At 39.9% G+C, this 144,179-nt stretch overlaps 1 protein-coding gene and 1 pseudogene across 2 annotated transcripts; both read right to left on the bottom strand.

Moving 5' to 3' along the window:
• Positions 1-11,127: 11,127 nt before the first annotated feature.
• On the bottom strand, positions 11,128-93,431 carry LOC126161673 (beta-galactoside alpha-2,6-sialyltransferase 2). 2 transcript variants are annotated; one of them, XM_049917677.1, is made up of 4 exons: positions 92,471-93,431; positions 37,159-37,358; positions 29,590-29,764; positions 11,128-12,905 (listed from the first exon to the last, which is right to left on the bottom strand). In XM_049917677.1, exons 1-4 carry the CDS (start codon positions 93,207-93,209, stop codon positions 12,664-12,666), a joined length of 1,356 nt encoding a protein of 451 aa, XP_049773634.1. In that variant the 5' UTR covers positions 93,210-93,431; the 3' UTR covers positions 11,128-12,663. The 2 variants fall into 2 exon arrangements, with proteins under 2 accessions (XP_049773634.1, XP_049773633.1); XM_049917676.1 differs by having other exon boundaries at positions 11,129-12,905; positions 92,396-93,431.
• A 49,894-nt stretch (positions 93,432-143,325) lies between these two features.
• On the bottom strand, positions 143,326-143,443 carry LOC126163519 (5S ribosomal RNA; annotated as a pseudogene).
• Positions 143,444-144,179: the final 736 nt, after the last annotated feature.

Here is a 144,179-nt window from a genome sequence, read left to right on the forward strand (position 1 = left end):
TTCCTCAACCTATGTTGAAAATGACTACAGCCCTTTCTAGATTCAATGATTCATTTAAAGCATCAGTTAACCATCCCTGCGAACCAATGTTTCCTGCTATTTGTGTATGAAGCAGCGTAAAACTCATATAAAATTTGATTGTCATTGGACATCCTAGTATGAATCTAATATTGTGACATTTCTGACTCCCTTAACAGTGAAATTTTGTTCTTATTATTACTGGTATGATTAGGCAGCATTTAATTTCCTCCAGCCATTTAATCATTACCTATTTTTGGTTGCTGTAGGAAGGGGAGGCAGTAGTCACCTTAACAACATGGAGGCATAAAACTGTCCTTTGGAGATGTCTCAAAGCTATAAAACACAGGAATCTGGCCAAAAACGTCTCACATTCTGTGAACAACAATCTTAGGTTTTATTAACAGCTCCCCATGCTCCCCCTACCCAACCCCAAAAAATCACTGCAGTAAACCAGCAACTGACGTCCTTCCTCCACAGTTAGTTATTTTCGCAGTACTCTAAAATACACTCTAAGACAAAAAAAGTTGTGCCACAAAGGAATTATCCAAATGGGATGGATATCAGTAGATGTGGTCTGCATGTGCAGACAAGCAAATGATTACAATTTTAGAAAAATTGGAAGATTTATTCAAAAGAAAGAGCTTTATAAACTGAGCAAGTCAATAACATGCTAGACACCTCTGGCCGTTATGCAAGCACATATTTGGTTTATTATTGAAAATAGTGTTGTTGGATGACCTCCTGAGTGATATTGTGCTGAATTCTGTTCAGTTGGCATGTTAGATCATCAAAATCCTGAGTTGTTTGCAGGACCCTGTCCATAATGCTCCAAACATTCTCAATTGGGGAGAGATCCAATGACCTTCCTGACCATGGTAGGGTTTGGCAAATACAAAGGCAAAAGCAGTAGAAACTCTCATTGTGTGGGGGCAAGCATTATCTTGCTGAAATGTAAGCTCAGGACGGTTTGCCATGAACAGCAGACATGTCTTGGACCTGGAATCTCATCGACTGGAGTAGAATTGTCTTCAGTGATGAATTCCACTTTAAACTGAGCCCCAATGACCAGCAATGTGTTTGGAGGTTCCCCAAATAGCAGTGTGATACCAAGCTGCCTGTTACCCATCATATGGCCTGACAACCATGAGTGATGGGCTGGGATGCCATTTCTTTTCATAGTAGAACCCCTTTGCTTGTCTCCCTTACAGCACAACAGGCCACACTTGGCTTATATTTCAGCAGGAGTTTCTACTGCTTGTTTCATCATTGCCAAACCACGTAGGAGGTACACGGCTCGTGTTGTCTGTAGTTCAACCACGTCTAGATGGTCAATACCACGGTTCAATGATGTCCACATTGTTACTTTGTGCCAGGAAGGGCTCCAAATCACCATTCAGGAGTGGAGCAATCTGGACCAACAGTGCCTTGATGAACTTGTGGAGGTATGCACCAATGCAAGAGGATGTGCTACTGGGTATTAGAAGTACCAGTGTGTACAGCAATCTGGACCAATCTGGACCAGCACCTCTGAAGGTCTTGCTGTATGGTGGTACAACATGCAATGTGTGGTTTTCATGAGCAATAAAAAGGGCAGAAATTATGTTTATGTTGATCTCTATTCCAGTTTTCCGTACAGGTTCCAGAACTCTCAGAACCGAGGTGATGCAAAATTTTTTTTGATGTGTGTACTTGGTAAGTGTTAATTTCCATTCACTTGACACAGTTTATTTACTATTTATTACTTGATGTCATCATTTGTTTCTCACATACACACATTTTATTACAGACCATTTGAAGATGGCGTAACACCAAAACACACGAGGTGTAACAAAGCCAATAGAAACAATGGTCAAGAAAAAAGAATCATTATAGTATAGAGTTTCTAGTAATGATAGTGCCTGTCAGCCAACTGATAATGTTGCCACAGATGATAATGATCTCCTTCATGTGTTATAGCTTTTGACAAGTTGCAGAACTTCAACCTTGTTTAAGTTTGGTTAATCCCTCAGAGTGGTTGGGTCTAGATGACAGGAAGTCCCTTTCTTCCATCACATTTATCCTTTTTGATAGTAAGCTGTAATTTTGGCTTCACAACTTAGGAGGGCTTGTCCCTCTCTGCTGCGAATGCACTTTTGGCACATCGGTGGGTCACTTACATGTTATTACTCATCAAGAGACAGATATCATCTTGATATGAATTAGTTCACCTCATTAAATGATGGAAGAACTGTAGATGCCAAAATGACTCAGGGAATTTTACTGCTGACATCATCTTCCATATCCTGCATGCTATTCCTGGGTTTTCAGCATATGTACGTGGTTATAAAGCATCCAGTCTGCCTTATATACCTGGCTATAAAGCATCCAGTCTGCCTTATGTACCTGGCTATAAAGCATCCAGTCTGCCTTACTGAGCATCTGTACAGAGAGCCAATTTCTATGTACTGCTCCGTATGGCAGAAAAATGATCTATTACTTTTAGATAGGTTTTTCAAGTTTTTAGGCCAACGTATTTTACTCAGAATCTCTATATTATTATTATTATTATTATTTTATCTTCTATGAGTAGCCTTCATTGTGACACGGTGAAGTTTAGAGATATGTTGCATAAATACTTTGTGAGATGTCGCAGTTTTTTTAGTTGCGCTATAACAACACTTTTCTCTTCATCACAGTTTTTATTGACTTTGTTACACCTTACAACTTATGCATTTGAGCATTATGCCATTTTCAAAGGATCTGAATAAGAAGGATATGTATGAGAAACATGTGATGACATCAAATAATTGTAAATACACCATGACAAGTGAATAAAAATAACGCTTACCAAACATATTATACGCAATGCGTTATAGATCAACAAATAGCAAAACTGTATCTGTTGAACATATACAGGTATGACATAAGACTGAGGAGATACAATGTATTGGACAGATTTGTTTTTGGTATTTGTTAGCCTACAAAGCAGTGTGTCATATACACACAACAAAAAAAGTTTAGCACCACCCCAGTTCCCAGAACTCCTGAACACAGACGTTGACTTTGGATATTGTAACATAGACACAGTCCCTTTGACTATTCAGAGATGTCACTAAACCCACCCAAAAATGTAAACCACCATGCCTGAGCAGCGCCTGTTAGATGGTGGGGCTTCGACAGCCAATCAGTTCGAATCATTCCACCAGGAAGGAGGTACACAGCTCATGTTGTCTGTAGTTCAACCACGTCTAGATGTTTTGCAAAAACAGACATAATGTCTTACGGGATAACCGCAATCAGTGATTTTATAATGTTACTTAAAATCCGTCTTGATTGCAAATTTGTTTATTATTCATATGACCGGTTTCGGTTCATTCAGAACCATCTTCAGATCTGATATTTCAGTTACAGGAGTAACCCGTCCAAATCAGCAACTTTCACATGCTACGTCACATAAAATTGGTTGGCAAAGTGCACGTCATTTATATTAAATATAACACTATTACCGACAGGTGGCGTCTGGTACATTTGTTACATTCCATTTGCACATACTGTATTCAGTAGATCTTTTTTATATTAAAAAATTTTAATTAAAATATGTAGATGTCAAAGCTAAAATCTGTACTTGTCAGGATTAAAAAACAGTAAAATTATCGTTTTTATACGATCTAAAAGGCATAGGGTGATTTATATATCTATGGTGCTGGTGTGAACTTGTTTTCTTCTACGGTCTGCTTCCGTGGTTCCTGCCACTAAGCCAACACGAAGTAGAAAAGGAGTTAAGTATTTTAAAACAAGTGGCCGTAGCGAACGGATATACGTGTAAGCAGGTGATGAATATTTATAGGAAGATAAAGAAAAGGCAAATGGAACAAACAGAAGGAAGTCAAGTAGCAGTTAAGAGGAACAACAAGAAAAAATATGTAGCTCTCACTTACAATGGAAGAATTGCAGACAAAATTGAAAGATGCTTTCGTAAATCCGACGTCAAAATAGGGTTCCGAACAAATAACACGTTAAAATTGAAGCTCCGGCATAGAATATGTAATAGTAGGAATAAATTTCAGGATTCAGGTGTATATAAAATCAAATGTAATGACTGCTGTAAACAATATATAGGGCAGACTGGTAGGAACTTTGAAACCAGATTCAGGGAGCACACCTACTCTCAAAACAAAACAGCTTTTGGGGCGCATATGGCTACGACAAAGCACTCAGTCACGAATATTGAAAACAACTTAGACATCCTGCATAGAGCTCACAAGGGACGGTTTCTTAACATTTTAGAAGAGATCGAAATATACACCCACAAAAATAAAGATCCTGATTTAATCCTCAACGAACAAAGCGAATTTAATCATAACGCCTATTTTAGCATTTATGACGACCTACTAAGATGACAACTGTTGCGTATGGAGATCCAGGCCGAGGGATGAGATACGGTGCGCGGTGGAGAAGCCGGAAGACGCGTGCAACGCCTGGCGTCGTTGACAGGGCCCTCCTGTGCGGCCCTCTTGCCCGCGGCGATGGACAGCAGATGACTGAGCGGACCGCGGCACAACACCAAAGTGGCGGGAACCACGGAAGCAGACCGTAGAAGAAAACAAGTTCACACCAGCACCATAGATATATAAATCACCCTATGCCTTTTAGATCGTATAAAAACGATAATTTTACTGTTTTTTAATCCTGACAAGTACAGATTTTAGCTTTGACATCTACATATTTTAATTAAAATTTTTTAATATAAAAAAGATCTACTGAATACAGTATGTGCAAATGGAATGTAACAAATGTACCAGACGCCACCTGTCGGTAATAGTGTTATATTTAATATAAATGACGTGCACTTTGCCAACCAATTTTATGTGACGTAGCATGTGAAAGTTGCTGATTTGGACGGGTTACTCCTGTAACTGAAATATCAGATCTGAAGATGGTTCTGAATGAACCGAAACCGGTCATATGAATAATAAAAAAATTTGCAATCAAGACGGATTTTAAGTAACATTACACGTCTAGATGGTCAATACCACAGTTCAATGATGTCCACATTGTTACTTTGTGCCAGGAAGGGCTCTCAACAAGGGAAGTGTTCAGGCATCTGAAGTGTCCAGGTGTCTCGGAGTGATCCAAAGCGATGTTGTTCGGACATGTAGGAGATACAGAGAGACAGAAACTGTTGATGACATGCCTTGCTCAGGCACCCAAGGGTTGCAGTGGATGACCGCTACCTATGGATTATGGAAGGAGGAACCCTGACAGCAACGCCACCATGTTGAATATTGTTTCTCATGCAGCCACAGGACGTCGTGTTACCACTGAAACTGTGCACAATAGGCTGCATGATGCGCAGATTCACTTCTGACGTCCATGGCAAGGTCCATCTTTGAACCACAACACCATGCAGCACAGCACAGATGAGCCCAACAATATGCCGAATGGAGAGCTCAGGATTGACATCATGTTATCTTCACCGATGAGTGTCACATATGCCTTCAACCAGACAATCATCGGAGATGTGTTTGGAGGCAACCTGGTCAGGCTGAACGCTTTAGACATACTGTCCAGTGAGTGTAGTAGGGGTGGAGGTTCCCTGCTGTTTTGGGGCGGCATTATGTGGGGCCATGTACGCCACTGGTGGTCATGGAAGGCACTGTAACAGCTGTACGGTATGTGAATGCCATTCTCCAACTGGTAGTGCAACAATATCATCAGCATATTGGCGAGGCATTCATCTTCATGGATGACAATTCATGCCCTCATCATGCACGTCTTGTGAATGACTTCCTTTAGGATAACGACATCACTCGACTGGAGTGGCCAGCGTGTTCTCCAGACATGAACCCTATTTAACATGCCTGGGAGAGATTGAAAAGGGCTATTTATGGACGATGTGACCCACCAACCACTCTGAGGGATCTACGCCAAATCACCATTCAGGAGTGGAGCAATCTGGACCAACAGTGCCTTGATGAACTTGTGGAGGGTATGCACCAATGCAAGAGGATGTGCTACTGGGTATTAGAAGTACCAGTGTGTACAGCAATCTGGACCAATCTGGACCAGCACCTCTGAAGGTCTTGCTGTATGGTGGTACAACATGCAATGTGTGGTTTTCATGAGCAATAAAAAGGGCAGAAATTATGTTTATGTTGATCTCTATTCCAGTTTTCCGTACAGGTTCCAGAACTCTCAGAACCGAGGTGATGCAAAATTTTTTTTTGATGTGTGTACTTGGTAAGTGTTAATTTCCATTCACTTGACACAGCTTATTTACTATTTATTACTTGATGTCATCATTTGTTTCTCACATACACACATTTTATTACAGACCGTTTGAAGATGGCGTAACACCAAAACACACGAGGTGTAACAAAGCCAATAAAAACAATGGTCAAGAAAAAAGAATCATTATAGTATAGAGTTTCTAGTAATGATAGTGCCTGTCAGCCAACTGATAATGTTGCCACAGATGATAATGATCTCCTTCATGTGTTATAGCTTTTGACAAGTTGCAGAACTTCAACCTTGTTTAAGTTTGGTTAATAGAAACAAGTATCTGAATCAATAGAAAACACAACAAATGAAAGCTGTTTAGGTGTATGTTAATAAAATCTTTGTCTCTGGTAATAACACAATCCACTATGGAAAGGTAACTGTTACGAAAGCTCATGATTCACTCATGGGCACACACGTTCATGCTTACAAAAACTTTGACATTGTGAGGAACATACGTCATTCTAAAAATGAGGAGGAAAAAGCTCTTTTAAGGATAACAGATCATAGTAACAACAGGTGAAATGCAACAATAAAGAATTATAGGCAAAATGTAACAAACGTTAATGTATATTCTCTGAAATGGAATACATTACTTGAGAAAGTTGTAAATAAGAATTAAAAATTATCACTGAATTTATCTTGTAAATTTTCTCTCTCATAGTCAAAATTGTTTGAAAACAATGTTTCATAATATCAAAATCATATTTTCAAAACAGCTAATCATTAATTAATTACACAGTATCAGTCTGTATTTGAAGAGTCCTTTTGTGTATGCCCTGATCTTATAAGTAAGCACATGTGCACAAGACATGTAGTTATCTAGAAAAACATACATATTTATTCAATACATTGTTGGTTAATAAACTTGATCTCAAAAACAAATTTAGTGCTGCAGTTTTGCAAGCATCCTTTTCATAATCATTATTAAATAAATATTTATTCCATTGCAGCACATACTTTGTTGCTCAAAAATAAGCCAGGTCATTAAGGACACATCCATCATTTCTAAGATTGTAAAAGTGATGATTATTCTAATCAAAAACATGAGTAATGTGAGGAACAATTACTGATATAATGTGTTTATAATGTATGCAGGTCACCAAAAAATAGAAAGAACATGGAAAAATTGTTTACAAAAAGTTCCAACATTCATTTTAAAAGACCTCTGAAGTGTATACCTGAACATGATGTTATACTATTTCAAGCACATCCAGGTAGACCCACAATGTGTAACTGCATACATCATGTTACTGATCAGTTCACCATCCAAATTTACATTAGTATCACAAACCTCTATCCAACCGAGCACTTACAAAGAATTATCACTGAATATCATCTGCCATAGTGACAAGGAAAGAATATCATCAAAATAGCCATAGCAATGTGTGATATCACTCCCAATACAACAACAATGAGCAGGTGCATTATCGTGTTGCGCTTACAAATAACTGTATGTCGGTGAGGTGAATCTTCAAATTACTCAGACGGCTTTTGTTGAAAGTAACATAGATGTCTTTCTTGTATACAACTTTCATTTCCAACAGCTGGCCAAGTGAACAACTTATTAATCATGCCACAATATTCATTGTGAGGATATTAAAATCAGCCTTTATTTTCAGTGACTTCTACAGCAATTTTTATAAAGTGGAAATGGTGTAAACATAATACCTTGATAACTGTTAGTGATAAAACTCTTATTATAAACTATTTTTCTTTAAGTGATAACAATAATATTCCTAGTCTATGACAAAGGCTGTGTTCAGTTACAGTACTTCATTTTCAAAAACTAAAATAATACGGATAACTGCCAGTTTTGAAGCATTGAGAAAAGTGTGTGTGTGTGTGTGTGTGTGTGTGTGTGTGTGTGTGTGTGTGTGTGTGTGCCACATTTCAATAGCACAGTTAAAGACTATGAAGACCATGTTAACTAGCCAACTTTAATAACACATTGACAACCATAGAAAATAGTTACTAATCATTCAGAGAAAAACAGAACACAGAAGTCTTCAGGTATGAAATTATTTGTTTGTGAAGTCATGATAGTTACAGTTATAAGACAGTATATTATAGAATCAGAGTTACAGAGTGTATACCAGTATGCAAATGAGCAAATGTCAATTGCTTATGGACTTCCACTAAACAAAATTAGTATCTAAATTCTTTAATTCCAGGCAGCTGAATATGTTTATTTAAATACAAAGAAAATGACACATCACCAAGAGATAATGCAGGATACTGTTTCCTCAAATAAAATTAAATGATTCCAGAAGCACTAAAACAATGTGTATACGTAGGTGATCAAGAAATGACAATTAAAATTTTCCAGTTCCTATGTGTATTTATTATGAAGGTGAAAGTTTGTGCTATATGTATTTGGTATCAAACAGTTTCTGTATTGAATATTTTCCAGTCTACAGAGTATAAATGATAACTGTTTACAATATACCATATTGGTGTAAAGAGAGAAAAGGTGAATAATTTTAAAGTAGCAAACTTGTGGTCTATCAAGCCTGGAAACTGCCTCAAATTGGCCTGCAAAAACCACCTAAGCTACAATGCATGCACACCATGAGATTTTCAGTATTCTCTCATTCTCTTCATGCAATCTATTACTCCTAGAGAAAAAATGAATAGAAACTGTTTTGTATGAAATTTAATGTAGTTTAGTTTTGTGTTGGGATTGTTACAGATTGTGATTTTAAAGTTATTCAAGAAAAGCATATGAAAGTGACCTTCAAAAGTGTCCCACCCTGTACCCACCCGACTCCAGTCAGGATTTTTTGTGTGTTGTCCTCGCTCCTGTCACTACAAAAATTTGAAGGTATGCAAATTATTTCCATTTTCAACCTTTTTGGGGTTCCGTTCATAAATTAGTAAAATTGGAACCCTTATGGGGTCACTTTCTTCCATCTCCCTGCCTGTCTGTCCAGCTGTTAGAAACCCTTTCCTGAGGATTGGCTAGATGTATTAAATTGAAATTTATGTCGAATGTCGAAGTCTATGGTCCCATAGATGTGTAATGAAAGTAAGCTTCTAAATCAGTGCAGACAGAAGATACAGTTATTTATGTCATATACTTTGATACTAACATACTCATTCATCAAAACCTACAGGGTGATCCCCATTGGTCTAGGATTGTGAAATTTGGCAAGAAGCAATGTTTCATATACAAGTAATGGAAAAAACAGAAAATTGTTTACTTGTAATTATATCGCATGAAAAACGTATTTCTTTTGTCATTTGTTATCTGACTTCAAATTGAAAATTAAAACATTCTCAAGAGCCTTCAAAATCACAGGACCAACATTTTGCAAGTATCAATGTTGATAAAAGGCAAAAATCATTTCTGCAATAAATGAACAATCTATACAAACATTTAAGTCTGTGCAGAATCCTTAGAGCATGAGTCCTATTCTAATTTGACCAACTATTCTGGTCTTCACTGACTGGGCTATTATACCATCGGCTTAGTCGTGCACTCACAAATTGTATAATTTATGTTTGTGTATGTTTTACCTCACAATTTTCTGATTTTAACAGCACAAAATTGACAGTTAAATTGTGTTGTTTGTGTGGTCTTCTTAGTATGAAGCTACTACAGTTGTTTATATCAAATTTTAAATGTAATTAGTTTTTGCAAAATGTCTAAGTAACACTTTTTTTCTTTCATTACCCTCAATGGAAAGTTTAAATTAATAATAGTCAATTAAGCCAGTGGTATAAGAGCCCATTTAAACAAGATCAAAAAAAATATATATATATAGTTGAATATGGGAAGTAACTTATGTAGTCGCAAATTTTTGTAGAATGTTAGGAGGAATGCCATGAACAACATACTAAAAATCCTGATTGGTGCGGGAGGGGGGAAAGGGATGCACCTGAAAATCACTTTCGTATGTTTTTCTTGAATAACTCCAAAACTGTGTCCTATAGTGAAAACTTATCCCAATACAAAATTGAAGTACATTCAATTTCCTACAAAAAAGGACCCATTCATTTTTTCTCTAGGGCTAATAGTCTGCTCAAAGAGAGTGAGAGAATATTGAAAACCCCTCATGATGCAGATGCACTGTAGCCCAGGAGATTTTTGTAGTCCATTTTGAGGTAGTTTCCCAGCTTGATAGACCACAAATGTTGCAAATGCTATTAGGATTATGTGTGACTGAAGATGGCAGATTTAGTACTATTGATAGGCACATACAAAAATATATGCAACTATCTTGGTTTTGGGAATTATTACTTATTTCCTTAGAGAGGAGAGATGGATCGATTGGGCAATTGGGCAAGGTTAAAGATGAAGGGTAGGTCACTCAGACTTCAGGATGAGACAATCCTATCAACAGCTGTGTTTGAGCAATTGAGCACTGTAACCATGTAGTGAGCCAAGTGAGCAGCAGTTATTCACCATCACTAACTATCCGTGCAGCTTCTGTCTTGCTTGCTTCCAAGTGGGCAAGCACTTGGTGAGTGTGACCCAATGGACATGTCAAATTTTCCAAATGGCTAAGGAAATGTGATGATTAGCTACGTTAAAATGCAGTGCAAGGCCTGTGGGAGAGCACTGAGCCTGTACACACTGGAACTTCACAGCCTTTGTGCATCATATGATTTGCATTTGGCTATGCAAGCAGATGTGTCATTAGGCAAGTCAGTGAAATATCTTTGGCAACTTCCACTAAGCTGTGCTAAATTTATTCGTCTTCTCTCACACACAGCTGCTGAGAAAACAGCACACAGGTGGGCATGTGCTTGCAATGCTCTACTGGGTGACCTCTCTTCCTTTTTAACCCTCCCTGGCCTATCCCTCTCTTCTCCCCTCTCTTCTCCCCTCTCTTCTCCTTCAGGAAGGAACTGATTGTTCTGAAAGCTAGGACAGTGTTTACTGTTAAATGTGTTTGTTGGTATTACTAAATATTTTGCTTCCTAAAGCCAGGTCTCATAATTTTGTAGTTTTCTTGAGGAAATTTTACTCTTGATGCAATTCACTCAAGCAATAACAACACCCTTTTTTTATAATGTATTCTACAAATGGGAGGAGGGTACTTTATGGCCACCACAAAAAAAATGCAAATTTTGTTAATCGTTATTGACTTTTATTAACAACATACTTTTTAAAGAGATTCTGATGTCTAAGTATGGCCCAGACCTGAAAATATTGAATATGTCATCCACTGTGAAATGTTGTATCTATTACTACACATCAATTACACTTCAATATTTGGATTAAGTTAACCTCAAAAAATTAATACAACTAAAGAATTTGGCAGAAGCATTCAGTGAAAATAATAAATATTTCCTCCAGAATTTTAAAATATAAAGTACATGCCTAGATTACAATATTTAAAAAAGGTGGGCATAAAGTAACCCCCTTTGGAATTGTTATGAGTTGAACATAACATAGCACACTCAGTTACAATAATGATGAATAAACAATCATTCCATCGTTAAAATCCTGTACGCATCTGTAACAAAATCCATACTCCAAATAAAAAATAAAACTACTCCTATAGATAATGAGACTTGATATTTACATTACATGAAATTGCTAGAAACTATGGTGTCTGTTACTGTAAGTCAGGCTGAAAACTACTTCTGTCATAAGTTATGAAACATATTTCCCCTTCCTGCTATTGACCACAATTATGTGTTAACAAAGTACTGAACTACACGAATTTTGTTTGGTGCATCACAGAAATGACAGTGACTGTTCATAACCACAATGCTACTTCCTATCAAATTGTAAGTTACCAACAAGACAATAGCTCATCTTTTGTAATAGCAATTCTGTAAATGTTCAAAAAATTTAAAAGGACACTCATACTCATATACATCATTTGGTAAACCTCACACCAGAGGTTACATGATGACTTTATTCCTTATATTTATTTTGCAATGTCTGCCTGATTCAGATTTTTAGTTTTTATCTAGATATAATTAATGATATCACCTGCATTAAAGATTTGTCTCTGATTTCATTTTGCATTTTCCCAAATCATTACTGAGAAATGCTGTGCCACCTTGGAAATAGAGTAAATTCATTGAATAAAGTGACCTGACTGTTAACACTACAGTGATACTAAATTTGTATTTGTACACTTCACTTTAGTTTAATTTGTCCAAGATCACAAACTAGATGTTTCTGTTTTGAGGAATTTGCTTTAAAATGAGTGGGGCTGTGTGTTATCAAAACATGAATTTATTTTGAGGAGTCTGTTAGTGTCAATACAGTACATAAGACAAACTAGATACCATTATAAAACTATTTCATGAAAATAAAATTTGAAAATTATCATTTATTGTAATATATATAAATATTTCTTTCTTGTGAATAACAATAGTTGTTAGAAGAAGAAGTTATTAAGAAAACATAAATAAACAAGATCAACATCCCAATGTTTTGTATCCAGGGACTCTTACATAACCATCATAGAAAACAGCCACATCATTTGCTGTGTTGAGAGCCAATGCTAAAAGCTTCTCTGCTGCCAGAGGATGCCAAACACCAAATGTACATGAAAGGTCTTCAGCTACATCCCAGTAATGACATCGTTTTGTCAGTCGCACAGAGGGCACATATTCAAACAGATCAACATATGCACAATGTGGAAGCAATAGTGCAAGTCCTGCAAAGCAAATATATAAGACAGAAAGCTACTTTCATAAAAGATAAGAAATTCAAGTATTTAAGTGTAACAGATGGACTGGAAATGAATTACAGAGCATTTAACTATGATGTACTACCTGTGGCATGACAAACAAAAAGAATATCATTTCAAAAGTCTTGAATTTTGAGTTTTCTTGAAAACATTTAACATTATGTCCTTATTTTCTTTCCACACATTTAGGGCAAAAAATATATATTGATTGTACTCTGCTTACAGTATAATCATTTCAGCATGACCATTTTCATAGTTAGAAGTTATAGCTCAAGAAGTTTCCTTTGGTGCCAACAAAGGACTTAAAGGCTATGAGAACACAGAAATGGAAGTTTTTATTGCATATAATTTTTTTCTTTTGATGCCACTTGATCAAGACCATATAAAGAGACAGAGTTTTATAAAATGAAAGTGATAACAAGTGAATATGTGTGTAACACTTACGGAACCAGGAAATAAGTAGAACCAGAAACAAATGGAGAAAATGTCCCAGCATGAAATGCACGATGTAAGAATAAATAAACTAATATTGTAATGTAACATACTATGTGGAATGTAAAATATTATGTAAGAAAATCCAGACACTCACAATATAGAGAAAGCACTGAGCACTGAGTAGTGTCAGGAGAATGTAGTTTTGTTAAGTCCTTATGACAAAACATTAACCATCCCATTCAAAGAGCACAATGGTCAATTTAGAGCACTGTAGACGGTGCAAAACTGCTAGCAGGTTGTGAAATCCTCAATAGCTGACATAGATCATGGCAGTGAAGTAGTGTGTGTGTGTGGCAGTCAATTGTATGGAGTCAGTGCAGTAACGTGGGTCAGCATGGCGATCGGACGGAGTCACAGGAAGGAGCTATCATGTTTGGACATGCCCATTACCACATCATGAATGATGTTGCCTGGTATATTGCTGTATCAACTGCATGACATGTCTACAAGAAGCAGTGTAACATTCACAGACATGTATCACAGCATAAGGAGTGTAGGTGTAAAAAGATACTAACTGTGTTGGTGCCACTTTACATTACCATGGAAGCCGAATAGTTGGCACAACTTTACTGTCAACTGCTATGGCACTGTTTCTCACACATGCCCACTGATGGGACCATGCCAGACTCCAGTATATAAGTCAGTGACAGACTGGCCTGATTCTTACCTATATGTGTCATGATGCCAGCAATGGAGTGCATGTTGAGTATTATCTTTTTGGCTTGAGCATTATTTTGTGTACTCTATCCGTAATGTGCAGAATTCTAATACAGCTTGGATTGTACTTTGCTTTGAAACAGACTTAACGCTGTTTCTGAATAGCATCTTGTATATATATCTCTTGTTATGAATAAATTCTGTTGATAGATCACCTTTTTTTTACAAAGGTGGCAACAAGGATGAGATTTGTGATGCTTGTAAAATGGATACTGAAATTTTTTGTAATTAGGAGAGAGTGTGAGTTACTCAACAATGGAAGAATTCCAAAAGCTCCTAATGCAAACTGTGCCGACTTATCAGGACTTAGTGACATTTATATAATAGTCAATGCATGTGTTAGTGACTGTAACAGGAATGCCTCCCACGCCACTCTCACTTACAACCTTTCCACCATTTAATGAGCAACAATACCAGCTATATATTTTGGCTTGACAAGTTTCTGATACAGAAAGATAAAAGTCTATGTTCTTGTCAGGAAATCATGAACTATATCAGCTTATACAAAAGCTACAGCCGTTAATAAATCTGTCAGAACTTGAGTTACCTAGATTGTTTCCTCTATTGCAAGAACATTTTTCAATGAAGAAACATTTTATTGCAACCAGGTTAAAATTTGGCAGTGAAAAAAGTGCCCCTATCACTTTTATGCAGACTGGGCCACTGACCTACAGAGGTAAAGGAGGGATGGCAATTCAAATGTTTGTGCACGTAGAATTATGCAGACACTCTAATTAGGGGCATTATAGTGCATCTTATTTCCAATGCAGAAGTGAAGGATCACATACTGTAGGAATGAGATCCATCTTGTATGGAAGTTATGTGGGTAGCTCAAGCCTATGAAACTGCCCACACAGCCCACAATTTGTTTATGGAGGAAGGAGACATCACAGTGATCTGCTCCATGGCACTGGTTATGTGGGACTACACGCCACCTCAGATGGCGTCCCAACCTGCTCCACAGTCCAGGTAGCATCAGCAGCTGAGCTGTTACCCAGCTGTAAACATTGTTCCTTCACCTTGCACACAATATGTGCACATATCGACATGTGACATGCCACAGGTGTAAAGGAAAAGGACACTTGCAAGACATATGTCAAAGCAGGTTCTAAGTGTATATGTCCCAATCAACGGAAGTGTATCAAGTGAGTGATGACTCTGCAGAAGTGCAGATGTCTCAGGATGAAAGCTAGCAAGTGTACTTAGATGTGTTCATAGGTAAACACCCTGTGCAGTTACTTCTCAGCACCAGTGCTCTGTGACCTTGCTAGACCAGTCAACTTACTTAAGTTTCAGATTGCTGCCCTTGAAGGCAGCTGAAACAAACCTACGGATGGACCTATGGTTACTATCAGATGCCCTTGCTAGGAAAATTTAGTCACAACAAAGAAAATTTCCTTGTGGCAGATGATCTCATTTATGGGATAAACACTTCCCATATTCTTGGATTTACAATTTGTGAAGAAGCAAAAGGACTAAAATGCAACCTGCACATTGTTTCAGGCAACCCCTCCTGACAGATTTTTGTTTCAACTTCTCGGGCAGGACTCAGACTAAATGAAGATTTTATCACAGTCACCATTCGTGTGGATATGATGCCTCACACTGCATCTGATATGCACTCTGGTATTCTGGTAACTTATAGGGCCAACCTGACTGAAGGGCACAGCCCTGCACTGCCAGTACTTCATGACTGCCCATCACTGCACCCTCTTGGACACTTTGCATCTACTTCTGGAGCATGTCTTTGCCAAGTGACCTCCCTTCTAGGTGGGCTCTTTGGTACAGGTTCCTCAGCTAGGACTCAACCCAGTGTGGATTAGTGGCACAAATTCTGCCCACTGTGGGCCTGTGTTGTATGCCATGGGATCCATCCATGGACTTCTATAGCAATCATTAATACAAAGGCAGTTTTTGTTACAATAAGATTCTTTCAAAACATGTTGGAGTGAGCAACCAGTCACATTATTTCTATGAATCATTAAGTCATGACAGGAGGTATACCAGATGTGAGCTTTGTTCCATGTATGGCTCAACACCCTCAGACTTGATATGGCTGTGAAGGTCAATAGATATCCTCAGTGGTCAAAACTGGGTATGTATATGTCAAAGTGATATAATGAAGAGATTTCACCATAGTGAACCTAACATCATCTTTTCTGTGACAGTCATGTAGTAGAAACAGTTATGGATCTTGCTTAGTGTAACTGATGTAAGATTGTGCCTATATTGAAGTCTTATACATCTAAACTAATGTTTCTGGTTGCAGCAACTGACATGTCAATTTGGTTATTCAAGAAAACATAGTAATAACTCAACAAGAGTAAATAATTAGTTCTCAGTCTTCTCAAGAAACCAACTTGGACCTATATAATGAAAAGTTTGGATAAATTATTACAGCCCCTAGATGACAACTAAAGGGTACATGAGTATTTATCGACTTTTTCCAGTAACATTCTCTTAATGGAACCCATTTATCCTTTAAGGTTGGTGATGATTCACTATGATTGTATGCTAGAATTCTTGTCAATTATTGTTAGTCTTACCATTGTGTGAGGGTGTTATACTAGTATTTGGGTTCATCAGCTGGTACTTGATAATCACATTCTGAAGTACTAATTATTATTGCATTTTTCAGCAGAAAATGTCATTTCCAAGATGCATAGGTGGCAAATGCAGAAGAAAGAGGAGGTACTTGAAACCTGAAAATTTCTGAAAAAATTGAGAACAGGTCCCACTGTCAGAAACAGCTGCTGAACTGGACTGCATCACGTGGAGATAAGTATAGTATCATGGTTATAATAGAAGGAAACATTCCATGAAGGAAATATATATCTAAAAAACAAAGATGATGTGACTTACCAAATGAAAGTGCTGGCAGGTCGACAGACACACAAACGAACACAAACATACACACAAAATTCAAGCTTTCGCAACAAACTGTTGCCTCATCAGGAAAGAGGGAAGGAGAGGGAAAGACGAAAGGATGTGGGTTTTAAGGGAGAGGGTAAGGAGTCATTCCAGTCCCGGGAGCGGAAAGACTTACCTTATGGGGAAAAAAGGACGGGTATACACTCGCACACACACACACATATCCATCCACACATATACAGACACAAGCCAAGCTTGTGTCTGTATATGTGTGGATGGATATGTGTGTGTGTGTGCGAGTGTATACCCGTCCTTTTTTCCCCATAAGGTAAGTCTTTCCGCTCCCGGGACTGGAATGACTCCTTACCCTCTCCCTTAAAACCCACATCCTTTCGTCTTTCCCTCTCCTTCCCTCTTTCCTGATGAGGCAACAGTTTGTTGCGAAAGCTTGAATTTTGTGTGTATGTTTGTGTTCGTTTGTGTGTCTGTCGACCTGCCAGCACTTTCATTTGGTAAGTCACATCATCTTTGTTTTTTAGATATATAAGTATAGTATCACATTTATAGAACAGTGTGGTGTCTTTCAAGCACTTTATTTTTCATTATTTTGTGTGTGTAAAACAAAAGGGAGCACAAACTTGGCAAAAACAGAAGATGAAATAAAATCAGGATGCAGATGTTGTGTTAAATCTGTTAAATCAGTCCATGGCAGGTTAGAAGGGGTAAAGGATCTTAACTTTGCAGAACTGATTGAAACACTTTCCACACGTATGAAACAAAAAAAATAATGAGAGTTGGAATCAGAAATGAAACTTAACAATGATGAAACTAGTAAACAATTACAAAACAATAAGAAACAGCTTGAGGCTTTCAAACTAGAAAACAACAAAAAGTTTCAATTTATAAGATGGAAATAAGTGATCAATTACAGGTGAAGCCAATGGACAGTTTATGGTGTTCAGGGAGGAAAGTAGAGAAATCCTTGGTGAAACTGAAGGTAAAATTGAAGTAAATACTACTCAAATGGAACAGCTAAAAGTCTTTGTTGAGACTGATCTATAGGGAATGGATAACATTGAAAACAGGATTCTTAACTTAGAAACTGAGTTTATGCAAGAAAGTAGGAAATGTGAACAGAAGTTCAAGGAGACTGGATCTGTTATTAAAAAGGAAGATAATAAAATAAAAACAGCCTTGCACAAAATATATTAGCAAATGAAATGAACCATGGTGGTATCTTAGATCATGCAGACTTTCTCCACTCTGAAGGTAACTTCAACTTAATGAATGGTATGACAGACAATTTAAAAATTAAATTCATCAAAATATTTCTGGATGGAGAAGTTTTATATTGTGCAATCCAAACCTTTAATCAGTGGGTAACACTTACTGAGTTTGAAAATGTCATTTTAAATAAGTTTTGATCATATTCTGAACAAGGCAGAATTAAAAGCAAGTTTTTAAATGGAACAAACTACAGGGGAGGAAATGGGGATATGAAAAACTTTTTCAAAATCTAATTGAAGAGATTAGTACATTTAGACAGCCTTTTAATGAAATGACACAAATTGAGCCACTGAAAAGGAGATTGCTTGAGAACTTACAATGGAATTTAATTGATGAACTGGATGATTCAATGCATCAATTTTTTAAAAATGTGTTGACAAGTTAGGTAGGATTTTGGAGAGTGTTAATAGACAAAACTTCAGTCAGAGAAATCATCAATATGCGGGATGAAATCAAAACTCAATATGGAAATTTTAGAAATGAACATCACAACAGTAGAATGAGAAGTGATTGTACTGGAAATGGTAGAGACAGAAATTGGAGAGGCAATTCTGACAATAGGAACAATGGATGGAAAAGGACAACTAAAGTGCAAACACAAAAAATACCTGTTAACAGGGGAAAACAAGCAATAAACTGAGGATTGTTCCAATGAGGCCCATAAGTTTTGGGTAAGGGAATCAAATATTAATCAGACCAATGAATTTTGTTGGGATGTTAAAAATAATTACAGTCAGATGACACAAAAACATATCGACAATACTTTACACCAAGTGAATAGATTCGAGTTTAACAGTGAATTTTGCTATACCATGAGAAAGAATGATCTGTTACAGAATGACAATAGGCAAAAGGATGTTAGAAACTTGGGTCTGGATACAGAAGTAGCTGCAGACAGTTACAGTTTGGTTGAATGCGACTTCAAAGTAATGAAGTGGGAAGCAGTGGAAATAAGAATAATGTTGATCCTGAATTTGGGGGGAGGGGGACAAGGTTGCTTAATGAAGAAGGATGTGATGTAGCGATTACTAATGCTGTTATGCATAATACTGATGATTAGACACTGGGAGCGAGCAGGCTGAAAACAACATTATTGATTATAATGCAAATAAGGAAACTAATATAAATAGTGGTGATAAAGGTTCTGAAGCTGCTACTGAAGTTTATATTGAAATAAATTAGGAATAAGCAGTCACCAACAATCAGTCTTTCCTTCTCATCCTGTTTGGTAAGTCTTCCTCAATGAGGATTCCAGATGGCTTTTCCATACTCTACCCCTTTTCTTAAACATCACCAGTCCTGTCCCTTCACTCCTCTTCCTTCCCCTTCAACCCTTCTGCCAGAAGAAGGAGCCACTAGCTCTGAAAGCTAGCAGACTGTCATATCTTTTTATATGTGTGCTCTCCTGCTGCCACTTGGTGAGTAGATTTGTTATCTGTCCAATTACTTACATGAAGAAATAGTAAAGTTAGATGGTGAAGATGAAGTTTCAAATGAGGATAGGGTTAGTGATCCATTTGTGTCTCATAGACCATTGTTGCCCATTGGAGTAAGCAAATCACTGAACATTACAAATGGTCATGATGATTTGGGCAATTAGGTTTTTTATCACCCCCATGAACCATGGACCTTGCCGTTGGTGGGGAGGCTTGCGTGCTTCAGCAATACAGATGGCCGTACCGTAGGTGCAACCACAACGGAGGGGTATCTGTTGAGAGGCCAGACAAACATGTGGTTCCTGAAGAGGGGCAGCAGCCTTTTCAGTAGTTGCAGGGGCAACAGTCTGGATGATTGACTGATCTGGCCTTGTAACATTAACCAAAACGGCCTTGCTGTGCTGGTACTGCGAACGGCTGAAAACAAGGGGAAACTACGGCCGTAATTTTTTCCCGAGGACATGCAGCTCTACTGTATGATTAAATGATGATGGCGTCCTCTTGGGTAAAATATTCCGGAGGTAAAATAGTCCCCCATTCGGATCTCCGGGCGGGGACTACTCAGGAGGACGTCGTTATCAGGAGAAAGAAAACTGGCGTTCTACGGATCGGAGCGTGGAATGTCAGATCCCTTAATCGGGCAGGTAGGTTAGAAAATTTAAAAAGGGAAATGGATAGGTTAAAGTTAGATATAGTGGGAATTAGTGAAGTTCGGTGGCAGGAGGAACAAGACTTTTGGTCAGGTGATTACAGGGTTATAAATACAAAATCGAATAGGGGTAATGCAGGAGTAGGTTTAATAATGAATAAAAAAATAGGAGTGCGGGTTAGCTACTACAAACAGCATAGTGAACGCATTATTGTGGCCAAGATAGACACAAAGCCCATGCCTACTACAGTAGTACAAGTTTATATGCCAACTACCTCTGCAGATGATGAAGAAATAGATGAAATGTATGACGAGATAAAAGAAATTATTCAGGTAGTGAAGGGAGACGAAAATTTAATAGTCATGGGTGACTGGAATTCGTCAGTAGGAAAAGGGAGAGAAGGAAACATAGTAGGTGAATATGGATTGGGGGGAAGGAATGAAAGAGGAAGCCGCCTTGTAGAATTTTGCACAGAGCATAACTTAATCATAGCCAACACTTGGTTCAAGAATCATAAAAGAAGGTTGTATACCTGGAAGAATCCTGGAGATACTAAAAGGTATCAGATAGATTATATAATGGTAAGACAGAGATTTAGGAACCAGGTTTTAAATTGTAAGACATTTCCTGGGGCAGATGTGGATTCTGACCACAATCTATTGGTTATGAACTGCAGATTGAAACTGAAGAAACTGCAAAAAGGTGGGAATTTAAGGAGATGGGACCTGGAGGTTGTAGAGTGTTTCAGGGAGAGCATACGGGAACAATTGACAGGAATGGGGGAAAGAAATACAGTAGAAGAAGAATGGGTAGCTCTGAGGGATGAAGTAGTGAAGGCAGCAGAGGATCAAGTAGGTAAAAAGACGAGGGCTAATAGAAATCCTTGGGTAACAGAAGAAATATTGAATTTAATTGATGAAAGGAGAAAATATAAAAATGCAGTAAATGAAGCAGGCAAAAAGGAATACAAACGTCTCAAAAATGAGATCGACAGGAAGTGCAAAATGGCTAAGCAGGGATGGCTAGAGGACAAATGTAAGGATGTAGAGGCTTGTCTCACTAGGGGTAAGATAGATACTGCCTATAGGAAAATTAAAGAGACCTTTGGAGAGAAGAGAACCACTTGCATGAATATCAAGAGCTCAGATGGCAACCCAGTTCTAAGCAAAGAAGGGAAAGCAGAAAGGTGGAAGGAGTATATAGAGGGTTTATACAAGGGCGATGTACTTGAGGACAATATTATGGAAATGGAAGAGGATGTAGATGAAGACGAAATGGGAGATAAGATACTGCGTGAAGAGTTTGATAGAGCACTGAAAGACCTGAGTCGAAACAAGGCCCCGGGAGTAGACAACATTCCATTTGAACTACTGATGGCCTCGGGAGAGCCAGTCATGAAAAAACTCTACTTCGTGGTGAGCACGATGTATGAGACAGGCGAAATACCCTCAGACTTCAAGAAGAATATAATAATTCCAATCCCAAAGAAAGCAGGTGTTGACAGATGTGAAAATTACCGAACTATCAGTTTAATAAGTCACAGCTGCAAAATACTAACGCGAATTCTTTACAGACAAAAGGAAAAACTGGTAGAAGCCGACCTCGGGGAAGATCAGTTTGGATTCCGTAGAAATGTTGGAACACGTGAGGCAATACTGACCTTACGACTTATCTTAGAAGAAAGATTAAGAAAAGGCAAACCTACGTTTCTAGCATTTGTAGACTTAGAGAAAGCTTTTGACAATGTTAACTGGAATACTCTCTTTCAAATTCTGAAGGTGGCAGGGGTAAAATACAGGGAGCGAAAGGCTATTTACAGTTTGTACAGAAACCAGATGGCAGTTATAAGAGTCGAGGGGCATGAAAGGGAAGCAGTGGTTGGGAAAGGAGTAAGACAGGCTTGTAGCCTCTCCCCGATGTTATTCAATCTGTATATTGAGCAAGCAGTAAAGGAAACAAAAGAAAAATTCGGAGTAGGTATTAAAATTCATGGAGAAGAAGTAAAAACTTTGAGGTTCGCCGATGACATTGAAATTCTGTCAGAGACAGCAAAGGACTTGGAAGAGCAGTTGAACGGAATGGACAGTGTCTTGAAAGGAGGATATACGATGAACATCAACAAAAGCAAAACGAGGATAATGGAATGTAGTCAAATTAAGTCGGGTGATGCTGAGGGAATTAGATTAGGAAATGAGACACTTAAAGTAGTAAAGGAGTTTTGCTATTTAGGGAGTAAAATAACCAATGATGGTCGAAGTAGAGAGGATATAAAATGTAGACTGGCAGTGGCAAGGAAAGCGTTTCTGAAGAAGAGGAATTTGTTAACATCGAGTATAGATTTAAGTGTCAGAAAGTTGTTTCTGAAAGTATTTGTATGGAGTGTAGCCATGTATGGAAGTGAAACATGGACGATAACTAGTTTGGACAAGAAGAGAATAGAAGCTTTCGAAATGTGGTGCTACAGAAGAATGCTGAAGATAAGGTGGGTAGATCACGTAACTAATGAGGAGGTATTGAATAGGATTGGGGAGAAGAGAAGTTTGTGGCACAGCTTGACTAGAAGAAGGGATCGGTTGGTAGGACATGTTTTGAGGCATCAAGGGATCACAAATTTAGCATTGGAGGGCAGTGTGGAGGGTAAAAATCGTAGAGGGAGACCAAGAGATGAATACACTAAGCAGATTCAGAAGGATGTAGGTTGCAGTAGATACTGGGAGATGAAGAAGCTTGCACAGGATAGAGTAGCATGGAGAGCTGCATCAAACCAGTCTCAGGACTGAAGACCACAACAACAGGTTTTTTATGTGTGTGGAGGGGAAGGGAGAGACATTTTTAAGATTATTCTGAAATTACTGTGGGAAAACAAATTGGAAAGATTTTGGGACAAACTTGGGGAAATTTGCGAATCTTTTAAAGGAAATGGGTGTAACAACAGAGTTATTGTTTTGTAACCAACTTATGTCAGAGGAGAACACATGCATCAGAGACCCTGGTGTATCCATCAATCTGTTAAAAACTGAAATGGAAACCTTAAGGGAAAAAGAGATAATAAAAGAAACAAGTTTTAAAGGAACTGAAAATGATTTGTTGTATGAAGATTCTGAAAGAAGAATTGCTTCCCAGATAGAAATTACTCCAAAAGTTGTATATGGATTAATTATCATATTTTTTGTCTCTTCACACATTCCCAGCAGAGTGATATGTCTCTGCTAATTTCAACATGTCATTAACAGCCTAAAATGATCCAGAGTGGTAAAATTTGAATGATTGCTTTATTGTTTATAAGTGTTTGTAGATGTTCACCTTTATATATTTTACTGAACTGCTCAAGTGTAACATAATTTTGTCAATACTTACACTATGAATTCAGATCAAAATTTTTGTGTAATGATTATTTAGATTACTTGTAATGATTTATGTTGAAATTGTTTATTAGAAAGTAGGAAGGAAGAAAGCTGTTGAAAAGTCGACAGCAATGGAAAAAGGTTTTGCTGATTTTCAATATGAGTTTACCTTTTCAATTTACTAAGCAGTACCCTATGATAGAAGGAAACCCTTACATAAAAATTTTATTACTGTTTCTGAAATGATGTAAAAGTCCATAGAATTGTCAGACCTGACTGTTACCTAGCCCTCTCTTTAAATGAGACAAAGGCTAATTTTGTGATAGCAGAAAACCACTGTTGGGTTGGAATAGCTGGGTAAAAATTGATTGTGGCAAGTTGGATAAGCTATCGTTTTATCCTTCAATGTGAAACACTATTGAAGATTGTATAGAGTATATATCTTGGGCAAATTCTCTTTTCTTCCCAGAATGAAACTTCTGTGGTAGTTGCACATAGTAATTTTTTTAAAACTTAGTCTTACTTACATAGTATGACACTGTAGGTAGTGGAGAGAAGGTGTTGTAATTACAACAATAACTAATCACTCGCACTCCTGTCGCTTACTATGAATACTTTCATTCTCGCACGTACACACAATGTGTGTAGCATAGACTGCGTACTACAGAGAACTGATCTGGCAAGGATACAGTTGTTCTTGCTGCAGTAGGGCAGTGTAGAAGTGTGTAACTCTAATACGAGAAAAAGTTACAGTTATGCGCTAAAAAAAGGAGTTTGCGAGAATTGTAACGTCGAAATAACAAATTTAAGAGAACGAGTTTCAGGTCTACAATTCTTAGTCAACACTTTAAGAAGCGAAATCACCACACTCAAGAATGAAAATCGGGAACTACGGTCGAATCAAGCGAAGTCGCACCTGATGAAAGGCACAAATCGTCCAAGTGGACAGAAGTGAGACACAAAAGTAGGACTTTAGCTGGAAAAATAAAAATGAACTTTGCAACAGCAGTTACATTTATGTATAAAAACAAATACGGTGTTCTACAGTTCAATGACACTGTTAAAGACAGTGTAAATGATCCAGACCATTCAAAAGACAATGTGCTGAAAACGGATAATCACTCTGAGAAAAAGGTTGATCAACAGGGAACAACGGGTAAAAATAACTGTGTGCTTTTTCTAACAGACAGCCATGGCAGGAATTTATCAAGTATGTTTCGAGAAATAAATCGAGACTTAGCAGTGACCAGTGTTGTTAAACCTGGAGCGGGAACTAAACACTTTTTAGACCCTTGCATTCAAACAAAATCCACGCAAGAAAATGACTTTGCATATGCATAACGGGATCAAATGATGTTGTGAAAAATGAAGCAGATGTCTCCATAAAAGTGCTTCAGAACTTTCTCGAAAAAAATAAATCAAGGAATACAGTTGTTGCTACACTGACTCATAGGCACGATCTAATCTATAGTTCATAAAGAAATTCGAAGAATGAATATTAAAATAATGAAACTGTGCTCTGAATACGCAAACTGTGCTGTGGTCGATATAAGTAAACTGCAGCGTAACCTTCACACCAGACATGGGCACCACCTAAACTATGAAGGGAAAAAGTTTGTGTGCGAACGTGTCAATGAAATAATTACAGAAAGACTCACACAGAATAAAACAATCTACGAAAGTAGCGGTTTGAGTAATACCTGGAATGTACGTCATTTTTTAGTATAAAAGTCTGTGAATTGGTGGGTAATAAACCTCCTGTACTTGAACTAGGTGCTAAAAGTGACATTTGAATGAGAGAGTGTTCGCAGACAATAAACAATAAAGATAAATCTGTTACTGTGATGCAAACGAACATTTGCTGCATTAGGAACAAAGTATTACAATTAGAACATTTTTGCAGTATAGAAAATGTTGATGTTGTTTGTATCTCAGAACATTGGTTGACAGAAGATCAAGTACAATATTTTGTTCCTCAAGGGTATGCTGTTGGAGACGTTATCTGTAGAAGTGAAAGAAGAATGGAGGTGTCCTAATATTTGTTAAAGATAGTATAATGTTTACTAAAATAGATGTTAGCTCTTACTGTGCAGAACTAGATGGAGAATTTAGCTGTATAAGACTAAATGTAGAGAATAATATAATTGTTAGCTTATATAGATCACCAGGAGGAGATGTAAATACATTTTTCGAAAGATTTGAGCTGCTTATGAGGAAAATACAAAAATCTAACATAAAACTAATTATCTGTGGCGATTTCAACATTGAAATGGCCAACAATGATGAACATGTTACTAGAACGCTTTTTAATATCTTAAGATCACTAAATTTACAATGTACAAATTACACACCAACACAGGATAAGGTGTGCTTAGATAATATTATAGTAAATTTTTCTAGAGATATGTATGACATCAGACTTGCCAGTGGAGCCCTAGCTGATCATGAACCAGTGATTTTAACATTCTCCTGTGATCAGTTGCCCAAATCAGCCAGAATCAAGTCTAATGCCACATGGGTAAGAGGGCAGAAAGATGAATATATTAATTTCTTTATTGACAGAATATCTGATGTTAACTGGGACTTTGTATACAACACACAACCTGAGAAGAGTGCTGGTGAAATTGTGTTTAACAACTTCCTGGAAATACTCATAGAGTTATGGTACTCCTGCTCACCATTAATCAAAAGTAGTCCTAAGCATAAACAGAAAAACAAACAGCTAAAATGGTATACAGATGAGCTAACTCTCACTAGGGAGGAGATGCTCAGACTGTACAGAATATATAAAAATTCTTTTAAACAAGGACCTGAGCTAGATAATACTTCTTATAGAGCTTATCTAAAATGTAAAAAAATCTACAAAGACAAACTGTCCTTGGCCAAAAAACAAGCATGTGAAGATTACATTGAAAGTGCTCCCAACAAATGTAAAGCAGCATGGGATATCATCAGCCAATATAATTCACCAACCCATACACAAGATGCAATGCTTGGTCCCAGAAGAAGTAAAAAATTACTTCCTAACCTCAGTGAATGAGCTGAAAAACAAAATCAAGCAAAATGGCACTTGTCCACTAGATCATCTTAGTGCTGTGCCTCATAGGATGTATACTTTCCACTGGAATGTTGTCACCCCAGAGGATATTGTAAAAGCTGTGGCAAGATTCACCAACTCCAAAAGTATGGACTGTTATTGGTTTTCTAACTATGTAATGAAAAAAAAAAAAAATACACCTTATCTGTCAACCTCTTTCTTTAATTTTTAATGTGTGTTTAGAATCTGGAAATTTCCCAGATGCACTCAAAACTGCTAAAGTGATACCAGTCTTTAAAAAGGTAGATAAACATCTGCCCCAAAACTATCGACCAGTTTCTATTGTCACAATTTTCTCTAAAGTTTTTGAATATGTAATGTACAGTCAACTAAATAACTATTTTGATAAGCATGGTCTCCTCTCCAACAGACAGTTTGCATATCAACATGGTAAAACTACCACTACTGCTGTCACTGAAGTTGTTAACCAGGTGATAACTGCATTCGAAAATAAGGATCTAGTATCAGTCGTACTTTGTGATCTTAGCAAAGCCTCCGACTGCATACCATCTAACACCCTACTTGCAAAACTGGAATTTTATGGTATACACAAACCATCTTTGGATGTAATTGAATCATACTTAAGTAACAGGAGACAGTTTGTATCAATTAAAAATAGATGCTCTTCACTGAAGGAAGTTCAGACTGGAGTGCCTCAGGGCTCGGTCCTAGGTCCTTTTCTGCTCATCATTGCAATTAATGACTTACCTTACCATGTAGGAGAAAATTCAATAGTGTGTTATGCAGATGATACAACATTGCTCAATACACACCATGACACAACAGAACTGCATCAGGCAACACAGGAAAAACTAGAACTAGTAATGGATTGGTTTTCTTCTAATGAACTCCTGTGATAAAACACAAGAACTAATTATGGGTTTAACTACAGCTGTTAAAGGCAAATCAATAAAATTGTTAGGATTCCACATTGATTCAAAATTCAACTGGGAGGAACACATTAGCGATATCTGCAAGAGAATAGCAAAAGTGCGTTATCTCATCTGGAGACTGACAGATGTAGTCACTGATGAGTATCGAAAGGTGGTATGTTTTGGCCTCTTTCAGTCACACATTTCCTGTGGCATATTGTTATGGGGACATTCTTGCTTTGTCAGTGAAATTCTGAAAATTAAAAAAAAAAAGTAATCAGAATAATGAGCAAAGTTAAGTCCAAGGAACACTGCCACCCCCTCTTTATCAATCACATGATATTAACTGTTGTGAATCTATACATCTACACAGCACTGCTTTATGTCAAAAGCAACTTAAATGAGTTCAAGACCAGAGAGAACATAAATCCCCACTGCACCAGAGGCAAACTGGACTTCGGCATACCAAGACACAGACTCACAAAGACTGCAAACTCACAGAAAATAATGAGTTTAAAACTCTTCAATAAACTTCCAGCATCTGCCCGGTTACTGACCAGTAATATTTTCAAACATACGGTTTATGACTGGTTACTCAAACACCCATTTTATAAGATAACAGAATATTTTGAAATAATCATTGACATTAGTATATAAGAATATTCCTAAAAGAAAATGAATTAAATTGTAAAAACTTTACTGTAAAGTTATTGTTAATTATATATTTAATGTTCAGACCTATTCCACTGTAAGTGGTCAATGGTGAATAAACTGAATACTGAATACTGAATACTGATGTTATTGGGTGGGGGGTAGAGCCAGTGATTCTACAGCTCCACAATGCTTCTGCCCTAGAAGAGTGCATTTTAGTGGAACTCCTTTGAGGATTGTACATAAAAAGTAAACTCTATAATCTTTTGCATATTTCTGAGTTTAGGAGATCTTCTAGAAGAGAGAGCATCAATTTCACGTTTTATTTTAAGAGTGAAGTTCCTTTGCTTCCATAATCAAAATAAATCTGTGTACAAAGTATATTATCTGGGGTTTTATAAAATGTCAATTTAAAAAACAGTGCTCAACTTTTGTCACACAAAATAATAATGTCTAAGATTATTGCGGACACAAATTTAAGAAAATTGACTGTATTGCAAACTGAACTGTGGCACAAAAGAAACAAGGGCTGCATTGCACCAGAAGTATGACTAAAGAAAAGGACTAATATGTCAATGAGGGGAACACATGATGTGAAATGTAAGAAGTAAATTATTGTAAACAACTTATGCAAAAATAACATGTAGAACAGTGATAATGTACTTTTGACAATATTATGAAAAGTACAGTTGCTACTGACCATATAGCAGAGATGCCAAGTCGCAGACAGACACAACAAAAAGCTGTGAAACAAAGCTTTCAGCCACACAGGCTTTCATCAGAATTAGAAAATGTACACACACACATTCACTGGCCACAGTCTGGGGCCACCAAGGCCAGCTTTGTTTGACAGTCTTTTTGTTATTGCTATCAGCAACTCAGTAACTCCGCTATACGGTAGGAGCAACTGCCCTTTTTATAATATTGTCATTATTCCATCCTGGATTTTCCATTATTTGACAATATACTTATATTACTTCATTATGAAATTAATTAATAGACATTATGTCATTTTCCTTAACATTTTCTTGAAGTCACTAGGCAAGTCACTTAATGTACAAAAAGATGTTTCTGACAACAACAACAATAAAATAAAATGTAATATATGACATAACTAAGAACTAATTACTGCTTTACTAAACACTATGACATATGAAAAGATATGAGTAATTTAATTTTGCAAAATATTATATCCTTGTTACTTTAAATTTGTGAAGAAGGGAGACATTACCTAAGAATCCTGAAGATGGTGGATTTTTTCTTATACGTACAGGAATGTGGCTCTGTATGTATTCCCATAGAAGCCACTGTGAGCGTGGATCCAGCAAGTGAAACACTGCATCTGGAAACTTTTCTCGATGTTTGAAGTATGGGGTGAAAACATCAAAATCAGGATTTTCATACCACTGTAATTCAGAAATAATCAACTATGAACAACTTCCTAGAAGCTGAAATGATTAATAAATAAATTTACAGCTTGCACGACATAAAATTTTGTGACATAAGGGAGAAAATAAAAAAAGGGTAAATGTCCAAAATTGAAAATGCTAAAAGAAGAACACCATAAAGCAGGACAACTTTGTTACTTAAGTATTTCATTTTGACAATAGCTTTTTGTTCTTAAATACTGTAAGTTGGATCAATGTTTAACCCTTAGCTATGCTGCAGTGTGTTCTTGCATAGTGGTGCAATTAGCGATGGAAGCAACAGGTATGTGCACTACACTTGAGATTGTCACAAAGCAATTTTGTCTGCAAGTGGAAAAAGTCTCTGAAAATTTCTTTGGATCTCTTTTCCACTGTCAATAACTTTGAAGAGCTCACTAACTGCAGGTAAGTTGTTATAAATAAGTTTCATCCACAGACCATTCTGTATAAAAGTTAAATTTCCTTCAGGCATTGGAGAGTGAAATAAGTTATTTCCATAGATTATAAGGGTAAGTTTGTGACTACACACATACCTGCAGAAACAAGTGTGACAATTTAAAATATAGATAACAAGTCTCATTAATGAAATTAGTGATATCTGTGAATGGTTTAGTAAAAAAAGACAAAATATTTTTCACTTTTTAACTTCATTTCTAAAAATAATACACAGTTGCTCATAATATAGTATTAAATACATCACAACATTTTTTTGTTTCTCATACCACTGGAACATGTCTAATAGTTTGCACTACTTACCTTGCTTAAAATATATAGTGTTAAATGCAAGTGTTGTGACCTGCCCCTTTTTTCCCTCCCTCTCACAGTTCCACTGAACAGATGGGTAAATAAGAGTGTAGAAGTTTTATTTAATTACTTTTCTTAATGTAGTTTACCATTATTCTTCATTTTTATTTTGTTTCAATCAGGTTAGGTGTACAATCATTTGTATTTTAAGAAAGTTAGAGGAATAAGTCTCACCAATTTGCCAGACTTTGTGACATGTTTTTCTGTGTATTGATGAAACAAAAATCATAAAACTGAGCAAATCTGTAACAAAGTTATAACTGTGTGCCATAAAGAAACACTACGTCAGCCCATCTTATGTTATGGATAAATTTAACCCTATTCTCCATGTCTTAGACTTCATGTCACAATTTTGTCCTGAGTTAGGTGGTAACTTTGTGATAACTAATATTCTATATTCTGAATACCCCATCATCATAGTCATTTGTTGCACATAAACAGGCCATTTAGGGTAGAAGACAAAAATATACAAATACTTAAACACAAAATATAACAAAATAATCATCCAGTCCATCAATCATAATTAAACAGAATTGTAACGTCATAAAAATTGATTATATATGTTTGCCCATTTACTTCTGTCTCAGGCATCTTCAATCCTGGCTGTTGGATCTGTTTCTTTCAGGGTCACTAGAGTTCTGTCTTTCCACCTTGCCCACAGATGATCCGTTGGACATCTACCAGTTGGCTGATGTACTACTTCTTTGTTAGGGAGAGTATCAACTTCTGCTCAGAGAACATGTCTTCTCAAATGTGCTCTCAAAAGCATGGATCCACTCTTCTGTTGCCTGTGTACTTGCACATCTCACAACCAAACACTATAACCAGTTGCACTAATTACATGTATCTTGCTTTCCTGGGATACAATGCATGACGTATGTAGGTGGTTTAAACTGTAGTACACTCAGGTCACATTTATTGTCCTTTGTTGAATTTCTTTCTCTGTTCCATTTATATTTGACAACATTGACACTGGTACTTGAATGTTTTGACTCTCGAAATTGTGACTGTCTATACTGGTGGTGTCCTTATCATTTTGTCAACTAGAAACTACCATATATTTTCCTTTCTCACCATTGACCAGTATCCCTAGTTTGCTTGCTTCTAGCGTAAATCAAGATGTATCTGCTGCCATCTTATCCAGAGTTTCACCTACCTTCACTACATCATCTGCAACTGCAAGGATAATCTCTCTTCCAATCATTTCCATAATCCTGTTACAGCCAACTGCACACCACCATTTCCAGTGCAAAGTTGAACAGGACTGATGACAGAGTGTCACCCTTCTCAGCCCATTCTTAACTGCGAACGGTGCTGACAACTGATTTGTGAAATGTACTAGTCAACTTGATCAGTTGTAACAAGCTGCAATCATCCTAAAATACTTCATTGGTATACTGAACTCCCATGTTATCTTTTGGAGGGGTGGCCTATTAATGCTTTCATATGCCTGCTGGTAGTCAATGAATATAAGGTGTAAGTCTTTATTGAATTCATAAAACTTCTCTATCATTTGTCTCAGTGTGAATACCTCATTCACATAAAAACTTATTGTCACCAAAATTAAAGGATGCAGGCTATAAAATTATATATATAGAGTACACATTTGTATAAGATTATGTTATAAAAAGTGCTCATTCAAGGCATCACAAAGTTGCCAGTTTATGGTATATTTCTACCTTCATAAGATATAACTCATTATGTAGTGCATTATATAATTCACAGATCCTCCAAAATAAACATTAAACCATTAAGATAAGGTGGAGTTTACAACTAAATTAAAGAACTTTCTGTTGCAAGGCTCCATCTTCTTCAATAAAGAGTAACTTCACAGAAACTGTTTAAATCATTGGTTTAGTTTATTTCATGATTAATGTCAGCACTAAAATACAGCAATATGTCATACTATAAAAATAAAGGGTTTTAGAGCAGGAGGAAGTGTCTTCCAAAACACTTTGACACACTATGAACTGATAGGCTAAAAAAACTGAAGAAACTTACACTGCGAGTGTTGGTAACCCTAAGTCATTTTATTGTATTGCTCTTAAATAAAATGTACATCTTACACTTCTCTCCACATCCCAGAGATTGCTTGGCATTGTGTCCACATAACACAATTATTTTAATATAATGTAAACTAATACTTTCATCTGGAAAGAGCTGAAGAAGAAAAGGAGTTGGGAAGTAATTATTCAGTGTTAAGCTTGAGGACCATTCTACAATATCTTCTCTCCCCTTTATCTCTGAAAGTATGTACTACTGTTTCACAAACCTGGGGTTTATATTTACAAATATTTTCTTTTGGCCAAGATAAAGTTTCCTTCTAACAGGAAGATGTCAGTCCTACTTCTGAAGCATGTCATTAGCAACACTTAGTACACAAATATACAATTATATACCATTTTAAATTACACCACTCATGACTATGATCATGAAACACTTAAAGTCTTAATGAAGAAATGGTGCATTTATGCAATGAAAGAACTGTTTGGGTTACACTTCATTTCTCTACATCAATTGTTATAATGTGTTTCATCAGACTGTCATCACTATCTCCTGCTGCAAATTTTTTCTTAACAATTTCAAGATTTCTTGTTTTGCTTATTTTTATGATAGAACCTAATGATGATAGTCTTCTCAATAGATTATGCAATCCAGACAGTTCTTTCACTGTATTCTTGGTAGTATGACAGAACATCATTATGGCAACAATCTATCCCTTCACCCTCATTTTGAAAATAAAAATAATACCATTCTTGTGAAAATACTGTGAACAAATGCACAACAATGCACACGACATCATCATTATGCTATTGATCCACACCTCAGATTATTTTGGTGTCACACACATTTCTGGAAGAGAGATATGTATCCCTACTTCTACTTTACCAACAAATGATACTCACAAAGTATAAAACAATGTAATAATTAACATTTAAAAGAGTACTACTGTTGTGAATGTTTTTGGTATACATTTACATGTGGTGAGTAATCTGGAGTAACGACTTGTGTCTTCGAAGTGGGATGATGATCACATAAACTACATAAGTGGCTGTATCCGCAGGGCCATTTGTATATCCTCCAAGAATCGAGACACATTGGCCCTGATGCAACAGCAATAGATGACAAAATGGAAAGCAAATAAACTGAGCCAAAGAACTTGAAATGTGTATACATTCTATTGTTTATTTCAATCTGTAATCTTGGCATTTACACTGCAATAGAGAGTTAAGGAACTACTGTATTATTCCATGTAAAGAAATGTTTAATATGAAGAGTTGCTGTATTTGAGAGCAAGAAAATATGGCTCACAGATCTGGGAAGTGTCATATTTATGTGCACTGTTGGATATTGTGCTAAATCCATAGCTTCCAGCATTTACTGCCAAATCTGAGGACAAAGTCTGAGCCTTATCCCTGGTCATGATTAAAAGTGAGCTTACATCATAATCAGGAGTCACCACTCATGAGAAATGTCAAGTTCTATAACACTAATCATGAATATAAGGAATATTACACTATGACTTTGATTGTCAGCCTGTGTGCACAGTGTTGTAGTGTTCAGTGTAGAAGCTTGCTTTCTTGACTTTGTAGAATATTTTAATTAGTGTTGATCACAGTCTAAAAGATGCAAGGACTTGTTTTTATATTTTGTTTCGCTTCTTTGTCATTTATATGTTCTAATAGTGAGCATTATGCTGACAACAGCATCACAGTGTAGTTTGACCTCTTGCTGCTGGAAGGAGATGAGTATATACTCATTAACATGTCATGTTATCTCAGCACTGCCACTTTACCAGAGATCCCAGAGATTTGCATCACTTGCATTAACATATTTTACAGGAAATAAATTCCTTATCATGAACCTCAAATTTACAGTGTGTTTGCATAGTTCCTCTTCCAAGATACTCTAGGACCAGTAAAAATATCAATTAAGGAAAACAGACAAAATAAGTTAACTTTCTGGCACATTCAACTTTAAACTCAATGTAATGGACACATTGTTCATCTTAGATATTTGAGAATCTGTCTAATATGTGATTAAACAATGTCCAGTGCTTTTCAACATTTTTCTGTGCATAATGTCTCATAAGTATCTACAATAGTCTAAACAGAGGTATACACGTTTACAAAGTAGGAGAGACTATGGTTATTATCTGGAAAGGCACAACACAAAAAGTGTAGACCACAGCTCCTCTTATGTGGGGATCAAATTTTATAACAAACTTCTAAAAAATTTAAAACTCAAGTGGAAACGGCTTTGAAATAGCCTTGAAGGAGTTTCTTATCAATAATTTTTTTCAAAGTATTAATGAATTCCTTTTAGAGAATGAGAATACTTCCATTTATACAAATAGTATTTATATGTAGCATTAATCAGGTTATGTAATTATTTCTTTTATTTTTATTGTTCGTAATAGTTGCCACAATGTTATGACAGGAAGTGTAAAATATGCCCACAATCTAAAACAAACCCTTATATTTTTCTATGGAGAACAAATAAAAATATTTGGCACCTCTAATTAATTGATAAAGAATTAAAGAGATTAAAACAATATATTAAACAAGTGATCAGTTCACAAAATAAACAATTCATTCATGCAGTCACAAGTCGTGTTCTGTAAATCCCAGAGTTGATGTTTTAAATATTACTTGTGTGGATAATAAATATATATTTATCAGTGAGATATGGAAGCAACTAAGTGGCCTTAATTGAAAAAATAATCTTTTTTTTTAACCTTTTTTAAACTCATATTCTGTAAATACCATCATGTAGCAGAACCATGTGGAATATTGGATTATTCGAAGTATATGGTAACAAAAAAAGGTGCTTAGCTAAAATGCATGCATTAAAAGAAGCAGTAAAGCCTCTTATGTGAAAAATGCTGCTTCTCCCCCATTACAAAAAGTATCTGCTATTGCTTGCTAAACAAATCTGAGAGTTATTGGACAGAGATGTGCAATCATACATCATTTGCTGATGCTTGCAGTGGAATGGTTTTCTGAAATAAACTGACTCATACTAAAAGTAGGTGCCAATACTGTGGGCACTGCATTTCTTTACCATTATCTGGTATTTACATAGCAATTGAAGTCAAACTATACTCTACCAATCGTCATTCAACTTTTTATGCATTATTTTGATATTCTTATGAAAATATCAGTGCAAACACTAATGAGCATAGTATTATTGTACCCTTCTTTGCAAGAGCTAATGAAGTAAAACTAAGAAACTACTTTTATCCCTTGAGATGACTGTATACTTTTTAATAACTTGGCAACAAAAAGAGTTACAAATATCAATCACACCACAAAACTTTTCTTGTTCCAAGCATTAGTCAAAAACTTTGATTTAACATTTTTAACAGTCTATGATACATTAAGTCTGTTTATGAAACATGAAATACACTTTGGAAGCCTACGTCAGCTGTTTAAGAGGGTACTGCTGGGCTATATTTGTGTTATTGTCATTTTGTTCTAAACAGTTGTTAATTCATAATACCTGCCCCTGAATGTCATGCAACTCCCTTATATTTTACATGCTTCATACATTGTATTAAGTTCTCCACAAATAGCAGTATATTATTACATAGTGACACTTGTACTTATCATTCAACATTGGCATTGAAATATTTTCACTATATTATTTATCATGATGGAAAAGTTCCATTAATAACATAATTTTATATGTCAACAAGCATAAAAAGAATAGCATGATGCACACAATTAACTCTAGAACATTATGCATAATTTCAGTAAATTATCATTGATCAATAGTCTTCCTTTATTTTCCCTAGCATTTATCCTGTCAAGTATGGGGTCCACTTTTATATGGCAAATTTTATTTTATTATTTAACTGTGTAGCTGGATGCTTCTACTGATGCCAATAGTTGTCAAGGAACCTAAGGGAAAGAAGTTGTGTGGAGCACCTGCCTGTGAATCATGTACCTTTGTTAAGTGCATTGTCATATTTAAACTGCTTGCATATAATATTCTCTGATGCGGAAGTTAGAGTCCAGCCCAACAATTGCCTAAATGAGCATGGGAGACAGCCTATAACACAATCATGCTGTCACTAAATCAGCCGACAGTTGTTAATCTGCCATGTGGATTCAGTGTGGGTCTGGCACATCTCCCTATCTCACAAGCCAGTGCACTGCATGTTGTGCCATATGAGCAGATACTAATCAACAGTACATTAAGAATAGCTAACAGTTCAGCATCATCAGGTATTCGTAGTAGACCACATGATTTCAAATCCTTTCATCCAAGGTATCAGAGATGTCAGCAATCACTGATTGAGTAGCATATGGGAACATGTTCATCCAATGAACAATAAGTAGCAGGATTTACTATGAGTATCATATACTGCTATACAAACAAGGAGACAATGCGAGAAAGTTGATTTTCCTCTTAAACCACTGAGCAAAATTTATCTGATAAATTAAGACTGTGGGTATGTTCAATGTTTCTCCAAGTGTAAATATTACTTTCATTATTATTATTATTATTATTATTATTATTATTATATTAGAAGTGACACCAGTAAAATTAAGGAACAAGCTTACCTCTTCAAGAGATGATGAGTAATTACTTGGATCCCAAGCAAGGAGAGAGATACCTTGATAAAGTGCTGATGTAAGGAAATTGAATTCAGGTTTTGATACAACCTGTGAATTAAGAATGCGCAGAGTTGTCTTTGATCCAACATCAGATTCATAACCTTCTGTTGGTGCATGGTTGAACCTCAGAACAACATCATGTGTATCTAAATCATATAAAGTCAAATGTCAGTATGGTATTCATGTAACAATTTAAGTCTGCACAGAAAAAAAACAAATGAAGCAAAATAATAATGCATGCCAGAACTAACGTTATTCATTATTACAAAGCACAAAGCAATTTGTGTTCAGAAACTGCAAATACATGTCTTTGGATCATTGCTTTTCTGATTTGCAGAATTGCATTTGCTGACTGTAAACCTCTGAAAATAAAACTATCTGGATATATTACTCAGTGAGCAGAGAACCATAGTGTAGGCATACAAAATTTATTTCAGACGAAGACATGATTGCACTAAGTGTGCTCCCTTGAGTAAAATCGGCTTGTTCAGAGACAGACTGGGAGCATGTTGTCAACTCAATACACAAATATTTACTCTGCAAGGAAGAATTTCAGCACAATTGTAAGATGACCACAAGTATCTTAGTTATGAAGCTGTAATTTGATGCTGTAAGCTTTAACATTATCATAAAACAAGGAGGGTCATGTTATCAAGCAATACTGATACTTCTTAAACCTACATAGAAAGCATCTGGAGATGGCTGACCACCTTTTTGAAAGTCTCATCTATCCAACTCCTGAAGGAAAAAAAACATGCTATCTACATGTTAATGGGAATTCTCCATGAATTTATAAAAAGGGGATTATTATTATCTTTCTCCATATTCATGGATACTTTCCTTCAACCCAAATATGGAAAAGATGAAAGAGGAAAAGTTTTGATTTGTTGCATAAGTGGCACAAGTACAAAAAGTCATAATGCACTGGCAGAAAAATGCTCCCATCAGAGCACAGAAGAGGCAGATATGATCATATTAACAAAAATATTCTGACTGAAAAGTGGGATACCAGCTGCATCATTCTACCTTCCTCAGCACCTTTAAACATGTTCACAAACATATTCATGCTCTTTCTAACATGTAACTCACCTCTCACTCCCACAATCTGCCATAAATCTACACAGATACTCCACAAGCCAATGCACGGTGAGCAGCAGAAGGTACCCAGTCATTTCCTCCCCTGTTCCACTTGCAAATAGAGCAAGGGAATTTCTTGTATGTTAACGTCATCATCGTTCTGCAAATGTACATTGATGGTAGTAGAATCGTTTGGTCATCAGCTTCAAGTGTTGGTTCTCTAAATTTTCTCAATAGTGTTTCTCAAAAAGAATGTTGCCTCCCCTCCAGATATTCCCATTTGAGTTCCCAAAGCATTTCCATAACACATATGTGTTGTTTGAATCTACCATTATCAAATCTAACTTGCTGCCTCTGAATTGCTTAAATATCTTCCTTCAATCCAGCCTGGTACAGATCCCAAACACTCACACAGTACTCAAGAACAGATCGCATCAGTGTCCTATATGCAGTCTCCTTTACAGGTGAACCACTCTTTCCTAAAATTCTCTCAATAAACCAAAGCTGACCATTTGCCTTCCCTACCATAGTTCTCACTTGCTTGTTCCTTGCAATGTTACCCCCAGATATTCAAATGACTGACTGTGTCAAGCAGGACACTAGTAATACTGTATCCAAACATTACAGGTTGATCTTCCTACTCATCCACATTAACTCACATTTTTCCTTCCCATTGCTGGTGTCTCTTCTCACTGTCTCTGTCTCTCTCTTCCTTGTAGCCATTGTCACTGACTCTTTCTCTCATTATCATTGGCTCACACCAAGTTCCACTTTCTCTTTCTCTTTATTCTTCTCCCACTGGCACTCTCTCTGTCACTCTTCTCTCAATGTCTACTATGTTCCATTGCGACTGTATGCCTCTCTTTCTCTCACACTGCCATTGTCTCCTTCGCTCTTTTTATGCCACAACCACTGTCTACCATCTTCCAGTATTTGTTAGTTTTCTGCCTCTTTCTTACTGCCACATTTTCCTTCTTTCTCAGAAAAAAAAATGTGAATATGTTTACATGCCAATATTTTTGTGAAAATTTGACAGGTGTTGAGGAAGGTAGAATGTGGCAGCTGGTACTTCACTTTTCAGTCCGAGGTTTTTAATAAAGAGGAGCATGTTCACCTGTTTAATGCTCCTCTTCTTTCTGCTGGTTCCCTTCTTTTCCCTGCCACAGCAAGGCATGACACTCATATGAAAAGAAGTTTATAGGCTAGCAAAATTTTGGTAGTTTACTTATGTGGAACAGTAATAACACAAAACTAATTTTACACCTCAAATTGGAGTTCATGAGCACAAAAATGTTTCTTGTGCTTTAGTTTCCAGAACCCTTCTGATGATAATGGAGACACTTTACAACATGTTTCTCCATTGTATGTCACTACATTTTCACTTCACACTGCAGCTTAAGTGCATATTTTATGTGCACAAGTAGGGTAACTTCAAACCTCTGTATCTCGGTAATGGATAAAGATCTAGAATATATTCAGAGCTGTTTGAGACTGGAATCTTAGGAATATATCGTAAAAATTACAGCAATTTGCTGCACACAGTGATCTCAGAATCCACAATTGGGTTTTGGTCTGCTGCTGATGGCATAAAAAAGGTGAAAAATGCATTTTTTGGTGGTTTTCTCAAGAACTGCCCATAAGTTTATGCAAATGTATCATTCATTCATTCATTCATTTGGGTATAACCATCAGTTTAATTAAATCACACGTTTATCAAGGGTATACCAGTCATCAGTCAACCTATTTAATGTACACCTATTACAGAGCCTGAGACATTAAGAACCTCATCTCTAACTGAGGACACATATCATTTAAATGAGTAACAAGAAACACACTTTTGCACAGCCATTGTGTCATCATTCTTATCTGATAACCAGGCTGTTAGTGCCTCCTCTGAAGATCATACACTGCAAACAGATCATCTGCTGCACAATACACTCAAAATAAATGACAATGGAACCTCTAAAACCAAAAACAAAGTTGAGGCCTTTAAGGGAAAGGTAATTATAAGATAAAAATATGTTCAGTTGCCACCTGTATCAAAAATATCAAACTTTAATTACAAAGGCCACAATATCACATATGAATGCAACTAAGACATCCTGAGAAAGTTATCCATTCTCAGGGATGTGCAGCACAATATGTAGATCATTGGCAAAAACCTATGGCACAGAGACCCAGACAAAATTCTGCAAGACAGTGAAAGTCCCAACCCTTTTGTACAACAGTGAAATATGGAGCCTGAAGGCTAATGGCAAGAGTCAAATTCAAGCCACAGAAATAAAGTTATCGAGAAGAATCAAAGGTTGTAGCGAATGGATCACATCCACACAGAAGACGCCAGATGAGAACTGGTAATCCTTCCAACGTCAGGATACAGGTTGGCTGGCAGCTTTTCTAGGAGCTCTTTGCAGTGTGGGGGAGTAGGCATGTATGTGAAAAATGGCATCCCAGTTGAGTCAACTGATGTTTCAAAGTACTGCACTGAAAAGGTGTTTGAATGTTGTGCAGGTGTGGTTAAATTTAATGGAGCTAAACTTCTAACCATTGTTATTTATAGATCCCCAGATGCCAATTTCACAACATTTTTGCTAAAGCTAGAGGAGGTTCTTGGTTCACTTTATAGGAAATACAAAAAGTTAGTTATATGTGGTGACTCAGTGATTGTGCAAGGAAAAGGATGCTGGTAGACCTCCTTAACTCATATAATCTTATGCAAACCATATTCTTTCCAACGAGAGTGCAAGGGAACAGTAGAACAACCATAGACAACATTTTTGTTCATTCCTCATTACTAGAAGGGCATTCTGCTAGCAAAAAGGTGAATGGCCTTTCAGATCATGATGCACAAATTTTAACTCTAAAAGATTTTTGTGCTGCAACACATGTTAAATATAGTTATCAACTGTGTAGGAAAGCTGATCCAGTTGCTGTAGAGACCTTTGTAAACCTTATCAAGGAACAAGAGTGGCAAGATGTTTATAGTGCTGATACAGTAGACGATAAATATAATACTTTTCTCAAGACTTTTCTCATGCTCTTTGAAAGTTGCTTTCTGTTATAACATTCAAAACAGGGTACTAGCACAAACAGGCAGCCTGGGTGGCTGACTAGAGGGATAAGAATATCCTGTAGAACAAAGTGGGAGTTATATCAAAATCTAAATGCAGCAGCCCATTACAGACAGTATTGTAAGGTGCTTAAAAAAGTTATTAGGAAGGCAAAAAGTATGTGGTATGCAGATAGAATAGCTAAGTCTCAGGATAAAATTAAAAAAGAAAATTTTTAAAAAATGTCGTAAAGGAAGTGGCTGGTCTGCAGAGACAGGTCGAGGATATAGAATCAGTGTGTAGTGGGAATGTCCGTGTTCCTGATAAGTCGCATATATGTACAGTATTTAATAATCAAGTTCCGAATATAGCAGGTGAACTAAATAGAAACCTAGTCCCAACAGGGAATCATGTAGCGCTCGTAGAAAAAAGTGTTCTGAGACTGTTACATGAAATGTTCCTCCATGACACTGACAAGAAGGAGATTGAGTTAATAATTAAATCACTAAAGACCAAGAACTCTCATGGATATGACGGGCTATCTAGCAGAATACTGAAGTATTATTCTGTGTATGTTAGCCCAGTACTTAGCCATATCTGTAACTTTTCCTTTAGGAGTTGTCGGTTTCCTGACCGATTAAAATACTCTGTAGTGAAGCCACTTTGTAAAAAGGGAGACAGGGATAATGTTGACAACTTTAGACCTATTTCCATGCCATTGGTGTCTGCTAAAGTTATCGAGAAGATTGTATATACAAGGTTATTGGAGCATTTAAATTCACATAATTTGCTGTCAAATGAACAGTTTGGTTTTAGAAATGGGTTAACAACTGAAAATGCTATATTCTCTTTTCTCTGTGAGGTTTTGGATGGATTAAATAAAAGGTTGCGAACGCTAGGTGTTTTCTTTGATTTAACGAAGGCTTTTGACTGTGTTGACCACAAAATATTACTGCAGAAGTTGGACCATTACGGAGTAAGGGGAGTAGCTTACAATTGGTTCGCCTCTTACTTTAAGAACAGAAAGCAGAAGGTAATTCTCCGCAATATCGAGAGTGGTAGTGATGTTCAGTCGCAATAGGGCACTGTTAAGTGGGGCGTTCCCCAAGGGTCGGTGCTGGGGCCACTGCTGTTTCTTATTTATATAGATGATATGCCTTCTAGTATTACAGGTGATTCAAAAATATTTCTGTTTGCTGATGACACCAGCTTGGTAGTGAAGGATCTTGTGTGTAATAATGAAACAGTATCAAATAATGTAGTTCATGAAATAAGTTCGTGGCTTGTGGAAAACAATTTGATGCTAAATCACAGTAAGACTCAGTCTTTACAGTTTCTAACTCACAATTCAACAAGAACTGATATTTTGATCAGACAGAATGGGCACATTATAAGCGAGACGGAACAGTTCAAGTTCCTAGGCGTTCGGATAGATAGTAAGCTGTTGTGGAAAGCCCATGCCCACGATCTTGTTCAGAAACTAAATGCTGCTTTATTTACCGTTAGAACAGTATCTGAAATAAGTGACAGTTAAACATGAAAAGTAGTCTACTTCGCATATTTTCATACGTTTATGTCATATGGTATTATTTTTTGGGGTAATTCTTCTGATTCAAAAAGGGTATTTTTGGCTCAGAAACGGGCTGTTCGAGCTATATGTGGTGTAAGTTCGAGAACCTCTTGTCGACCCCTATTCAATAGTCTGGGAATTCTGACATTGCCCTCACAATATATATTTTCTTTAATGTTGTTTGTTGTTAGCAATATTAGCCTATTCCCAAGAGTTAGCAGCTTTCACTCAGGCAGAAATCAAATCTGTAGGTGGAATGCACTTCCTTGACTCTTGTGCAGAAAGGAGTGCAGTATTCTGCCGCATCCATTTTCAATAAGCTACCACAAGAACTCAAAAATCTTAGCAGTAGCCCAAAGGCTTTTAAGTCTAAACTGAAGAGTTTCCTCATGGCTCACTCCTTCTATTCTGTCGAGGAGCTCCTGGAAGAGCTAAAAAATTAAGCAAATTCCAGTGTAGCATTGTTGATTTTCTTTATTTAAACTTACGACTTGTCGCCTGATATGTTTTTTATATTTCATTTTATCTGTTTCTACTATCATTTTATAATTTCATGTATTGACTTGTTCCATGACCATTGAGACTTCTCCTTAATGTGGTCCCACGAAACAATAAATAAATAAATAAACAAAATCAGAAAATTGAAGGATGTAGCCAAAAATGGCTCAGCCATATGCTTTGAATGGACAATGAGCAGCAAGCAAAAAAGTGTGTTGAATACTGACTGACAGGCCAAATATGCTAAGGAATACCAACAAAGAGGTGGACTGATAGACTGGAACAGTCCAATAGGTCGAATCATGATGTAGATGATGATGTAAAACTTGTATGGGCTTCCATTCTAGTGACTACCTTCCCATATGGTTACCACAAACAACAGAGCCTGAAACTTATGCATAAGCAGTACAGAAAATATGGCAGTTTTCCCGAATGCTCTGTATCTGGTGATATGCCTCAATCACCCAGAAGAGAAAAAATATGTTTCCTGACTGAACTGACAGACAGAATGATACTTATGACAGAGGACCTGCCAAATTTATTTAAACCCTAAAGGGACAACACCTAAATGCTTTGCCTTCAATAGACCCCCCCCCCCCCCAAAGTGAAGAGCTTACAATTAAACTGCAATAGCAGCACTTTGGTTGGAGTAGAACTATGTAGACTTCTGAATGAAGTACAGGCACATATAATCTATCTCCAAGAGCCATAAATGCATGGTGAAAAACTTCTACGCTTTCCGTAAATCTCACAATTACTGTGACCTAAAATACCAAGCCTGGGCTTGTAATAGTGAAGAAAATTACACAGTCACAAAAATAATACAACCATATTCTGAACATGTATCCAACCTGAAATTATGCATGGATGAGAATCTTGAATCATCACATCCATGTAGGCACAGTACTATTATGACATACGGCCTTTTTCTGATCAAATAAGAGATATAGCACAGTTTTACAGTTTTCTAGGGACAAAAGACTTACTTACTGACATCAGTGCATGGTCAAAGCTCTAACATGTAGACAGAACAGACAATAGCAGACAAATCATAGTTTACACAATAAATGAATGCCAGCTCTTTGATCTAAACAAAGCAGGACAAACACCTACATTCTGCAGCAATGTAGGAGGAACGAGCAGTAGTGACATCTCACTAGCAAATGTAAAGTCCATAATATACCCCAACAAATGATAAGTACTAGAAAATAGAAACAGTGTCTTCTTTCAAATGAAGCTGGCTGGCAAAAATTTGCACTGAAACAGAAACTCCATTGGTTCACTGAGGCAACAAACTAAGGAAAGATACTAGTGAAAAAATGAAACATTACCAAAAAGTGAAAACATCACAAGATAGGGAAATAACACTAGAACTACACAGTGATGCAACACAAACAATTGAAAACAAACTACACAAACTAGACAGGATCACTGGAACAAGTTTGTCAAAACTCAGCTACAAAACAATATATGGGGGAATCATTCAAACTTCAAACAGCTAAGGTAAAGATGCAGACACTACTGTCAACTCTTAGCCACAAAGAGGTCACTATTACAGGGGGCTGGAAATGTTCAGCAGTGCACCTGCTGAACAAGTTTCTCCCTGATGATGAAAAAATCAATAGCTAGTAACATCACACAAACTTACAAAGAAAAATCGATGATACCTGCACAAATAGCCCTATTGCTGTCCCATTTGCCCAAGGAGAGCTAGTGTTAGCAGTTAAAAAATTAAAGAATAAGAAGACTCCCAGTCCAAATGGCATACACTCAGAAATATTCAAAAATACAATTGCACATATCATTTCTACAGCTACCAAATGACACACTGCTGCAATGTAGGGTCCCTGCCATATGGAAAGAAAACTGTGAAGATAGTAATCAGCGAAAATCAGGGGATTGGCACCCAACAGACCCAAAAACTTATACGCCCATCTGCCTCTTGAACACTTCAGCTAAAGTACAGGAGAGATTCCTGTGTAAATGACTACAGTCACACAGAAGAATCTTCAGTCTTAGTCCACATCAGTATAGTTTTAAACCCAAACACTCAGTAGACAATGCAGTTAATCGCATACTGGAAATAATACAGGACATACCAGAAAAATACGCAGCAACAAAAGCAATAGACATAGCCAGCACCTTCAACAATCTCTGGTGATCTGCCTTGTTCGCAAGGCTACAAGAGATGCAGACACCAACGGTCGTATACAATAGCTTACTTGACTACTGCAAAGGTAGGGTGACTCAATGGTAAGCAGGAATTCAAAAGGTTATCAAGAAAACAACTGAAAAATGTCCACAAGTCTCAATCTGTAGGCCAGTTTTCTAGGCTATTGCCATGAAGTCACTCCTAAATAATCTGGATGAAGATGCTTGGGTCAAGGGCAAAGGTATGGCAAAGGTATAACAGCCTACACTGACAAATTCCTAGCAGTAATAACTGTGAACTCCAGAGCACAGCTTGAAAGCATGCTTACACAACTCCTTGTAAAAATAACTGATGAATGCAGCCATAATAATCTCACAAGTGTGGCAAACAAACAGTATATTTACTAGTCAAAGGGGAACTGCAGAGAAAACCCACCATTAGACTAAACAACACTAGCATACAGAGAAAAATAACGAAAAATAACAAGATACCTAGGTACAAACCATGACGAATGACTGATGTTCAATGAGCACATAAGACTTACCATTCAAAAAGGTGGCAAGACTAATGCACAAACTTGCCACACTAAACTCAACTCACCACAGACTACCATTGTAGACAATATGAATATATCATACAGCCCTCTTTGAGGCTATTTATGTGCTTCACAGCAAGTGTCTGGTCACATCAATTGACACAACCAACAAAACTATTGTGAGGTGTGGACAAAGAAGTGCATTTCTCAGAATGTCAGGGGCATTTGGCACCATGCCTTTGGAAGCCCTATGCATTTTTCTTGCAACATGCCCCATTTACATAACCATTAGACAGAAAGTAGCAGCATACTGGCTCAAAAGGGGAAGACTGGACATGGTACATGAGATAACAGGAAAGCATGTTACAGAAAAGTGCCAATTAAATCTTTGGAAGATTGAGACATGGCAAAAAGAATGGGGAAAAAGTTGAGGCTCAGACATGTTGACCCAAGTTGTGGTATAGTACAAAAATAACACTACAATGCAAAAAAAAAAAAAAAAACTCACACACACACACACACACACACACACACACACACACAGAGGACAGAAATTGAAGACATAGGGAAAGCTTCAACAGACACAGAAAATTGGAGCATATTTAACCACATCACTGATGGAATATCAATAGGGCTACTTATAAGCAACAGTGTCCATATATGAAATCACAACCAGATGTACACTGTATGCCACAGTATGATACATGGGACGACAGAAATTCAAATACTGGTATGGAAATAGATAAACATACAGATACAGATGATGACGTGAACATGCCAGTATCAGAAAATTCAGATACATATATGGCATAGTAAAAGATCACATGACTGCAACAATGATGCACATAATATACACATGAAACTTAGAAATAAGTTAATAATAAGGAATAAAACAATGAATCTTCTTGTTTGAACAAAGTAAAACAAGGAATTCTTTAGTTTTGTGTATCATTATTTTCAAACAGGTGCTTGTTTAATATGTAAATTGTATAAGCTACAGACTGTAAGGAATGTGAACTTTATAATATTGTACATAAGAATACATATGCAGTATAATAAGATGTAACTACACACATGCAAACACAGAACATAGATAAGAAGTGCCCTGCAGGTAGATGATGCTCGAGGGCACCCTTCTGGGGGTCCTCTCCAGCTTATGGTGCGAGCAGATGGAGGAAGTAATTGTAATAACAAATAGTATTGTCATATCTCATACACAAACAACATAGAGTTAATCTCATGACACACATACATACAGTAGTAACCATTGTAGAATATATAATGTTAATTCAAGTGAGACAGGCTCAAGAGTGAGGTACGTTTGAAGTGTTTACCAAAGCTCTCATACTTGAAATAGACAGGTAGAGGAATCTCTTTTACTATTTAAATCTTTCCTTTTGTCTATTCTTTTCCTTCTTAAGAACATAGTATTTTTTTTCTTTTTCAAAATGTACTTTACGAATCAGACGTTTTTTTAACAATGTTAATTATGTAAAAGGCAAGAAAAATAACAGTACTGAGAGAAGCTGTAGAAATAGACAACGATTCTGCCTTTGCAGCTCCTTACTAATTTTTAGTAGCAAATGACCTACCATAGTTACCAGGGTGGTGGGTTATTCTGTAATGTTAATAAATAAATAAATAAATAACAAATAGTGCCCGAAACAAGATTGCTTTGAGCAACTTTGACAGCAGATAGAATATGTGAGAGTAACTCGCTCTATTTGAACAACAATGTACTATCCAGAAATTGGTGGCTCACGTGACTTACATTATTAATGAAATTTCTATTAATCTAATTTGTCATCAGTCTTCTGACTGGTGACTCATCCCAACTTCCAGTCTTGCACCAACATCTTCATCAGAGTAACATTTACATCCTATGTGCTGGATTATTTCTTAGATATATTCTCTAGTACCAAGCAAGTTATTCTCTGATGACTTATCACACTCCACTATACTGTCCCTTCTAGTCACTGTTTCCCATATTTTCCTTTCCATCTCAGTTTTGCAGAAGACCTGATTTCTTTTGTTATGAGTCCACTTAAATTTCAGCATTCTTCTGTAACATCACATCTCAAATTCTTCACTTTCCTTCTTTTCCAGTTTTCCCACAGTCCGTGAGTCAATTCCATTTAATGCTGTGCTCCAGACATAAATTTTCAGAAATTTACTCCTCAAATTAAGGTCTATGTTTGATACTAGTAGACTTCTTTAAGTAAGGTACGTCCCCTTTGCCTTTGCCAGTCTGTGTCTTATATCCTCCTTGCTCCAACCATCAGGCATTATTTTGTTTTTGCGAGGTAGCAGAATCCCTTCATCTACTACATGGTCCCTAATTACTTTTATATTAAGTTCATTGCTAATCTCAGTCCTGCAACTCCTCATTACTTTCTTCTTTTCAGTTTGTCCGTTGCATTGTGCACTCCATTCAACAGATCCTGTGTTTCTTCCTCACTTTAACTGAGGACATAATTCATAAGCAAATCTTATCATTGTTATCATTTCACACTATATTTGATGCCACTCCTGAAACTTACGTTTAGTTCCACCTTTGCTTCTTTGACATACAGCTTGAACACTAGGGGAGAAGGACAGCGTCCTTGCCTTACACCCTTTTTAATCTGAGCACTTCTCTCTTGGTATTCTCATTGTTCCTTCACATTTCTTGCACATATTATGCATTACCTACCTTTTGGCATACATACAAATTTTTCTGAGAATTTCAAACATCTTGCATCATTTTAAATTCTTGTATGCTTTTTATGGATTGACAAATCCTACAATGGTCTCTTGCTTTTTTAAAAAATTTCACCTCCATTATCAAACATAACATTATAAATATCTCTCTGGCTCGTTTATATGCATTCTAAAGCCAGATTAATCATCATCAAACAAATCCTCAATTTTTTCCATTTTTCTGAACATTGTTCTTGTCAGTGACTCAATACATAAGCTGTTCAGCTGGTTGTGCAATGGCTTCCACATTTATCTGTCTTTGATACCTATGGGATTGTGTGGATGATGTTTTTTAAAAAAATGTCTAGTAGTGTGTCCGCAATCCCATCGATTCTATGAAGTAACTTTAAGACAAGACAATGAAAATTATTTTTCTGTTCTGTATTGTGATTCTATACATCACAGTTCAGCTGAAACTGATTATTATTGCCAGCAACAAAAGCTGTTAAGGAGCAAACATATTTGGAAGTGTTCGTAAGAATTCCAAGACGTTTAAAAAGGCTTCTACAAGATTTACGATCATCTAGTTTACACAATATTCATATTGCTCACTTCTGCTGAACAAACATTTATTTACTTTATGTTGACTAGCCCATAAGATAATTCCATAAAACAAGGGTGTGAAAAAATTTGCAAGATAAGGCAATGCTTGTCTTTAGGTGAACACAGTGAGAGATATCTCTAGGACAAAACACATCAAACTGTGTTTCTTAATTAGTGTATTGATGCCTTGATCCATTTTAGTGCATCATCCAACTGAACACCAATAAAATTTATACAGTGTATTTCATTTCATGTATGAATTTTAATGTCTATTTCTGATGCTAACACATCATTATTGCTTGTTTGAACTCACATAATACAAATCTTTATAATATTAAAATTTAAACTGCTAGTGGGAATCATTTTTTAGCCTGTTCAGCTATCACCTGGGCTGTGTCTGGTTGTATTAAAACTGCGACACCAGGAACAAAAACAAATCACAAGATTTTACTTTATTGTGTGCACACAGGATGGAAGAATACAAGATTTTAGAAGAATACAAGAGTAAATTCATAGATGGTTTGAGGGTGTACAAGAAATGAAATTTAGTGCAAAGGGCTCTATCTCTGGCGGAAAAAACTGCTCTAACCAGGCTGGGAATCAAGTCAAATTGAGCTTGGATGATGGATATATGTTGCTTCATTTCTACACCAGATCTAATCAATCACAGAGGTTGGCAAGTGGTGGCATGCAAATCTCTTGCCAACCCATGACAACACATTTACAGTGGATGAGAGATATGAAGAGATCACTGTCCACAGCAACAGTTAAATACACAGCATATCAAAGTAGGTCTGGACAGCAAAGGCAACACGTGTTCTTGCAGTATCTTGTTGAAAGATGACTTCATGGACAGTGCACACTCAACAGCTTAGCAGAGGCTGTTCCAGCTCAAGTATCAACCAGTGGACAGTCAGGCACCTGCGTGCAGCAGTGGGCAGGGGTGGGGAAAGAGCTGAAGCATGGGCTGTCAGGCAGCAGGGCCGTAACGTACATCACCATACTGTCCTGATTTCACACTCACAGGGTGGTGAAATGGTTCACATGGACAGATGCAATGTGAGCAGAACTGGGAGTCATCCAAGAAGACATTGTGCCACTCTAGTGTCCATTGCTGTTGTTGGTAGAACAACAAGGAAGTTACAACAATTGTATTGTATTGTATTTTATGTTAACCGGGGGCCCAGAAACAATGGAGAGGCTCCATCCCCGCCGCAGCTGCAGTGGTCCACAACCCCATGACGACTACCACAGTCCACTTCACCCCCCACACCAAACCATTCTTTCAGGGTTTTTCTGCAGTTCGGCCCCCAGTGTACCCCTCAGGGAACGTCTCACACCAGACAAGTGTAGCCCCTATGTTTGCATGGTAGAGCAATGGTTTTGTATGCGTACATGGAGAACTTGTTTACACAGCAAGCACCGACATAGTATAGCTGAGGCGGAATAAGGGAACCAGCCCACATTCGCCGAGGCAGATGGAAAACTGCCTAAAAAACCATCCACAGACTGGCTGGCTCACGGTATACCTCGACACAAGTCCACCGGGCGAATTCGTGCCAGGGACCAGGCACTCCTTCCCAATCTGGAAAGCCGTGCGCTAGACCACACAACTAACTGGGTAGGCAGTTACAACAATAATCACTCAGCAGGCAGTCCTCGGTGCTCCTGTCACTGCAGCACTGTTCATATGGCTGCTTTTCTTGTTGTAAACAAACCCATTTGCTCATCTGAGGCAAGCTGAGTGAACAGTGTGAAGTGGTCAAAAAGTAACAAATTTTTTTACATTTGTGGGTTTCATACATTCTACTGTTAAATTTTTTTATCTTGTTAGGGCACATGCTCCTGATGAATGTTTACATTTTCAGCTCTATTGCATATTTAGTTTATTGTTGACAGCTGAAAATGTTATACAAGTATTTGGTGCTTGATGAAATTTTACTTTTGAAAAGATGGGTCATAGAATCTGAATTAACTTTTGATTGAGAAATATAATAAAATGGAACACTGAACTCAAAATGTTGGCTGTGGCTATTTGTGTGTCCACTATGAGTAAGACAAGAGTTTATGAGTGGTATAAACGTTTTAAGAGGGTTGAGAAGATGCTGAAGATAACGGCCACCCTAGCACATCAGTTACTGACAACAGCGAGGAAGAATTAATGAATTGGTTCTGGAAAATTGCTGAATCTCCATCAGAGATGTTGCTAATGACGTTGACACATCCTCTGAGTCATCCCAATCAATTGTTTTGGAAATTTTAGGCACAAAATGTGTAGCAGTAAAGTTTGTTCCAAAATTATTGAATTTTGACCAAGAATGGTGTTATGCAGGAATTGCTGAATGAAGTCTACAAAGATCCAGTACTTCTAAAGAAGGTTATAACAGGTGACAAAATATTGGTGGATATGAAACTGAAAACAAGGCCCAATCATCCCAATGGAACCTGCCTGAAGAGCAAAGAGCAAAAAAAAAATTTCGACAAGTTTGATTACATGTGAAGGTTCTTCTCGGTCTTTTCTTCAATTACGATGGAGTAGTGCATCCTGAGTTCCTGTCTTATGGTTGTACAGTAAATGAGGAATACTCTGTGGGAGTTATGCACCATTTTCATGAAACAATCCAAAGAAAATGACTAGAATTGTAGCAAAACCACTAATGGAAATTGCATCACAATCATACTGCCGCTCACACCTCAATGCTTGTTCATGTTTTTTTGGCAAAAAACAAAACTGTTATGTTGCCTCAGCCACTGTATTCATCAGACATGGCTCCCTGCAACCTCTTTCTATCCCTGAGACTGAAGATAACCATGAAAGGCTGTCATTTTGCCACCACTGATGAGATGAAAACAGATTCACTGAAGTAGCTGAACACTACAACAGAAAGTGAGTTCCAGAAGTGCTTCCAAAATTGGAAAAAGTGCTGGCACAAGAGTATTATTTGTGAGAATGATTACTTTGAAGTGGAAAAACTTGATGTTGATGAATAAGTAAAAATTCTATGAGAAAAGGAAAACTTACCATTAATTTTTGATCATACCTTGTATGTCTCTCTTCTAGGGCCCTAGTCAAATGGGACTATTGAAAACTGAATGGCACTGAGTGTGATATTCTTCATTACATTAATACCATCTTCACATAACTGTTGCAGAATCCTGACTTACACAAGCAGAAATATCGGGAAGCTGTGAACCGCAGTCTTGATACTCGACAATCCTGTCGCTGTCACAGTCAATCATGTGTTGGTACACATTTCTCCTTCACATGAGGCTCAACATGATATTCTCACAAACAATCAAATTCAAATTTGATTTCTGATGAAAAACCCACTGTGTAATGTTTCCTTATAGACATGAAGTATACATAATTACTCCCATCTATATTGTGCAGTTGTACTAAAACCCTAATTCTCTGCATATGAAAGCATGTTGTAGACTTCATGCCAACTTTATTTTTGTTGCATGCAGTTTTTATGGTGCCACAATTCCAATGGCCAAAAGTATGTTTGAACACAGCAAGCCAGACTGTACAAAATAAACTGTTTATTTAAAATAAAGGATACAGTATCAAGCAAACTGAGATACAATGCTACATATTCATACATTATATTCTATAGACTTCATCATGAAGGAGAAGCTCTAGAACTCAAGAGTCAAAGAAAATACTAATAGTGATGATACTATTTCCCAAGAATGTATTTGCAAGTAATTTTCTATGTGTGATATAAAATAAGCTAACTCTATTGGCCTAAAGAGACTTCTTTGAATAATATTTCTGTTTTTTGATTAACATTACGTAGCTGTGGTTCTGCCTGTTTATGCTTGCTTCAGATTTACATGCCCATGGATCCAGGAAAGGAAAATCATGGTGGTCTACACCAAGTCAATTAGAAAACTGGTTATTGCCACAGGGTACTTAAATGATATAAGAATATGACCTGTAGATGGTGAAAATAGTTATTTAGCGTGTCACTAATATAGGATTTTTAACCCACAAATCTAAGTAGTCAAATAATTTAGGGAATGAAAATGTCCTTAATTTTTATTTAAATTTTTAATCATTCCCAGATTCTCACTTACATCTGCTAGTAGTGTTGTTCCAAGACTTGAATATAGACTCCTGAACAAAGACATATATTCTGTATGGAAATTATTTCTGTGTCAGTCATCACAGTTAAGTATTAAATGAGGTCTCTTTGGTATCTGGAGGAGAATGGTGACTTATAAACTGATGAATTCACAGCTTTAGTCATATTTTATTTTATTTGACTAGTAACCACTTTCAGCTTAACAACTAGTCTCAGATCTATAACAGGAAATTTAAAATTAACGTTGTTTCGGAATGTGTTAAAGATGAACCATGAACCTATGCTATACACATGGAAACAGTGAGAAGACATTTAGTCACTAAATGAAATGATTAACAATATGCATGATACTTAAATTAAGGTACTTTACTTGATTTAAAGATTTTACATCACAAACAAGAAGACATGTTACTTGATGTACAGTACTGGATGAAACTGAAATCTATGCTAATCTGAAAAGTAATTGTAAAAACTCCCTTAATTTATGCTGCCTACTTCAAAACTCTTAGACAATTGTTATAACAGAGTACATTGTCATAGTATCTAGTCGCAGTTTGGTTCCTGTCATAAGTGTCCATCATTATTCTATGGGCTACTTGCTGGCAATGATCAGATCCTCACAGCGGACTGATACAAACACAAGATGATGGACTGCCTGCTCCCCTACCCATTCCATGACTACCACATGCTGATGGGCTCCCCATGCAGAGACAACTGCTGACATTACTTTGGACAACTATCTCCTCATCATGCTTGTGTTTCTTTGGCATATACTTTATTTCTTATCCTTTGTAATTTCAGGCATATTTTACATTACTTCTATTACTTTTAACATCTCACTTTGTTTTTACATGTAATGAATTCACACTCCTCTATGCTCTGAAGTATACTGTTGCACTACATTTTCTTGTAGCCTTTTTCTAAAATTATTTTTACCATATATGTACTTGGCAAATGTATTAACATCACTTTTGACTGAACTTAACTACTCTCAGTAAATGTTAGCTTATTAAAGAGCTGTCACTGTCCCAACCATCAGCACCTGTAGTGCTAATATTTGTAACTACTACCCATTATTTAAGTCTCATACATTTATATTGTTTATCACTCTAGTTAACGACTATGCTTTCTTTGTGTGGATGGCTTCTACAGTAATTAGCTTACTTGTTTTCCATGTGCATGTAATATGTTCATCTCCATGTTTCACAAATTCTAAAATGCTTCTATTTTTCTTAATGACAACATTTTCACCATTTGACAGTATTTATGTTTATTATGTCCACTGTCAAAATTTAGACTTTTTGGTAGTTTCAAGAGCAATATAACAACCCTCAGCATATGTGAAACATGTTATGCAGAAATTTGCAAACCCAAAATTGTAAATGTATACATAACAGTCATAATTGCAATCAAATGGCAAAAATGTTGTCATTTTAAAAATTTTGGATGACTGTGGTCCCCAATAAAGAAAACCTCCTATTTTTCTTTTCCTTTTATAGATGATTCCTGTACAGCTGAAACCCTTTAACTGCTCAAATAAAATAAAATTTGTCAAATAATGTGAATCATCTGGTTTATTGAAGTAATGTATATTACAATTCAGCAGAAATTACCTTGTTACAAGCAATAACTACCATCAACAAGTGAAACGCCTACAAACCAATTGCAGGAATCTCAAGATCTTCCAATAATCCCCTGCAAGACTGTAGCATATGAAATATACAGTATGTGTTTAGTCTGCAGGTGAACACAGTGAGTGTTATTTCTAAATGGAAAATATCCCAAATGTGCTTCCTTATCATTCTGTAACTGTTATCTCTCCATTTTAGCTCAATATCTATTTAAGGAACTATAGCATTCATGTAATGTATTTATAAATTTTGACATATTGTTAGTGAAACATGACACTATGGTTTAAAATTAAAAGTCTAGAGTCACAAATTTCTATTTTATTTACTCAGTTATTTAAATATCAGACCTAAAAGAAAAAAATGTTTTAATTGTTCTAAAAATATAATACTGTGGCTGTAAGACTATTACGTCCATATGGTTAAGTCTTACCACCAGCGCACTGCCAACATGGATTGCACCTAAATTACCACCTAGGCAGGTACACATCGCTTGCCAGATATACCTCATAACTGAGTTCTTACAGTGGACAGCTGGGCATTATATGACAAATGGCTCTGCCCACTATGCATCAGTTACCCAATGATAAGGTTGTACCATACATTACATAATTTGATTAGCAACTTCACAATACAAGGATTTCTCTAAAATAATCCTTTCAACATGAACTTGCTCACCAAATTATGCATCGTAAATGATGCACATGTAGTAGGTGGAGTATGTTGATTTATAATGCCGAAGAGCTCAGTTGTGAAATACCTCCTAGCAAGTGACATGTGCCTACCTAGGCACTACTTTATGATCAATCTATGCTGGCAGCAAGCTGACAGAAAGAACGGACCATAAAAATATAGTGATCTTGCAATTGTAGTATTGTGTCACATTTTAAGAGTATTTATAACATTTCTGTATCTTTTAGATCTGATGATGGTTAAATAACTGAAACCTAATACCAGATATAAATGTTAAAACTGCAACTCTTACACTTTCTTTCAGTTACATTGTATTCATGTACTGTATGACCATAATGTCTATACCTGACTGCTATTTTTGTCATTTGTTTGAAGATTCATCAGTCAGCATAATTCTTTAATAACTGGTGGATCATTTATAAAGGTTCACAACAGGAGAGCACTGACTACTGAAATTTGTGATGTAGTAAATTTTATGTGCCTGTGTTTCAAGTTTTGCTTTGCTTCTACAGTGGATCCCTTTTATTTTCCACACAGTAAAAACTTGTGGTGGGATCAAATGGCAGGTACTTTTTCTTGTTTATTTTAACCAAAATGTTACTGTATACCGATTTTTTTTTAATTTTAAGACATTGAAGAAATATGCCCTGATTTACTGACTAATTACAATCTCAAGTTATGGGATTTTATAAAGTCAGTTTAAGTTTTCAACATTCTACAATAAATATAATGACAGTCAGAAGAACAACAGAGTTTCACCTACATAATGACTTTCGTAATCTTGGTTGTTGTATGATAGCTGCTATTGTTGATTGGGCATCATTCAAAGGCATGTCAAATGTTTTTACGATATATTTTATTTCTTACTTTGGACAAATTTGAATGACGACATTTTAAAAATCAAATATCACACCAGTGCAACTTCTTATGTGCAAAATAGCTAGGCCTCAAAGAGATGAACTTTACGAAACTTCATTTACACAGGTAGTAGCAACTGTTTTTTTGCAAAACTAGACATCACACTGCTCAATTTGATATCCCATTTCTCCATTTCCAAATCTTTGTTTGGCTATGAAAATTTGAACAAAAGCCCATTGTGTTATCTGCAGGGACACATGTTTTGTTACACTCAAACATTTCACCAATTTGTGTTCAATGATTTCAGTGCATTGTCATTTTTTCCACCATAACCTCCTGAGACAGAACCTTACATATGTGCTTCTGTTTGTTTCTATTTAAGCCTGATACATACTATTCTTATTGTTTTATTGTCAGGGGTGTTTTCAGTGAGTAGTGCATTCTTTTTATATTTGAAATACTAAATCAAGAGTCTTAGGTACTGTTGCTTTCAGTTTTTGATTACAGCCTGTCATCTGAATTAGAATGAACTCTATCTCCCTGACATAAGATGCTTTAATCCTAGGTGTTATTTAAACTACCTGACTCCACGTATCTTTACCTTCATTTCTCTTTATGGAAAACAATGTTTGAACTGTTACAGGAATTTATTTGCAAATGATTTTTAGTTCACATTTACCAAATCTGCTTTAGTAAATACCATTACATAACTTGATGAAATCATCTTGTGTTATCAGTGAAATAAAGGACTTGAACTTAACAGTGTTTAAGCAGGTTTCCTTCATCTTCAGCTAAGGTATCAAGATTCATGGGGGAAATAATTTTTATGGATTCCATACAATACTCCTTATCTCTCAAAGTGTGTATATAAAAGTGTGTCCCAGCCACTGGTGTGTGATAAGGTACTGTCAGTCCAAGAGTTGAGTATCTGTCCAATCTGTCAGTTGTTCACGCTACAATAATCTCAGCAGGGTGCATTCATACTGAATGTGCATTAATGCAGCATCCCTTGAAGAAATTAAATGTAAACTTCTGCCTCAGTTAACAAGATCACTGTTCACTTCTCCAACATCTTGATCACTCAGTTCCAGAATCCACTGGCATGACACGTGCCTGTTTCACATGATATGGTTACAGGGTCACCCATGGACACAGAAGAGCCTTATGCCCAACACCATGTGTCCACTGGCATGTGATGGTCAGTTTTATAGTTCTGCTGTCATGTTTTCATAAAAATAAATAAAAAAATTGCGATATTTAGTTTTTATTGTTCTGATGTCACCTGTTTTCATAACAGCAACAAATTCTGCACTGCATATTGATATTTTGCAGAAATGAATACAATTGAAAGTGGTATTTCAGTGTGCTATCAATGGGGATCATATATTTGATGTTTTGCAGAAATTAAATTGATGTCAGTTGATGGTAATTTTGTATGTTGAAAACATTCAACTAATTTCAGTTTGTGGTTTATTTCTTTAGCAAAAAAGCCACTCTTGAGACTTCAAAATATTGGTTGGTGTACATGCAACACAAGCCAAATACATGATCATCGAGTCAAAGAGACATATGAAGAGCATAGACAGCATTTGGAGACAAATTGAACAAGCACTTCTCAACCATGATCCATTATGATTGCAGAACAATGGATATAGACATGTTTCAATCACTCAGTTAGAGCTTACACACAAAATAATTTGAAATGTTGACAAAACAGACAGTGAAACATGACAATTCATACTGCATCATTGCAGTCATGATAGACATAAATATAAAGACTAGTGATTCAGTGCAGAAGATATGGGAGATGAGAAGACAGAACTACCCACATAACATAAATCTGCTAAAAAAGATGTTAGAGGCAGAAAACTGGGAAACAATATATGCAGCTAAAGATGCAAACACCAAATGGAACCAGTTTTTTTCTTTATTCAGTTATTATTATGATGTTACATGTCCTGTTAGTAAAAGGCTTGTCAGACAGCAACAAAAAAAGAAAAGCTGGGTGACTGGAGAAGTAATCCATGCCAGAAATAATCTGAGAGTGTATTATGACCTCTCCAAACAAAAAAATACTGAGGCCTACAACACACTGTATAAAATAAAAAAGAAAGAGTACTGTAGTTTTATCAGAAAAACTAAAGCATCATTCATCAGGATGTCTATAGATAAGGGAAAGAACCACTCAATAGGTTTATGGTCGTTCATTAATGAAGAGAGAGGAAAAGTAACAAATCGGGCGGAGGACATCTGCCCACTGATGAGTGGGAAAAGCAACGCAAACCCTCTAGAAGTAGCCAATACTTTTAACAGATATTATATTACTGTAGCAGACGAATTAATAAGTCAAAATAAAACAAATGTAGCAAGTAAATTGTTAAACCCCCCACATACAAATCATACTATGGTTTTCATACCTACAACGGATGCAGAAGTGTCAAACCTAATAAAACAACTTAAAATTAAACATTCATCTGGCTTGGATGGTGTCACATCACATCTCATAAAGGAATGCAGAGAATGTATATTAAAACCATTGACACACATGCTGAATGCTGCGATAGAAGAAGGTATATTTCCAGATTCACTGAAAGTAAGTAAAGTGAAGCCAATATTTAAGAAAGGGAACAGGGATGAATTAGGAAATTACAGGCCAATATCATTGATCTCAACATTTGCTAAAATCTATGAAATGATAATAAAGAATAGAATTGTAAGTTTTATAACAAAGTACAGTATACTGCATTCATCACAACATGGTTTCAGAGAAGGGAAGTCAACAAAAACAGCATCAACAGATATAATTGAGCACATTCTTAATTTACTTGACAGGCAACAAAAGACTTGTGGGATTTTTATGGACCTATCTAAGGCATTTGATTGTGTGAATCACTCAAAATTAATGATGAAATTATATCAGTATGGAATTAGAGGAAAATGCTATGACATACTTAAATCATACATTACAAATAGGAAACAATGTACAGAAATCAGAAATACTAGTGGAGGAAATATAACAAACTACAGATCAGAATTACAAACAGTTAAACACGGTGTGCCGCAAGGGTCTGTGCTTGGGCCAATACTATTTATACTCTACGTAAATGACTTCCCTAGCTATATAAATCAGAAACTTATAATGTATGCTGATGACACAACAATCATTTGCACAGCTGACACAAAGGAGGAGCTTGAGAAGGAAGCACTCGTGACTATCGAAAATGCAAATAAATATTTAACAGAAAACAACCTGTTTATGAATCAGTCTAAAACAATGAATGTAGTATTTCAGACCAAGCATAGTAAAAATTATAATATAAATGTTAATATAAATGGAAAGACTATTAAAGAAGTAACCAGCACAAATTTTCTAGGAACTATAATAGACAAACATTTGGCATGGGGGGAGCGCATCGATGCACTGTGTAAAAAGATAAACAAACAGATCTTCATCATGCATAAAACAGCTAAGACTGTGGATGATAAAGTCCTCAGATCAATGTATTATGGACTTGTCTTCCCACATTTGCCTTATTCAGTTCATATATGGGGAAGTGCACAAGCTGGCTACCTAAAAAGAATATTCACAATTCAGAAAAGGGCAGTGAGATGCATTGCAAAAATACCACCAAGACAGACCTGTAGGCAAGCTTTTGTATACTATAATATTATGACAGTATATTCACTGTACATATACCAAAGCATAATGGCGGTAACGTCAAGTGATAAACACCTCCTAAATAAAGATGTACACAAACACGGTACAAGAGGAAATGAAAATTACTACATGATAAACAGAAATCTAAAACTGTCTATGACTGCCCCAGAAGAAGCAGGCAAAAGGTTTTTTAATAAACTCCCCAAAATCATTAAAAAAGAAACAGACCTAAAATATTTTAAAAATCATTTGAAACTATATCTCACAGAGAAATGTATATACAGTTTGAGTGAATACTAAGATGGTGTTTAATATGTTATACCATTAAAATTATCATGTATGTTGTTTGGATTTGTATGTACATATAATGTGAAACATGTAATACCTTTGTATGATTATGGATTATTTCTGTTTAATCATTTGTTTCATTTATATATAATGAAATCAAGTTTGAAGTTTGATGTTAATAGCCTATTGTATGACACACCCAATACTCTCAGCTGGATTTTCAGCTGGAGTCCATGGGCAAAGAATAAATAAATAAATAAATAAAAAAGATAAGATGTTCAGATATGATCTAACAGTTGGTTAGGCAGTGCATGTATTGGTCGACTTTGGAACAATGGGCAATGTTGCAATGCTGCCAGGATTATGTTGTGTGAGTGAGATTGTCAAATTACCATAATTGACACTGCCATTAGAGCCACTGACATCATTGCTTCCTGGCCAAGAACTGTTTGAAGCATTCCTTGCAGAATATAAAAAAGTACAACACTTACTTCCAAATGACTTCATTTGAGGCAAATATTATCAAAGAATGAGGGTTTAACCCAACTTTTAAGGTAAATTCTTTCTTGTCTGCATCACACATCAAGATTCCATTTACAATAACAATAAATAAGTTCAGAGAGAAGGGTGAGGAGGAGATGGACAGACAAAGGAGGAGGAAATGTACACAAAGAAAGGGAAGAAGGATATGGACAAAGAGATGAGGGAGGAGGAAATGAATAGAATGAGAGTGGGGTAATGGATGTACTGGGAGTGGGGGGAAGGTGATGGAAGATATAAGGGGGGGGGGGGGGAAGCAGGAGATGAATAAAGGGAGGGGGAGGAGGAGAGGGATAGAGAGGGAGGGGGGTGGGTCAGAAGGAGATTAGAATGTATATCCAATGTCCCTACATATTTAGCAATAGCAAAGCATTGCCAGGTTTGCTAGTTAGTAATAAAAACTTTCTGCTCATATTGAGAGGACTTAAAACTTTTATCTCTGACCAGTTTTTGTTTGGTTCTTTTTTTAAGCTGCTGTAGCACTTTATGTCAAGTTCATGTACATGATTTTTGGTAACATATTTGGAATACAGAATACTAAATTTAGTTATAATGGAAAAATTTGTCTTGATGGCAAAACGGAAGATAGTTTATTAGTTGGAACTGGTTTCAGTCTGCACATACCATCTACTTTGGCGATCTGTGAAGGCGCTGAGTGAAACTGAACTGTATGCCAGAAGGTACATTCATCAAATGGTGTAACACATGTGCCTGCTGGAATACAGCTCAGCTTCGAACAGTGAGTTTGTGGATCACTTGAGGAGATGCCATTTGGTCTGAAGACAATTTATATAGATTGAAACGAGTCACCACTAATAAATTAACATCTATTTTGTGATCAAGACTGATTTTTTTCATTATAACAAGTGGTTCTTGTTGGGATGGTTTGAGCTCTCTATACAAAGTTAGTGAGAATAGTATTCCATCACACTAGGTACAGACATGTGTGTTTCTTAGTGTAGACTGAATGCCCCTGCATACCATCCACATTACTCTTTATCAGAATAACCAGGAGTGGAAGGAATCAGTTTTCCTATACCACCATAGTGAATTTGATAGTGCTGTATATTGCAGAAAATCTGTCAGATTTTCTCCATCACACATCCAAATCATGAAAGTATTATCCATCTGAAGAACAATTTTGTTTTCAGGTGTCCAATTTCCAGTCTTTTTCCTTAATGTGCTCTATATACATCATGTATTGGAAATTCTTTTATAAATTTTGAGGAGAAATTCCTCCCACCAAAACAGGAAAATGGTCACATAAACAAATAGTTAGAGAGTTTTTAATGAAGGAATGCTCTGCCAAACATCTCAAATCAGTAACCCATAAAAAGTGTTTGAAATGCCTTCATCTTGCTTCTACACATCCATGTACATAGCAGGTAGTGGACTGTTACACCAGTTTGTATACTCTTTTTCAATTTAGGGAGAAACCAGAAGTCACAGGATGCTAGGTCAGGGAATAGGGAAGCTGACAAACTGCAGCTTTGATGTTTGGTAAAAAATCGCAAATTAACTGAGAATGATGATGGGTGTGTTATCATGGTGAAGGTGCCAACTGCCTGCTGCCAACAAGTCAGGCCATCTGCATCTCACTTCTTCACAAAGACAATGCCCAACCTCTCGGTTGTATTCCTTATTGACATTCATACCTTCTGGGGCATATTCATGGTAGGGTATGCCACTGGACAAAAAAGATGGTCAGCATGATTTTCACATTACTAAGGAACGCCTTCACTTTTTTTGGGTCTCAGGGATGATGGATGTTTCCATTGGGATGCTCTGTTTCTGGGTCATACCCATAATACAAGTACTCATCACCAGTGATAACTGTGTTAAGAAAGTTGGGATTACTGTTCACAGTATCCAGCATGTCCTGTGCAATCTCTTAACAAGTTGCTTCTGCTCGATTGTTAGCAACTTTGGCATAATTTTTTTGAGATCCTCCTGGGGTCCAAATATTCCATTAAAATGGAACGAATGAAGCTACTACTAATTTTCACTTCATCTGCAAGTTCTCTGATCCTGATTCATCTACACTGCATCACTAGAGTCCTTACGTGATCAATAACAACCTCATTTGCAGTTAATTAGTGCCTACCTGAATGTGCTTGACTCTTCACTGACGGGCAGCTATCTCTGAAGTGATTGTACCACTCCTTTATCTGTGTGGTACCCATCACTTCACCTCCAAAAACCTGTCAAATCTTGTGCTTTGTTTCAACCCTAAAATCAACAAGATTGAAACAAAATTTGATGCAATAATATTGTTCCACTGTTTCTGTCTTTTTGATCACAACACGAAATCTAACAACTACCACTTACACTTGTTCAGCTGTCAATGGCTAGCCGCCAACTGGCTGACTGCACAGTCACGAAAAAAATCAGGAATGTGCACTGCATATGCCAACAAACATACAGAGCATGCATGCCCCAATATCATTGTTGGTTTCAACGGCAAAAAATAATGTCAGATACTTTCTGAACAGCCCTCGTACAACCAATGAAATTTGTACCCAATAATTAAAACTCAATGAAATTTGTACCCAATAATTAAAACTCAATGAAATTTGTACCCAATAATTAAAACTCATTTTGCTAGAAAATGAAGCTGCCTCAACACGAGACAATGTGTCAATAACTCACAGTATCCTCCATGGTGATGAGTTGTAATAGGGATAAACTTTGCTGATATTAACTGGCACTCTGCTGAGACACGCTTTGTAGCACCAGAAATGGTTGACTGAAATTTAGCACGACTCATTCATATGCCTGACCAAGAAGAATACACTCCGCAGGCTGTCAAACAAAGTAATTATAAGCACAGGGCATGTCAAAACAGGATGTGATATAAGTACCACACAGACAGATCATGTATTCATATTGCCTTCAATGTGCACTGGGTCTTTTGACATTTGTCAACTATGGGAAAAGTCTTGTCATTGCTATATTGCACAAATACTAATCGATTTATTATTTCTAATGTATTATTTACAGATGATGCAACATTTGGAAGAGATCCATTTTTGTCATTGGACATAAATCCTCACATTACAGTTCACTCTAGGCAATAATACCAGTTTAATGTGAGAGCTGCAATTGCATACGACTGTCAGATAGACCAAAGACATCAGTATTGTCTACATGGATTTTATTCAAAGCAGTCTCTCAGACTTACTAAAGAGTCCCTGAGACAAAACAGATGCCTTATTGCACAGCGGGGCTCCACCAAACTTCAGTCACATGGGCAAAGATGCACTGGAAGATATTAGGCTGGCACATGAGTTCATAGTGGTTTTTTTTCCATAAGTTTAATAAAACAACAACACAAATAACAGAGACTTTAGTCATCAATAATACATTCTACTTCACTGTTTACTACAGTCTCCCAGTGCTGGGGTAGAAATAATATGGTTTTGGGGCAAAAAAAAAAAAAAAAAAAAAAAAAAATCACTGAGCCATGTTTAGAATGCATTTGCATTCAGAAAGGAAGTTCCTTGAAGGCTGTTCAGTAGAGCGCAGAAAAGATGAAAATCTGAGACCCAAGATCAAGTGAATAAGGTGAGTGTAGAATGACCTTCCAACCTAACTCCAGTATAGTGGTTTTTGTAAGTCTAGCAGAACACAGATGGGCATTACCGTGCTGTAGCATCACTTCACACAGTCTTCCTAGGAAGCAATCCGTAGCACACAACACCACTGTTGTTCCATCAGACGTATAACATTACCTTTTGTGGATGCACATAGGGCTTTGAATGGGGAGCCACTGTGATGTTTAGGCTCAATCATTCCTTTCCTTTCCTTATGTTAGCATAAAGACACCATTTCTCATCACCAATAATGATACAGGATAGGAATGGTAAGTGATCTTCACAAGCCGATTAATGACAAGCAAGCAGAGATGCACATATGGCAGCCAACTGATTTTTGTGATTTTGGCTTAGAGCTTGTGGTACCCATACACTCAATATTTGAACCCCATTGCATGAAAATGTCACATGATGATGGAATGATAACTGGTCATCACATTTACCAGTTCTACAGTACACTAATGTGGATCATTGTGGATTAATGCATTTAAATGATCTTCATCAAACCCCAGAGGTCTTCCTGAATGTCACTAATGTCAAAATGATCCTCCTTAAAATGAGAAAACCATTTTCTTGACTTGATCTGTCCACTACCATTATCCCTATATACAGTGCAAATGTTTCTGGCTGCCTCCACTGCTGTCACCCCTCTACTGAAACCAAACAGAAGAATATGTTGGAAATGTTCTGTTTTCTTCACTTGGCACTCCATTTTCCAGCTTCCACAGCTCCTCCTTAAAATGAGAAAACCATTTTCTTGACTTGATCTGTCCACTACCATTATCCCTATATACAGTGCAAATGTTTCTGGCTGCCTCCACTGCTGTCACCCCTCTACTGAAACCAAACAGAAGAATATGTTGGAAATGTTCTGTTTTCTTCACTTGGCACTCCATTTTCCAGCTTCCACAGCTCCACTAACTATCTCCAAATGACAATATGTACATTCTTCCAACCTCAGTTATTTGGGGTATTGCCTGTGGGGCCACCTCAAACTATTGGCTTATGAAGCAAACATTCCTAATGCAATGACCGTTCATTAATAGGTCAGTCACAGTTTTTTACCATATCCAGTAGTATTTTAATACAAAATTTATGGTACAAATGAATGCATGTTTAGAAGCAAGTAGATATTGACATTTGCTATAAATTTGACTGTCATTAATAACTCAAAAATGAAGAATTTTCAGGTCTGTGTTTATATGGAAATTATAATATGTTTTGGTGTGAAGCATCTGCTACCCCCCCCCTTCCACCCCCCAACCCTTAAAAAAAACTATAAAACATTTGTTTAGTTACAGAAATGCACTTCATGTTAGATATATGTACTGGATTTGTAATCAGGGTCAGTAAATGAGGCCTGATAATAAGTCTGTTTGTACAGAGTTTATTTGAATATACAATAGGATTAACAGTATACAACTCAATGGCAGATGGCAATAATTCACACAGAGACTAAAGGGGGGGATGGGGCAAGCATCCAAAAACAGAAATTAACAAAAATCCAGAAAAGCAGCATTGACACCTTAAAACAGCATTAACATCATTCCACTAACACCTTCCCTCAGTGTTAATTATTGGTGTTACAAAAACTAAATTACAAGACTTAAATAATTTTATTTTACCTAGTGGCTTTGTCAGAACAGCAGCTAGTTGCCCATTTGTGTTAATGTGCTTTAACACAACTTTCTTAGCACAAACTTTCTCCATAATGAATAAAATTTTGACATCTATATGCTTAAGTTTATGTGGCAACTGTGAGTTTTTGCAAAGACTTATTATTGGTGTATCATGTTCACAAAATACAATAGCTCACTGAATGCCAGAAAGACTATAATATAATTACTGAACAAACATGTTGCACTAGTTGCCATACTTAAGGTTACAAATACTGATTCTGTTGATGACAGATACACTGTGGGCTGATTCTTAGAGCTCAAAAAAACACTGCAACCAAAATCTTTAAAAATAGAACAAACTGTGGACTTTCTATCTACTCTGTCACTGACTCCGTCAGAGTCAATGTAACCAATTATACTATAAGTACAGTACAAGTTTTATCCCTAACATATAACAGACTCAGTTTTACGGTTCCCTTAATATAACGCAATACATGTTTTAAGGCATTCCCTAAATCCAGACTTGTGTGTGATTGGTACCTGCTTAGAATACTTTTTGCTACAGAAATATCTGGTCTGGATCCTAACATGGCATACATCAATGACCCTACTAATTTTCTACATCATTTCTTAATGTCATCATTTTCAAATTTTTCTCTTTTTAACACACTGTGATAAAATTTTGCCCAATAGGAGTTGAAACAGAATTACATTTGAACATATCAAAAACTTTTAACACTTTTTCAAGATAGGTACTTTGTCAAATAGTGGTAGTTCCCTCCCCTGAATTTTGAACAATATTTATTCCCAAATAGTTCATAATCAGACCTAAATCTTAAAGTTATCACTAAATAACAGCTTTACATTGTCAATTCACTCTGAGAATTTGAAGCTGTCAGCAGATCATCAATGTAAACAAGTATGTCTTAGTTTTATTTCTGTCTTTCTATACGAGCAACACTCAAAATCAATTCCTAAGAAATCCTAAGCCAGTTATTACTGTGCAGGATTTAACACTCTAATTTTTGGGTTAGTCCTTTAAACTACAGGGGTCTCCTCTAAGTCTACAAACTTTACCACTCATTTTATTGAAACATCCAATAAGTAATTTAACATAAAAGTCTCCTACTATTTCTCTATACAGAAAAACACTACAAACATCCAGTAGATAGATGAGAAAGTTATTCTCATGATGATAGAGCAATACTGATATCAGCCACATAAAGGCATTGAAATAATTCAATTGCAAAAAGTAAAACTTTGTGTCGGACCTTGACTCGAACCCCTATTTTCCTCTTCACGAGTGGTCATTTTAACTGCTTCAACTATCTGAGCACGCTTCCTGTCCAACCCAAATTCCCAAGTTGTCATACACTTCTTCAGTAACACCCTCATGTACAATAGTAAAGTTATTCTCATTACAAAAAAATGTCACTGATGTTTATTACATTTCAGAATAAATCAATTTTTAATGATATTTTCTTTGTGGGAGACCACAGTCATACAGAATTTTCTGAAAGAAATTTCTGTCATCTGATTGTTAATTGTTCATTTATTGTACACAATCGTGATTTCAGCTTTGTAGCCATACCCAAGTGCATACTGAAATATTAAAATATGTCTGACATGTCTATGACATGTGACAAAGCAAGCTGGGATCTCTTTACTTCCTCTCTTGTTTTGCCGTCTGCCTCCTTGAAATCATTTTATTTTCATTTTTCCTTAATTATCATTAACATGCCTAAGTGTAATCTGCATTTTTATAAAAGAGGAAGGTTGGTCCTCAATATTAAGGAATATAGCACCAGACCTAATTTTGTGCTTATTTTTGTATATACAATTAATTTACTAATTTATTTTGACCATTCCTAGTTAGTATCTTTTGTTATGGGGTGAAATCAGTAATTGTTCTGTGACTTATATTCTACTGTTGACTTACAAATAAATATAAATTATGTGCTCATTATAAACATTTGGAAGAAGAACCACTAGATTCTTAAAGTATTTATTTGGCTCTATTCTAAAACATGTTAACAAAGCCAGCCATTAATTAATTCCAAAGCAATTACCAGTTTTGTCAAAGTATTGTTTGTATAACTATATCTGTTAATTTCATTATTTAAACAAATAATTTGGCCTAACCCTTGTAGTAGAAGAATCTGTTAAAAAGAAGGAATTTTTCTATATATTCAGTTAATTTAATGAGTTCTGTTTTAATTTTAATTTCTGTAACTTAAACGTTGAACAATGTATAGTTTCAGTTCCTATTATTTTGAGGATGTATAAAGGCCAGATTTTTGGTCCCCAGTCAGTAAGTCCACAGCCGATTTTCAGACGTCAACCTGTATTGGTTAGCTCAACAACAATGCACCAACTTAACCAGGAAATAAGTTTAACACAAATAGCCCGTGTGTTAAAATAATGACAGTGTCTGTTCAATACTGCCACACGTACTGCATTATTCTGCAAGAACTGTGTGGTTAGGTTCTTACTGCTTATAGATATTTGACAGTAGCAGTATGCTGACATTTGCCTGCAAACTATTAATGAGGCTTATCAAAATTAACCTATAGTGGACTGGTCATATTAACTGGAGAGGGGGGGGGGGTTGTGAACAGTGGAAGTAAAGAACTGTGAAACGGCAACTGTGCTACTGTCAGCTACATTATTTACAGTGGTCAATGTTGAAGTGAGTGTTGCTACCTTAAAACAACATTAACATTATACCACTAACATGTGGAGTTCCATATTTTGTATTTTTAACTATGACTGCCAGTTAAATATATGTTTGGGTTGTACGTATACAGTGTAACCCCTGTTTAGCATTTGTCTTGATGAATGTGGTTAATTTATAGCTGTGAGGTGGTAGCCCCATCACCAAGCTTAACCTCCGCAGCGCTCGTAATGCGGCCAAGGGATTCTATACCTACTGGCTCACATCAATGATTTGCCTCGGATAAAGGAAACAGACATAGGCTATGGAACAGGAATTTGCGAGATAGAAACAAGAAACACTGCTTCACATTTGGGACATGGAACGTTCATAGTCTTAATTTATAGAACCACACTAAAATTGTCTTGTAAAGCAGCCTAGAACTGACTCAAAACAGTCCTTGTATTCCCAATGTAACACATTGTTGTGCAGCATTTTCAGAATTTCTAATCTGTTTTCATGTGATGAGTCAATGAGTCACATAGCCATGAGCACTTTTTTTTTCTTGTCCACAGATGCGAACAGATAGGATGAACACACCAACAGCACAACATGCTCTGTCATGTAGAACTCAATGTAGTTTGGCTTGAGAGAGAGAGAGAGAGAGAGAGAGAGAGAGAGAGAGAGAGAGATGTGTTCAATGAATCTGTCTTGACAGAGTTCTGGAAAGGTTCATATATGTCTTCACTGTAAGATGGCATGAAAACTGCTAGTGAGCATGCCAAGAGAGTAATTAAGACCACAGGACTTCCATTCATGCTTGGCAACATAATACCAGAAAAGTGTGAACCTGCAGTTTAACAGAATAACATGCAATTATCTACCAAAGTGCACTGTAATTCTGCAACTAAAATGCAAGTCTGTACTTCAGAATCCAGATGGACAGGCATGTGGGGGTGCACGGGTACTCAACAGTTATTTAGTCTATAGGTTACATTAAATACTAAAAAAAAAAGTATTACAGATATGCAATGTTCATTTTATATTCAGTTTTGATCTATTAGCAGCTATTTGTACTTTTTTGCTGTTTCTTAAATCAGAAAGTATGGCTACGTGTTTCAGTTTGCAAGTGCCAGGCTACAAATCCAAAAGTCTGTATTCTGGTCCACAGTCAGAGTAGGACCTTTTCTGTCAATTGCCTCTTTTTCTCGAATATGGCTGCAGATTTCTAGACTTGCGCTATTGGGTGGGGAATTGTAGGACGCCCCTAGATAGGTCAGGGGTGCACTACACAAAGGAAGCGGCTACTCGGGTAGCAGAGTACTTGTGGCATGCACATGGGGTTTTTTAGGCTAGGCAGTAGTGCAAGGTGTCCTGATGAACACTCACCAGTCGACATGCAGGCAGGGAAATCAGGATGCGCTCAGTGTAAAGACACTTCACTATCAAGATATTAGCAGTAAATTGTCAGTGTGTTCGGAATAAAGTTCCTGAATCTACTGCCCTCCAGGAAGCGTGTGGCGCGCAAATTATTCTCGGGACTGAGACCTGGCTGAACCCTGAAATAGGAAGATCTGAAATATTTAGTGAGGGTTGGAACGAGTACCAGAAAGACAGATTAGACACCGTAGGAGGTGGTGTCTTCATTGCAGTTGACAAAAATATTGTGTCTACTGAGGTCGAAGTAGAGTGTGATTGTGAAGTTATCTGGACACGTTTAACAGGGCTAGGAGGAATAAAGTTAATTGTTGGGTGTTATTACTGACCACCAGGTTCCACCGTGACAGTTCTAGAATCATTCAAAGGGAGTCTACACTCTGTATCGCAGAAGTACTCAGATCATGCTATATTAGTTGGAGGCGACTTCAACCTACCTAGTATAGACTGGGATGTCTCTGGATTCATTACAAGTGCTACAGACAAGCCATCGTGTGAATTACTTTTGAACACATTATCCGAAAACTGTTTTGAGCAGCTAAATCGACAGCCAACACATAATGGAAATATTTTAGATCTGGTAGCCACAAACAGACCAGACCTCACCGACGGTGTCAGTGTTGAGACAGGGATTAGTGATCATGATGTTGTCATTACAACTATGGTTACGATGGTCAAGAAGGCTAGGAGAGTATTCTTACTAGAAAGAGCAAATAAGCAGTTGTTAGCATCCCACTTAGTAAATGAATCGACTTCATTTACTTCCAGTACGATGGACATGGAAGAATTACGGGCAAATTTTAAACACATTGTAAATCACGCACTGGACAAGTATGTGCCAAAAAAGTGGGTTACGGGCGGAAAAGACCCACTGTGGTTTAACGGCGCAATTCGGAGAATGCTCAGGGAGCAAAGACAGTTGCACTCGCGGTACAAGAAAGATCGGGAGAATGAGGACAGGCAAAAGTTAGTAGAGATTCGTGCTGCTCCAAAAAGAGCGATGTGCAAAGCATACAACCACTACCACCGTCATACCTTAGCAAAAGATCTTGCTGAAAACCCAAGGAAATTCTGGTCTTACGTAAAATCGGTAAGCGGGTCAAAGGTTTCCATCCAGTCACTCACTGATCAGTCTGGCCTGGCAATGGAAGACAGCAAAATGAAAGCTGAAATTTTAAATTTAGCATTTGATAAATCTTTCACGCAGGAGGATTGTACAAATATACCATCGTTTGAGTCTCGTACAGATTCCCGTATGGAGGACATAGTGATAGACATCCCTGGGGTTGTGAAGCAGCTGAATGGGTTGAAAATAAATAAATAAATAAATCACCAGGTCCTGATTGGATTCCAATTTGGTCTTACAGAGAGTACTCTACTGCATTGGCTCCTTACTTAGCTTGCATTCATCGCAAATCTCTTGCCCAACGTATAGTCCCGAGCGACTGGAAAAAAAAGAGCAGGTGACACCTGTATATAAGAAGGATAGAAGGACGGATCCTCAAAATTACAGACCAATATCCTTAACATCTGTTTACTGCAGGATTCTCGAACATATTCTCAGTTCGAATATAATGAATTTCCTTGAGACAGAGAAGTTGCTGTCAATGCATCAGCACAACTTTAGAAAGCATCGCTCCTGCAAACCGCAACTTGCCCTGTTTTCACATGATATCTTGTGAACCATGGATGAAGGGTATCAGAACGGATGCCATATTCCTTGACTTCCAGAATGCGTTTGACTCGGTGCCCCACTGCAGACTTCTAACTACCTGCAAACTTCTAACTAAGGTACGAGCATATGTGATTGGTTCCCAAATATGTGAGTGACTCGAAGACTTCTTAAGTAATAGAACCCAGTACGTTGTCCTCGATGGTGAGTGTTCATTGGAGGTGAGGGTATCATCTGGAGTGCCCCAGGAAAGTGTGGTAGGCCCACTGTTGTTTTCTATCTGCATAAATGATCTTTTGGATAAGGTGGATAGCAATGTGCGGCTGTTTGCTGATGTTGCTGTGGTGTACGGGAAGGTGTCATTGTTGAGTGACTGTAGGAGGATACAATATGACTTGCACAGGATTTGTGATTGGTGTAAAGAATGGCAGCTAACTCTAAATATAGATAAATGTAAATTAATGCAGATGAATAGGAAAAAAAATCCCGTAATGTTTGAATACTCCATTAGTAGTGTAGCGTTTGACACAGTCATGTCAATTAAATATTTGGGCATAACATTGCAGAGCGATACAAAGTGGGACAAGCATGTAATGGCAGTTGTGGGGAAGGCGAATATTTGTCTTCGGTTCATTGGTAGAATTTTGGGAAGTTGTGGTTCATCTGTAAAGGAGATCACTTATAAAACACTGATACGACCTATTCTTGAGTACTGCTCGAGCGTTTGGGATCCCTATCAGGTCGGATTGAAGGAGGACATTGAGCAATTCAGAGGCGGGCTGCTAGATTTGTTACGGGTAGGTTTGATCATCATGCGAGTGTTACGGAAATGCTCCAGGAACTCGGGTGGAGTCTCTGGAGGAAATGAGGCATTCTTTTCGTGAATCGCTACTGAAGAAATTTAGAGATCCAACATTTGAGGCTGACTGCAGAACAATTTTACTGCCGCCAACTCATATTTCGCGGAAAGACCACAAAGGAAGTGAGATTAGGGCTCATACAGAGGCATATAGGCAGTCATTTTTCCCTCGTTCTGTTTGGGAGTGGAACAGGGAGAGAAGATGCTAGTTGTGGTACGAGGTGCCCTCCGCCACGCACCGTATGGTGGATTGCAGAGTATGTATGTAGATGTAGATGATTTGTTAATGTTAGAAATGCTAAGCTGACCATACTTCGGAGGTACATTAAACTGTAGTTCCCCTACAATTGACTTGGTAATTCAGTTTGAAGGTGGGTAGAAAGAAAGTGCCCAGTAATGCACTGTGGTGTTCACACCAATTTCCACATTGAGGACAGCTTCACTTAATTACCAGAAAAAATATCCATTATCAACAGTGAACGGAGAAAAAATAATTAATATCACTAACATCAATAACTGTAAGAAGTACAAATTCACAGCAGTGTGTTCAGTTTCCAGTATTATCTCTGTTCAACTGTCGTTATTGTGGATTTCAGCCCAAAAAAAGATTTGATACAGCTCTCCATACTAGTCCATCCAGTGCAACCCTATTCTTCTCTATATAGCTACCACTACATCCATCTGAATCTGTTTACTGTATTCATTCCTTGGTCTCCCTCTACAATTTTTACCCCCCCCCCCCCCCCCCCCCCCGCAAACAATTCCTTTTGGTATCAAATTAACAATTCCTTGATGTCTCAGCACGTGTCCAATCAATCCCTTCAAGTACTGCCATAAACTTCTTTTTTCCTAATTTGATGCCATAATTCCGCATTTACTATCGATCTACACATCTAGTCTTCAGCATTTGTCACCAGCACCACGTTTCAAAAGCTTCTATTTTTTTCTTGTCTGAAATACCTATTATCCAATGTGGGCACATTAAACTCACCTTTGTATACATATATCTCACAAATTTCTATTCCACAGAAGAAATTCTGTTACTTTAATGAGTAAAAGGTGCTGAGTAGGAATTAATAACTCACGTTTTTATATTTAAAAAACTTCCAAATATTCATCGAGTAGCCATATTTACAAATTAATATGGGATGTAAATGAAAAATGACTCATTCCACATCATTACAATTTTTTGTGCAAAATGATCCCTGGAACATAAAACTAACTAAATAAATAAATAACTAATTGAGAAAAAGAAGCAGCATATCTGACAGAATACATACATGAACTGAAGATATTGTCTCCATGTTTCCAAGTGCCCACTAACCCTCCACACCTTTAATCTACCTGCCTCATGAGTCTCCCCCTCCTACCCCCCCTCTGTCCATTTCCGCCACCCCTTGTGGTCTGTGAACAATAATTTCAGTTCATGTTTGTATTTTGTCAGATATAGTGATTATTTTTCTCAGTATGTTTATAGGTACGACTATGTGTTCAAATCTGAAAGATGTGTGTTTAACTACAAGTTTGATATGACCACACTGGATGATACATGCACTAATGATTGCTCCTCTACAGCCAAAATCGATCTTCAATAAATCCAAGTATTCACCAGTGATTGCTGCATTCTTCCATTTTAATTACTCTTATGAACCTAAAGTTCAGAGTTAATGTTTATTTTTGTAGTTCCTATGTACACTTGACCACACGTGCCAAGAAACATATATTCCTGTTGTGGCAAGTGGTGGGTATAAGTCTTTTGCAGTATTTAAATATTCATGCACTTTTCCTTGTTTAAACACTCTGTCTTCTTAGTGCTCTGCTGGTGTGTTCTGTTACTTTTTTAATGATTGGGAGAGAAACTTTCCCTTTAGTTGGTTATTTTTCAGTTCTTTTGGGGTATCGTGCCCTACTTCCCTCTTTGTCAGGGTAGCCATTTCTTCTGAAAGCAGTTCTTAAATATTTAAGCTTGTCCTCTGAGTACTGTTTTCCTCCACCCCTCTCTCTGAGCACACCTTCCTCCCCTCCTCCCCCTCCGTCTATTCACATCCTCTCCACCCCCACCCCCCCTCTTTTTCCACCTCCACAACCCCGTTACTTTCCCACCTGCCCACTACTCCTCTACATCTATCACCTGTCTCATCCATCTTCCCCTCCTCCTCCCTCTCTGTCTATACCCTCCTCTAACTCTCCCTAGCAATGCTCATTGGTATGTGTAGCCCCTGGAATACAATTCAATAAAGCATGCTGATACCACTTCCACAACATGCTAGGCATGCAGGGCAGGCTACACATCAGGGGCTTGAAAATCATTTATTTTCCCCTGATGTACAGCCCACAATGCAAAGAAGGCCAATAAAGTAGGACGGTACTACTAAAACACAATACACTTGTCATGCCAGGCAGACTACATGTCAAGGTCCAGAAAACCGTTTCTTGCCCCTGACATGTAGGCTGCCTTGCCAATCATGTTTATTTGGCCAGTTCATACTGTTCCCACATAAAATGTCTGTTGTATACGGCAGCCATGCCAGGGGTTGGGAAAAACTTGCTTTTCCCCATATCTGCATTCCTATTGGAGTTTATAAACCCCACAGTGCTGAGACTCGCAAGGCCTGCTGTTTCTGTGCTGAATTTAACTGAAACTGATTGTGGGGTTTGGAAAGAGATATATCTCTCTCTGTGTGTGTGAGTGAGTGAGAGAGAGTGTGTGTGTGTTTTGTCTAAAGGTCTGTTTAATTTTCCTGTAAGTGGCATCTATCTTTTCACTAGTTAATCATATTTTTACATCTTCCTCCTAAGCCACTCCCACTTAGACATTTTGCAATTTCTGTCACTATCATTTTTTAGAAGTGTGTATTTACTTTCTCCTGCTTCATGTGCTGCATTTTTATATTTTCTCCCTTTTTCAGTTAAATTCAATATCTCTTGTGCTACTTGGAGACTTCTACTAGGCTCTCATTCACCTATTTTACCATCATCTCCCAAAGCTAAGGTATAAATTTGTCTTCCATTCCATTTCTTGCCAATTTCAATCAATCATTGCCTGAAGCTGCCTCTGAAACTCTGAACAATGTAATTCTTTCAATTTCTCTCCAGATTCCACGTCCCATCTGCTACCATTTTGCCATTTCTTGAGTTTGAACCTGCATTTCAAAGTAATAAATTATCGACATAGCCCACATCTGCCCCTGGAAATGTCTTAAAATCTAGATTCAAAATCTGTCATAGCTTCAATCAGAAACTTTTCCATACACTCAGAAGTCTTTCACTTACACAGCCTTCTTCAGTGAGTGTTAAATAAAGTTTCTGTGATGATTAAATTCTGCTGTGTGCAGGATTCTACCTGGTAGCTTTCTCTCTAATTCCTTTTCACCAATCCATGTTCTCCTAATACTTTTTCTTCTTTTCCTTTTCCTTTCCTTTGCCACTTTATACATTCTTTAAATCTTTTCTTCATCTGAAAAGCTAACTGGCACATAAACTTGTGCTACTGTGGTGGCGGCTGAATTTTTGTCTATCTTACTATGACAATGTTTTCACTATGCTGCTAATATTAGCTTACCTGCATTCCAATTTCCTTATTTATCATGTGTTACCCCTATTTTATTTTGTGTTGATAACCCTGTACTGAAAAGTCTACAAGTCCTGGTCATACTACCACTGAACTTCACTAATTCTCAATATAATTTCAACCTATCCATTTCCTTTTTTAAATTCACTAATGTCACAAACCAGTTAAGAGATCTAACATTCCACAGTCCAATCCTTACAACATCAGTTTTGTTCTTCCTGATAATGACATCCCCCTGAGTAGTCCATGGGCAGGGATCCAAAATGGGGGCTATTTTACTTCCGGAATATTTTACCCAAGAGGATGGCATCATCATTTAAACACACAGTAGAGCGGATTGCCATCGGGAAAAATTACAGTTGTAGTTTCCCTTGCTTTCAGCCATTTGCTGTACTGACACAGCAAGGTCATGTTGGCTAATGTTATAGTGCCAGATCAGTCAGTCAACCAGACTGTTGCCCCTGCAAATAATTTAAAAGCTGCTGCCTCTCTTCAGGAACTACAAGTTAGTCTGGCCCTTCCACAGACATTCCTCCATTTAACTTGCACCTACAGTACAGCTATCTGTATCATTGAGACATGCAAGCTAGCACACCTTGACAAGGACCATGGTTCAGGGGATCAGCCTCTCTACTGATGTAACGAAAAACAAATGAATGGAATATATGATTCACAATCTGGCCAAATTCCTTGGTATTCTTTAACATGATTATGTTTGACATTCTCTAATCAGAATACATTCTGGAGAAACCTACGGGAAAAGGAATAAAACAATGTAATATGAGGGTTGGAACTTTAATAGTGGCAACTATTTATTTACAGCTCGTACAAAATAGGTAAGTGCTTCAAAGTTTTACTGACCTTCGAAGTAGTCACCATTATGTATAACCTGTTGCCAGCAATGTGGAAGTCATAGGTTACTCTTAGCAGTAAAAGTTGTGTTGATAGTTCGAGCGCCGTGGTATACTACCCGATGAATTTGTAACAGTTCTGAAGCGAATTCTGTGAACTATTTCCTTCAGTTTAGAAATTGAGTTGAACTTAAGAGGGCTTAAGTCACGGGAGTGCAGTAGATGGTGTAGCACTTAGCAGCCCCATCACTCAAGCAAATCAGTAACAGCTTGCACTGTTTGTACGTGCTTGAGCATTGTCCTGCAAAATGATGGTCAGGTCCTGCAGAAAGTGTCATCACTTCTGTCTCTATGCTGTTCATTTTTGGAACATAACCTACAACCAGCTTAGAGACAAAAGTGATGACACTTTCTGCAGGACCTGACCATCATTTTGCAGGACAATGCTCAAGCACGTACAGTGGAAATTGTTACTGATTTTCTTGACTGATGTGGCTGCTAAGTGCTATACCACCTACTGCACTCCCCTGACTTAAGCCCTCGTGTGTTAAACTCGATTTCTAAACTGAAGGAATCACTTCACAGCATTCACTTCAGAACCGCTACAAATTCGTCGGGCAATAGACACGCCGCTCGAACTGTCAGCACAACTGGCACTGCTTAGAGTATCCTATGACTTCCACATCGCTGGCAACAGGCTATACACAATGCTGGTGACTACTTTGAAGGTCAGTAAAACTTTGAAACACATGTCTATTTTGTACGAGCTGTAAATAAATACACTCCTGGAAATGGAAAAAAGAACACATTGACACCGGTGTGTCAGACCCACCATACTTGCTCCGGACACTGCGAGAGGGCTGTACAAGCAATGATCACACGCACGGCACAGCGGACACACCAGGAACCGCGGTGTTGGCCGTCGAATGGCGCTAGCTGCGCAGCATTTGTGCACCGCCGCCGTCAGTGTCAGCCAGTTTGCCGTGGCATACGGAGCTCCATCGCAGTCTTTAACACTGGTAGCATGCCGCGACAGTGTGGACGTGAACCGTATGTGCAGTTGACGGACTTTGAGCGAGGGCGTATAGTGGGCATGCGGGAGGCCGGGTGGACGTACCGCCGAATTGCTCAACACGTGGGGTGTGAGGTCTCCACAGTACATCGATGTTGTCGCCAGTGGTCGGCGGAAGGTGCACGTGCCCGTCGACCTGGGACCGGACCGCAGCGACGCACGGATGCACGCCAAGACCGTAGGATCCTACGCAGTGCCGTAGGGGACCGCACCGCCACTTCCCAGCAAATTAGGGACACTGTTGCTCCTGGGGTATCGGCGAGGACCATTCGCAACCGTCTCCATGAAGCTGGGCTACGGTCCCGCACATCGTTAGGCCGTCTTCCGCTCACGCTCCAACATCGTGCAGCCCGCCTCCAGTGGTGTTGCGACAGGCGTGAATGGAGGGATGAATGGAGACGTGTCGTCTTCAGCGATGAGAGTCTCTTCTGCCTTGGTGCCAATGATGGTCGTATGCGTGTTTGGCGCCGTGCAGGTGAGCGCCACAATCAGGACTGCATACGACCGAGGCACACAGGGCCAACACCCGGCATCATGGTGTGGGGAGCGATCTCCTACACTGGCCGTACACCACTGGTGATCGTCGAGGGGACACTGAATAGTGCACGGTACATCCAAACCGTCATCGAACCCATCGTTCTACCATTCCTAGACCGGCAAGGGAACTTGCTGTTCCAACAGGACAATGCACGTCCGCATGTATCCCGTGCCACCCAACGTGCTCTAGAAGGTGTAAGTCAACTACCCTGGCCAGCAAGATCTCCGGAATTGTCCCCCATTGAGCATGTTTGGGACTGGATGAAGCGTCGTCTCACGCGGTCTGCACGTCCAGAACGAACGCTGGTCCAACTGAGGCGCCAGGTGGAAATGGCATGGCAAGCCGTTCCACAGGACTACATCCAGCATCTCTACGATCGTCTCCATGGGAGAATAGCAGCCTGCATTGCTGTGAAAGGTGGATATACACTGTACTAGTGCCGACATTGTGCATGCTCTGTTGCCTGTGACTATGTGCCTGTGGTTCTGTCAGTGTGATCATGTGATGTATCTGACCCCAGGAATGTGTCAATAAAGTTTCCCCTTCCTGGGACAATGAATTCACGGTGTTCTTATTTCAATTTCCAGGAGTGTAGTTGCCACTATTAAATTTCCAACCCTCATATATAAGGAAAAAAGGAATAGAACAATGTAATATGTAAGAGCATGGTTCCGAATGATATGAACTACTAAAACATCATATTGTATATGAACTTGGTAAAGAGAGATAAGATTCAGTGCTGTGGTGCACAAACACTATTCTGTAATTGATGGAGCTCTTAAATTTCTAAACATATAGTTTTAGCCAATAGGCATCTTCTGTGAACTGGCAAAAACCTTTATCTTGATCATAAATTATTTTAAAAAGAGAAAGAGAGAAGGAGAGGCAGGGGTGGGACAAGGCAAGGCATGGGGGGGAGAGGGGGTTGCCACATAGGCACCAGACAGTTATAATTAAAGTGCAGCTATTCACAAAGGTCCAATGTGGGCTGTAATTATTAATGCATTGAAGCAGAACTAATTTATACCACAAAAAAATTAGTTCAAATTTTTGCCACCAGGTGCAAATCTGGCTCTGTGAATGTAACAAGATGTATAGAATGTTTCTGTTTGTAATGGATTAGGAATGGGACGTTGGCAGAAAAGGTAAAACTAGTGAAAATGCATTATGTTAGTTTTATTAGTAACCGCTGATTACACAATTTGTTCAGCATGAGCACCAGAGATGCTGGCAACATGCTGCAGCCATAAAATGACATAACCAGAGATGCTGGCAATATGCTGCAGCCATAAAATGACATAATCAACAGTTGCTTGCAGCAGTTATGGTGGAATCTGAGCAATGTATTCCAGTATACCGGGTTCAGATCAGGTACTGGCTGAATGTGTCCCTGGAAAATGCGTTCTTTTAGATATCCCCAGATCCAAAAGCCTTATGGATTCAGATCAGGTGATCTTGCACGCCATTCATCTGGAAAACCTCTGAAGACAACACTTTTTGTGAAAGGCTGCATTAAGCAGATCTTTCATGGGCAAGTGACATTAGGTGTTGCCACATCTTGAATGGAAACAGTAATTTGCACACAGTTCTACTCTTTCAAAGCATGAATCACAAGTTGTAGAAGAGATCTTGCCCCCTCTGGGTGTATCCTCTTCAAAGTACAGATCAAGAATAAGGGTGCTTGTGAATCCACACCACACAGCCACATATGGCAAGTACAATGGCTCTTTGTGCACAACATCTGGTTTAACAATAGCCCAAATTTGAAAGTTCTGTGTATTCTCTTTGGTCTGTAATGTAAAATGTGCCTCATCACTCCATAGAATACTGCTCAGTCAGATGTCAACAACGTTGATCTGTGCCAGAAACTGAAGACCAAATTTAGAAAGTTGCTGCACATCATGATGTTTCAGTTGCTGCATCATCTGGATCTTGTAAGGATACCAGTGTAATACAGACTACAAAACTTTCCAGACTGTTGACCGAGGATGGACAATTCTTGTGATACTGAATGAGCACTTGCACTATCCGGGGCATGTGCTGCATGGGCAGTAAGAGTAACAGCAACCTTGTTAATAACTTCCACTGGAATATGATGCCTTCCTCTTCCAGGTGCCACACCAAGCTCAGCATTGTTTTCAAATTTCATTATAATCTTCTTTAAACCATTTAATGACACTGGGTCTCTTCTCAGACCTTTTAGTTGGCAATACTCAGTCGATACAGTACTGTAATTGCTGCGGTTTCATATAAAACAGGTTCACTAACAGTGCACGGTCTCTCTTCCAAATAACCATACTGTCCATTGTGTTATGGCTTGTCAAATGCCAGTGTAGATGTCATACAGTCATACTATGTGCAGTGCCAGATTTGCACCTCATTGCTAAAATTTGAACTAATTTTTTTTTCCAGTGTAAATTGGTTCGGCATTAGCATATCTACCAAGTTTCAGTGCAAGACAATAATTATTTTCATTATAACCACTCAGTATAATCAGCCCATCAAGTAATTCCCCAAGTTCCTTTCTCACCAACAGCAAGCTGAGCGAAAATTCAAAGTAACGACTGTCTCAGACTAATAACGACTGTCTCAGACTAGGGTCTCTCACAGTCTGATACAACGTAGTCCCTAATGATCCTGTTCTGGGTCTCTTGGTCCTTTATTTTCCTAGCTACATACAAACACCATGACTTTCAACTTTTAGCATATGATATCAGTATTATGAGAATATTTTTCAGCTATAGACAGCATTAATATCCTGTCCTACGTTTGTATTGTGTTTATTCTCTGCTACGATTCACCTTATCACAGCCTGACATATTTCATTCATTTTTATATCACCCACAAAGTCTCAGCAGATCTTACAGTGTGACACAGTAACTATCAGGCACAATTGAACAATGGAAACTTCAGGTTGGAATACCAACAATATTAGGAAAAGCATCGATTGCCAATCACTGTAAAGAGGACTCACTGAGTTGCAGACAGGCACAATGGAAAGATTGTTACACATTATAGATTTCATCCAAAGCCCTCTTCAGCAAAGAAAACACGTGCACATTCACACAAGTGAACATACCTGACAAACACATGACCACTACCTCCGGCAGCTGCAATCGCAGTTAAGTACAAACAGTCAATATTTCCAAGTTACTGAGTTGTCACTTAAATAGAACAGACAAATTGCACCTCTTAAGTGCACACCACTAGCTCTTTTGGAATTTTTTTCTGAATAAACTTTTCTCTTCAGTACTAGCAACAGGGAGATTAAATTTATGTTCACAGTGCAACCATTAGGCAGTTGACAGTACTTACCTATGTAACAAAATAACATCCCTATTTATTAAGATTAGCTCCATACTTAACTACTCAATGTATTTAAGGTGTGTTCCTTGGATTTTTTTTATTTTTTATTTTTTTGGCTTGGTGTATTGTAGGTAGAGTAGTAAAGTATGTGAATCCACGCATATCATGTAAAATTCAGTCCATTAGCTTTAATACTAAGACCACTTACACATTATGTTTCTAACAATTATGTTGGTGGAACAAAACCACCAACAGGAAATGCCAAATTCAACATGTAATTACCTGAAAGTTTCACAAATTTCTCAAGTGTCAAATAAATGCAATGTATGTAAGATTGTCATCACTTAATAATATTGCAGGTTGTGTATGTCATAACTGTATTTATACATACAATTTGAGCTCCATGATGAGAAATGGGCCTTTCAATCTGTTTGTAACATCTCACCTTCGAAGTATCCAAATTCAGTTTACTTGTGGTCGTACTGCTAGATTCTTCACGAACTTATTTGTTATCTAGCCTGTAGGTGCGTGTAATGACCAAGTATTGAATATGCGAACTGTCTCTTTGTGCATTCGCCTATGGAGTTGAATTCTCAGCAAAGAAATAGCAAGCTTGTGGCTTTACAATACACAGTATTCATACAGACAAAATGTATCTGAACTACAGACTATTTTTTGTCTCTAAGGTAAGAACATACATAAAAATCATAAAACGCCCTGACAGCTCGAAATAATGCACCACCAATTTTAGCAACCCTCATGACTGATACTCAAAAGTAACTGACAACTCTGCCATAACGATACTTATTTGCACGCGCATGGCACATCTCGACACTGCATTGCACTACACTGTGTAGTGACCCCAGAATTTTACGAAAGTCTGGAGACACTTGTGTTCCAGCCATTTCGAACACGCGTTATTTTAAAGCAGGGCATAAGGATGAGCATGGGATACTGCACCCATTTATTGTTTGTGCAGGTGAAACTAGAAGGGAGAATTCGTCGGTGCTGGCAAGTGTTCAGCGCGACCTGCTAAGAATGAGCAAATACGGCCGGGAAGCTCCGTGACCGGCTGCAAAGAGTAATGTAGCATTGTATTGTTAAAAAACATATGGAGACACTCGAAAAAGTGACTGTTTATTAGACATTGAACTGCTGTTGAGAGTACATGGACTGGATGTGGATAGTCAGCCACGATAAAAGCTTATGTATTAATTGTGTTCAAAAATGTGTAATTAACTGATTTTGGGTGCGCGGTAATGTGTGGGCTTACGTCATGTTCTGGTGCACTGAATGATATTCCAAGAGTAGCGTATTTTTTAAAAAAGAAGAGAGAGAGCGCGAGAGTGAAATTTCCCATTCCTAGAAGTGAAATCTTCGGAGAAGCGTCCAGTGCTAGCAGAAGACATCAACGCTACAAGAAAGCAGAACCAGCATTCTTCAACAAGTAAGTCCACAAAAACGGTTAAGCTGTATAGAGAGAGCTTAACATTACACCGGGCCACCACAACTGCAAGACAACTACACCTCGGCTACTAATCAGCAGAGAACCATCTAGGTAGCATGCCAGAAAGTGCACTTGTTGTCCAGATCCCATTGTACTTGTCAATGACAGTTCTGAAATAGTTGGTGATGGTGTTGATGTTAGTGCTGGTGATGGTGCTGGTGGGTGTGGTGGTTGGCTATTGGATAGTCAGTCATCACGTGGAACATATGCTGATTTTACTCTTTCTATGGAGACTGTAATAGTCTCGCCATTCACCAATACCTTGAAGGTGCATTCCCCTGTTGCAACACACTGTGTGCAGGCAGTGTACGGTGGTTGCAGCAAAGGTCTGACACCATCTGTGCAGAGCACAGGTCCTGATGAACTTATGTAACAGGCATGCCATGCCTTGAAGCAGGTGACACATTCCCCCAGTCGAAGTTGCTATGATTGATATCAGGTAACTGCAACGGTTGTGCTTCTACAAACTCTCCAGGTAGGCACAGGGATTCGCTGTGAACAAGTTCTGCTGTTGAGATGTCTAAATTGGGTTTATTTGCCACCTGGAGGCCCAATAATATCATTGGTAGTGGTTACATCCAATCTGAAACTTGGCTCCTGATTGCCACTTTGAGTGAGTGGTGCCAGCACAGTTACTGCCCAGTTGGTAACTGGTGGTCCTATGGTGCACTGTGCCACAGAACTCTGTTAGTTGGGACAACAGGTCCAACTGAAATTGGCGGACACAATCTGTCATCATGTACAGCAGCAACCAAACTGAAAAATCCAACTTGATGTGAAAGCAGATGCCAACATTTCTGCAGACGTGTTACACAATTCGAATGCTTACAGCTAGGTGTAAAACAGTCAGTCATAGTAAGGGTATCGTGTTTTAGTTATCGGAAAATTCCCCAACTGGTGCACGTGCGTGACGGTCGATCTTGTTCCGCTCATGGCAGTCTTTTTGTATTCTTGGTTGCACAAAATGGTAGGAGACTGGGCAAACTGTTGACCTAACACCAGGATGACTTAAGTTGTGCAACTTGTTGTCGATGGGCTTGTGAAACACTACCAGCAATAAGGACCTTGGCTTTCCATTCAAGAGGTCACAGTATATTTTGGCTTTTGTACCAGACACATCGACTAACCTCAATTCTATGGCTGTCAACAGGTTGTTGAGATAGTTTTGAAGCTCTTGGTCAGATTTCTGTGCCTCGGAAAATCATATGAAATCTATAGTGCTTGAGCTGTTCAAAACATGAGAAGTGAGCAATTGTTGATCTGCTGAAATGCATATATATTGGCTTATACTCTGTAAAAATCATGAAATTCCCTGCTTCCAGATGTAAGTGGAAGTATTTGTTGCCTCATATATTGCGAGGAATTTCCGATCATAAGTGCTCCACTTCTGCCATGATGATGACAGCTTATGGGAGTAGAAGGCCAAAGGTTGGCACGTGCCCTGATGGAACTCTTGTAGAGCAGCCCCAATTGCTACTTGACTGAAGTCGACTGCCCGTGCAAGGTGTGCTTTCGCCGCTTCAAAGGCCACACTCATGGCATTAGTCCACTGAATTAGGGAATTGGTCTGACAAGTTCTGTGGTAAAAGGTTCTCGTAATGCTGCTGCTTGTGGCCAATGTCGTAGCTCCCGAACATTACATGAGCTTGTGATCTACAAAATGGCTTTCAGCTTTCCAAGCTAAGGAAGTGAGCCCTTGGACGAAATTTGGTGCTCTAAACAATCAATCTGTGGTTATCCAAAAAAACACTTGGATGTGTTCAGTATCATGCCATATTTATTTAGCCATTCCAAGACCTCTTTCAGGTGTTGCTCATGTTGTTCCGACGAGAAGATGAGAATGTCATCTAAGTACATGAAATAGAAGGATAGTCCTTGTGGTACTGCATCCACAAACTGTTGCCATGTTTGTGCGGCATTTTGCGAGCCGAATGTCGTATACAGAATCTCAAAAATCCAAATGGGGTGATGATTGCAGTTTCTGGAATGTCTTCTTCCACTATGGATATCTGTGTATACACCTTAACACAGTCTTGTAGAATAAAAATTGTCATGTCACATAATGTATAATAGTAATCATGCAGCAGAGGAACAGAATATCATTCTAGCACCAACTGGCCATTGAGGGCCAAGTAATCCCGGCATGGATTCCATGCACCATCTTTCTTTGGCACCAGGGAGAGGACCGTGGACTACTGAATGGGACTATAATCCCCTCTCTCTGCATGGCATTAAATTCTGCCTTTGCGATCACTAACCAATCTGTATCCAGACTTTGTGGTCAACAGGAAACTACAAGGCTGTCTGTGATCTTATTATGATTTACAGTATCATGACATCCCTCTTCCAGTGCTCGTGGGGGTCACGTCAAGGCCAGGAACCACTGTAGAAGGCACATGTATTCCCCAACATCTGCCTGCACAACTTCGGCTGAGTGCACCACAGTGCAGTGACAGAAGCCAGAAGTCACCAGGCCAGTTACACTGACCACCAATTGCACATTTTCCATGTCCAGTAGCACATGGTATTACGCCAACAAATCAGCACCGAAGATGGGCTCAGAGACATCCATGATCATAAAATCCCTCATGAACAGACAGAGCAGCCCCAGGTCTAATTCCATACGCTGGGTGCCATAGATTAGTACTGAAGAGTTGTTCATGGCTAACAGATGGAATAAGGCTGCTGGTCTATGATAACATATCAGTCTCTGGGTCAAGATACAAAAGTCTGATGTAGTATCCATTAAACATTTGTAGCCCAATTTCCAGTCACGAACACTGGAAAGACACATGGCAATCAGAGGTAGTGCTTACGTCCGATCATCACAGGCACTTTGGTACGTGCATGGCAATATGCACTTGTGTGCCTGGTCCCAAAATCTTCAGTGATACCAGTGAACAGAGTGTTGTTCTTGTCTTGTTATTCAACGAGGTAGTGGAGGAATGACTTCTAGACCTCCTGCAGTACTGGTTTCTGCTGTCGCTTCTGTCACATCAGGACAGCAATTCATTGATTCACTTGGTGAGGGCCTCGACCATAGCTGTTAGATTGTCCATAATCTGCTCATGTGAGCATGGTTTATGTTAGGCCATGAAACATCACAGCTGGTGCACCAGTCAGGGAAGAGAACATCGTCAATGGTACTGGATTATTTGACAGTCAACACACTGTGACATATAGTGACTGATGCACCAAAGGAATCTCCAGCTGCTATGCTATTACAGGAAGCAGCTGCTCCGCAATGTGCGCAGCACGTTATCAGACTCAGTTTAAGTGTCCAACTTGCTGCACAAATGCTGTAACTATTGTGGAGATTTTTGGCCCCCAATACCCTCTTCTTTTGACACTTGCTGGAGGCATTCCTCTTGTGAAGTGGAAACCAATCGTATCAATTCTGAGTTAAGCTTTTCATACTCGTCACCTCCAAGGGGTGTGGTGATCACATCTTCCATTCCAGCAGCGTAACTGTTCTCCCGCTGACTAAAAACCATGGCAAATTAAGTGGAGCCTGTCATAATACCCACACAGAGGAATCTGGCTTCCATTTGTGTGAACCATAGTGCCAGGTTGTTTTACCAGAATGGGGGCAAATACATTAAAAGTCTTTAAACTGAGCAAATTATCGCCCCCAAGAAATCCATCATACCAGATCCAGCATAGTTGCACCTCTTGCATGCTAGATCACGTTGGAGTCACTACTGTGATCATACTGCTGGATTTGTCATATAGGCCTAGCCTCTAGGTGCATGAAATGATTTACGCCATATGTGAACTGTCTCTTTATTGAGTTTGCCGAAGGAGTTGAATTCTCTGCATAGAAATAGAAAGTTCATGCCTTGACGATACACAGACTTCATATAGATAAAATGCATCTGAACTAAAAGCTATTTCTTGTTGGTAAGGTAAGAACACACATAAAAACTGTAAAAGTCTCTGAAGGAATAATTTACTATTGACATCAGTGCATCTGGTAACTCACACAGATAGCCAATTGACATCTATGTCGAACGATATTTATATATTTGTGTGCACATGATATTACTTCACACAGTACTACACTACAAGAGAAACTGAAGCTAGGCTGCTCAACACAATTAGATTTAATACCATAGTAGTATCTTGAAAATTTGTCTAGTATGTAATTAAAATTCAATCTAAAACTGAAGAGTTAGACCCATAATCTTAACATGTTGCACATCCAGTGAGAGTTCACAGATCTACAGAATACATTTACAATTGTCCCATGATAATTACAGTGAGACAATGTTCCATATATTTCTTGGACATCACACAGAAAAAGAAAACGGAGAATGGAGAAGGTAAAAAGGAGAATGTAGTTCGTGTGCTCCTGCAAAACACTATGTAGCATATGCCAAAAAGTACATAATCTCTCAGTCACTGAAGTTATCAAGTGTGGTGAATTTTCCAATTCAAAATTGCTTTTTATTTTATCTGCCATTGCAACCTTCTGAAAAGGTCTCTGATTCACTAATTTACCCATGATGAAAATTTTGTAGGGTCACACACTGAAGAACACTAATCAAGGACAATTCGGATGGGAATTTTCTAAGTCGTCTCTTGTGTAGGTAAGAATTCATGTGATGAAACATACTCCAACATTTGCCTTTTCTTTGAACAGATCAGATTTCCATGATTGTCCACAATTTAAAAAATAAAATAAAAAACAACAACGTAAACACACTATACTATACCATTTCTAATGATATACTCTTGTCTAGTTAACAAAGCATTGAGTTACAATAGGTGCTGCAACATGTGTAGGGCTAAAGTTCTTGGGTTTCCAGTCAGACTTCTTACCACCACCACCACCTGGTGAAGTGTCAAAATGTTCCTGATGTCCCTATATTTATACTAGTGAGGCAGCTGCATCTTCTGCCTGGGTGGATATTCTGTGGCTGGCATGTGAGAAGGGAACTGGGGACAAGGGGGAGGGGGAAAGATGGGGGGGGGGGGGGGGGTCAGGACAGAGTGTGCACTCGAATCTTGAATCTTTGCAAGGGCATTCTTGACCCATCTCATGATGCAGACTCTGCTTGTCACACTCTATGTTATAGCTACTAACATGGGCTTTCATGCCTATTGGAAAGATTCTTTTGGACTCTTTATTTTTATAGACTTGTTTACAATGAATGTTGATGCCAACATCAGTTAAACACAGCTCTGTGTCTCAAAATGGTGCAAGGCACACATCAGGTCTATATATCTGGGATAGAGCACAGCCTAAATTAAGAACACTCATTTGACTTTGGAAACACAAAGTTACTGTGACCAACAAATGTTGACTGGAGAAGTATTACAAATGATACAAACAACGACACAAGAGAATCCGTTAAACAGGGACAAGAATTATCACCTGAATTCAGTGTAGAATACTTTGTTAGCAATTACACGCCCAGAGCACATCTGATAGTGGCCAGTATGCAAGATGACTCAAGACTGTCCATGCAGAGATTCAAGTGCAATTTCTGATCACCACTACTATGCTCCCCACTCACAAAAGAAGCAGACAGCTGGAAGGTGCGACCACCCCCTGGTACAAATATAGGGACATCTCAATAGTTCGGCAGCAGATGAGTAAAGGTAAGTTATGTGTACGAAGAAATTATATACACCATAAGGATTTACTTTGCTCATAAAACAACATTAGAATCTGTAATTAGGGTTAAACCAGTTGCATTTATAGACTCATAAGTTTGTTCTTCTCATAGTGATTGCTATGAGAAATAATTTGTATTAAAATAATTATGTAGTAACTACTGCCACTCCCCAGACAATAGCAACAAACAAAAACAAAACCTATTACTGACCATCAAAACTGAAAGTAAACAAAAGAAAAGGGGTTGCAGAATTAATTTCTCTATGTCTACAATAAAATCACCCAGAAGCAGTTTTAGAAAATATGACCCTTAATCACTATTGGGTTTGTAGATGAAAATGAAGAGAGATGTCAATAGTAATACGTATGTGGTTATTTTGCACATCATTCTACAAATTTACAACTAAAAATTAGTCCAAACAAAATTAAAAGACCATCTAAAGAAATGCTTTCAGTTTGAATAATAAATGAAAAGCATTATATTGCTTATGTTCTACAGGATTAATTAACTGCATTAACTAGTTTTTTGGCTTAAAAGTCTTTAAAGTCTGATGAAGGCCTTGTACACTGAAAAACCAATTGATGCAATAAATTAAACCCACAGAACACAAGCAATATAGTGCTTTTCATTTATTATAATGTTGTTCTACTAAGAACCAACGGAAGAACAGCTAACATGCTATCAGTTTTACAGGTAACTTTGCAATTAATCTATCATGTTACAGAACAGGGTACGAGATCGGACAGTTTGGTTATAACTTCATACACATTTTGAGCCAAAGCCAAATACCATATCCCTTTTCTGTTCACATTGTTGCTGTGGACAATTTTACTCCTTTTAAGATTCAATTATTTGTAAGAAATATTTCTTGTGAAACTTTAATCACACTGTCTCTTCAATAAGGCTTCAGGCAGTACATTTACATTTTGTACACTCATACACAATGAAAATGTTTATTTTCAAAATATGGATTACCCCATAAGGTATTTGTGAATGAAAGTAACCTAAGTATATGTTAACACACTATTTTCTCGATTTCGATATTACTAATGACACGAAGAGCAGACCCTGAATAGATAAAAAATCTACTCACCAAGCAGCAGTAGAACATGCACATAAAAAAAGGTCATCATTATGCAACGTTTCAGAGCCTGTGCTTTCTTCTTCTGGCAGGTTTATTGGGGAAGCAAGAAGGGTGAAGGAAAAGAACTGGAGAGGTCTAGAAAACAGGAAAAGTCATTCAGAACCATGTGTCAGAAGTGTTGACAGGTTGAGAAGGAAAGACCTTTTTTATGTACGTGTTCTGCTGTCACTTGGTGAGCAGATCTTTTATCCATTCAGTTACATTACATTGTCAAAAATTGATTGGGGGGGGGGGGGGGGGAAGAGAGAGAGAGAGAGAGAGAGAGAGAGAGAGAGAGAGAGAGAGAGAGAGAAGTGAAATTGTAGTAATATTGTAATAGAATGAGATTTTCACTCTGCAGCGGAGTGTGCGCTGATATGAAACTTCCTGGCAGATTAAAACTGTGTGCCCGACCTAGACTCGAACTCGGGACCTTTGCCTTTCGCGGGCAAGTGCTCTACCATCGGAGCTACCGAAGCACGACTCACGCCCGGTCCTCATAGCTTTACTTCCGCCAGTACCTCGTCTCCTACCTTCCAAACTTTGCAGAAGCTCTCCTGCGAACCTGCAGAACTAGCACTCCTGAAAGAAAGGATATTGCGGAGACATGGCTTAGCCACAGCCTGGGGGATGTTTCCAGGTTCGCAGGAGAGCTTCCGTAAAGTTTGGAAGGTAGGAGACGAGGTACTGGTGGAAGTAAAGCTGTGAGGACCGGGCGTGAGTCATGCTTCGGTAGCTCAGATAGTAGAGCACTTGCTCGCGAAAGGCAAAGGTCCCGAGTTCGAGTCTCGGTCAGGCACACAGTTTTAATCTGCCAGGAAGTTTCAATATTGTAATACATTCTCCTGCATTCCATGTTGTCCCTGACGACATAAAATGGTTTGCCCTTCAACACAATTAATTACTACACATTACCATGTCACATTTTATACAAGAATGATTCAGAAAACCAATAACCAAATAACTAATAGTTCACAGTTCCTGAAGAAGAATAAACTGATCCAGGATTGAGTTATTTCCATTGTAATGGCTCCCTTACAGACAGCAATGGATCTGATTTTAAATGAAAGAAAATATTCATTGATAAGATACAACAAATGTAGACAATGAAACATAAATCCATCATTTGTAGTATCCCACAGGGAACCAGGAAGTGAAGCATTGTCAATATGGAAGTTTCTTTGAAACCACAATGATTTACAGGGCATTATCCTGTTAGACGTAATGTCTCACTTTTTTACTAGGACAGATAGTGGCTCATTCAGCTTTATATTGGGATAACTACACATAAACTATACACTAATAATAGTGTACAAACTCACATCAATATCTGGAATTTTCACTACACAACTAAATTGTTAATCCCAAAATATGGAGGCTCTTGCACTCCTATTAATATGAGTACCATACTGCCATAGAATACACACATTGCCAGCAACACAATGACAGAAGTCAATATGATTTCTAACAATGCTAAAACACTGCCTTGACTGTCAAGTTTCATATTGGACAGGAAAAGGGCTATACACATTAACCATGTCACATTATAAATTCAATCTACAATGTAATCAAATCACGTGGTATTTCAAGAGTACACTCTTCTACATCATATCCTACAGAACTAGGCACTTCATTCACATTGTGCTTATGCGGTTCCTTGACACAAAAAAATATATATGATACAAAGCATATTTAATGTGCCAAATCTACAAAGCACTAGTCGAACTTTAATGAAGTACTGTCTGCCAGGGGAATTGATTGAAGATGCATGAAACTAAATCTACAATCTAATACAACATTTACCAGATCCATGCAGAGGAATAAAATTTGCCTAATAGTCTCACCTATAAAGTTACCAAGTCCTGATCCATCTAAAGAGCCAGCATTAGTAACAATTGCACATGTGTTGAAATGCTTGCCTGGTTTTCCTAAAAGAGGTTCATCTGGAAACTGCTTACTAAGACCAAGTGTTGAAAAGGGTTCATCATTCTCTGAAAGAGTTCGGATTTTTACTTTGTTCTGCAGCTCACAAACTAATTCGTGAACACTTTTGCCTTGGTATGACCCTCTTGGGCCAGCATATTGAACATTGTAAGGGTTATTACCATCTCCACGAGCTTTAAAAACGCTACTCTCTTCCAACAAAACTCGACGAAGTTGAACTACGAGTTGACTTTTATATGTGGCAACCCTTGCTGAGAGTTTGTCATTTACCAACGGTAAGTCTGATGAAGCAAGGCATTCTGAAGAGTCACCGCTGCACCTCGGTCCTTGGCTCTCTACGTCTGTGTCCATACCTCGGAGTTTAGGAAACCGTGGTTGACTATATTTTTTAATGACTGTAGTCGACGTTTTATTTGCTCTGCTTCTTAAGTGGTGTCTTGGAGAACTCTTATTTGTTACATAATTTTTGACAGTTTGATTCTCTCTGTTAGAGCTGACTCCCATTGAAATAGTTTCTGACGAACCGTGATAATAAAAATAGATCTGACCATTACTGCTATAAATGTTGTGATTATTGTTAATAATACCAGCTAACTGATTATGCTGTCTTTCCACATATTGCCAGTATTGTGACCACAATAAATAAATATAGCCACACATTCCTATAAAAACCAAATTTATAAATATCCACACAGATACAGCAATCGCTCTCATACTGCGAATTTGACGAGTACTAGTCTTTCTTAAAATTATATACACATTTTATAATCAACAGCAGTGCGGTACTCTGGCGTAAACTTCCCGCACAGCTTTAATTAAAAATAACCTAAAGCAAATAAATTTGTTATAAAAATGACACAGCCTAAATACTGCGGAAGACAAAACAACAATGCCTATTACATGTGATTCTAATGCCAACAACTACAAAACACTACATCCCATTAGCAGACTAATTCAATTTTTGACAGCACATGAATCTTATGATCTTTGGCCTCAAAGACATTCCACTAACATAACAAAAAACCATCAAACTCGGAAGTCTTGTATACGGGGAGCTTGTAAGATCGTGGCTTGTATATCATAACGCATTCCAGTAAAATCCGGCACACAAAACTATAAAAATGAATTTCTTAGAATTATAAATGTTGATTCACGTATCTTTCCAAACTTTGTTAATTTTGTTGTCGATGTATGGCGAGAAACTTCTATTTTGTTCATGTATAGGCAGGCAGTTTTCGAATATAATAGTTGTGCGTAGATTGCAACTACAATATGAATATATAAATTCAACAAGTATCCCGAAGTGAACCTTGTCGCTTGGCAACCCTGATGCAGACTTTGTATGAATGCGAACAGATGCATAAAGAAAAGCGCTGCGCGACGCACTTTCGCGATAGGTTTGTTTAAAGTTCGCTGCACTGATTCAAATTACGCATTGGTATTTTTTTATGTTTGCCATAATATTTTAGCAGTACAAATTATGAAAAATGCGGCATGAAGAAATTTTTTAGGCAGCATTCGATCGCATTTGTTGCCGATCTATACAATACTGTCTGAATAAGAAAATTATCGGCAGTTCACTGTTGATATCATCAAATATGCTTCTGTAAATAATGTAATAAAAGTTCCACTAATAGCCTATAGGCAATGTATTTAAGACAAGTAGCAGATCCGTATACAAACCGAACACAACCACGAGCACAGTGTTTAATTACGTATCTACTTTCGATAGGCTTCTAGAATAGCACGATATTGTGGTATGCAAATTTTTGTGCTTTCTCGTCTTAGTGATACTACTTTGTACGACAGTTAAGGTCGGTCCACAAGGAACTATTTGCCTGATTATGACACAAATCGCCGCAAATCTGCTGCTTCGTCATGTGTCGGTGTAGTAAAGAATTTCAGCAGCCAGTGTCCTGCGTAGCTGGGTGGTAACGTGCTCGACACCCATGCAAGCTGGGCCGGGTTCGATTCCCGGCCGGGCTGGAGATTTTCTCCGCTCGGGTACTGAGTGTTCAGTTGTCCTCCTCATCAATTCATCCTGATTACCGGCGCGCAAGTCGTCTAATGTGGCGTAGAATGAAATAAAACCTGCACTTGGCGGCCGAACTTCCTCGAATAGAGGCCTCCCGGCTAACGATGCCATACGCTCTTTTCCTTTTCAGTAGGAAATGGTAAACAGCTCACTACAGCTGTTTGCTGTTGGGTCAACTGCTCTTCTCTATCAAAGAATTTTAAGTAGCTGTGAAAAGCCGATAACTGCAATGCTTGCTCTTATTTTTCCACAAACGTGATTGGCTCACATGTTTTTCAATAAATTCAGAATGAAGTCTTTACAGCAAAGATGCATATCAGTCATTTTAGAATTTCATGTGCACGCAGAGCCGAGAAAACAGATTGAACACACAGCTGACTCAAACACGTTTCGCACCATATTTTCATGGATTTCCAGTCCACATGTAACAATTTGTCTGCGCAGATGTTACTGGTGTCCTTACATCTGAGCTGTTGTGCTCTACTTCGACTCCAATTTCCACATTTGTACACTTCTTACATCTGCGCAATTTCTACTCCACGTGATTTGAGTTGTCTGGGCGTGATGTGCGCACACAGATGGTAGCAAGTTGGCCGCCGTTAACTTGTATTTGAGATTATGTGATAATAGGCCCTGACTGGCCGATGGACGCTTCTTATTTAAGTCAACTTTGCTAGGCAGTGCACTCTTCCGTGTTACATCAGCAGTCGGCGTTAACGCTATGAAAGAGCGTGCTGCCTAGCATAGTTGATAATGTAATTTATATTGCGAAATGACAACCTTACAAATTCATGGTTTTATTTGACGTTAATGATTTTATATTCGTCTAGTATAAAGCTTAATTGCTTTTGAGAACCTGATGATGGTCTGCTGAGCGGAACTAGCTGTTAAATAAAGAAGTTTATCAGCAGTTCGAAGCGGTAATCGTGACGTTTTTCCAATATCTATGAGCTGTGGAGCATCACCTCCTGAAAAGACACAAAAGCACTTCGCGACCTTCCAGGGAAATGTGATAGCACCTCAGTTGTTATATTGTTTGTCTGGCGTGTATAATTTACTGATTTTGACCTGATACGTGTCTTCGTCCATCAGGAGTATAATCAAACAAAGAGGGCACCAATGTCTATCAAATTTTCACTAAAAGTTGCGCACTTCACCAAAAATAGAAAGATTAATGGGTCACACCCGGAGTTTCAAATGGTTCAAATGGCTCTGAGCACTATGGGACTTAACTTCTCAGGTCATCAGTCCCCTAGAACTTAGGACTACGTAAACCTAACTAACCTAAGGACATCACACACATCCATGCCCGAGGCAGGATTCGAACCTGTGACCGTAGCGGTCGCGCGGTTCCAGATGTAGCGCCTAGAACCGCTCGGCCACCCCGGCCGCCACACCCGGAGTCATAGTGTATAAAAATCTTGGACAAACAGTGAGTGAATATATGAAATTTAACGATCAAATAGGTTCAATTTTGAATTAAAAAAAAGTAGTAACTGTGGTGTCACCGCCAGACACCACACTTGCTAGGTGGTAGCCTTTAAATCGGCCGCGGTCCGCTAGTATACGTCGGACCCGCGTGTCGCCACTGTCAGTGATTGCAGACCGAGCGCCGCCACACGGCAGGTCTAGAGAGACTTCCTAGCACTCGCCCCAGTTGTACAGCCGACTTTGCTAGCGAAGCTACGCTGACAAATACGCTCTCATTTGCCGAGACGATAGTTAGCATAGCCTTCAGCTACGTCATTTGCTACGACCTAGGAAGGCGCCATTCACATTTGTTATTTATCTATGGATGCCTGTACCGTCAGACCGATGTTCACCAATTATGAATTAAAGTTAAGTATTCCAGAAGCTATGTACTATTTTTGGCTACTATAATTCCTTGTCATTTTCCAGACCTCACGCCAGCCTGCGTGAGCTTAAACGTGTGCCTTTCGGCTACCCGTCCTAGTGGATTGGCTATCGGGTCAGTCCACTACAGTAACCTTCCGTTCTTTGGTAGTTGTTGTTGTTGTGGTCTTCAGTCCTGAGACTGGTTTGATGCAGCTCTCCATGCTACTCTATCCTGTGCAAGCTTCTTCATCTCCCAGTATCTACTGCAACCTACATCCTTCTGAATCTGCTTAGTGTATTCATCTCTTGGTCTCCCTCTACGATTTTTACCCTCCACACTGCCCTCCAAAGCTAAATTTGTGATCCCTTGATGCCTCAAAACATGTCCTACCAACCGATCCCTTCTTCTAGTCAAGTTGTGGCACAAACTTCTCTTCTCCCCAATCCTATTCAGTACCTCCTCATTAGTTACGTGATCTACCCACCTTATCTTCAGCATTCTTCTGTAGCACCACATTTCGAAAGCTTCTATTCTCTTCTTGTCCAAACTAGTTATCGTCCATGTTTCACTTCCATACATGGCTACACTCCATACAAATACTTTCAGAAACGACTTCCTGACACTTAAATCTATACTCGATGTTAACAAAGTCCTCTTCTTGAGAAACGCTTTCCTTGCCATTGCCAGTCTACATTTTATATCCTCTCTACTTCGACCATCATCGGTTATTTTACTCCCTAAATAGCAAAACTCCTTTACTACTTTAAGTGTCTCATTTCCTAATCTAATTCCCTCAGCATCACCCGACTTAATTTGACTACATTCCATTATCCTCGTTTTGCTTTTGTTGATGTTCATCTTATATCCTCCTTTCAAGACACTGTCCATTCCGTTCAACTGCTCTTCCAAATCCTTTGCTGTCTCTGACAGAATTACAATGTCATCGGCGAACCTCAAAGTTTTTACTTCTTCTCCATGAATTTTAATACCTATTCCGAATTTTTCTTTTGTTTCCTTTACTGCTTGCTCAATATACAGATTGAATAACATCGGGGAGAGGCTACAACCCTGTCTTACTCCTTTCCCAACCACTGCTTCCCTTTCATGCCCCTCGACTCTTATAACTGCCATCTGGTTTCTGTACAAACTGTAAATAGCCTTTCGCTCCTGTATTTTACCCCTGCCACCTTCAGAATTTGAAAGAGAGTATTCCAGTTAACATTGTCAAAAGCTTTCTCTAAGTCTACAAATGCTAGAAATGTAGGTTTGCCTTTTCTTAATCTTTCTTCTAAGATAAGTCGTAAGGTCAGTATTGCCTCACGTGTTCCAACATTTCTACGGAATCCAAACTGATCTTCCCCGAGGTCGGCTTCTACCAGTTTTTCCATTCGTCTGTAAAGAATTCGCGTTAGTATTTTGCAGCTGTGACTTATTAAACTGATAGTTCGGTAATTTTCACATCTGTCAACACCTGCTTTCTTTGGGATTGGAATTATTATATTCTTCTTGAAGTCTGAGGGTATTTCGCCTGTCTCATACATCGTGCTCACCAGATGGTAGAGTTTTGTCATGACTGGCTCTCCCGAGGCCATCAGTAGTTCAAATGGAATGTTGTCTACTCCCGGGGCCTTGTTTCGACTCAGGTCTTTCAGTGCTCTGTCAAACTCTTCACACAGTATCTTATCTCCCATTTCGTCTTCATCTACATCCTCTTCCATTTCCATAATATTGTCCTCAAGTACATCGCCCTTGTATAAACCCTCTATATACTCCTTCCACCTTTCTGCCTTCCCTTCTTTGCTTAGAACTGGGTTGCCATCTGAGCTCTTGATATTCATACATGTGGTTCTCTTCTCTCCAAAGGTCTCTTTAATTTTCCTGTAGGCAGTATCTATCTTACCCCTAGTGAGACAAGCCTCTACATCCTACATTTGTCCTCTAGCCATCCCTGCTTAGCCATTTTGCACTTCCTGTCGATATCATTTTTGAGACGTTTGTATTCCTTTTTTTCTTTGGTAGTATAAGGTGAAATTTCAGCTTATCTACGAAGGGGTTGTTTGTAAAACGTTTCTAGGACCTACATTGCAAAACTTCCGGGGTGTATGAGATCCTTATCAGGTTAGGCAGACAGGAAATGTAGAGAGCTACCCAAGAAGGGCAGGACAACAGGTCAAAGGTTTGTGTGACTCACGGCAGAGTTTTGCGGAAATGCTGAAAGGCCGAACGAGGTCACACTGGAAAGAGAGACGACTAATATCCAGTAAGAAACTGCATAGCAAGTTCCATGCATCAGTTTTAAGACAGAAATCAAAGAATCCCCGTCAACTATCTACATACAATTGCACTACTGTTAAGATAAGGCTTAGACAACAGAAATAATGTTGTGAGTAACATCACAATACGACATACAGGAAACAAATTATTGCTGAAATGCAAAAAATCACATCCTTTTCTGATGCGTAAATCTCGTAAACGTGACAGTTTGTTATCAGAATCTTATCAAATTATGTCTATAATCGAACACTATGAATTGTTAAGAGTGAAGATATGAGTAGGTGGAAGACTTTCTCGGCAGGGAATGAACTGAACATTTCTGTCCTTGGCCTGTGAATACTCTTTATTTTCACTAACAGTGAAGCACAAAATCTTGGTTTCTTGCCTTATTTTCATTCTTCTGTTCCCTGTAAGTTCATAATTTGAGGTAAATCTGGGCAGTCGCAAAGAATATTCGTTGCACGGAAACAGAATATCAGCGCTATCTGCAGCGTCAATTCGCCAATTTCGTGTAGGTCGCTTTTTAAATAACTCGGAACTTGATTATTCGTATCCCAGAACGTATCCTCCAGTATGGAACATATTCCAAATTAACTGCGAAATTCACACAGGAAGGCGCACAATATTCTTCGGCGTGCGTTTTCCATAGGCTTTCAACATAAATGGAAAATTTCAGCTATAAGCTTGAAGTTTGAACTCTAAGTGGGTGGGCGTCTTTTCGACACCTTCCCTTTATTATACAGGCGGCCAGAAACAGTCCGAACAGCTTATAAGAATGAGTAAGCTGTGCTGAGAAATAATTTTTTAGAAAAAAATTCGATATGTTGCGCCGTTTGCGATTTAATTAGCACTGAAGTTTGCCAATTAGGCCGTCGCGCTCATTCAAGTCGGCCGCCGGATACAATTAGTTTTTCTCATAGTGTAGATGATAGGGAACGAGACTGCTCAGCCTTTGATCAGGGTTCGAACCTTGTTACCATCCCACGTCCAATCTTCGTACCGCTCTATTGTTCGATTTTATGAAACCGAACTAAGAACACGTTTGGTGACACCGTCTGAAGCGGGCCGCTAGAATTTGCGCATGCAACGGCCAGAGCGTTAATGCAGTTTTTACACAACATGCGAAGTATCTCCTCTCTCATGTAGTTTCCACTCCACTTTAGTTTCCAGTTCGTCAACATCTGATAGTTCTTTTATTGATCAAAAAGTCAGTATAAATTTGAAAACTTAATAAACCACGGAATAATATAGATAGAGAGGTAAAAATTGACACGCGTGCTTGGAATGGCATGGGGCTTTATTAGAACAAAAAAAAAGAACAAAGCTCACAAAATGTCCGACAGATGGTGCTGGACAGCAAAACGTCAGTTACTGCGCATGACAATCGTGTATAAAAGGAGCTGTAATGAGAGAGAGAAGCAGATGCGCCAGCATTCGAAGCATGTTGACGTTACCTGAAAAGGCGCTTTTAGTGAAGCTGTGTTTCTGAATGGGGAATGTGCTAGTTCAGCGTTGCGATCCTATCGCCATAGGAACGGGATTCGAACGGGTCAAGGTCCGTTGACAAATGCAGCTGTGGCGAGAATTATTTCGAATTTCGAAGCCACGGGTTGTTTAGACGATAGACCCCATAGTGGCCGACCGAGAACAAAGCATAATGCTGCTGAGACAGTTCAGGAAGAAATGGAGACTGTAGCGGGTTCGTCTATGCACGGGGAAGTCAGCGCTCGTGCAGTCGCACGTTGCACCGGCATTCCATACACGACTGTTTGGTTGGCACTGAGGCGTACCCTCCGATGCTATCCGTACAAAATCCACCGGCATCACGAACTGTTACCTGGCGATTTAGTGAAGCGGAGGGCATTTGCGCTGTGGGCGTTTCAAAAGATGGCGGAAGTGACGATTGGATGAGTAACGTGTTGTGGACCGACGAAGCTCATTTCACGCTCCGACGGTCTGTCAACGCCCACAACTGCAGAATTTGGGCTACCGAAAATCCTAGAACTGCCGTGGAAACTCCACTGCACGACGAGAAAGTCACGGTATGGGTTGGATTTACCACATCTACCGTTATCGGGCCTGTTTTCTTCGAGGAAATGCGTGATTCTGGTTTTGTAACTGCTACTGTGACGGGTGTGAGGTACGCCGATATGTTACAGTATCGCATCATCCCCAGCTTGGCTGATAAACACCTGCTGGAACGTACGATGTTTATGCAGGATGGCGCTCCACCCCATATTGCTAGACGCGTGAAAGATCTCTTGCGCGCGTCGTTTGGTGATGATCGCGTGCTCCGCGGCCACTTTCGTCATGCTTGGCCTCCCAGGTCCCCAGACCTCAGTCCGTGAGATTATTGGCTTTGGGGTTACCTGAAGTCGCAAGTGTATCGTGATCGACCGACATCTCTAGGGATGCTGAAAGACAACATCCGATGCCAATGCCTCACTATCACTCCGGACATGCTTTACAGTGCTGTTCACAACATTATTCCTTGACTACAGCTGTTGTTGAGGAATGATGGTGGACATATTGAGCATTTCCTGTAAAGAACATCATCTTTGCTTTGTCTTACTTTGTTATGCTAATTATTGCTATTCTGATCAGATGAAGCGCCATCTGTCGGACATTTTTTGAACTTTTGTATTTTTTTGGTTCTAATAAAACCACATGTCATTCCAAGCATGTGTGTCAATTTGTACCTCTCTATCTACATTATTCCGTGATTTATTCAGTTTTCAAATTTATACTGACTTTTTGATCACCAGGTTTCACGATGAAGTAGATAGTGGAAGGTGGGGTAAAGCGCCCAGGGAGCGAAATGTGGCCATCGCATATTGTTTGCCCTGAACAGCGCTGTTGCAAACTGAAAAGTGGTCAGTCCTAATACGAACCACCACTCTTCTCAGCGAGTTTGACAGGGAAAGCTCGTTTCACTGTTTTCTAGTAAAAACTTTAATGATTTTCAAACGTCTGATTTTAGGTGAGTCATTTGTACTGTTCTTGTTACCTCATTTAAACCTAGAACAAAAATATTTTACAATAGCCATGTTTAGACAACGTCATTTTTCGGTTTGATAGTTTTATCTGTGAACCACTAAAGCCGACATGGCGTCCGATAGGGAAAAGTGGCCACACTATTCCTCGGAAGAGTGGCCAAGGAATTAGTTACAACCGTGTATTGCACGTAACTCCACAGATGAGATTGACGTTTTAACTATTTTATATACAAAGCTTTGATCCGCGATTCTACCCCTTTACGACGATTTTGAATTAGCTAATTATATTACTTAAAACCGTCTCTCTTCTGCTATATTTTTACTTAAATACAAAAAGCCAATCGAAAACGTTCTGCTGTCGCAGCTTGATATCGTTGCAGATACTAATTAACATATCTAAAAAAAAGTCCGGAAATCAGAAAAACAAGCAAGGGATATCTCGTGGCGATGGGACTGGCGGCCCCCCTTTTGTAGGGTATAGTAGCCACTAAGTAAGCTTTCAGAAAATATTTATAGTTTGCAATAGGCCAATATTATTTTCTTTTTCGCTTAAAAATATTTGGTGTGATACCTTATAATACGAGACTCAAAATGTGTAAGCGAAACGCTTCTATCAGTAAGCATGGTTTGGTAAAAATTCAGTTTCCCTTAGGGTGGTGACTTTACCCACCTTCCCCTACTCCCACCGAAAAGGACAAAAAATGTACTTGATCTTATCCTTGGTTGGAAACGAAAAGTTTTAATACGTAATGCAGTACAATTTATTATATACAACTTACATTCCTCTGAGTTCCAGAATACAGCTGTAGATGTCAATCTTAGGAAAGTATATCATATATTCGCACACCGCGCCAGACGATGCCATTTCCCTCGAATCTCTCTGGTCGTGATCATGCAGTCAGTTGTATGGTATGAATACCCACAAATAAGGACATTTACTTTCATCCAGTGAGGTCAAAGTACAGGGTGTTTCAAAAATAATATACATATTTCGAATCCATATATTTATTAAACTTTAAGACATACGAATATGAAACTTTACACACATATTTATGAACCTCTCAAGTTCAGATTACAGATGTTCAATATGTCTTCCATCAGCGACACGAACAATATCACATTAGTACTCAAATTTCTACCATACTCAGGCAACCATGTCCTTCGTCACTGATGTTATGGCAGTACAGATCTGGTTCTTCAACTCTTCCAGGTTCTGTGGGAGTGGTGGTACATAAACTTTGTCTATTACGAAACCCCACAGGAAGAAGTCAGAGGGTGTCAAATCCAGTGACTGTGGAGCCCAGCTGAGGCATGCTAAGTCACCAGCTCCGTAACGACCAATCCAACGGTTCGGTAGAGTTTCATTCAGATATTCACACACTTGGCCACTCAAGTGAGGGGGTACCCCATCTTGTTGTAAAATGAAGTTGTCTTCGTGCAGCCTCGGAGATAACCAGTTTTGTAACATAGCGAGATACTGCTGACCATTAACCTTGCTTCCATCAAAGAAGAATGGGCCGTAAACAGATGATCGGGATGTCGCACAAAACACATTGACTTTGGGCGAATCTCGTACATGTTCAATGGCTGCATGTGGGTTCTGTAGGCCCCAAATTCGAATATTGTGTTTGTTTACCTGACCACTAACATGGAAAGTCGCTTCATCACTGAACACGATGCGTTGTGCGAATGTGTTATCATTGTCAATAGCATCAAGAATCTCGTTACAAAATGCCACACGTTTGCGTTTGTCATCAGGGCGCGGAGCTTGTAACAGCTGTAACTTGTACGGCTTCATAACCAACCGACGCATCAAAACACGCCAAATTGTTGTTGAAGGCAGCTGTAACTCCCGACTGTCACGACGAGTTGATTTTGAAGGACTACGTTGGTAAGAAGTTTGAATTCGTGCAACATTTTTTTCAGGAACACGAGAGCGGCCAGGACTCTTTTCTTCACATACACATCCTGTATCTAGGAACTGTCGCTACCATCTGCGGATGTTCCACCCATTCAGAGGATCAATTTGGTACCTCAACCTGAAACACCTTTGCGCTGTAATCACGGAATTGCACTTCACAAACTCGAGAACACAAAATGATTTTCCCCAATAGCCGAGCCGAGGCGCAGCGATCTATGGTTTGGACAAAATAATACTTTGTAATACGTATATTCTTTTTGAAACACGCTGTAGACTATAAAATTACGAGGACAGCTAGGAAGAAATAGTTAAGATTAATGAACTAATTCTAAAAACTGTAGTTCAGAAAATTCCGTCTTACTGATACGATCCTCGGAAGAGAACAGCTTGGCCAGGCGTCAGTATCCATCAACAAGGAGAGACCGGAACCACTAGAAGCGGTATCTGATGTTCTGCAAACTGTTAGCGTGATAACAGTGGCGCTGGGTGTACAGTATTACACAGTTATCCGTTACTTGCAGGAACTCACGTAAACCGAGCAAACCCAAAACCACTCCATCCGATAGCGATAACTTTATAACCGATGCTGCATTGAGAGCTGGAGTGTACAGCGTCCTTTCCCAAGAAAAAAAAAGTGTGAAGCTACATCTCTTACACTGTGATACTGAGCCGTTTCCATCATTAAAAGAGCCCCGTAGCTCAGTCGGTAAAAACGGAACCATTATAGGATCACTTTGTTTCCCATCTGTCTGTTTACTTGTCCGACTGTTAAGAATGCTTTTTCTCAAGAAGGGTATAGGAATCAAATTGAAATTTGTGTCACATACTAAGGTGTACGATTCCTTGACGGCGAGAAAAATTTAAGTCACCAAGCCAATACGATCAAAAGGTAGGCCCTTTATGTTGCACATCTTGATACTTGCAAACTCACTCATCAAAACATATTGTAACACCCAACCCGTCACTTACCTGGTTTTGGCGTGTGTTCACTCCAGCTAATTGACTAACAGATCAACAGAGAGTTCAAAACTGCCGCAATATCGGGTAACGCAAAGAAAGTAATAAGGCCCTGTGACTCCTGATTGAACGGCAGTGGCAGTGTTGATATTAGTTGATTCAGAATTGATCACTTTTAATTAAAAAGGGGTGCACATTGATGTTATATTCAGCTATTGAACACCAGATGCAAATGTTGAACATAAAATTAATTAAGGAAGTGACTTGGGATTTCAACTACTTGACTGAAAACAGATGCAGTCGATTAGCACAAATTTATTTTAACTACCGACCTTCAATCATCACATTACATGACGCTCCAATCAGGCAATAGTAATAAATTGCGTTTACGTGGAGTAAAGCGCGATAAATCAAAATTAATTCCTATCGACTGATCCAGGCGTAATGCGGAAGTGCGAGAAGAATTCCCCAATACATGGCCCATGAAACCCTCGTGGAAACTTTGCCGACGTGATCCAACAAATTAATCAGTGGCCTAATTTAAGCCGAATCGGGTGCAATATCACCGAATTCAGCGTGTTTTGAGGACGTCGGCCGGCGTAGTGGTGCTGCAAAGCTGCGCTCGTCTATTCACTCCTAGCTGTCTTGCTCAGTACATAGCTGAACTAAAACTTTCTATCTCCAAGCTCAATCGTTCCATTTGCTAAGTCCTAAACTGCAGAGATGCTCACTCTTTCTCAGGCAAGCTGAGTAAAGAACGCCACGTCTGCACTCTAGGCAAGCTGGGAACAAAAGACTACTACAGAGACTTCTCCCAGTCCGCTCTTCACCTCGGTTTCCCCTCCACCAAATCACTTACGCCAATTGCAGCGCAAATCGCGTTAATTATGCGTCGCTTCCCAGCGCCGACCAATGCCTGCTCTGGGAAGTGAACAAATTCCCACAAAATTTACCTTCCTCTCAATTTCTGCTATTTAGCTCCTCCCAGGCCACCCATCAAGGTTACCGTCTGCACTAAACACCAATTTTTCCGGAATTTTGACTCCCAGTAAAGTACTTCAAATTCCTCAGTCCTACGTTCCCATCAGAGGCTGGCGTATTTCACTCTGTCGCTCTTCACCAGATTTACTTCAGACTCTGCAGGCCGTGAATTCAGCGTGAAGTTGCTATAGTCACGAACACGCATATTTTGGCCTCTGTTGACCGCTCCGCCGTAGCTTTGCGCGGCTTTCTCGCAAGTTTCACTGAAAATGGGACGACGGACATTTATCAACAGGCATATAAGTTCTCCGTCTGCTTCCCGGTACACCAGCATGGGGTCAACCACCCACTCACTGTCACTCATCTTAAGGCAGCTGGAGGCCGCACCCCATTACCGCTTTCTCAGAGCTTGAGCTGCCCTAAGCTGCCTATTGTCGCTTCCCTTCGCCACTCCCCAGCCGGCCACGGTCAACCCTGAATACTTCCTATGGATAAACTAGCTTCCAGTAAATCGACGCGTTTCCACAGAGTTTTCATGTCACGTGAATTACTTTAAAACCATCACCCAACATTAATTATTCCAATATGTCCATACTATACCCTCTACAAGATGCATTGTGCCTTGTCAGCCATTTTTGTTCAGCTCTACTGTTCGCTCAATGTGAGTTAGGTGATCTTTAATGACTTCATGTAAGGGGCATAGTTCTTGCCATCTTACAATATAGGGTACTTCCCATTGACCTAAAATCATGAAATTTGACATAGAGCAAGGTTTCACAATACAAGTAAAGGAAAAAACTCGAAAATTGTTAATCTGTTCTTATACCACATAATTTTTTTTTTTTTTTGCCATTTGTTGTCTGTCTGTCTGCCTGTTAACACTCCTTTTTCATGTTAAGATGTTAAGGTATTGTGAAGTGCACCTGAGCTGTTTAGTACACCCGCAAGATGCCACAGATCCGATGCTTGGTGATCTTCCAGCAAGGCAAGTTAAAACGGACATTTTAATGAAGGGAACCATTAAAATACGAAAGGAAGCTCATGGCGAGTATTACAATATGGTTTATTGTCATAAAACACCAAATAAAGTGATTTCTCCGCTGAATCAAGTATATAAACACTTAATAAGTGGACAAGGGACTGTAAATATGAACTACAGCCATGGCACAGCTGTGTGGCTGCGTAGAAGACTGGAATAAAACAATGTCGCGAATAAGGCCAGTGATCGCAAGAAAAAAGGTTAGTGATCTGATGAAAATGTCCAAGAAAAGTATGAACAAACACCAATATTTTCACCAAAACGCATGAAGAGTGCAACTAGATGGCTGTGAAAATTAGATCTGTGAAGTGAAGCCTGACGCAAGTCAGAAACTTTGCATTCTCCTTGTTTCGGTGGCTGTAGCAATGATGCATGTTTACCACTCTTAGGCCATGCGAGTGACGAAGACAGCTGTTGTGGTGGCTAGAAATTCTGTCAGCTTGGCCTCTGTAACCTGCTCGAAATCAGATACATTTCTCTCCGCAGCATCCTGCAACGATCTGGAACAAGTTTGTCCTCAACGGTGTCCCTACGCAAAGTCTGTTCTGACTTTAATTTCTGGAACTTAGCTGGTTCTGCTAGTGCAAGTATCTCGCCAGCCAATTGCATCAGACCTTGCAGAGTCCGATAGCTGATAATTTTATAAACAAATTTAAAAATTTCCTTCTCTTCTGGATTTTGTTGTGGTTAACCAATAAAGTACGGTACAGCGAAGAAGCAGAAGAATCTCTTTCATTACATGATAGATTCCCATTCAGTGCCAACCAAAAGTTCTGCACGTGGGAGAACTAGCCTATTCTACTGAAATAATTACTGTGAGCCAATCAGAAAATTGCCTACTAGAAGTTGAACAACCATTCCAGCAATGCACACCAGACCTCAATGGCTGTTCCCATGCTATAACGGCTCTTCTCTTTTTTTTTTTTTTTTTTTTTTTTTTTTTTTTGAGTCCTCGGTCTTCTGACTGGTTTGACCCGCTAGGGTAGCCGAGAGCGCTAACGCGCTGCTTCCTGGACTTGGGTAGGCGCGCCGGTCCCGGATCGAATCCACCCGGCGAATTAACGACGAGAGCTGAAGTGCTGGCCAGCCTGGATGTGGTTTTTACGCGGTTTTCCACATCCCGCTAGGTGAATACCGGGCTCGTCCTACGTTCCGCCTCAGTTACACGCGTCGCAGACATTTGAAACACGTCCGCACTATTTCACGATTTACACTCGACGCAGACAGTTGGGGTACACTGATTCCATCCTGGAGGGTACAGGGTGGCGGCAGGAAGGGCATCCGGCCATCCCTAACACTAACACTACCAAATCCGTTGAAACCACGCCGACCCTGCGATCGCTGGGGGACTATGGCGTAAGCGAAAGAAAGAAAGAAAGGTCATCTGACTGGTTTGGTGCGGCTCACCAAGAATTCCTCTCCTGTACCAACCCTTTCAGCTCTAAGAAGCACTAGCAATCTAAGTCCTCAATTATTTTCTGGATGTATCCCAATCTCTGTCTTCCTCTACAGTTTTTGCCCTCTATAGCTCCCACTAGCACCCTAGAGGCTACTCCCTGATGTCTTAATACATGTCCTATCATCCTGCCCCTTCTTCTTGTCATTGTTTTCCATATATTCCTTTCCCCTCTGATTCAGTGGAGATCCTCATCCTTCATTACCTTATCAGACCACCTAATTCTGACCGAGCGAGGTGGCGCAGTGGTTAGACACTGGACTCGCATTCGGGAGGATGACGGTTCAATCCCGCGTCCGGCCATCCTGATTTAGGTTTTCCGTGATTTCCCTAAATCACTCCAGGCCAATGCCGGGATGGTTCCTCTGAAAGGGCACGGCCGACTTCCTTCCCCATCCTTCCCTAATCCGATGAGACCGATGACCACGCTGTCTGGTCTCCTTCCCCAAACCAACCAACCAACCTAATTCTGAACATTCTTCCGTACCACCACATCTAAAATGCTTCGATTCTCTTCTGTTCCGGTTTTCCCACAGTCCATGTCCCACTGCCATTCGAGACTTTTCTACAAACGTACAATCTCAGAAATTTCTTCCTGAAATAAAAATCTATGTTTGATAGTAGTAGACTTCTCTTGCTCAGAAATGCCATTTTTTCCAGCTCTAGTCTGCTTTTTATATCCTCCTTGCTCTATCCATCATGGGTTATTTTGCTGCGTAGCTAGCAGAAGTCCTCAACTTCGTCTGAATCGTGATCACTAATCCTGACGTTAAGTTTCTCACTGTTCTCATTTCTGCTAGTCCTCATTACTTTCTTCGATTTACTGTCACTCCATATTCTGTACTCATTAGACTGTCCATTCCATTCAACAGTCCTGTAATTCTTCACTTTCACGCAGGGAAGCAATGTCATCAACGAATCTTATCACTGATATCCTTTCACCTTGAATTTTAATCACACTCTTGAAGCTTTCTTTTATTTCGGTTACAGCTTCTTCGACGTACAGATTAAACAGCTGGGGCAAAGGATTACACCCCTGTCACGCACTCTTTTAACCCGTGCACTTCGTTCTTGGTCTTCCATTCTCACCGTTTCTTCTTGCTTCGTCTATATATTGTATATTACTCGTCTTTCCCTATAGCTTACCCCTATTTTTTCTCGCAATTTCGAACATCTTGCACCATTTTACACTGTCGAATGCTTTTTCCAGATCGACAAGTCCTATGGACGTGTCTTGATTTATCTTTAGTCTTGCTCCATTATCAACAGCAACGTCAGAACGGCTTTACCTTTCCTAAAGCTAAACTGATCGTCATATAAGAGATCTTCAATTTTCTTTTCAATTCATCTGTATATTATTTTTGTCAACAACTTGGATGAATGAGGTGTTAAGCTGATTGTGCGATAGTTCTCGCATTTGGTGGCTCGTTCAGCCTTCGGAATCGTGTGGATGATGTTTTTCCGAAAGTCTGATGATATAGCGCCAGTCTCATACATTCTACACACCAATGTGACCAATCGTTTTGTTACCCCTTCCCCAAATGAGTTTAGAAATATTATCTGTCCCTTCTGCCTTATTTCATTTTAAGTCTTTCAAAGCTCTTCTAAATTCTGATCGTAATACTGGATCCCCTGTCACTTTCCCGTCGACCCTGTTTCTTCTTCTATCACGTCTTCAGGTAAGTCCTCCCCTTCACACTGGTCCTCAATGTACTCTTTCTACCTACCCGTTCCCTATTCTGCATTCAACAGTGGAATTCCCATTGCACTCTTAATATCATCGACCTTGCTTGTAATTTCCCCGAAGGTTGTTTTGTCTTTTCTACATGCTGAATCTGTCCCTCTGACAATTATTTTTTTTCGATTTATTCACATTTTTCATATAACCACTTCGCCTTAACTTCCCTGCACTTCCTATTTACTTCGTTCCTAAGTGACTTGTATTTCTATATTCCTGAATTTCACTCAACATTTGTCCGCATCTCGTGGTCGTGCGGTAGCGTTCTCGCTTCCAACGCCCGGGTTCCCGGGTTCGATTCCCGGCGGGGTCAGGGATTTTCTCTGCCTCGTGATGGCTGGGTGTTGTGTGCTGTCCTTAGGTTAGTTAGGTTTAAGTAGTTCTAAGTTCTAGGGGACTGATGACCATAGATGTTAAGTCCCATAGTGCTCAGAGCCATTTTTGAACTCAACATTTTTTGCGTCTCCTTCTTTCGCCAATCTTGTTACTCATGGTTTCTTTGCAGTTACCTCACTGGTACCTATCTTTTCTCTCCAGCGTGTCCATTCCACTTCAATTGAACTGCCAACTGAGCTGTTCACTATTACAGTATCTATAGCTCAGAGAACTTCAAGCGTTATCTCTTCATTTCTTAGTACTTCCGTGTCCCACTTCTTGGTGCACTGATTCTTCCTGACTAGACTCTTAAACATCATCATTACGAAATCGTGATCTGAGTCTATATCTGCTCCGGGGTACGCCTTACAATCCATTATCTGATTTCGGAATCTCTGTCTGAGCATGAAGTAATCTAACTGAAATCTCCCCGTATCTCCCAGCCTTTTCCAAGTATACCTCCTCCTCTTGTGATTCTTGGACAGACTATTCGCTTTTAGCATCTGAAATTTATTGCAGAAGTCGATTAATCTTTCTCCACTCTCATTCCTATTGCAAAGTCCATATTCTCCCATAACCATTCCTTCTACTCCTACCCCTACAACTGCATTCCAGTCGCCCATGACTACTAGAGTCTTATCCCTTATTTGATACTGAATTACCTTTCCAATATCCTCACAAAACTGAAAATTTTTTCAAGGTTTCCCCTGGTATTCACGGACCAGTCCCCTTAAAGACATATAGATGAACTACCCACATACATATCAATCCCGCTTTTCTAGTGGAGCCGCGCGGGGTTAGCCGAGCGGTTTAAGGCGCGGCAGTCATGGACTGTGCGGCTGGTCCCGGCGGAGGTTCGAGTCCTCCCTCGGGCATGGGTAAGTGTGTTTGTCTTTAGGGTAATTTAGGTTAAGTAGTGTGTAAACTTAGGGACTGATGACCTTAGCAGTTAAGTCCCATAAGATTTCACACACTTTTTTTTGTTTTTCGTATTTTTTATAGAGGTACAGGACGTGTGTGCAAACAGAGAGGCCGCAATATCGAATCTCGGTTGGAACACGGATTTTTTAGTTATCATTTTAACATCATCTTAATGTGTAAATCAGAAGAGGAGTCGCTTGGAACAACACGTGGTTCGGATTTCACGTTAAACTGTGTGTCCTGTTTCCTGTCCCTGGTGTCGGTTAGGAAAACACAGGTCGCTCAAGTGGCGTCCAATAGAAAGACTTGCACCAGGCCACTGAACCATATGAAATTACTGTTATTATCATCTGTATGTGTCATCAACTTTGTACAGAACCCTCATAGTGCAATCCCAACTCGCATTTTAGCAGACATCTTGCTGATCCAGTGAAGAACTACAACCTATTTTTCTCATGGGAAAGATCACCTGGACAAGAGCTCTGGCTCAGATGTTTCTTCAGCACAGGACGTTAAAGTAACCTCTGGCGTGCCACAGGGGAGTGTTATGGGACCACTGCTTTTCACAATATATATAAATGACCTAGTAGATAGTTTCGGAAGTTCCATGCGGCTTTTCGTGGATGGTGCTGTAGTATACAGAGAAGTTGCAGCATTAGAAAATTGCAGCGAAATGCAGGAAGATCTGCAGCGGATAGGCGCTTGGTGCAGGGAGTGGCAACTGACCCTTAACATAGACAAATGTAATGTATTGCGAATACATAGAAAGAAGGATCCTTTATTGCATGATTGTATGATAGCGGAACAAACACTGGTAGCAGTTACTTCTGTAAAATATTTGGGAGTATGCGTACGGAACGATTTGAAGTGGAATGATCATATAAAATTAATTGTTGGTAAGGCGGATGCCAGGCTGAGATTCATTGGGAGAGTCCTTAGAAAATGTAGTCCATCAACAAAGGAGGTGGCTTACAAAACACTCGTTCGACCTATACTTGAGTATTGCTCATCAGTGTGGGATCCGTACCAGGTCGGGCTGACAGAGGAGATAGAGAAGATTCAAAGAAGAGCGGCGCGTTTCGTCACAGGGTTATCTGGTAAACGTGATAGCGTTACGGAGATGTTTAGCAAACTCAAGTGGCAGGCTCTGCAAGAGAGACGCTCTGCGGTGTAGCTTGCTGTCCAGGTTTCGAGAGGGTGCGTTTCTGGATGAGGTATTGAATATATTGCTTCCCCCTACTTATACCTCCCAAGGAGACCACGAATGTAAAATAAGAGAGATTCGAGCGCGCACGAAGGCTTTCCGGCAGTCGTTCTTCCTAAAACCATACACGATTGGAACAGGAAAGGGAGGCAATGACAGTGGGACGTAAAGTGCCCTCCGCCACACACCCTTGGGTGGCTTGCGGAGTATAAATGTAGATGTAGAAGTGGAATACGACATTAACGTAACAAACTATTGCCGGGAAACGTGAATGCCACTGAATATTAATATTCTCTCGCAAGTAAAGTATCGATGTTTAGAGCTTCAATAAAAGATTAGCAATTCAAGTCGAAAAGCGTAATAGAGAAAGTGAATGATTTCACTTGAGGACGAGGCGGACGGGCTATGAGAGCTTCACTCGCAAAATCGCAGGTGGCTTGTGACGTGGCGCAGCGTAAATAACAGCTTCGTGTCGATCGAAAGAAAACGTTTCTTGGAGCACACTACCTAGAGTTTTTAGTCGCTGTGCGATGCCTGGAGCGTAGTCACTGAAGTATAGCCGAGATAACTACCATTTCATATCGCTGGCACAGTTCTAACCATGTGACGTTCATCGGAAAAAACATCGTTCCCGATGGAATGGTGTGGATTACGAAAGAGTATCACGGGAAGCTCAGCTCGGGCTGATCTTCAGGTCATACGGTGAATAATAATGATCAAGCTAATCAGCTGAGTACTGTGGATTCTGGCTTTACAAAAGCAGTTGATTCAACACTACAGTGCGTTTATATGGAGTAGTTCAATGGCCGCGGGACTGAACAACGTCAGTAGTGAAAAGTGGCATGTTTATTCGAGACGGAGTACCACCAGCAAACAACAGACGTGACTCCGAATGTAACCGACATGGAAGGGTGCGACCACTGTTGTTAATTCGTGACTTTCATATATACCATACAAGACAGGTCGTTAACAACGATTTATCATGCACTGCGCGGTTATCCCAAAGACCTTCACAAATATTGAGTCACGTGACTTCTTTACGATTCAGCGACGAGAAAAAGATTGTCAGATACAATATAAAAATTGCCCCCGAGATAATAAATAAATGCTGGCCGGGGTGGCCGAGCGGTTCTAGGCGCTATAGTCTGGAACCGCGCGACCGCTACGGTAGCAGGTACGAATCCTGCCTCGGGCATGGATGTGTGTGATGTCCTTAGGTTAGTTAGGTTTAAGTGGTTCTAAGTTCTAGGGGACTGATGACCTTAGAAGTTAAGTCCCATAGTGCTCAGAGCCTTAATAAATAAATGATCTACTATGCACTCGCCACAGTGAGTTATGTACTTAAAAATAATTGCGTGACCCCGTAGAATAAAGACACAATTATCTACGATATTCCATATTCCGCATAGATGATTACTGCGTTGAAACGTAATGGCTTGAAAGATCTCGTAAATGCCGAACATAACACAACCAGAAGAAAAATTCTCCTATTGCAGCACAAAAAAGGCGAATATGCTCCTCTTTATTCAAAGTCTCTGACAAAAGTGGGGTACCAGCTGCATCATTCTACCTTTCTCAGCAACTTTAAAATTTTCGCAAAAATATTGGCATGCGAACATATTTGCGGTTTTCTATGCTGAGAGAGGAGACAGTGGCAACAGGAAAGAGCTGGAGAGTTAGTAAATAATGGAAGGTTGTAGACAGTGGCTGTGATGTAGAAAGCGCGAAGGAGACAGTGGCGCCGGCCGGAGTGGCCGAGCGGTTCTAGGCGCTGCAGTCTGGAAGCGCGCGACCTCTTCGGTCGCAGGTTCGAATCCTGCCTCGGGCATGGATGTATGTGATGTCCTTAGGTTAGTTAGGTTTAAGGAGTTCTAAGTTCTAGGGGACTGATGACCTCAGAAGTTAAGTCCCATAGTGCTCAGAGCCATTTGAACCATTTTTTTTTTTTTTTTTTTTTTTTTTTTTTTGAGACAGTGGCAGTTTGAGAGAAAGAGAGGGATACGGTGGCAGTGGAATACAGTAGACATTGAGAGAAGAGTGAAGGAGACGGTGAAGTGGGAGAACAAGAAAGAGAAGAAGAAAGTGCAACTGGGTAAGAGCCGGTGTTAATGAGAGACAGAGTCTATGTCAACGACAACGAGGAAGAGAGGCAGACAATGAGAAGAGGCACCAGCGGTGGGAAGGAATGAATGAAATAGTAGCAGTCACAGAGAACAATAGGGAGATAGTGACAGTGAGAAGAGATAATAGTAGCAGGACAGAACGAAGGCGACTGTGATTGTGGGACAGCAGAGTGGGTGACAGAGCCGCAATGACAATGATTTGGGACCAAATGAGTGCGAGAGAATGGGCAATGGGGAGTGGATGAGCATGAGAGACTTCAGTGATGGACTAATGGGTGTGTGCGAGTCACAGTTAGGACAGCTTGTGAGAATGAGAGGTGAAGTGCATGTTAAAAACAGCGGGAATATGTTCGCATGCCAACATGTTTACGAAAATTTTTAAGGTTTCTGAGAAAGGTAGAATGATGCAACTGGTACCCCACTTTTGTCAGAGACTTTTAATAAGAAGGAGCATATTCGCCTTTTTTGTGCTGCGATAGGAGCATTTTTCCTGTGGTTCTGTTATGTTCGGCATTTACGAGATCTTTCAAGCCATTACGTTTCAACGCAGTAATCATTTGTGCGGAATATGGAATATCGTAGATAATTGTGTCTTTATTCTACGGGGTCACGCAATTATTTTTGAGTACATAACTCACTGTGGTGAGTGCACAGTATATCATCCTTTTATTCTCTCGGGGGCAATTTTTATATTGCATCTGACAATCTTTTCCTAGTCGCTGAATCGTAAATGAGTTACGTGACTCAATATTTGTGAAGGTCTTTGGGATAACCGCGCAGTGCATGATAAATCGTTGTTAACGACCTGTCTTTTATGGTATATATGAAAGTCACGAATCAACAACAGTGGTCGCACCCTTCCATGTCGGTTACATTCGGAGTCACGTCTGTTATTTGTTGGTGGTACTCCTTCTCGAATAAACATGCCATTTTTCACTACTGACGTTGTTCAGTCCCGCAGCCATTTAACTACTCCTTAAAAACGCACTGTAGTGTTGAATCAACTGCTTTTGTAAATCCAGAATCCACAGTACTCAGCTGGTTAGCTTGATCATTATTGTTCACCGAATGACCTGAAGATCACCACGAGCTGAGGTTCTGGTGATACTGTTTCGTAGTCCATACCATTCCATCGGGAACGATGTTTGTTTCGATGAACGTCACAAGGTTAGAACTGTGCCAGCGGTAATTATCTTGGCTAGACTTCAGTGACCACGCTCCAGACATCGTACAGGGACTAAAAACTCTGGGTAGTTTGCTCCAAGCGACTTTTCCTTTCGATCGACACGAAGCTGTTATCTACGCTGCGCGACGATGGAAGCCACCTACGATTTATTGAGTGAAGCTTTCAGAGCCTGCCTGCCTCGTCCTCAGGTGAAATCATTCACTTTCTCTATTACATTTTCCGACTTGAATTGCTAATTTTTTCATTGAAGCTCTAAATGTCGACACTTTACTTGTAAGAGAGTATTCAGTGGCATTCATGTTTTCCAGCTAGATTCTGTTACGTTAATGTGGTGTTTGCAAGATACCCCAACTCCTGTGCTGAAGAAACATCTGAGCTAAAACTCTTGACCAGGTGATCTTTCCTATGACAAAAAATGGGTTATAATACTTCAAAAAGTTGCACTGGATCAGCAAGATGCCTCGTAAAACCTGACAAGTGCGAGTCGGGCTTGTACTATGAGGGTTCTTTACAAACTTGATGACACATACAGATGATAATAACAGTAATTTCATGTGGTTCAATGGTCTGGTGCAAGTCTTTCTATTGGACGCCACTTGAGCGACTTGTTTTTCACAACTACACCAGTTATCCGACCAGGGAAACACAGCATACAATTTAATGTGAAATCCAAACCATGTGGTGTTTCAGGCGCCTCCTCTCATGACTGATACATGAAGGCGATGTTGAAACGAAGACTAAAAAATCCGAGTTCCAACCGAGTTTCGATACCGTGACCTCTCTGTTTGCACGTACGCCAAATGTTCAGATGTGTGTGAATTCCTAAGGGACCAAAGTGATGAGATCATCGGTCCCTAGGCTTACACACAAATTAACTTACGCTAAGGGCAACACACACACACACACACACACACACACACACACACGCACACACACACACACACATGCCCGAGGGAGGACTCGAACCTCCGGCGGGAGGGGCCGCGAGATTCGCAACATGGCGCCTCTAACTGCGGGGTCAGTCCGTGCGTCTGAAGGCACGTTCTTTACCGCTAGAAAAGCAGGACTGTTATTATGTGAATAGTTCATCTATATGTTTTTAAGGGGACTGGTACATCTACATCTACATCCATACTCCGCAAGCCACCTGACGGTGTGTGGCGGAGGGTACCTTGAGTACCTCTATCGGTTCTCCCTTCTATTCCAGTCTCGTATTGTTCGTGGAAAGAAGGATTGTCGGTATGCCTCTGTGTGGGCTCTAATCTCTCTGATTTTATCCTCATGGTCTCTTCGCGAGATATACGTAGGAGGGAGCAATATACTGCTTGCCTCTTCGGTGAAGGTATGTTCTCGAAACTTTGACAAAAGCCCGTACCGAGCTACTGAGCGTCTCTCCTGCAGAGTCTTCCACTGGAGTTTATCTATCATCTCCGTAACGCTTTCGCGATTACTAAATGATCCTGTAACGAAGCGCGCCGCTCTCCGTTGGATCTTCTCTATATCTTCTATCAACCCTATCTGGTACGGATCCCACACTGCTGAGCAGTATTCAAGCAGTGGGCGAACAAGCGTACTGTAACCTACTTCCTTTGTTTTCGGATTGCATTTCCTTAGGATTCTTCCAACGAATCTCAGTCTGGCATCTGCTTTACCGACGATCAACTTTATATGATCATTCCATTTTAAATCACTCCTAATGCGTACTCCCAGATAATTTATGGAATTAACTGCTTCCAGTTGCTGACCTGCTATATTGTAGCTAAATGATAAAGGATCTATCTTTCTGTGTATTCGCAGCACATTACACTTGTCTACATTGAGATTCAATTGCCATTCGCTGCACCATGCGTCAATTCGCTGCAGATCCTCCTGCATTTCAGTACAATTTTCCATTGTTACAACGTGAATACCAGGGGAAACCTTGAAAACATTGTCGGTTTTCTATATGGTGTGAGTCAAAGTATGAGATTTGTAAACCCAAATAATGCTTACCACCTTTTAAGACATCTTTTGGGAACATTTTTATGTGTGAACCACAGCTTTAGCTATCACACTTTTTTTAATTGTATTTTTTGTTGCAAGTGAAATAAAGCATGCTAATTATTTATGTGCACCATAGGTAACAAAGTGTCTAAGGTATAGCTATCTAAGTATCTTAATACCTATAGAAAAGAAAAAGAACAGCAAAAAGGGTGAGGAATATAGAACAGTGAGCCTGACATCGCATGCAGCCAAAGTCTTGCTGAGGACGCTCAACATTAGGCTATACGGAAAGCTGAACTGCGTAACAGGAGATGAACAACTTGGTTTCAGCCGAGTGACGTTTCCTGTTACAGCAGGGCACGTTACTCATATGACAAGAGCTTGACTGGTCAGTTTAATATTGATAGTTTACTATTGTGAAACTGAAATGACGCAAAACTAATTCTACACATCTAACCGTATTTTACACCCATAAAAATGTTACATGTGCTTCTGTACTACAACGTGGAGTTCCCAGTACCCTTCTGATGACAGCGGAGACACTTTACATCATATTGCTCTGTGCTACGTTACTTTTAAACTATGTTTTCCCCTCATAACTGATTTTACATGCGTATTTTACGTGTACAAGTAGGGTAACTTTGACCCTCTGTTCCGCGTAAAACGGATAAAGGTATCTAGAAAAGTTTTAAGGTTGTTCGAGACCGGAATCTTAGGAATATATCGTAAAACGTTCAGCCATTTGTTGTTCATAGCCATCTTAGAATCATCGGCTGGGTTGTGGTCCGCTGGTGACGGCGCAAATATAGTATAAAAACCCTTTCTTGGAGGGTTTCCCGAGGAACCACCCACGAACTAGTGGTGCCTCAATAAGTCCCATCAAGTCCACCATAGATCACATCAAAACCAAAAGCCTAAGCAGGAGGAAGCGTGCAGTATTCATAGTTTGACCCTGTACTGTAGAATAGTGACACTAAAACCATCCTTCTGTTGGATATAACCGAGCGAGGTGGCGCAGTGGTTAGCACACTGGACTCACATTCGGGAGGACGACGCTTCAAATACGTCTCCGGCCATCCAGATGTAGGTTTTCCGTGATTTCCCTAAATCGTTTCAGGAAAATGCCGAGATGGGACCTTTGAAAGGGCATAGCCGGTATCCTTCCCTAATCCGAGCTTGTGCTCCGTCTCTAATGACCTCATTGTTGATGGGACGTTAAACATTAATCTCCTCCTCTCCTCTGTTGGGCATACAAATGGTCCTTAGCCGAAGGGCTAACCAAAACTCTTGATCCTACTTTTCTGTCACCATATAAAACCTCAGGCATGAGCACTGAAAAATTCCGTTTTTATGCGCAGGGTTTTGGGACATAGTGGTAAGCATGCTGTTGCATGTGAACCGATAAGCAATCTCACAGTATAAACATTATAGAGAAGTCAGCCATATTTCGATATACATTATGAACAACCAATTAAATCGCTGATGAACAATCTGAAAATCCCTATAAAGAAGCAAGTGAAATAGGACACGCTTGGAAAAGCAAAGTGCATTACTAATAACTAACAGCAGTCCAACGAAGGCAAAAGAGGACGGACTGTGATATTTAAAGATCCAAAACATTTAAATACCTAGAAGACTGTGTGAGAATGAAGAACAAGAGGGGTAAATAAAACTAAATAAAATTACAGGAAGAGACTCTATACCTTTAATAAGAAAGTGGTATTGTGAGCAGCCAACATGCTGTTGTAAGGCCAGAGCTTTTGTGTGCATCAGACTAGTTAAAATTGACGTACAACAATTTGAAAAGAAAAACTGAAAAACTATGGCAGAGATTCGTAAAAAGATATTTAAAAAAGGTAAAGCTGTCCTCAACAAGTTCTTTCGAGCACCATAGTGCTGTTGGGACGTGGTATGCCGTTGGTGGTGGTGGTAAGTTCCTATGGGACCAAACTGTTAAGGTCATCAGTCCCTAGACTTACACACTACTTAACGGAGGGAGGGAGGTAAGGATCTGGTGCATTCTAGCTTTTTTTTTCCTTTATTGTCATTTCCATACCCCATCAGGGGCGGGCTGGCAGCAGCATAAGCGCTGCTCTTCAACCAAGAGACGTAAATAGACAGGAATATATTTAAAAAAACAATATAAAGGAGATAACATGGCGGAATATAGAAACAAAAAAAGGCGAAACAGAAGCAAGAAGACATACAAAGCGGTGACTCTTAATCGGAGATAAAAAATCTAAAAAAATATGGTACACAAAAAAACCACACACTACATTAAAAGGCTCCAGGCAAAGAATGGCCAGAGCATAAAAGTCGGTAGAACGAGTAAAACAGCCACATGATGGATGGTGTAACAAGGAACTGTCATGGACGATAAACAGGTCGAGCACCAATTAAAACCCACATCACTAGATGACACTGTATAACAGCACCGAAACACAACACTAACGTAGCACACTGATAACGAATAAAAACCTGGGAGGATCTGCAAGGGGAGGGGGATGGGTACAAGGGAAGAAGGGGAAAGGAGGTGAGGAGGTGGGGTGAGAAAGGGGGATGAGGTGGGGGGCGCGCTGAAGGAGAGCTCGGAAGGGAAGTGACGGGAGAGGAAAACAGCTGAGGAGGGGGTGCAGGGACTCAGGGAGGGAAGGAGGAAAATCCTCTCTGGGAGAAGGATGGGAGAGGAAAAAGGGGGCCCTGGGGAGGGGGGAACAAGGCCAGCTTACAGTTGGAAGGAAGGGTATATGTCACGGCGAAGTTCATCATCTGGGAGGGGAAGGTGCTGGAAATTGCCCTGATGGAGGGTGTGGAGGTGGAGAGAGGGAGGTATACAGCGATAGAGGAGCAGCAATGGGCAGGGGTTGGAGAGGAAGGAGGAAACCAGGAGGTGGGGGGGGGGGAGATCAAGCCTGTGGACAGAGTAAAGGATGCGGAAATGTTGGAGGAAAAGGAGGAGGTAGGGGAAGGGGATGAGGTCATACAGGAGCCGTGTGGGGGAAGGAAGGCGGATACGGAAGGCAAGGTGGAGTGCATGGTGTTCAAGGATTTGGAGGGTCTTGTAAAAGCGGGTGGGTGCGGAGATCCAGGCAACACTGGCATAACACAGGTTAGGACAGATTTGTAGGTGTGGAGGATGGTGGAAGGATGCAATCCCCATGTCTGCTCAGACAGGAGTTTCAGGAGGCAGAGGCGGGAATGGGCTTTCTGCTTGATAGTCAGGAGGTGAGAGGGCCAGGTGAGGTGATGGTCGAGGGTGAGGCCAAGGTATCTCAAGGTGGGGGTGAGCTGGATGGGACGACCATAAAGGTTGAGGTAGAAATCATGGAAGGAGTGGGTGGTGCAGCGTATGATGATTGCCTGGGTTTTGGAGGGGTTGAGACGAAGGAACCACTGGTTACATCAAGTGGTGCACTGGTCAAGGTGGGTGTGGAGGGTGCATTGGGACTGTTGAATGGTAGGATAGGGAGCCAGGAAGGCGGTGTCATCAGCATACTGGAGAAGGTGGACAGATGGGGGTGGCTTGGGCATATCAGCTGTATACAAGAAATAAAGGGGAGAGGACACAGCCATGGGGGACGCTAGCAGTGGGATAAAAGATACAAGAGTTGTTGTGGAGGGTGACAAAGGAAGGACAGCGCGAGAGGAAGGGAGCGACCAGACGGACAAAATTGATAGGCAGGACGTAGGTTTGGAGTTTAAAGAGGAGACCAGGATGCATACACGGTCATAGACATTTTGGAGGTCGTGGGAAACAAAAATGGTGGAGCAACGGGAGTCAAACTGGAGGGAGAGAAGGTGAAAGAGGTTAAGGCGTTGGTCTTCAGCGGAGAAGGAGGGTCAGAAGCCACACTGGGTAAGGGGGGGGGGGGAGGTGGTGTTGGTTAAGGTGCTGATGGATTCGACGGGAGAGGATGGATGCATTCTGGCTATGCAGTGTCCCTTATAATTTGTTGTTACAGTTCTCTGCAATGCCATTACGTCATAATTTTAAAAGGAAGAAGGAGAGGGAACTTTATTTTAATAGGTTATTGCGGTGGAGGGAGAGCGTAACCTCTTGTGTTATGTGCCATGATTGGTGGTCACCGTCGAATGAGCAGTTGGCTCCTGTTTACCAAATTGATGCTGGACGTCGGCCGCGCGCTGGCAGTTACTCGCCGGTAGTGCTCGTGCCTCTTGTTGACAGTGTGGTCTGTTGCGCTCTGATTGCTGACAACCAGAATGGGTCAAGCCTGAGACCATCCTCTCTATTCATGTTCTTAGGGTGTTTAAGTATTTCCATGGCCTCTCTGATTTTTCGTTTCGTCATAGCCGGCTGCTTGGGCAACACACAGGCTTTGCCAAATTTTGTTTCTTTTCCGAAATCTTGCTGATGTTCTGCCACTGCAAATTTGTTGTTTTGCCATAGACGAATATAGCGCTCGTGTTCCCGAATGTGCGTTGCTATTGGCCTGCCAGTCTCGCCGATGTATGCCTCTCGACATTCACATTCCACTTTGTACACGCCTGCAGCGTGTAATGGATCCACCTTGTCCTTAGTGGAGCCTAGCACGTCCTGGATCCTGCGACCACTGAAGTAGGCAGGCTGCACCCCAACACGGCGAAGGTGTTTGCCTATTCGGTCAGTAACAGTTTTCACATAAGGCAAGAGCACTGTTGGTTGCAGGTTGTCTAATTCTTGCTTATCTCGCTTACGACAAGGCTGTGTGGAGAGACTTATGGCTGCAGCCATTGGCTAGAAACGTTGTGCGTAGCCTTTTAAGCTCAGGTGTGATGTTTTGAGCATCACTTCGGCGCTGGGCACGGATTGCCAAGGAACAGATGACCGAGTTCTTCTGCGCTGGTTGGTGGTAAGATTGGGTGTGCAGATACCTGTCTGTATGTGTAGGCTTGCGATATACTCTGTGTCCCAGTGTGCCCTCGGTTGTCCTGCGTACTTCAGCTTCTAGAAATGGAATTGCACCATTCTCCTCTACTTCGAGCGCGAGCTGTATCTTCCCATGCATGTTGTTCAAATATTCGTGAAACCTGTGTAGCTTCGTTTCACCATAAGGTCATATAGCGAACGTGTCGCCCACATATCTGAACCAGCAACGTGGGCGCAAAGGAGCTGAACCAAGGGCTGTTGCTTCAAAGGCTTCCATAAATATATCGGCTGCCAGCGGAGCTAGGGGAGACCTCACTGCTAAGCCGTCTGTCTGCTCGTAGTATTTTCCTTTCCATTTGAAGTACGCGCAACTCAACCAGGTCACATATGTGTGGCGGGACATGCTTCTGAACGATGCGGATAGTTTCATCTACTGGCACGTTTGTAAATAGTGACTTCACGTCAGAGCTGACCATGATGTCCGTGGGTAAAATTGTTTCTCCCATTAGGCGTTCTATAAAGTGGGTCGAGTTCTCCACATAAGAGTCCGTCTTGCCAACTAGACGTCTTAATTTGCAGGCTAGATACTTTGCCAGATTGTAAGCAGGTGAATTGATCCCATTCAATATTTGCCTCAAAGGATAACTTTCTTTATGTATCTTTGGAACATCGTACATTCTTGGAGAGACCAGTACTCTGGGAATAGGACCCTTGGCTGTGTAATATCTACATCTACATCCATACTCCTCAAGCCACCTGACGGTGTGTGGTGGAGGGTACCTTGAGTACCTCTATCGGTCCTCCCTTCTATTCCAGTCTCGTATTGTTCGTGGAAAGAAGGATTGTCGCTATGCCTCTGTGTGGGCTCTAATCTCTCTGATTTTATCCTCATGGTCTCTTCGCGAGATATACGTAGGAGGGAGCAATATACTGCTTGACTCTTCGGTGAAGGTATGTTCTCGAAACTTTGACAATTCTCGAGTTCTTAATCGAGGCCTGCGTCTTTCGTATCTTCGCCGTAGGGTCCGCCCTTAGTTCTTTGTAGATGGGATCGTTTAATAATTCTTTCATCTTGTCTTCGTACTGCGTGGTATCTAAGATGACAGTAGCATTGCCTTTGTCTGCTGTTAATATCACGATTTCATCGTTGTTCTTCATCTCATTGATAGCTGCCATTTCCTCTCGGCTAAGGTTGTGTTTCGGTGGCTTGGCACGTAGTAGAACTCCACCGGTTCCCTGCCTAATTTTCTCAACTTCTATCGCAGATGTGTGCCGGAGTGCTTCCGTAGGAAAACGCTCAGGTGTAACGGCAAAGTTTAGTCCTTTAGCTAGTGCTTCTGTGGCTGCGTTTCTCGTGGGGTGAGATGAATGGTTCGCCTCTGTTCGAGATGTAGTAGTCTTTGCTAGCTGCTCAAATTTCTTCTTCTGGGGAATGGCGGCGGTTTCACTAGTTGCATACGCTTGCAGGTGAGTGATTCTGTCGACTTTATTCCAGTCGGTAGGCGATAAGGTAGATGATACGAGAAGATGTATTTGCAGTAATTGTTTGTTGCTGAAGTCAAGTTCTCTTCGCTCCTGCTGAACGAGCTCCTTCAGAAGAGATTTACTGGCTCGCCTGTAGATGCTTCTTGCTTTGTGAGTGTCGATGTTAAATTTAAAGTGAAGAAATTTAGGTTCCATGTCATCAAGTAGATAAGATCATTCAGTTTCCCTTTCTTCTTCCTGAGCGTTTCCAGTTTGCACATGTCGCTGTGTGTTTCCTACCCAAACAGGTTGCTAATATACACTCCTGGAAATGGAAAAAAGAACACATTGGCACCGGTGTGTCAGACCCACCATACTTGCTCCGGACACTGCGAGAGGGCTGTACAAGCAATGATCACACGCACGGCACAGCGGACACACCAGGAACCGCGGTGTTGGCCGTTGAATGGCGCTAGCTGCGCAGCATTTGTGCACCGCCGCCGTCAGTGTCAGCCAGTTTGCCGTGGCATACGGAGCTCCATCGCAGTCTTTAACACTGGTAGCATGCCGCGACAGCGTGGACGTGAACCGTATGTGCAGTTGACGGACTTTGAGCGAGGGCGTATAGTGGGCATGCGGGAGGCCGGGTGGACGTACCGCCGAATTGCTCAACACGTGGGGCGTGAGGTCTCCACAGTACATCGATGTTGTCGCCAGTGGTCGGCGGAAGGTGCACGTGCCCGTCGACCTGGGACCGGACCGCAGCGACGCACGGATGCACGCCAAGACCGTAGGATCCTACGCAGTGCCGTAGGGGACCGCACCGCCACTTCCCAGCAAATTAGGGACACTGTTGCTCCTGGGGTATCGGCGAGGACCATTCGCAACCGTCTCCATGAAGCTGGGCTACGGTCCCGCACACCGTTAGGCCATCTTCCGCTCACGCCCCAACATCGTGCAGCCCGCCTCCAGTGGTGTCGCGACAGGCGTGAATGGAGGGACGAATGGAGACGTGTCGTCTTCAGCGATGAGAGTCGCTTCTGCCTTGGTGCCAATGATGGTCGTATGCGTGTTTGGCGCCGTGCAGGTGAGCGCCACAATCAGGACTGCATACGACCGAGGCACACAGGGCCAACACCCGGCATCGTGGTGTGGGGAGCGATCTCCTACACTGGCCGTACACCACTGGTGATCGTCGAGGGGACACTGAATAGTGCACGGTACATCCAAACCGTCATCGAACCCATCGTTCTACCATTCCTAGACCGGCAAGGGAACTTGCTGTTCCAACAGGACAATGCACGTCCGCATGTATCCCGTGCCACCCAACGTGCTCTAGAAGGTGTAAGTCAACTACCCTGGCCAGCAAGATCTCCGGATCTGTCCCCCATTGAGCATGTTTGGGACTGGATGAAGCGTCGTCTCACGCGGTCTGCACGTCCAGCACGAACGCTGGTCCAACTGAGGCGCCAGGTGGAAATGGCATGGCAAGCCGTTCCACAGGACTACATCCAGCATCTCTACGATCGTCTCCATGGGAGAATAGCAGCCTGCATTGCTGCGAAAGGTGGATATACACTGTACTAGTGCCGACATTGTGCATGCTCTGTTTCCTGTGTCTATGTGCCTGTGGTTCTGTCAGTGTGATCATGTGATGTATCTGACCCCAGGAATGTGTCAATAAAGTTTCCCCTTCCTGGGACAATGAATTCACGGTGTTCTTATTTCAATTTCCAGGAGTGTAATTGCGTAGGCTTTCTAGACGTCGAAGTATACAGGAAAACGGAGGGCACACTGCGACACAGAGTACATCGCAAAGCTACACATACAGACAGGTATCTGCACGCCCAATCTTACCACCAACCAACGCAGAACAACTCGGTCATCTGTTCCTAGGCAATCCGTACGCAGCGCCTAAGTTATGCTCAAAACAAAACACCTGAGCTTAAGAGGCTACGCACAACTTTTCTAGCCAATGGCTACAGCCTTGTCGACGAATACAAGTAAGCGATATAAGCAAGAAATAGACAACCTGCAACCAACAGTGCTCTTACCTTATGTGAAAACTGTTACTGACCGAATAGGCAAACACCTTCGCCGTGTTGGGGTGCAGCCTGCCTACTTCAGTGGTCGCAGGATCCAGGACGTGCTAGGCTCCACTGATGACAAGGTGGATACATTACACGACGCTGGCGTGTACAAGGGGGAATGCGAATGTCGAGAGGCATACATCGGCGAGACTGGCAGGCCAATAGCAACGCGCATTCGGGAACACGAGCGCTATATTCGTCTAGGGCAACAACAAATCTGCAGTGGCAGAAATCAGCAAGACTGCGGAAAAGAAATAAAATTCGGCGAAGCCTGTGTTTTGGCTAAGCAGCCGGCTATGATGAAACGAAAAATCAGAGGCCGTCGAAATACTTAAACACCCTAAGAACATGAGCAGAGTGGATGGACTCAGGCTTGCCCCATCTTGGCTGTCAGCAATCAGAGCGCAACACACCGCACTGTCAACACGATGCACGAGCACTACCGGCGAGTAACTGCCGGCGCGCGGCCGACGTCCAGCATTAATTTGATAAACAGGAGCCAACTTCTCATTCGACGGTGACCTCCAGTCATGGCGCATAACACAAGCGCCAATAGACAACAGATGGTACGCTCTCCCTCCACTGTAATAACCTATTAAAATAAAGTTCCCTCTTCTTCTTCCTTTTAAAATTATGACGTAATGGCATGCGGGGTGAACTGTAACAACAAAATATAAGGGACACTGCATAGCTAGAACGCACCAGTAGATCCAGAAGAAGGCCGCTGCAACCGTGGCCGAAACGTTGGTTTATCTCCAGCAGCAGTAGTTTTATACATTATGACGCGGTACCCTATCCAGCAAACTTTTATGTCGGCTGATGTTTTAATGTGAACAGTATGTCTTCATACTCGTGAAATTCTACCCTTGCTACTTTTCACAGGCTGTGGAATGCAAACAGGTTTGTGTGCATGGTTGTGATTAGCAAGTACATTTCAGTGTGCCTTAATGAAGGAAGAGAAATCCGTTTTTGTAAATCCACTACAGTTGTACGGACTTCCACATTAGGCCCTTGACTCTTGACTGTGTCAACTTTCCTGGAATATATAGCCTTCTTTGTTTTCTGATGATGCAATACTAGTTTCAGTTTGTTGTCTTCGTTGTTGGGATCGCACGCAATTTGGGGGGACATCTGTAGGACATGGGTCACTTGAAAAATGATGAAATATTAGTTTGGGGACTTTTTCTTTAAAGACAATAGCACAGAAACGGTATATCATTTTAGTGTCTTCGTGTTACTTTCGAAAATCACTGTGTATACGTAAAATTGTCTGGTATTCACTTAAGTATTCTTTGTCAGTTGATTTTCCCCAGGAATAATGGCTCTTTTGCCATGATATGGCATTAACATGGCCAACAACCAGCTTCTCATCCTGTGTTTGATGTTACTTACTCACCTACCACATAGACAATCTCACCACTCTTCATCAACTGTGTTAACGTCTGAACACTTCCTTTGTAGAACTGAGACCCTCACAAAATGTTCTTTTACATAGTTGTATTACATCTCTTACACCATCATGCAATCTGTAGCAAGGGCACCCATGTGAGAGTTTGTACTGAGGGTGGGGGCTAGACTTGGGGGTACGGAATATTTTTAATATTTTGGAAGGTGAATGGCTACTTGTAAGTATCGATAAAAAGGTTCCAGTTCCGGGCTTGTTAAAACCTGCATAATGCAGACTTTTCTTCCACGTTAGTGAAAGAAAAACACTTGCATACACTATATTTTTTCCCCTGAGAGCTTGCCCCCGGGTATGGGCACCCTTGATGTGTAGCAAATATTTATTTCTTTCATCTTTGGTATTACCCATTGTTGAGGACCTTCCTCAGTAGACAGCAGAGCAGTTTCTTTAGTATCATTATTTACTTTTGATTTTCGCCTGTTCTTTAAGGTAGGAAAAAACTTAAGTTTCTGGTCATACGAAGGCTGTATGCATTTAAATTGGCATTTACAGAAGACCTGGAAGAGGAATTCTAAGACCGAAAAATACAACGCACCACGTAGGAATTATCTGGATGGGACGGAAATCAGTAGATTCGATGTACATGTACAGACAAACAAATGATTAAAATTTCAGAAAAATTCGATGAATTGTTCAAGAGAAAGAGCTTGATTTCTTCAAGAGAAGGAGCTTCACATAGGGCAAGTCAACAACGCGTCGATCCATCTCTGGCCCTTAGTTATTCGACTTGGTATTGATTGGCAGAGTTGTTGGATGTCTTCCTGGGGCGTATCGTGCCACACACTGTACAAAAGCCCGATATCGTTGGAGGACGCTGCCCCTATTGCTCCGAACATCCGGCGACTTTTCTGGCCAAGGTTTTGGCAAGCACAAAGACAACGTATGCGGGCGGGCTTATCTTGTTGTAACGTCAGCCCAGGATGGCTTGCCATGAAAGGCAACAAAACGGGATGGAAAATATAGTAGTGGATGACAACCATGGGGTTTTGCTACGAAAAGAAATAAAGAAATGGCGTCCCAGACCCCAACTCCTGTTTGTCAGGCCGAATGGCGAGCGACAGTCAAGTTGGTACAGTCTGCCTGTAAACTCAAGAGCGAGCAACGCTTTTGGTGGGGGAAGTGGCCTTTCCCGGACGTGCCCTTGGCGTCAGGATTTCGCTCGGAACGAGTCCCGTCCGTTCACGCCCCTCCGTGCCTATCCGTAGTGTAAGGCCCTCCCCTAAACAGCCGCCAGTTCCGCAAACTGGACGCTACAACAAAGTTGTTATCGTCACAGTCCAACACATGTTACACTGTGATGAAATTCAGTAATGATAAGAAATTTAAGTTTTTCTGGATAGTAATATAACATGAATTTGCATTATTAAAGAAATAAAAGTATTTATAGAGAATTGAAAGCATCGCCAGCAATAGAAAACAAAAAATAACGTGATGTTATTTAAGGGCAATAAGGACAAATTTTCATTAACTAATTCACTTATTATAATACGTTTATTTGAGGGAAACAGCAGAGCAAACATACAATGCGAAAACAATGGTCTTGAATCTGTCATGTCGGTAGTAGAGCCACGGATGCAGTCGATTAACTCTGTTGTCTAAAATCAGCGTTATATAGAAATAAGTGAAAGTCGTTTTGTTCATGTAGGCCCTCATAGTAACTCACGAAAATTAAGGAATATAAGAATGCCATAAAGTAGAAATGCCTAATGAAAGCAGTACGATATTTGCTTATATGACATATTTCGTTTGTATTCGCATGGGTAATGGGTGAATTTTTACTTGTAAATTCTTCCAATGCCATACCTGCGCATTATAAACGAGGTTATAAAGAATTGTGGCTGTTTCTGTGTGATTAATGTACTATATGCTGTTGCAAACGTCTCAGGGAAATAATCTGTCGTTATTCTTTGTCCTGTCTACTTTTAACCAAAAGATTCATTAATTTTGTAAATTTCGTTCAAACCATTTTTAAAAAATAATAGTGATGATGTGTATGTTTGTCACAGACCAGTTATGGAGGAAATAAATGCTGCAGTGTTTCACAGCTGTAAAACGTCCTTCATGCTGTGCTAGCTCTTCTTCCACCCCTAAAACTTTTCAGCAAAACTATTCAGTGAATAACACGCGAAAACAGCCTGGATCGATCTAGCAAAAACAAAGTAATTTTGATGCCCTCTGGAATTATATTGAACACTGATGCCTGTTTCGCGCATACTGTCTGAGTTCTGAAACTCTAGTGTCAAGTATACCGTTGTTCATATCTCTCCGAGCAAATTATTCTTTGAGGGTAGATTTTTCCTGTTTTAGCTTTGGGTAGTTTTTCTCACATAGAAATATGTTTCTTCATAGGCTATTCATCTGAATACTGAGTTCTCGTATTTAAAGAATTCAGTGCACAATTGTTTTCTCCTATGTTTGCTGTGGAAGCACCTGGCACAGCTGAGGCAAACTGTGCACGTTTTTTGTAACGTGTCTGTTAACTATGTCGCAAAATTTAAGACCTAGCAAGATATTAATTTAACATTCACTCCGAGCGAGTGCAGCCGAACGCGGTAAACCACGTGGGTCAACTGAAACGACGCCCAGGCGCCGAACATGTTTACACACAGCGCGTGAAGCACTCTTCATAACAGTGTGACCAACTGCCACACAGAGTTCTGTACTTACAAAAAAATAGGAGACCTTGCTTTTGGGACTAACCTTGTACAAAACAAATAATGGTTGATGCTACCAAAACACATGTAACCTTTTTGACAGCTGACAACAGAGTAAATACCCAATATGCGTAACATTGTACAGATACTTTTCAGACAAGTTTACGAGGACAGTGACAAAAATGTAGTGCAAATAGGCTCGTAAATTTCTGGTTACTTTTTAAACACTCTTCGTGTTGCAAGAATTGTTGCGTCTCAATGCAGCCCTTCAAAGAATACTTCTGCCTTTCAGTAGAAACACAAAGTAAGAACAAGACTTAAATTCTACAGATTGATTGCACTATATGGCGTTCGTTTTACAAATAGCAATAGAGCAGTATACATTCACATGAACAGGCATTCGGTTCTATGTTTGTAGTAGAATCCTGACTTCCGTTCTTATGTTAATATTATTTATTCTATAATGTTGTGTTTCGGAAGAAGCTATCGTCTTTTGTATTCCTTATTTTCTTAACACATTTGTCTAAATATAAACGCAGCCGGGACGTATCTGTACACGGCGTCGCCATAAATTTAAAGCGCGCGCCGCGGCAGGGCCGGTACTACGTTACGAAACAGCCTGTAGTAGCGCCTTGTGACGTAGCTGGGTAGGCGTGGTGGAGACTCGCTCGCTCTTCAGTTTCCCGATACACTTACACTATCAAAAGTATCAAGTCACCCCACAAACATGTGTTTTTCATATTAGGTGCATTGTGCTGCCACCTACTGCCAGGAACTCCATATCAGCAACCTCAGTGGTCATTAGACATCGTGAGAGAGCAGAATGGGGCGCTCCGCGGAACTCAAGGATTCTGAACATCATGAGGTAATTGGTGTCACTTGTGTCATACGTCTGTATGCGAGATTTCCTCACTCCTAAAAATCCCTAGGTCCATTGTTTCCGATATGATAGAGAAGTGGAAACGTGAAGGGAACGTACAGCACAAAAGCGTACAGGACGACCCCGTCTGTTACCGCCGACAGTTGAAGAGGGTCGTAATGTGTAATAGGCAGACATCTATCCAGACCATCACATAGGAATTCCAAACTGCGTCAGGATCCACTGCAAGTACTATGACAGTTAGGCGAGAGGTGAGGAAACTTGGATTTCATGGTCGAGCGGCTGCTAATAAGCCACACATCACGCCGGCAAATGCCAAACGACGCCTCGCTATGTGTAAGGAGCGTAAACATTGGACGATTGAACAGTGGAGAAACGTTGTGTGTAGTGACGAATCACGGTTCACAATGTGGCAATCCGATGGCAGGGTGTGGGTATGGCGAATGCCCGGTGAACGTCATCTGCCAGCGTGTGTAGTGCCAACAATAAAATTCGGAGGCGGTGGTGTTATGGTGTGGTCGTGTTTCTCATGGAGGGGGGCTTGCATCTTTTGTTGCTTTGCGTGGCACTATCACACCACAGGCCTACATCGATCTTTTAAGGGGACATGTTCGTGAAAATGACCAAAAATTTGAAAAAAATCTTGCTCTATAGAAAAGAGCATTTCATGCTGATTTCAAAAATGTATAGTTTATGGGCATTATCATTTTCTGTTCGTTCTAAAATTGAGGTTGAACATAATGTTACGCGGGGGCCACGCCCATCTGTCAGTTTGAAGAGCATCAGAATACGTGATGCATTATTTTGTTCTTCTGTTTTTTCTGTCGTTAGTTACGGATCGTTAACACAGGTGCATTCTAGAAGGCACTGACTCCCGGAATCAATCTACAGGCATGTCTAGAAGGTTATAATTCGAATGTAAACAAAGATCAGAGAATATATGATTTCGTAATTTCATACATGTGTGGCTTTATAGTTATTGTGTGTTGTTTTGTTTCTGTGTGTGTGTTTCCTGTGCAACAAATGCTGAGAGTAAAGAAATTCAGCCCCAAATGCAAGTTTCGCGGCAACCGGTTCCAAACACAACCGAATAATACACATCAGTTGCTTCAGAAGTCGCCCGCGGAAACTGTGTCTACAGGCAGTGCTTCTAGACGTAAGCTTTCGCCTACTAAATGTAATAAGAACAGGCCTAGTAGTATTGTGAGCAGCAGTAACGACGTAAATGTTATTGTAAACCTAAATATGCTGTCAAGACTTTCTAAGAGTGCTGTGAAGTGTAAGTACTGCAATTGCGAAGATAATATTGACGTTTCTGAGGACATTTCAGGAAGGAACTGGTCTTTCAAGTCGTTTAGTAATTGTCTATAATTCGTGTAAGATGAACAGTGATACTATGACATCGCCAGTAACTAATAGTCGACATTACAGTGTAAATATTCAGCTTGCTTATGCAATGCGATGTAATGGAAAGGGAAGGAGAGGAGAGCTATCCAGACTTTTTGTGCAGTGATGGATTTGCCTCCAACTGCACTGAGGTTTGGCAGATACAATAAATTAATACATAATGCTTTATGTGGTGTAAGTGAACATTCAATGAAAAGAGCAGCAGAAGAAGCAGTAGCCTTGTCTAGAATACAGACATTGTAGCAGCATTTGATGGATCTTGGCAGAAGAGAGGTCATACTTCTCTGAATGGGGTTGTAACTGCCACATTTATTGAAACTGGTCAGATACTAGATTATGAATGTCTAACAAAACACTGCCAAGGTTGTTCAAGTAAAATTATTGGCACCTATGTTTGTGTAAAGAACTTTGATGCCTCAAATGGAAACATGGAAACGAAAGGAGTTGTAAACATTTTTATAAGATCGGAGGTCAGACGTGCTGTGAGGTAAGTAGGCTACCTTGGATAGAGACTGTAAAGGACACACTACTGTTGTTAATGACGGACCATATGAGGACACTCATAGAAATGCTTGAATGTGTTGGGCATGTACAAAAAAAGAATGTGATCTCGGCTGGGAAAATTATGTAAAGACTTCAGTGGAAAAAAAACTGTCAGATGGAAAACACACATGTGGTCCAGGTCATATTACAGAAAGTGAAATTGATTCTTTGATCAATATTATGGACAATCAGTAAGGAGAAATGTAGGAGATTTGAAAAAAAAATGAGACGAGCTGTTTGGACAACATGATTTCTCATAGTGTCAACAGGTGAAACCCCACAGCATGGTTTGTGTCCAAAAGGGGAAGATTCGTGGTGCAAGTACTGGTTGAGCAATTCTATAGGCATACAATATACCCACAAGCATTCCTTACCACTTGCTGTAATGGAGGCAATTAGGCCTATATATAGGGATCTGGCAAATAAAAATCTACTTAGGAAATGTATTCATGGTCTCTCTCAGAATGCAAATGTAAGCTTCAACAGCTGTATATGGGAGAGGATATCCAAAACTGTATTTGTTGGGCTGACAGTGCTGAAGATTGGTGTAATGGATACAATAATAACTTTCAATGATGGTGCAGTTTCAAGGACCAATGTTATGGATAAACTGAACATCCAGACAGGAAGGAATATGGCTTCAGCTCTAACTGCTATTGATAAGCGGCAGGTAACTGAAGCAGAGACAGCTGCAGAAGCTGCTACCAAGGAGTCAAGGATAAAGGGAAGAATGAAAAGAAGGAGTATGGAGGATAAGGAAACAGGAGGACAACTGGAGTATGAGGCTGGAATGTTCTAAATGAGCATAGTGGTAAGTTAATAAATGTGTAAATCTTCATTTGCGATTTACCGAAAACTTGAATTTTCATAATTCAGGTACACTTTTCTCCTAAACGACTGAAGTTAAACTCACAAAAACTGATACAGATATTTAGAATGACCTCCTCTACCTCCCTTGCCTGCTATTTCCTGAAGAATTTGTAACATCATGATGATGTTGGTGATATTTGAGCTTCCTTTTTAAATATTTTTGTTGTAGTAAAATAAATTACTTTTCTTTTTCACAGATCAGCATCAGGGAAGGAAACTGGAGGCATTAAACATGTGAAGTTGTCTGTACTCTGACTCTTTTTCCAAGCTATGCAGCCAGTGGTTCCAAAGAAAATGGTACCCTAGTGAAATAGTGTCCCGTTTTTATACTATTATAAATATTGTTGTCAGTACCAAAATATAATAACTATCTCAATGATTTTTTGGGAAATGCTTTGACTAATACCCTATTTGTGTAAGAATTTTGAGCTATCTCTCATTTACAGATTAGTTGCGCTATGAGGGTGAAGATGCTAAAAATGCAGCCCGCTCAGGAGCGTGTCCCTCTGCACCTTCTTGCTGTCCACTGTTGAAGAGCAATTCGGGGATGGCGATTGCATCTTTCAACACGACCGAGCACCTGTTCACAATGCACGGCCTGTGGCGGAGTGGTTACACGACAATAACATCCCTGTAATGGACTGGCCTGCACAGAGTCCTGACCTGAATTCTACAGAATACTTTTGGGATGCTTTGAAACGCCAACTTTATGCCACGCCTCACCGACCGACATCGATACCTCTCCTCAGTGCAGCACTCCGTGAAGAATGGGCTGCCATTCCCCAAGAAACCTTCCGGCACGTGATTGAACGTATGCCTGCGAGAGTGGAAGCTGTAATCAAGGCTAATGATGGGCCAACACCATACTGAATTCCAGAATTACCGATGGAGGGCGCCACGAACTAGTAAGTCATTTTCAGCCAGGTGTCCGGATACTTCTGATCACTTAGTGTATGTCCAACTGCTGTCCAGGGGCGTCTTCAGACACGTCATCACTCGTCATCGGGGCTCAGTTCGCAGCGGGAATCATCACTGAAGACAATTCTACTCCAATCAGTCTGACTGTCGCCCACCATACAGTCCGACAACCAGGAATAATGATGTGTGGTAGCATTTTTTTTTCGCTGGCTCTATTATTATTTGCTTTGTTTTACTATTACTCGCGTAACAACTCATATATGAAATAAAATATGTTACTACGAAAAGAACCCCGAAATACCTTTTAGTGATGCTGTGCTGTGACTTTCTTTGGATCATTAATTTTCAACAAAAGATAATATATTATGTTCTTATTCTTCTGGGTCTGGCTTTCTATTAAAGGAACATTTTTTCGTTACTGTAACTCACTATAAAATTCAACATATCTTCCCTACTTTATAGTTATTGAAAAGGTTAATGAAAATTACTTTGTTATCAGTACTGATGTTACAGTACGCAATGATTGTTCAACATCAAAATTTTGCAGTGGATTTTTGTTAACAGTAAAACACCAATAAGTACCACGACTAACCCGAGAACATGGGACTATTATCGGAGAAAAAGATGTTTTTACTATAAGGTTTGCCAGAGCAGAACTACGCACACCAAGATTTCTTTTATGTTATGAAGGTAAATTATCTTTTTACACTGTTAGTAATATATTATCAGCAGCCCGCGTCAACCTGTAAAACACATCATAAAATCTGCTGCTCTGCTCTGCAATTCCGAAAGCTGAAATAAATAATTTTACTTCACTATTACCTGCCCGCTTCTTTGCGGTATGACAGATTTCATTTAATGCAGTTTGAATGCGCCGCGGCAGCGGCTCGTTCGTTCGTAGCGCAGCTCTGCACCACGAATAATATTTAAATAACTGAAAAGTCTTAAAGGGATGGGATAAAATACTAGGCAAGCTTATTACAAATCATAATGCAAGGTTTCACTAAGTAACTCTATTCAAAACATTTAAACAATTCAATTAATTACACACCTTTCCAAGGCTATGTCTAATGGCGTCCCTCTCACAATCTTGACAAAAGAATGCTACGCTAGCGTAGAATATAACGCCACAGGCTATCCTACTCACGTAACTCCAAGAAGACGACAGAGAAATTAATGTTCGTTTTTTACTATTTATACTAGTCACCTATTCTCATCTTTGTTTGATATCTAATAAGTATCGTCTGTGGCGGTTTCAGTACTCGCCGACACAGATATTATCTAAATAAAAAAAAATCAGTACATAATTCCATACAAGAACAAAACATGACACAATGTTTTCTGTTTATTACATAATATGTCTTTTGCTAAGAGACGTTACACAACCTGACTGTCGCCCGCCATACAGTCCGACAACCAGGAATAATGATGTGTGGTAGCATTATTTTTTCCATAGCAGTATCCCTTTGGTTGTCATCCGAGGTACCCTCGCAGCACAAGGGTACGTCGACGATATTCTACTCTCGTTTTGTTGCCCTTCTTGGTAAGCCATCCTGGGCTTATATTTTTGGAAGATAATGTCCGCCCGCACACGGCGAGAGTTTCTAGTGCTTGTATTCGTACTTGCCAAACCCTATCTTGGCCAGCAAAGTCCCCAAATCTCTTCCCAACTGACAACATTTGGATCATTATTGGCAAGGCTCTCCAATCATCTCGGGATTTTGAGGATCCAACACGCTAGTTGGATAGAATTTGGCACGCTATCGCTCAGGAGGACTTCCAATAACTCTGTTAACGACAAGCCGAATAATTGCTTCCATGAGTGCCAGAGATGGAGCAACACTTACTGATTTACTCAATTTGTGAGGCACCTTGTCTTGTATAAATCATCGAATTTTTCTGAAACTGTGAGCAGTTGTTTGCCTGTACATGTACTTCACATCTACCGATTTGCATCACATTCGGGTAATTCTTTCTTTTTCTCTTGTAGTGTATACGTAATAATACACTGCTCAAGAGAATTTGGCGTACGTGACTTTCGGTGCCTATGCTCCATTGAACAATAATTTAGGACTGGTTGTGTTACCAAATTATACCTTTATCTTTCTCAAATTAAGTGCACAACAAAACGTCAATTCGTCCTCGTTTTTTTACATAAAAAGAACTGAAATGTCCGACAGGTGCTGAAAACAAAGTGGAAAGAATCATTCATCCCGTTAACCTAAGTGTACCCTCCGTTAGCCTTATAACTGTCTGACAACTACGTGGCACACTCCTTATAAATGTGATAAGGTCATCATATGATATCCGTTCCCTTTATTCAGTGGGAGCCCATCAGAGTTCTTGGAGAATCTGTAGTGGAACAGGACGACCACGAATGCGTCTTTCGAGCATGTCCCGCATCTGCACGATGGGGTTTAGGTTGGGACTCACCGTCGGCCATTAAATTACTTCAATGTCCATGCTTCGCAAGACGTCCCTGCTGACGCCTGCAACATGGGTCCTGACATCAGAAGGGATTCAGGGCCACAACTGTATGCAGCAGCCACCACATGGTCCAACAGGGTCTGTTCGATGTGCTGCCTGGCGGTAAGGCGGCCATGGATAACAACAAGATCCGTATGGCTGCTAACTTTGAAGCCTCCCCAAACCACAGAACTTTCGACATTTGTTGATTTCTTTGACAATAATTTTCAGCTACTGCTCACCTCGGGTCCCCGCACACGAACGCGGCCATCACCTTCGTCTCGTCTGTGAATAACATGCCAGTGACAAAGTTGCCAGCTGACATGGAACGGCACAACGCAAGGCGAGCTGCAAGATGTCTTCGTGTCATGCAGTCTACTCAGGACGTCTGGGTCGGCGGCCCTTTCTTATAACCTGTTCAGCAAGGTTTGATGGGATACGTCGGTTCCAGTGGCCCTCCTGTGATAGTCTTTCAGCACTCTGGCGGTATCTGCACGACGTCGCAACGCAGAGATGGCCAGATGTGGGGTTGTAATACGTTGGTGACCTTGTGAAACTCTCCTGTACTGTACTGACCTGTCTCCCTGTAGTGATGTACTGCCGTGTCTCCCTGTAGAATGTTCGCAACTTACGGATTACACGTGGAGAGACATTGGTATCTGAAGCAACATGACCGAAAATCTCTCGTTTTTGGATCAAACAAACTGCGCTTGCAACTTTCGCTGAATTACGATGTCGCATTGTATATGCTTGGTTGAATACAGCGTCCACAAATGACAATTGCCATCTGAGTACCTGACTAGAAAACAGTGGTACGCCGGTATCCAGTTCTTCCTAAGGGGTGACCTGACACTGTAATGTGTAATGTTGCGAAAAGATGGCGAATGATTTTAATTGGGTCGTCGAGCAGATGCGCAAAACTGTAGACCTATATCTCTGACGTTGATCTGTTGTAGAATTTTAGAACATGTTTTTTTGCTCGCGTATCATGTCATTTCCGGAAGCCCAGAATCTACTCTGCAGGAATCAACATGGATTCCGGAAACAGCCATCGTGTGAGACCCAACTCGCTTTATTTGTTCATGAGACCCAGAAAATATTAGATACAGGCTCCCAGGTAGATGCCATTTTCCTTGACTTCCGGAAGGCGTTCGATACAGTTTCGCACTGTCGCCTGATAAACAAAGTAAGAGCCTACGGAACATCAGACCATCTGTGTGGCTGGATTGAACACAGCATGTTGTTATCAATGGAGAGACGTCTACAGACGTTAAAGTAACCTCTGGCGTGCCACAGGGGAGTGTTATGGGACCATTGCTTTTCACAATACATATAAATGACCTAGTAGATAGTGTCGGAAGTTCCATGCGGCTTTTCGCGGATGATGCTGTAGTATACAGAAAAGTTGCAGCATTAGAAAATTGCAGCGAAATGCAGGAAGATCTGCAGCGGATAGGCATTTGGTGCAGCGAGTAGCCACTGACCCTTAACATAGACAAATGTAATGTATTGCGAATACATAGAAAGAAGGATCTTTTATTGTATGATAATATGATAGCGGAACAAATACTGGTAGCAGATACTTCTGTAAAATATCTGGAAGTATGCGAGCGGAACGATTTGAAGTGGAATGATCATATAAAATTAATTGTTGGTAAGGTGGGTACCAGGTTGAGATTCATTGGGAGAGTCCTTAGGAAATGTAGTCCATCAACAAAGGAGGTGGCTTACAAAACACTCGTTCGACCTATACTTGAGTATTGCTCATCAGTGTGGGATCCGTACCAGGTCGGGTTGACGGAGGAGATATCCAAAGAAGAGCGGCGCGTTTCGTCACAGTGTTGTTTGGTAACCGTGATAGCGTTACGGAGATGTTTAGCAAACTCAAGTGGCAGACTCTTCAAGAGAGGCGCTCTGCATCGCGGTGTAGCTTTCTGTCCAGGTTTCGAGTGGGTGCGTTTCTGAACGAGGTATTGAATATATTGCTTCCCCCTACTTATACGTCCCGAGGAGACCACGAATGTAAAATTAGAGAGATTCGAGCGCGCACGGAGGCTTTCCCGCAGTCGTTCTTCCCGCGAACCATACGCGACTGGAACAGGAAACGGAGGTAATGACAGTGGCACGTAAAGTGCCCTCCGCCACACACCCTTGGGTGGCTTGCGGAGTATAAATGTAGATGTAGATGTACCTACATAGAAAGCGAAGATCTCAAGCCATACAAGAAGACCACAAGTACCACCTTTACCAAAACAGATTTAACATACCGAAATTTGATACACAACTTCACCAAATTCTTCAACCAAAGTCAACGGCCTTACCGAGCAGTAACACCGTTTCCCGTCAGATCACCGAAGTTAAGCGCTGTCGGGCTTGGCTAGCACTTGGATGGGTGACTGTCCCGATCTGCCTAGCGCTGTTGGCAAACGTTTGCTGCAGTATTCCTTTACATTTTGCAATATTGTTTATTATTCATCTATAATAATTACTTAGACAATGCTATATTGTTGCAAACAAGCCAGAGAGCTATTTCAGTTGTCAGCAATTCGCACTAACGCGCGCCAAAACACCAACAGAGGACAGAGTGTTGCCGCTTGGCTCATTATCTGAACATCAATGTTGGTGCTAGACACGAGTGCCATGTTGTGACAGCTATAAACACTGTTATTCGACGTTCTTGTGCCTGTGTCGGAATACATGTTATTGACCTTGACGTGTGCCATATAATTTCACCAACAACTCAGATTTACGTGTTTTGCTCTTTATCCGTTTTTTACTTACTTGCCACAACCATAAGAAGTTCTTTCCATTGCGTTCACACTTGGAGAATGAAAGAATGACTGCTCGTACACCCCTGTTCTAATTGTTATTTGTCTCAGTTTAACTTTCCTTTTCCACAGAAGTTGCAGAAACGAATGTATGTATGTATGGATGGATGCAAGTACTGGGAGATCAAAAAGTCAGTATAAATTTGAAAACTGAATAAATCACAGAATAACGCAGATAGAGAGGTACAAATTGACACACATGCTTGGAATGACATTAGGTTTTATTAGAACCAAAAAATACGAAAGTTCAAAAAATGTCCGACAGATGGCGCTTCATCTGATCAGAATAGCAATAATTAGCATAACAAAGTAAGACAAAGCAAAGATGATGTTCTTTACAGGAAATGCACAATATGTCCACCATCATTCCTCAACAATAGCTGTAGTCGAGGAATAATGTTGTGAACAGCACTGTAAAGCATGTCCGGAGTTATGGTGAGGCATTGGCGTCGGATGCCGTTTTTCAGCATCCCTAGAGATATCGGTCGATCACGATACACTTGCTACTTCAGGTAACCCCAAAGCCAATAATCTCACGGACTGAGGTCTGGGGACCTGGGAGGCCAAGCATGCCGAAAGTGGCGGCGGAGCACACGATCATCACCAAACGACGAGCGCAAGAGATCTTCCACGCGTCTGGCAATATGGGGTGGAGCGCCATCCTGCATAAACATCGTACGTGTCAGCAGGTGTTTATCAGCCAGGCTGCGGATCATGCGATTCTGTAACATATCGGTGTACCTCTCACCCGTCACGGTAGCAGTTACAAAACCAGAATCACGCATTTCCTCGAAGAAAACAGACACGTTAACGTAGGTGTGGTAAATCCAACCCATACCGCGACTTTCTCGTCGTGCAATGGAGTTTCCACGACAGTTCTAGGATTTTCGGTAGCCCAAATTCTGTAGTTGTGGGCGTTGAAAGACCCTCAGAGCGTGAAATGAGCTTCGTCGGTCCACAACACGTTACTCAACCAATTGTCATCTTCCGCCATCTTTTGAAACGCCCACAGCGCAAATGCCCTCCGCTTCACTAAATCGCCAGGTAACAGTTCATGATGCCGATGGATTTTGTACGGATAGCATCGGGGGACACGCCTCAGTGCCAACCAAACAGTCGTGTATGGAATGCCGGTGCGACTTGCGACTGCACGAGCGCTGACTTCCCGGTGCATAGACGGACCCGCTACAGTCTCCATTTCTTCCTAAACTGTCTCAGCAGCATTACGCCTTGTGCTCGGTCGGCCACTACGGGGTCTATCGTATAAACAACCCGTGGCTTCGAACTTCGAAATAATTCTCGCCACAGCTGCATTTGTCAACGGACCTTTACCCGCTCGAATCCCCTTCCTATGGCGATAGGATCGTAACGCTGAACTAGCACATTCCCCATTGTGATAATACAGCTTCACTAAAAGCGCCTTTTCGGGTAACGTCAACATGCTGCGACTGCTGCCGAATGTTATTCTCTCTCTCATTACAGCTCCTTTTACACATGATTGTCATGCGCAGTCACTAACGTTTTGCTTTCCAGCGCCATCTGTCGAACATTTTGTGAACTTCGTTTTTTTTGTTCTAATTCCAAGCATGTGTGTCAATTTTTACCTTTCTATCTACATTATTCCGTGGTTTATTAAGTTTTCACATTTATACTGACTTTTTGATCACCCGGTATGTTCCACATCTCTTCCTAAACCACTGCATCGATATCAACCAAACACATATCACATATTACTTACTGTCTGGAAAGAATCATTGTGGTGAAAAATCAGTGTAGCCCACGACGCGTGAACACCCATATTTCAATCATGCAGCATTTGAGAATGACAGCACTTAGAGACTTGCAACAAACTTTACACATAATTTCAAAGCTGTACGCTCGCTTACGTCCCCCCCCCCCCCCTCCCAAAAAAAATGATGAAGGTAAAAGAGTTTATCACTTACTACATTTTCGGTGTTCGTGCAGTAAAACTGCAACATGAAGTACAATGTTTTAATTTGTGACATAGTTTGCAAACAGTATTCACATATACCACTGAATGTACCAAAATACATTATTATACGACACTTAGTTCAGGAGATACGACGTCAAATACTAAGATGCATGAAAAACTGGGGATTTCTGTATGGCGCTTTAATTTATTGCTTCTTTACTACTAATTCTATTTGTAACAGACTTCGGAGACAGTAGGCACATGTACCAGTCCACGTACCCGGAAAATTACATCATCTTACAGCGCATAGTACACGAGATGCGACGTGATAAACATTAAGCTGTGGGGAAACGAAACTGTGGAGCGAAATTCGCTAGACATACAAGTGAAATATGGTAGAAATACTAGTGAAATATGTTAAATATGTGTGAAATGTGTTTGACACGTGGTTATGCAAGCAAGGCGACGGGTAAAAACCTCATCCTGGAACAATTTCAATCAAACTTCGTACGCGTTTTAGTTACAATCTGGATAGAAATACTGGAGGGGGAAGAAGCACAAGCCCCTTATTGACGAGAGTGTGATAATGTGGAGAGAGAAGGGAGGATGAGGAGATGGACAAACGTTGAATGGGAAGGAGGAGATAAGCACAGATAAGAGGGGTAGGCAGTGGACAGAGATAGGAGGGTGGAAAATGGGCACAGAGAGGGAAGAGAAGGAGATGGACAGAGAGGTAGGGGAGGAAAAGTTACGCAGCGAGATCGGGCAGGTGGAGATAAACAGACAGAGGGGGAGAAGGAAATGGACAGAGAAAGCGAAGAGTACGAGATGGTCAGAGATAGATGAGGGGAGAATGATGGACACAGAAAGGGGAGGGAATGAACAGAGAAAGCGAGGCGAGAAGATGGACAGAGAGAGGGGAGAAGGAAAGTGACAAAGGAGAGGGAGAAGGAGATGGATTTAGAGGGGAAAGGAGGAGATCGATAGAGGGGGAAGGAGCAGATGGATGGAGGAAGGAGGGAAAGGTTGACAGAGAGAAGGAGAGGAGGAGACAGAGAGTGTGGGGTGGAGGAGGTGGATCGATAGAGGGGATGGTGGATATAAACAGAGAGGAGGTGAAGGAAGAGACAAACAGAGAGAGGTGGAGGTGGTCTAATAGATGACTGGAATAAATGCATACCAGACAACACCATGTATTCAGCTAGTAAGATAGATAAATCACTCCGTCTTCAGGCCACGATTAGCCTACCGGGACCATCCGACCGCCGTGTCATCCTCAGTGGAGGATGCGGTTAAGAGGGGCGTGGGGTCAGCACACCGCTCTCCCAGTCGTTATGATGGTATTCTTAACCGAAGCCGCTACTATTCGGTCGAGTAGCTCCTCAGTTGTCATCACGAGGCTGAGTGCACCCCGAAAAATGGCAACAGTGCATGGCAGCCTGGATGGTCACCCATCCAAGTGCCGATCACGCCCGACAGCGCTTAACTTCGGTGATCTCACGGGAACCGGTGTATCCACTGCGGCAAGTCCGTTGCCAGTAAGATAGATAAATAGCTGAAAAAATTTAATATGTAGTTGTTTTGGTTTTGTTCGCCAATTTTCGCAAAACATTCCGGCTTTTTTCGAGGTTTCTGCCAACTAATATTTCTCAATGTTTCTGTTACACTGTGTCGTCTGTGTAAGCATTCTCTCCATCCTCCCTTTGTGTACGCTCGAGATCGGCTGTTACTCCCAGCTGAAATGGGCTCCATTCAACGGACTGAAACCTACGTGAGTTTTGTAACAAAGATGGTTTTCAGTCATAAATCACTGATTGTAGAACTTCTTGTCATATTTGCTGAATCACAGCGACTAGTTATTTTCTATTCTTTGGGAGAATTTTTTTGGAGTGTCACCAAGGCTCTGTTTCATTCCCAAGACGTCTGATGGGGTTGAGCAGCCCAGTCCTGCAAACCTACCGATTCTTTCAGAACCATGATGCTGTAGTCCTCGTTTGTAGAGAGGACATTCATCATTCTGACACATAAAGAGCCCGATGCCAAATTTTTGCCACAGTAGAAATAATTCTACTCTGTTCAAAAGTTCCTCATGAAAATATGAACTCACTTGTGCCGTTTGCCGGCCGCTGAAGTCGAGCGGTTCTAGGCGCTTCAGTCTGGAACCGCGCTGCTGCTACGGTCGCAGTTTCGAAGCCTGCCTCGGGTATGGATGTGTGTGATGTCCTTAGGTTAGTTAGGTTTAAGTAGTTCTAAGTCTAGGGGACTGATGACCT

This window comes from Schistocerca cancellata, chromosome 2, assembly GCF_023864275.1.
Source record: "Schistocerca cancellata isolate TAMUIC-IGC-003103 chromosome 2, iqSchCanc2.1, whole genome shotgun sequence".
NCBI classification, from domain to species: Eukaryota; Metazoa; Arthropoda; class Insecta; order Orthoptera; family Acrididae; genus Schistocerca; species Schistocerca cancellata.

Excerpts from the sequence above, each read along its gene's own strand:
- LOC126161673 (XM_049917676.1), bottom strand. The coding sequence starts at position 93,209 with ATGAGAGCGATTGCTGTATCTGTGTGGATATTTATAAATTTGGTTTTT. Across the intron at positions 37,359-92,395 it reads AGGACTTGGTAACTTTATAG|ATACACATGATGTTGTTCTG; the intron begins GTGAGACTATTA and ends TATATGATTTAG. Across the intron at positions 12,906-29,589 it reads ACCATCTTCAGGATTCTTAG|GACTTGCACTATTGCTTCCA; the intron begins GTAATGTCTCCC and ends TTTGCTTTGCAG.